The sequence below is a fragment of the Bufo bufo genome, chromosome 11 (assembly GCF_905171765.1).
Source record: "Bufo bufo chromosome 11, aBufBuf1.1, whole genome shotgun sequence".
In the NCBI taxonomy this organism is placed as follows: Eukaryota; Metazoa; Chordata; class Amphibia; order Anura; family Bufonidae; genus Bufo; species Bufo bufo.
In genome coordinates, this window is record NC_053399.1 from 53293521 (window position 1) to 53437699 (window position 144179).

General features: G+C 44.3%; 1 protein-coding gene across 4 annotated transcripts; it reads left to right on the forward strand.

Moving 5' to 3' along the window:
* The first annotated feature begins 42357 nt into the window (after window positions 1–42357).
* DPH6 (diphthamine biosynthesis 6) lies at window positions 42358–114522 on the forward strand. Of its 4 annotated transcripts, none has more exons than XM_040412057.1 (15): window positions 42358–42498; window positions 43698–43792; window positions 45636–45823; window positions 61307–61380; window positions 64617–64735; window positions 65047–65108; window positions 72134–72228; window positions 79641–79728; window positions 81901–82040; window positions 85144–85265; window positions 91661–91790; window positions 93370–93544; window positions 102973–103209; window positions 103334–103706; window positions 114059–114522. In XM_040412057.1, the coding sequence occupies exons 1-15, from the start codon at window positions 42476–42478 to the stop codon at window positions 114175–114177; spliced, it is 2040 nt and encodes a 679-aa protein (XP_040267991.1). In that variant the 5' UTR covers window positions 42358–42475; the 3' UTR covers window positions 114178–114522. The 4 variants fall into 4 exon arrangements, with proteins under 4 accessions (XP_040267991.1, XP_040267992.1, XP_040267994.1 ...); XM_040412058.1 differs by having other exon boundaries at window positions 81901–82033; window positions 85149–85265; XM_040412059.1 differs by lacking the exons at window positions 42358–42498; window positions 43698–43792; window positions 45636–45823 and adding an exon at window positions 58778–58859.
* Window positions 114523–144179: the final 29657 nt, after the last annotated feature.

Here is a 144179-nt window from a genome sequence, read left to right on the forward strand (position 1 = left end):
CGGCATATCATTGATTGGATGAATGGAACCACTTTTTACCCCGTTCTATACTAGTATTTGCACTGAAAGAACTTACAAGCACCATGATCTACACTACATGGACAGATGTATTGGGAAAGTATTTGATGTTCCTTCAGTCCCATTAACACCAGTGTAAAAATCTAGCCTTTATAAACATCTGTGAAAGAAAGTGTTGTACTGTAATAGGATGTCATTGTCGCAAGAAGTCCATTTGTGAAATTTCTTCCTAGATATTCCACAGTCAACTACGAGGTATTATGGTATTATTGCAAAGTGGAAGTGTTTGGGAACCACAGCAAAACAGCCATAAAGTGGCAGATCATGTAAAGTTACAGAGTGGGGGTCACCAAGATGCATAGTGTATAAAAGTCACCAAGGCTCCGCTGACTTCATACATGTAGAGTTTCAAATCTCCACTGCCATTAACTTTAGCACAAGACCTCCTAGAGGCTCATTTGCATATATTAAAAATAGAAATGTGGGCACATATGAACATGGGACCAACACAGATGCCTTCGGCTGCCAAGTTAACATGTAGCAGGTCAGCCAGTGTCATAGGTACAAATCAGCTGACAGATGCCTTTTAATGATATGCTTTTCCATGACTGAGCATGTAAATGTAAGCTGTACATCACCAAGCTCAATGCCAAGCATCGGATGGAGTGGTGTAAAGCATGCCACAACTAGACTCTTCTCTGGAGCAGTAGAAATGTGCTCTGTGGAGTGATGAATCCAGCTTCTCTATCTGGCAGCTTGGTGAACGAGTCTGGGTTTGTTGAATGCCCGGTGAACGTTACCTGCCCGACTGCATTGTGCCAACTGTAAAGTTTGGTGGAAGAGGGATAATACTATGGGGTTGTTTTTCAGGGGTTAGCCTAGGCTGCTAAGGTCCAGGGAAGGGAAATCTTAAAGCTTCAGGATACCAAGACATTTTGGGCAATTGTATTCTTCCAGATTTTTGAGAATAGTTTGGTCAAGGGCCTTTTCTGTTCCATCATGACTTTGCTCCATTGCACAAAGCAAGGTTTATAAAGGTATGGTTGGGTGAGTTTGGTATAAAGAACTTGCCTAGCCTGCACATACGGCCCTGACCTCAACCCTATCCAGTGGCGTAGCGTGGGTTGCCAGCACCCGGGGCAAGCCAAAAATTGCGCCCCCCCCCTACCCCAGGCACGCCCCCTTTAACAGATACTGTAGTAGATCACTAGCAGTCCTATGTAACACCTCAGATAACACAGAGATAACTCTCTGAGTACAGATTATGTAGTAGATGTGTGTGAGGCCCCAGAATTCAGAACACAGTGTGACCTGAAGTCTGGGGCCAGGATGCAGCAGGGTGTGCCATATTCTCAATCTCCTCCCCCAACCCTACCGTGAGACAGATATGGGCATGGACATTATTATTACAGTATAATACCAAACCATACCTGTTACATCCAGTGACATCTCCTGTGATGTAGACTTTCCTCAACGTCTTCATTCAGAGATAAGACCGCCATGACACCTTCTTTCAGCCGCTTCTCGTCTCTGCAGAGTTTCACAGAAAAAAAAAGTAGGTTCCTCACTTTACTATCATCCTCTCCTTCCTGGTTTCTCAACACTGTCATCCTGCTGCCCCCCAATACTGTGCTAGAGCCAGACAGATAGTCCCCCATTCCCCAAAATATTATTCCCCCTGTATATTATAATGACTCCCTCTTTATTATTAATATTATGGCCCCTCTTTATTAATAATGTACTGGCCCCCTCTTTATTATTAATGTACTGCCCCCCTCTTTATTATTAATCTACTGGCCCCCCTTTATTATTAATGTACTGGCCCCCTCTTTATTATTAATATAATGTCCCCTCTTTATTATTAATGTAATGGCCCCTCTTTATTATTAATGTAATGGCCCCCTCTTCCTTATTATTAATGTAATGGCCCCTCTTTAATAACAAAGAGGGGGCCATTACATTAATAATAAAGAGGGGGACATTATATTAATAATAAAGAGGGGGACATTACATTAATAATAAAGAGGGGGACATTATATTAATAATAAAGAGGGGGACATTACATTAATACCAAAGAGGGGATCATTATATTAATAACAAAGAGGGGGCCATTACATTAATAATAAAGAGGGGGACATTATATTAATAATAAAGAGGGGGACATTACATTAATAATAAAGAGGGGGACATTACATTAATAATAAAGAGGGGGTCAGTACATTATTATTAATGTAATGGCCCCCTCTTTGTTATTAATATAATGATCCCCTCTTTGGTATTAATGTAATGGCCCCTCTTTATTATTAATGTACTGACCCCCTCTTTATTATTAATGTAATGTCCCCCTCTTTATTATTAATATAATGTCCCCTCTTTATTATTAATGTAATGTCCCCCTCTTTATTATTAATATAATGTCCCCTCTTTATTATTAATGTACTGGCCCCCTCTTTGTTATTAATATAATGGCCCCCTCTTAGTTATTAATATAATGGCCGCCTCTCCACTCTTATTACTATGCCATTCAGTAGGATATCCTCTTTCTGCTCCAGTCCTCTCCCACTCCCCATACTGCTCCCAGTGCCTCTGCAATTAGGTAAGGTTACATAAAAAAAATACTTACCTGTCTCCATCACAGCTTGTGGCGTCCCGGGCAGGCGGTCACGAACGCCTCACTGTGCCTTCCTGCGCTGCTTCATCGCGTCATCTTGCGAGATCCGACGCAGGAGGTCACAGTGAGGTTATCGTGACCGAGTCCTGCATCGCTCTACTGACTTATAGGCTTCAGGCCTAGTGGCCTGCAGCCTATGAGGCATAACGGAGGGGACGGAGGGGACCTCAGAAATGTCCTTATGGATAAATGGGCAAACATTCCCATAGACATATTCCAAAATCTTGTAGAAAGCTTTCTTAGAAGAGTGGAAGCTCTTTTACCTGCAAAGAGGGGCCAAATCTATGTTAACGCCTAAGGATTTAGAATGGGATGTTGTAGGTATAATATATTGGTGTCCATAATACTATATAGTATATCTGCATGTGGCACAGGTTGATGCTTTTCTTTAGGTATAATTATCCATACGCACCCTTATAATTTTATTGCACTTTAGAAATAATTGGAGGTGGTAACTGGTCTGTTCTCTACCAATTCAGACGATTTCCCCATGATGCAGAATTCAGCGCTGTCTTACATACAGTATATGTGCCACACCACTACATTAAATGGGAAACAAAGTATAATCAGTCAAAACATACATCTTGGCCACTTCATTTTCCCCATCATGCCAGAATTTTTATGATCCAGTGAAATTATAAACTATCTCATGTCTATGGCCTGGGGCTGCAATAGAAAAAAGTGTACGAATAAAATCATTGTCAGTATTTTCATTTTTCTGATCAAATTTCACAATTGGTTTATACAGGTATTCTGCACCATTGGTTTGGCTGCATTGGTTAACCACTGAAATGACTCTTGCTTTTAAATACATTGACAAATTTGTTAGTAAATTTGAGAAGCAAATGACATATGTATTCCATGACGGCATTTGTTACGTCAGTCCTGTCCATCAGGCTGTCAGGATGCTCAACTCTCTCTCTCTGCCTCACCTCCCTTCCCCCTTGTTCCCTGCATACATAAACTTTGGATTCTGCATCTTTTTTATCATCAATATTACCCCCCCCCCCCCCCATTAATACAAGACTTTGCCACCATCAAGAACTGGTTATATATACAACATTTTAAGTAGTTTATAAGTTCGTCCAAATTGCACTACATATTTATAGTTTCTATATTTTAACTAGTGTGTATTAGGCTGCTTTCACACTGGTGTTTTGGCTTTCCGTTTCTGAGATCCGTTCAGGACTCTTACAAGCGGTCCAAAACGGATCAGTTTTGCCCTAATGCATTCTGAATAGAAAAGGATCCGCTCAGAATGCATACGTTTTTGCCTCCGCTTGCAGCGTTTTGGTGCCCGTCTGACGAAACTGAGCCATACGGATCTGTTCTGACACACAATGTAAGTCAATAGGGACGGATCCGTTTTCTATGACACAATAGAAAATGGATCCGTCCTTCATTGACTTTCAATGGTGTTCAAGACGGATCCGTCATGGCTATGTTAAAGATAATACAAATGGATCCGTTCTGAACGGATGCAGACGGTTGTATTATCTGAACGGATCCATCTGTGCAGATCCATGACGGAGCCGCACCAAACGCGAGTGTGAAAGTAGCCTAATATTTTATGCTTAATGTTTATTAAGTGTTCAATGTTTATGGCTACACCATAGGTCTGAGAGCAACGACACTTCAGTTCTCTGTATGTCTTGCACATATTGCAGTATTGACAATAAAGTACATCTTGACTTGACTTTGACTTGCATGCATTTTGGACCTTTTTCTATCTTTTATTATTTTATGCAGTTTTTAGTAGGTGCGCAGAATTACCATTTTCTCCGTCTTGGTTTGAGGCATGGATAACAGATACTGTATGCACATTAACTCATAAACAGAAAACGTAACTGACAAACCGCTCATGCATAATAAGTATCAGTAGCTGCCTCATTACCTTTCCTGGACTTCATGTGGAAAGCATGCATGATGACCATGCTATTATATGGAACTGTATAGCAACGCTGACAAAGCAGTCATGAAAAATTGTCAGTTGTATAAAAAAAGAATATTTAAAAAGATGTGTCTTTGGACAATTCCTATTTGCTGGAAGAGTTGCCACAATGATAAACTGGCAATACAATGTCCCGCTGCAAAGAACTATGCTGCAAATGTTCAGTTTCCAGAACCCGCACAAGGGACATAAAGCATTACACACTGTACGCTGAAATACATGGTCTGTCTGTGAAATGCATTGATGTGCTGGGTCAGCAGACAGTAACTATAGCAGCAGCCCATAACTATACACCCTATTAGGGCATATGACATATTAGCACCCTCTCCATGAGCTGTTTTTTCCCAGTTTTTTTATAGCACAAAGGGCAACCAAATACTTTTTTTTAAATTATACCCCTTTTCCATAACCATTGTTTTTATTCATGGGATGTATGAGCTGTGGCTGCTGGAGATGGGGCAATGAGCTGGGGTGTGGAAAGTGGTGGGTTTTTATTATTTTATGTCTGTATTTTTTTATTTTACATATTAGGCCTCCATAAGGGCATACAAAATCTTTGAGGACATTTTGCATAATATTTTTAATTGATGATTTCTCCTGTAATTGAGGCTGACATTAGCCCTAGTTACAGGGGGAATACAACCCTCAGATACAGGGGTGGATGGGCAAATAGACCCTACTGGGAAAATTTCCAGTGGGCCGTTGCCCAAGGGGGTGCTCGTGCCCTCCTCATGGCGGCCTGCCAGGTACATAATAAATATTACTATTATTATTATTATTATTATTATTAAAGCGCCATTCATTCCATAGCGCTGTACATATGAAAAGGGGTATACATACATAATACAGACAATTGCACTAAGCATGAACAAGACGAGTTACAAACTGGTACAAAAGGAGAGAGGGCCCTGCCCGCGAGGGCTTATATCTACATGGTATGAGAGACGGACACAGTAGGTGCGGGTGAAGCTGGTCATGGCGGTATAGAGGCAGCAGGGTCACTGGTTGTAGGCTTGTCTGAAATGGTGGGTTTTTAGATTTCTTTTGAAGGATTCCACTGTAGGTGAGAGTCTGATATGTTGGGGTAGCGAGTTCCAGAGAATGGGGGATGCACGGGAGAAATCTTGGAGGCGATTGTGGGAAGAGGTGATAAGAGGACAGGAGAGAAGGAGGTCTTGTGAGGATCGGAGAGTGCGTGTGGGGATGTATGGGGAAAGTAGCTCAGAGATGTAGGGAGGGGACAGGTTGTGGATGGCCTTTTATGTATTTGTTAGTATTTTGAACTGATCCCCCCCATAACAGTGTCCGTCATCCACAGATCCTCCCATAACAGTGTCCGTCATCCACAGATCCCCCCCATAACAGTGTCCGTCATCCACAGATCCCCCCCATAACAGTGTCCGTCATCCACAGACCACCATTAGTTCCAAACCCACCAAAAGCACACCTTTTGGTTAAAAAAAATGTTTTTCTTATTTTCCTCCCCAAAAACCTAGGTGCGTCTTATGGGCCGGTGCGTCTTATAGGGCGAAAAATACGGTATGTGCACTTAAAGAGTTGCACTTGAAAGATGTTGCATGTTAAAAAGACCAAGGTATGAAATGACCCAAGGACTTAGATTTATACCACTCAGTGTTCAATCAGGTGTGAACAAGAGAGGAGGGGGTATATTTGGCCTAATCATGGGAGGACCAGATACAGGGGTGAAATAGTCAATGTAAACAAATACTCAATGAATCCAGCAGGGAAAGAGACATTAAAAGTTCTATGCAGACATACCAGAACATAAGAAGGAAAGATGAAGGCTGTGGACAATATCAGACTCTGGAAAAGTTGGGTGCAGCAGTTAGATTCAATGCAGACATACCAGAACATAAGAAGGAAAGATGAAGATGAATATCTGATGCTTTCAGCATTAATTAAATATAACATTAGCAAAAATTCTGTAAAAATATGTTTAACATAAAAACGTGATTTAAACAATAGGTCATTTGACACATTCCCTTTAAACACAGCTTCTGAATCATTGTCATTTATCTGCTTTCAGTATTTAATATTTCCAAATAGCCTAAACAAATAAGCAGCCAGGTCTCCAAAATACTGGAGTCATGGGTGGTCACTTTAATCAATGTCACCATCTAGATGGCACCCCCCAGTTGTGGGTGATTGAAATAGTATGAGGTTCCTCCCTGCTCTGGCGGCTAAATAGTGTCAAAGGATAACCCACCAAATTTGTTACAACAGCCAGAGATTCATTGAAGCATACCTTTAATATGAGAGCTGACAGTACAAACCGTTGACCTGCCAAAGATAAGATCTATTGCTTGTACTAGTCCATGATTAAAAGGCCAAGGGACCTGTAGAAAGAGCTACAGACACATATCTGTTTATTTACACAGAGAAGGGGAAGGAGTCAGGAACGGAGTCTCCACCAAGTCCAGGTTTGGATACATCTAACAGATTTGGGACCATTACAGGAACACTCCCTCTTCTTAAGCCATTGCTCCTGTCACATGTCATCAACCCTTTCCTCAGTAAAAACTTCAACCCACGACTCAAATTACAATCGAGATTAAACATTGTACATTTCTATAAATCTAGTAAAATGGTTGTCCATTTTAGGTGAATAGAGTTCCTCATTTGTAACCCCCATCTATAAGCTCTAGCAAAGAGGGACTACATAGCCTCTGACCTACTTCTTGTCCATAGATGAAGGGTGTGTCTGCTGAAAAAGAAACTCAATTCACCACAGTCAAAAAATTCTGAGCTAAGGATCCAAATTTGTCACCCTTTCTAGGTTTGTTTTGTAAGAACTTCAGGTCCACTCTCCATGGCACAAAACTAAATATTGTGTAGCACCTATTTGTGTAAAAGTTTATTTCAAGTAGTGTTGGATGTGAATATTTGAATCGCGAATATTAATTGTGAATATCGGCACTTCGAATATTTAGAATATAGTGATATATATTTGTGATTTTGAAAATTCTAGATTTTTTTTCATCAGTAACATCCCTTCTTGCTTGTGGGCCAGTGAGAAGGCTGCAATGTCTTTGTCTCAGCTTAGCAACATCCCTACCAACCAATAGAAAAGTTGCCTACCCCTTACTATATAAAAACCTCCCCAGCAGCCATTTTCTACAGTTTTTTAAAGTTCTGAGAGAGAGAGAGCAGTGTCATTGCTGTGCTCTGTGCTTTCCATACTACATTAGATAGATAGTTAGATAGATTATATATATAATACAGATAGTGGGAGATAGTTAGTGTAGAATAAAACCTCCTGATATAGTGTAGCTGTTGCAGTGCAGTGTGATAGGTTCTGCTGTCCATACATACATGCAGACCTGCTAAAATGGGAAGTTTCACGTATTGCGCCAAAATATTTGCATCTTTAGTGCCGATTAGCGCAATTGCGAATATATTGGGGCATCTAACTGCATATAAAGCCATTTTTAATGTTCTGCTGTACCAACCATTTTCTCCAGTCTCAGGAAACTTCTAGCAGCTTGGAAAATGTAGCAAAAGTGACCCACGCCTGTATTTTGCACGCATTATGCGAATATTACATTTCAGTTTTTTCGCAATCAAGAAAATAATCTCGAATTCGCAAAGTCGCGAATATATGATGAATATTTGCCCAAATATTCGTAAAATATCACAAATACGAATATAGCCCCTGCCGCTCATCACTAATTTCAAGTAGGATTCAAGGCATTATTGAACTGAAAGGAGCGGTGCCGGCCGATCTGCATTTAGGACAGACTGAAGGGGGGAGAGTTTAGTGAGAGTGGGACCAATTAGTACAGTTGTGTTCCAAATTATTCAACCCCCAATGCTGTAAAGGGTTTTAGGGAATTTAGTGTACATTTGTAATTGTGATCAGAATGAAATCTTACAAGGACTTTTTAAAGAACCAAATGCAACTAAAATGACATCAATTGTTTTTGTAATACAGTATTAAATGCTTTTTTTGTGATTTCTTCATTGACACAATTATTCAACCCCTTAAAGACTACCACTCTTAAGAACAGAGGTTCATTCAAGTGTTTTCGATCAGGTATTGAAAACACCTGTGGATGTCAAGGAGCAGCAATCAAGCATAATAAGCACCAATTAGGCAGATTTAAAAGGACTGTGATACTCAGCTCCTTCTAGACATTTACTGGTGTGTTTACAAACATGGTGAAGTCAAGAGAATGGTCCAGGAAGACAAGAGAAGAGGTGATTTCTCTTCACAGGAAGGGCAATGGCTATAAGAAGATTGCAAAGATGTTAAACATACCAAGAGACACCATAGGAAGCATCATTCGCAAATTCAAGGCAAAGGGCACTGTTGAAACGCTACCTGGTCGTGGCAGAAAGAAGATGCTGACTTCGACTGCTGTGCACTACCTGAAGCGCAAAGTGGAGAAAAGTCCCCGTGTGACTGCTGAGGAACTGAAAAAAGATTTGTCAGATGTGGGTACTGAAGTTTCAGCTCAGACAATAAGGCGCACACTGCGTAATGAAGGCCTCCATGCCAGAACTCCCAGGCTGTCTCCAAAGAATAAGAAGAGTCGACTGCAGTATGCCAAAAGTCATGTGGACAAACCACAAATGTTTTGGGATAGTGTTCTGTGGACTGATGAAACAAAATTAGAACTGTTTGGGCCCATGGATCAACGCTATGTTTGGAGGTGGAAGAACCAGGCCTATGAAGAAAAGAACACCTTGCCTACTGTGAAGCATGGTGGGGGGTCAATCATGCTTTGGTGGCTGTTTTGCTTCTACAGGTACAGGGAAGCTTCAGCGTGTGCAAGGTACCATGAATTCTCTTCAGTACCAGGAGATATTGGATGAAAATGTGATGCAGTCCGTCACAAACCTGAGGCTTGGGAGACGTTGGACCTTTCAAGCATACCTCCAAGTCCACTAGAGCATGGTTGCAGATTAAAGGCTGGAACATTTTGAAGTGGCCATCACAGTCACCAGACTTAAATCCGATTGAGAACCTCTGGTGGGACTTAAAGAAAGCAGTTGCAGCGCGCAAGCCTAAGAATGTGACTGAACAGGAGGCTTTTGCCCATGAAGAATGGGTGAAGATACCCGTAGATTGCTGCAAGACACTTGTGTCAAGCTATGCTTCACGTTTAAAAGCTGTTATAACTGGAAAAGGATGTTGTACTAAGTACTAAGATTGAATGTCACTTGGGGGTTGAATAAAACTGATAATGATGTGAGCACAGAAAAGACATTTGTGGTTATTTCATTATAAATGTTATGTTATATTTGTCTGACTTACAAGTGCCTCTTTGATTTAATTGTAAACAAGATGACTGAAATGATCAAAATCTATGTCAAACTGGCCAAAACACTCAATTTCAGTGGGGGTTGAAAAATTTTGAAAACAACTGTAATGCGTTGCAGTAGTCAAGACGAGAATGAATCAAGCCAACAACAAGAGTTTTTGCCGTTTCCACCGTAAGACAAGGGCGGATTCTGGCAATATTCTTGAGGTGCAGACGACAAGCGCGTGCAAGTTATTGAATATAGGGAACAAAGGAAAGATCAGAGTCAAACATGGCCCCAAGACAGTGGGCATGTTGCACAGGAGTTATGATAGTGCTGCAGACCGAAATTGAAATATCAAGTTTTGGTGGGTTAGTAGATGGGGGAAAGACAAGAAGTTCCGTTTTTGAGAGGTTCAGTTTTACATACAGAGAGGACATGATGTTAAAAACAGCTGCCAGACAATTACTGGAGTTTTGGAGTAAAGCAGGGGTGATGCCAGGGGATGATGTGTATAGCTGGGTGTCGTCAGCATAGAGATGGTACCAAAAGGCAAATCTACTGATAGTCTGTCCGATGGGGACTGTGTAGAGGGAGAAGAGTAGAGGACCTAGTACTGAGCCCTGAGGAATGCCAACATCAAGAGGAAGAGGAGAAGAAGAGCCAGCGAATGATACACTAAAGGAGCAACCCGAGAGATCGGAATAACATAGTACATAGTGCTTTGCTATTCTAGATATATTGGGCCGGATTTACTATTACAGATCTGCCACAATTCTGGCACACTTGTGCAGAAGAGCGCACGCAGCACACCATACAGTAGTAGGTTCCGTACATAAGAAAAAATAAACCCTTGAATAACCTCAAATAATAATAATAGGTGCTCACCTGACAAGGTTGTGCTAGCATAGACACAACTATGGTAATAGTGGGATAATAGATTAGGTAGCATAATAATAGGTCATGTGGGTGGGAGGATGGAGGATAGGCTTACATAGAAAAGCTAAAACTTGACTAGATTTGGAGACGTTAACAGCTGTTCCTATTGGCAAGGAGATCTGAATAAAACTATGGTGGCCAATAGATGTCAGAAGGAGTCAGCAACACTCGTCCTCAATGGCAAGGAGATCTGAATCAAGCCACAGTGCCCAATAGATGATAGAAAGGATCGGCAATAGCTAGTATTTATACCAGCAACATATTTTATATAGTGCCAAACTATAACACAACAGGTGAGGACACACTGTTTCACTTGAATAAATTAGACTGAGGGCTACGCATTGTCTATGTGGCCCCCTTGGTGTTCACCTTTTAAAATCTATACAGGGATCTGGACTTCACTGCAGGAGAGCTATCAAGCCACTACCTCTCAGAATGCTCTATGACCCACAGGGTTCAACAGACACTGGTGAGGAACTCCAAGGGATCAGGCAAAACTGTAGTCAGCAGAGGAGGACTGGACGTAGACCTGGGAAATGTCAGAGTGGGCCGATGCCTAGGGGGCTGCCTGAGCCCTTCTCATGGCCACTGGCCAGGCACATACTGATTAGTGTTGATCACGAATATTCTAATCGCAAATTTTTATTGAGAATATTGGCACTTCGAGAATTTGCGAAGATGTAGAATATAGTGTTATATATTCGTAATCGCGAATATTCTAGATTTTTTTTCATCAGTAACCTCCCTTCTTGCTTGTGGGCCAATAAAAAGGCTGCAATATCTTTGTCATAACTCAGCAACATCCCTAGCAACCAATAGGAAAGTTTCCTACCCTTTATTATATAAGAAAATCCCCAGCAGTCATTTTCTGCTGTTTTTTTTTTTGCAGTTCTGAGAGAGAGAGAGCAGTGTCATTGCTGTTCTCTGTGCTTTCATCTGGATTATATTCCTTATCCAATTACATTAGATAGTTAGTTAGCTCATATATATATAATACAGATAGTTAGTGGGAGATAGTCAGTGTAGGTTAGATCCTGATATAGTGTAGCTGATAGGTTCCAGTGCAGGGTGTTGCATGTATTGTGCAAAAAATATGCGCATCATTAGTGCCGATTTGCGCAATCGCAAAAATAATGACTGGAGATCACAAATTCTAGAATTTGCGAATTTATTGCAAATATTATGCGAAATATCGCAAAAACGAATATTACCTGTGCCCATCACTAATAATGATCTAAATGTCTCAAAATTATTTAATGTAGGAAAATCAGGTTCTTATGCACCTGGCCGGCTGCAGATGTCCTCTTAAATTCAACTGCATCGCTGTCAAGTGATACACTTTAATACTGCAGCAACGGTGGCAGCATGTTGTGCTACACTGTGGTATTTAGTTCTGTAGGGATTGCATTTTGCATGTGCAGCCAGCCAGAACCGCAGGGGCAACACATGAGGTGCACGGTGGGCCGATGAGGGGCCAAATAATAACACAGTTCATCGGTTTATTCACGGTTAGCAGAAAGCCTCCCTGGGCTGGCAGCACAGTGTTGAGGAAGACAGCACGAAATCCTCTGGGGCACGCTCTGTGGTAGGGAAGCATCAGCCAAGATGGTGGTTGAGGTGCCCTTGGTGGCAGTGGTGTTTAGGGTGCTTGTTGCGGCTGGGTCCCTTGGTGTTATTTGTCGTGACGCCAGTACCGGTAATGGTGGTACAACCAATGGTAAGAATGAAGTAGACAGTGGTAGGATGCAACTCACAACTTTTACTGATGTTGGTTCCAGTTGCGGCATATACATAAGACAGAATACAGTCTTTTGCAATTTAAAGAAATCCTGTTGATCCACTGTTAATAGGTTTGGCTGGGTTTAGCTTAGCTTGAAGGTTCTGTATCAGTAGTTCTGGTAGGTGACTTTGCTTCAGGTCCCTAGTAAATCTGAGTTATTTGGTGAGGTTGCCTGTGGCTTAGTATCCTTCACCTGGATCCCCAAAGGTCTTTTATGCCTGGTTTGTGGCTTTTATCCTTTGGATTTCTTTAGTCTTTTGTTCCTTTTGTCCCTTCCTGGACTAGATTTTTATCTGAGCAGAAGTGCTAGATCTGCACTCTCTCAAAACTAACTGAGGACTCACCTACAACTAATCTGTCTCACTAGGCCTGACTTAAGTATTTATATGACCTAAGTGCTATCCCCATCTAGTGGTGGGATGTATAAATTACACCTAGCTAGCCTATGAACAGGGATACAACAGGTGATATAATGCAAATAACATGCAATATGATAATGCAGTTTTAAAGCAATTTTGCAGTTCCCACGTGTCCTGAGTGGGATGCTGCATACCCCCATGGTAAAATATGAGTCGACCTCAACACATTCTTGACTCAATGTTGTATCTTCCTGTAAGATATAAGAAGGGGAAAAGCATGCATGCATAGGAAATAATACCATAACTCCATTTTTGTACTACTTGTACCTGCAAGTAAAAATGGGTTAGGCAAACATATCTCAGGCAACAACGAAATGTGACAAATGGGGTAGCAATATTTCCTCTGAAGACTGGTGATGTATTAGAAAAGCCAGAATAGTCCATAATGAAGAAAAAAACAAAAATCTCAGGAGGCTCACAGGGTATGAGTCCATTCCCTGGGCACAGGAAAATGTCACAAGAGAATATCACGGAGGCTCAGGTGCGTGAAAGTCTATCTCCGGGTGCAGGCTTGAACGTTGCAAAAACAGATGAAAGGCAAGTAGTCCCTTAAAAAGTCCTTTAAGGAAATAGAACATAATAAACATAGGTCAGTCTCTTTCTTGAATTCTGGAACTCCAGACAATATTAGGATGTACTCAACGTTGAATCGGCAGAGCTGGAAGTTGTCTTCTCGGCTGCCGGGGCAGGAAATCTCTGTAACGGACAGGTGGTTGTCCTCTTGTAATCCTGTCGGTTCTACGAAGCGACTGAGACTCTACAGGTCTTGTTTCAAGGGAACTTGGTGTTTCCTGAGCTGTAGTAGTTACAACTTCTGGTTGAAGTGCAGTGGTGTTGGTCTTAGCAGGCACTAAGATATTGAGCCATGGAGTTAAGAACCATTGTAACGAATCAGAGTCTAATAAAGTTTTTCCAAAAGACTGCATTGATTCCTCTAATTCAGATGATGTTTCAGGTTCTGGCTCTATGGATTGAATTTCCTCTTGAACAGCTTCTTCTTGAAGAGTTTCTTCTGGAGTATCTTCTTTGAGACACAATTTAAGGCGATTTCGATGCACTACACGTGATTTGTCCTCTCGGGTAATTTCATAAGTATCAGTCTCTGGATTGAGAATAGCAGTAATGGTGTAAAGTACTCTCTCCTATTTGCTATCTAATTTGCTGGTACGATGGTTATTTTTTAACCAAACACGATCACCAATTTCGAGAGGTTCTGCTTTGGCAGATTGATTGTAATCTTTCTGTTGTTTTTCATTAGCATGTCCCATGCGTTGTTGAACAATTTCTTGGGCATCAATCAAACGTCTTTGGTGCTCACTCACCCCATCAGTTTTTGGTAGAGGGTTGAGTGCATCAGGCACTTGTACGCCCAAAGTATGATCAGCAGGTAGTGTACCTTGTCGGCCAAACATAAGATAGTAAGGTGTATACCCAGTAGAACAATGAATAGTGTTATTGTAGGTGTACATCAATTCAGGCAATAAAGTAGGCCAATCATTTCTGGTAGCAGGTGGTACCGCTCTTAACATCTCAATTAAAGTTTGGTTCATTTTTTCACAAAGCCCATTTCCTTAAGGATGGTATGCTGTGGTCCTGATTTTCTGACAGTTGTGAAAGGTACACAGTTCTTTGAAGAGATGCGACTCAAAGGCAGATCCCTGATCTGTAAGGATTCTTTGTGGGCATCCATATGGCAACAAGAAATGTTTCCAGAAAGCATCTGCAGTTGTTTTTGCGGTCAAGTCTTTGACAGGCACGGCTACAACAAATTTAGTGTAATGATCAATAATGGTCATAGCGTATGTGTAACCTGAGCGACTTGGTACCAACTTCACATGGTCAATTGCAACTATTTCTAGCGGTGTTCGGCTTACAATGGAATGTAAGGGTGCTTTTTGGTCATGTTTTTCATTTCTTTCAACACCATTTTTCAATGTCTCCTCTCATCCCGATCCAGTAGAATCTTCTACAGATGGTGGCTTCTGTTTTCTGCACACCAAAGTGTCCTGATTGATCATGGTACATCTCAAGAATTATTCTTGCATCTTAGCGTGGTATTAAAATTTGATACAGACGATCCCAGGTAATTGGATCTAAGGTCCCTCCTTATAGTAGGCCCTTCTGTAGAAAGAGGTGTTTTCTGTGTCTCCATAATTTTGACAATTCTGGATCAGCATTCCTCCTGCAGACTTTTTTTGGTGTTCTTCCGCTGGTGAAGAAATCTTGCAGTTCACCTAACACTCTGCTTTCATTTTGCAGCTTGATCCATCTTTCTTTGTCCATTTGGGATTTTGGATCCACTTGTTGTTGAAGGTTAAGGACCTTTTTCCCTTTGACAGTGATGATGTCTTGGTGGGCAAAGTTTTTGTAGAAGGATGGCATCTCTACTAGTGTAGAACGCGAATATTCGAATAGCAATTTTTTTTTTGAGAATATCGGCACTTCGGTAATTCGCGAATATTTCGAATATAGCACTATAAATTCGCTATTTCAAATTTATTTTTTTATTTTTTTATTGTTATATTTTTTTCTTTCCCACTTCCCAAAAGTAGTTATTACCTGTCCTGAGGATTCCTGGCTTCCTGGCTGCTCTAGTCAGTGCCCGTTGCCGCTTCTGCCGACTTCCGTGCTCATGGAGCGTCCCCATCACCATGGGAACGCCTCCATGATAGAATGTGCTGTCGGATGTGAGAATTAAGTATAAATCGCAATGCGATTAATATAACTTGAAGTAATCGCATTGCGATTTCAACTTAGACCTGGTTTATTATGGTTGGCTTGGTAGAATTAGCGAAGATAACGAATATGACGAATGTATTCGTCATATTCCTCAAAACGAAGATAACGAAGTATTCTCCATCTTCGTTTTAGCTCCATATTCATCAACTTCGCTAATTCTAGCAATCAAATAGGAAAGTTGACTATAGAGACAGCTGTGTTTAATTCGCTATGCGATTATATTACTTTGCTTTTTTTTTAAATAAATAGAATAATTATAATAATTATCAAGTATTATAATTATTTTATTTATTTAAAAAAAAAGCTAAGTAATATTATCGCATAGCGAATTAAAAACTTAGCTGTCTCTAGTCAACTTTCCTATTTGATTGCTAGAATTAGCGAAGTTGACGAATATGGAGCTAAAACGAAGATGGAGAATACTTTGTTATCTTCGTTTTGAGGAATATGACGAATACATTCGTCATATTCGTCATCTTCGCTAATTCTACCAAGCCAACCATAGTAAACCAGGTCTAAGTTGAAATTACTTTAAGTTATATTAATCGAAATGCAATTTGAACTTAGCACTGCTATATTCCATATTCGTTAACTTCGTTAATTCTAGCAAGCTGACCCATTAGAAACACAGCTCTAAGTTGAAATCGCAATTCAATTAATATAACTTGAAGTAATCGCATTGCGATTTCAACTTAGACCTGGTTTACTATGGTTGTCTTGGTGGAATTAGCGAAGATGACGAATATGACGAATGTATCGGTCATATTCCTCAAAACAAAGATAAGGAAGTATTCTCCATCTTCGTTTTAGCTCCATATTCGTCAACTTCGCTAATTCTAGCAATCAAATAGGAAAGTTGACTAGAGACAGCTAAGTTTTTAATTCGCTATGCAAATATATTACTGTGCTTTTTTTTTTAATAAATAAAATAATTATAATACTTGATAATTATTATAATTATTCTATTTATTAAAAAAAAAAGCATAGCGAATTAAACACAGCTGTCTCTATAGTCAACTTTCCTATTTGATTGCTAGAATTAGCGAAGTTGACGAATATGGAGCTAAAACGAAGATGGCGAATACTTCGTTATCTTCATTTTGAGGAATATGACGAATACATTCGTCATATTCGTCATCTTCGCTAATTCTAGATATCAAACCAATAGGAAAGTTACCTTAAGTTAAAATCGCAATACGCAATAATTTAAATCGCATATTAATCGCAATAACTAGAATAATGACGAATATTCGATTTCGACGAATATGAGATGAATATTCAAGCGAATATTCGCAAATTTTGCCGAAATCGAATATGGCACCTCCTGCTCATCACTAATCTCTACCTCTTCCCAAACATCTTCTTGTGCAGTAGGGTCTTGTTGGGTTGGCAGACGGGATAATGTATCCGCATTTTCATTGGCTTTCCCTGTTCTGTACTTCACCGTGAAATTGTAGTTAGCAAGGCGTGAGGCCCATCTTTGTTCTAACGCTCCCAACTTGGCGGTGTTAAGATGCGCTAGCGGGTTGTTATCTGTGAAGACCACAAAGGGTGTTGCGGCAAGGTCATCTTTAAATTTTTCTGTAACAGCCCACACGAGTGCGAGGAATTCCAATTTGAAGGAACTATAGTTTTGGTAATTTCTTTCAGTACCAGTAAGAGATCTACTAGCGTAGGAAATGACCCTTTCTTTACCTTCTTGTATTTGTGACAAGACAGCTCCCAGGACTTTCTTACTGGCATCTGTGTAAAGATGAAATGGCTGTTGGTAATCCGGATAACCTAAGATTGGTGGTTCTGTTAACTTCTTCTTCAGGAGCTGGAAGGCAATTTTTCTTTCAGTGTTCCATTCAACTGGTATTGGAGATTTCTGATACCTTTTAGGATGTCCTCTCAGAAGTTCTAATATTGGCTCTGTAATTTGGGCAAAATGAGGAATAAAGCGTCTGTAGTATCCTGCAAAACTGAGAAAACGTCTCACTTCCTTCACCGTAGTAGGAGTAGGCCAATTTCTGGTTGCGGCTATCTTCTCTGGATCTTGTATAACACCTTCAGAGCTGATGATATGCCCTAAGTATTTAACTTCTGGCTTCAGTAGATAACACTTAGATGGTTTGACTTTGAGTCCATGTTTAATGAGGACTTGAAAAACTTCGGCCAGATGTTTCAAGTGATCTTCATAAGATTTGGAGTAGATGATGACATCGTCTAAGTACAACAGGACAGTTTCAAAATTTTTGTGGCCCAGACAACGTTCCATCAATCTCTGAAAAGTTCCAGGTGCATTGCAAAGTCCAAAAGGCATGCAGTTGAACTGAAATAGGCCCAAAGGGGTAGTAAATGCAGTCTTCTCACGATCGTCAGGTGCCATTGGTACTTGCCAGTATCCACTGGTTAAATCAAGAATAGAGAAGTAGGCTGAAGATCCTAAAGCTGTCAAGAATTCCTCTATGCGTGGTAAAGGGTAAGCATCCTTGTGAGTGATTTGGTTGATTTTTCTGTAGTCCACACAGAATCTGATGTTGCCGTCTTTTTTCCGGACAAGGACTAGCGGTGCAGCCCATGGGCTATGACTGTCTTTGATGATATTGGAGTCTTTCATCTCCTGGATCATTTGCTTTACAGATTGGTACATAGTTGGTGGTATAGGCCGATACCTTTCCTTGATCGGTGGGTGTGAACCTGTAGGGATGGAGTGCTTTATGATATCTACTTCTCCATAGTCTGTAGAATGCTTACTGAAGGCACGGTGATGCTCTTTCACGATTTTCAGTACTCCTTCCAATTGGTGTTCAGGAGTTGAAGCATCTCCCACATGAAGTTCGGCACCCCAAGAGGTATTGGGTTTGAGAATCACAGGTTGATTATCTCGGATGCGGACACAGCAGATTTCTCCTTTTTTATTGGCGAATCTCTGTTGCGCATTTAGTGCATGGATGGTTTGTTGAATCACCTTCTTAGAAGAAGAAGAGGCAGTAGGCACTGACTGGTGCAAGGCTTCCAGCATCTCAACATAACAGTTCCTGAGGACATTCATTCCTAGGACTATTTGAGGATTGTTGTTATTTTCTTTGACTTGTACCACAATAATGCCTTGTTGAGATAGTGTAGGTCCTCCTACTTGAATGATAGGTTCCCAATAACCAAGTATTGGTACGGGTTTGCCGTTACTGGCTATGAGACTCAGCCAGGATTCTGGGGGCTGGGTAAGCTGATTTTGGTCCCAGTATTTTTCAAATGCTGTTTGTTGAATGGTAGTGACTTGGGAGCCTGTGTCAACTAGGGCAACAAAAGGAACTCCATTTATTTAAAGTGTCACTTCTGGACGGGATCCTACATATCTTGGCATCCAATAGGGATATTCTGGACCTATTGATTTACCTCCCGAGGGGTGGTCCTTGGCCTCGGGGGTCGCCCGTTTAACTGGCAGCAGGTTGTTTCAGTATGGCCTGGCTTGTGACAGTATGTGCGGTCAGGAGGGCGTCCACCCGAATTTCTGGAATAAGTCTCTTTATAGTCAGGAGAGAAGAGCCTTCTGGACACAGGTTTCTTGTCCTCCAGCAATAATGGTTTTTCCCACTGTTCCAACTTTTGGTGAACTTTCTCCAGACTTTTAGTCAGGAATTGGGGCTTGGGTTGCCTGACTGACGACAGGTAAAGGTTTTACAGGGGTGACCAGCTGTGTTGCTGGCACTGCAGCGGATCCAACAGGTTCTGTTTGTGGACTTTTTCCCAGTATACTGATAGCTAATTCTTTAAAGTCTAAGAAAGCAGCACTTGGATGCTGGGCGGCTAACTTTCTTAGCTGGCTCTTTAAATTGTCTGTATTGACGCCTTCAATAAATTGCTCTTTCAGGGTTTTGTCCTGATTCTCTGCCTCACGGGGGTCTACTTGGACAACAGCTCTAAGTGCTTCCTGTAAAGATAATGCAAATTTTCTGAGTGACTCACCTGATTGCTGTTTCTTGCTGAAGAACCTCATCTTGACCTCTGACACAGTCCTGGATTCAAAGGTGGTGTAGAGACGTTCAAATATCTGCTCCAGTGTCCTTCTTTCTGAGCTTGGCCAGGACTTCACTTCTCTGAGAGCAGCTCCTTCCAATTGCGCAAGGAGAATCTCCATCTGCTGTTCTGGGGATACAGGGTACAATCTGAACACAGCAAGAATTTTCTCTTTAAAGTCCCTTAAAGTATGAACTTCTCCAGAATATCGTGGGAACCAGGGGGCCCCAAAATAATAAGGCATGGTTAAAGGCATTAAGCTTGGAGCTGCAGCAGTTGGTATTGCCCTGGGACCGGCTGCAGCTGCCGCAGGGGGTCCGCGGAAGTCAGGCTGCACGTTATCTTCCTGCACAGACAGGTTAACAGCAGGGGAATTATGATTAAATATGTTAACTGTGGCTGTAGACACTTTTTACGCAGCGTTGCTATGGGCAACCGCTATCTTGAGGGTGTATGGCCTTTTAAGAAACTTGGTGCTGGCTGAATACAGTGTTTGAACAGCGCTGGTTTAAGTCTCTGACAGCGCTCCTGGCTATCGATGCTCCCTTAGAGTTAGCAGGGGCAAATCGGAGTACTCACAGACTGCGATTTCTACTTGGGGGACGGCAAGCAATGCGATCCTCACCGCTAACTCGCATGGGAAAAATCTCGCGATATTTAGGATACACGCACGTCACACTCTCCTCCCGTGCGCGGCGTCTCACTTTGATGTGGCTACAGGCAGAGGAGACGGCGCTGCGTTTGCATACAGAGTTGGCCTCTCGAAATTGACACAGTAAAGGTAGGACGGGCTTGCCGGACAATTTTGCATAAGTGAGCGGCACAAGATTTTCCCGCTCTTCAGGGGGTGTTACTATCTTATCCACAGTGATGGCACAGTATTTTTTTTTTCAAACAAGAAGGCCTCCGGCGGCCATCTTAAGGGCATAGAAACAGTCTATTCAATGACAGCAATCATTTTTTCAATATGGTGCAGGGGTTAATATCCTGTTTGTGACGCCAAGAAAAGATATGCAGCCAGCAAGAACCGCAGGGGCGACACGTGAGGTGCACGGTGGGCCGATGAGGGGCCAAATAATAACACAGTTCATCGGTTTACTCACGGTTAGCAGAAAGCCTCCCTGGGCTGGCAGCACAGTGTTGAGGTGGACAGCACGAAATCCTCCGGGGCACGCTCTGTGGTAGGGAAGCATCAGCCTAGATGGAGGTCGAGGTGCCCTTGGTGGCAGTGGTGTTTAGGGTGCTTGTGGCGGCTGGGTCCCTTGGTGTTATTTGTCGTTACGCTAGTACAGTTAATGGTGGTACAACCAATGGTAAGAATGAAGTAGACAGTGGTAGGATGCAACTCACAACTTTTACTGATGTTGGTTCCAGTTGCGGCATATACATCAGACAGAATACAGTCTTTTGCAATTTAAAGGAATCCTGTTGATCCACTGTTAATAGGTTTGGCTGGGTTTAGCTTAGCTTGAAGGTTCTGTATCAGTAGTTCTGGTAGGTGACTTTGCTTCAGGTCCCTAGTAAATCTGAGTTATTTGGTGAGGTTGCCTGTGGCTTAGTATCCTTCACCTGGATTCCCAAAGGTCTTTTATGCCTGGTTTGTGGCTTTTATCCTTTGAATTTCTTTAGTCTTTTGTTTCTTTTGTCCCTTCCTGGACTAGATTTTTATCTGAGCAGAAGTGCTAGATCTGCACTCTCTCAAAACTAACTGAGGACTCACCTACAACTAATCTGTCTCACTAGGTCTGACTTAAGTATTTATATGACCTAAGTGCTATCCCCATCTAGTGGTGGGATGTATAAATTACACCTAGCCAGCCTATGAACAGGAATACAACAGGTGATATAATGCAAATAACATGCAATATGATAATGCAGTTTTAAAGCTATTTTGCAGTTCCCACGTGTCCTGAGTGGGACACTGCACGTGGCACTACAGTATTGCTGGCCTGGCCTACTTGTGGTGTGCCTGCTTATTTGTGTTGCCCCGCCTTCTGTCAATTTGGACTCGCATACAACATAGAGCCATTTTTATGTTTCCACGGCCACTTTAAGTTCCCAGTCCACCCCTGGGAGTCATAAAGCATAGATTAAATGTGGCACCCATCTAGTACTGCTTGGATCCACCAGATGGAAAACCACCTTAGAATGGAGGAATTGGATATTTTTTAGAACCTTGGGCCCAATATGGTTCAAACTCTTTCCTATGGAAAAAGATGGCATGATTGCAAAGAGATTATCCACCATGTGCTTGTGCTGTATCAGGCATTTTTGGGTATCACTGGAGCTTAATATCTTTTTCTGTTCAGTGATACATACTATGGCCAGAGGAGGGGGACCGCTATGGGATCTAACATGGCCCCTCCTTATGCAAATGCGTATATGATGGCATTTGAAGAAGATCACGTATATACACCCCCCTGTTTTGCCAATTTGCCATCATTTGGCTTCGGTTCATTGATGACATTTTTTGCATGTGGAAGGGGCCCGAATCCATAATCCATGAATTTGTCCAGGATCTCAACCAGGTACACACTGAGTTAAGTTTCACTAGTCACACCAGTCAGGACCAAATTAGTATCCTAGACACTATGGTCAAGATTGACCAAAGGGGAAACATCACAATAGACCTTCACAATAAACCCACATTACAAAAGCTGCCATCCTAGAGCGACTAAAAAATCTTTACCCAGATCACAATATTCACGAGTCAACCGTATTGTATCAGATCATGACATAAAGAAAGAAAGGCTTAATGATATGACACAAAAATTCCTTACAAGGGGCTATCTACAATTCCTCCTTGACCCTGCATTAAACAACTTGGGAGAAGCTACATCACGGCAAACTCATAACCAAAATAGAGTAGCATGTGTTACCACATACCATCCCATAATACAGAAGATCCACCAGGCTTTAAGGAAACACTGGACATTATTCATTAAAGCATAGCCAAATATCGAAGAATTCCATCAACCTCCACTAACATGTTATAAAATACCCCACAGCATCAGAGACAAACTCGTCAAAGCTGATGTTGGTAGCTTTGTCAAAGTGCCCAGACAATTATTCCTACGAAGCCAGCGACAGGGATCATTTCCCTGCCTAAACTGTGCTCAATGCTCAAGTGTCATTAAAGGCGAATACGTCACCCACCGACGCACAGGACGACTCTTTCCCGTCAAAGGATTCTTTACATGCGATTCCAGCTTCATAGTGTACCTGTTGAAATGCCCGTGTGGCCTTGCTTATGTCGGAGAGACCACACAACACATTCGAGATTGTGTAAGTAAACACAAATCAACTATTAGACTCGAACACACCATGTTGCCAATCCCCCATCACTTTTCTGAGAAGAAACATCAAGCGTCTCAGTTACGCTTTCAAATACTGGAACAGACGGGGCGGTAATCGGACATTGCTTTTAAAACAGAGGCCCAGTGGATTCACAAGCTTGGAACTTTGTCGCCTTATGGTCTGAGCCGTGAATGCGACTTTTTTAAAATAAATGTATGAACTGAATGTATACATTGGTTGTTATTTCCATAATGTTGGGATTCTGACACAAACTTTATTTTTCTTTCAGACTCGTGGAATTTCTTGTCGCATCTGGTGAGGCTGAGACCCCCCTCCTTTTTTTTCCCTTCCCCTTCCTCCCCTCCCTATACTTACCTCTTACCGTCCCCCCGTCGAACCCTCTCTATAACCAGGTGCCTTTGATGTGAACAGTGGTTTATCTATAATAATAATGACGGTGTTAGTAAAATTCTCTAATTCTCTAATTTACCTTACATTTTATTGTTATTTTTATTTTCTATTTTTTATCTTCTGTTTTGTCCTTTAATTTACCCTTATCTTCTCCTTCTTTATTGTTAGCTAATACCCATAAAATCTAGTTTCTTAATATCCTCACTTATCCTTGCTTTACATACAATATGGCAACCTGGTATGTACCAATCACATAATGTGGGTACATTCTTTTACACATATTGCACAGACTACTGCTAACATATGCAGTGGATATAAAAAGTCTACACACCCCTGTTAAAATGTCCGGTTTCTGTGATGTAAAAAAATGAGACAAAGATAAATCATTTCAGAACTTTTTCCACCTTTAATGTGACCTATAAACGGTACAACTCAATTGAAAAACAAACTGAAATCTTTTAGGTGGAGGGAAGAAGAAAAAAAAAACTAAAATAATGTGGTTGCATAAGTGTGCATACCCTCTTATAACTGGGGATGTAGCTGTGTTCAGAATTAAGCAATCACATTCAAAATCCTGTTAAATAGGAGTTAGCATACACCTGCCATCATTTAAAGTGCCTCTGATTAACCCCAAATAAAGTTCAGCTGCTCTAGTTGGTCTTTCCTGAAATTTTCTTAGTCGCATCCCACAGCAAAAGCCATGGTCCACAGAGAGCTTCCAAAGCATCAGAGGGATCTCATTGTTAAAAGGTATCAGTCAGGAGAAGGGTACAAAAGAATTTCCAAGGCATTAGATATACTATGGAACACAGTGAAGACAGTCATCATCAAGTGGAGAAAATATGGCACAACAGTGACCATACCAAGAACTGGACGTCCCTCCAAAATTGATGAAAGGCGAGAAGAAAACTGGTCTGGAAGGCTACCAAGAGGCCTACAGCAACGTTAAAGGAGCTGCAGGAATATCTGGCAAGTACTGGCTGTGTGGTACATGTGACAACAATCTCCCATATTCTTCAAATGTCTGGGCTATGGGGTAGAGTGGCAAGACGAAAGCCTTTTCTTACGAAGAAAAACATCCAAGCCAGGCTACAATTTGCAAAAACACATCTGAAGTCTCCCAAAAGCATGTGGGAAAAGGTGTTATGGTCTGATGAAACCAAGGTTGAACTTTTTGGCCATAATTCCTAAAGATATGTTTGGCTCAAAAACAACACTGCGCATCACCAAAAGAACACCATACCCACAGTGAAGCATGGTGGTGGCAGCATCATGCCAAGGGGCTGTTTTTCTTCAGCTGGAACTGGGGCCTTAGTTAAGCTAGAGGGAATTATGAACAGTTCCAAATACCAGTCAATATTGGCACAAAACCGTCAGGCTTCTGCTAGAAAGCTGAACATGAAGAGGAACTTCATCTTTCAGCATGACAACGACCCAAAGCATACATCCAAACCAACAAAGGAATGGCTTCACCAGAAGAAGATTAAAGTTTTGGAATGGCCCAGCCAGAGCCCAGACCTGAATCCGATTGAAAATCTGTGGGGTGATCTGAAGAGGGCTGTGCACAGGAGATGCCCTCGCAATATGACAGATTTGGAGTGATTTAGCTAAGTCCAAATGTGCCATGCTGATAGACTCATACCCAAAAAGACTGAGTGCTGTAATAAAATCAAAAGGTGCTTCAACAAAGTATTAGTTTAAGGGCGTGCACACTTATGCAACCATATTATTTTATTTTTATATTTTTTCTTCCCTCCACCTAAAAGATTTCAGTTTGTTTTTTAATTGAGTGGTACAGTTTATAGGTCACATTAATGGTGGAAAAAGTTCAAATGATTTATCTTTGTCTCATTTTTTTTACATCACAGAAACCTGACATTTTAACAGGGGTGTGTAGACTTTTTATATCCACTGTATGTGAGTTAACCTTTCATGACATTTGGATACACACATTGCGTATATCCCACTTTGTTTGTATCCCCTTCAGTTCCACTATTCACCATAAGGAGTAGTTCCACTAAATATACCACCATATATTACCACTACTACTGTATTACAGTCTCTCCTTTCCCCTTTAAACTAGAGGAAATCCCTGTGGAACGCAGATCACGGCTTCTGGGGTCATGTGACGCAGCGGTGGAACGCAAGTCTGCGCCTCCCGCGTCACGTGACTCTCTGATCACGCGATCGTCACTCCAAGCAGCCCATACAGTTTAAAACCACTGCGCTCACAGGCTAGCGTCCTATGATCCAGCGCACCATACACCCCAACCACTAGAACCAGGTAATACTTTTGGGACACAATCCATCTCTGGATATAAATCTATATATGATTCTATATTTGCCTATATATGCCTGCTGACTTCCCCTAGCAATTTTGCTCTCTCTTTAATTAACCATTTACCTCCTCACCCTTTACTCTTCATTCCTTAACATTGGGGCCTCCACACTCCTTTTTACTCTAGGCACGTCTCACCACTCTCTGATTAAGGCCTCATGCACACGACCGTTCAGTGTTTTGCGGTCCGCAAACCGCGGATTCGCAAAAAACGGAAGCCGCCTGTGTGCCTGTGGGCCCATTGTAGAAATGCCTATTCTTGTCCGCAAAACGGAAGTGAATGGGTCCGCATCCGAGCCGCAAAAACTGCGGCTCGGATGTGGACCAAAACAACGGTCGTGTGCATGAGGCCTAAGGCCTCTTTCACATAACCGTTTTTTGCGTTCCGTATATGGGCCATTTTTTGCGTTCCGTATACCGTCCGTATACAGAACCATTCATTTCAATGGTTCCGCAATAAAAAAAAATCTACTCTGTATGCATTCCGTTTCCGTATTTCCGTTCCGTTGAAAGATAGAACATGTCCTATTATTACCCGCAAATCACGTTCCATGGCTCCATTCCAGTCAATGGGTCCGCAAAAAAAACAGAACACATACGGAAATGCATCCGTATGTCTTCCGTATCCGTTCCATTTTTGCAAAACCATCTATTGAAAATTTTATGACCAGCCCAATTGTTTCTATGTAATTACTGTATACTGTATCTGCCATACGGAAAAAACGGAACGGAAAAACTGAACCAAAACGGAAACGCAACGGAAACAAAAAACAGAAAAACGGATCCGGAAAAAACGGCCCGGAAAACACTGAAAAAGCCATATGGTCGTGTGAAAGAGGCCTGAGGTTTTATCTCTATGTTATCCCACACCACATTTTGATCATGTATGTCTGGTTTCTAATGGGATCTATATTATCATTACACCATAGATAACTGGACCGCTGAAGAAGGTCCATTTGGGATCGAAACATCAGGTCAGCACGATTATCAAAAGTCACTATGATATTGCACAATGTAACTGGATCATGATTTATATATAATGACGTCAAACTAATAAATGGTGTAAAATTGCAAAATAAGTTCCTGTGTGCCGCAATCTTCTCTTCTCTGGAGCTTAATATCTGTCATGGCGACACTCTGTGTCCATCTCTACCCTGCTATTCGGGGAGGGCACGAATGCCACTTTACTCACCTAGCCTGGGCCAGCCACCAGACTACTGTGTCCCATGGAGCAGGCCACAGCCTGGCTTCTAGGTCTTTTCCTGTGTGCCTTTTAGAGTCTATTCATTGAACAGGGTTAATTCCCCTTTTACTGTGTGTACAGCTGATTGGCTAATAAGCTAATCAACTCTTCTATATATGCTGGGCTATTTGTTCCACCCCTTGCCTGAGCAATCTCTTAGATCTAGATTCTAACTCTCTGGCGCCTGACCTGACCCGTGTTTGTTCCCCATACTGACCCTGTGTTGTCTGTTCTGACTTCTGGACTGTTTCATGGATTTGCACGTATTATGTCTGCCCTGACCTCTGTCTGTTACCTGACTATGTGTATTGCCTATCCATCTCTGATCTCATCGGTCAGCAGCAAATGACACTAGAACTATTCCAAGAGGTAGCAGCCTGGTGGCCCCCTCTGCAGCGAAGTCAAGATACCTATATAGATATTAATGGATGAAAACCAGGGGACTGCCAGGATACTGCTCTCAGGATTAACCCAAAGTCAAACTGGTTGGTTGGCACCGAGTCCACATTCACTGCCTGTATCCATGATCCATTATTCATCACATTGCATTTCACCAATATAATGCACTGTATGGCAGGTATAAGCCAAGGATTTGTTCTGTGTAGTGTTGCTGTGTTTTATTATAGCACAAGACGGTGGAATTGACTTATATTTTGTATATTGATTTTTTTGTTGACAAAGAAAAGCTTGAGAAAGAGAAAACAATGGTGTGCCATTACTTGTAATCACACAATTTTTACCACGTTCGTTCTAGACATAAGTCTAGTCTCCATATCCCAGAAGTCTATTCTGCGTGCGTCACCAACCAACTCTAGGGATGGAAGCTAATAGCTGCATGTCCCCACACCGCTTATAATATTTGGCATTTAGTTACAATATAGGACCTTGGAAGGAAAAGATTACATGGATGACCTTGTTTAATCATGTTACCATTAACCCATGCCTTCCACTTCATTTCCCAGGGACTCCAGGGAGCAGGACTCCCTGCCCCCAGGGAAAACATGCTAGATTATTGAAAAAATAGTGAAACACATTACCGGTCTGTACATTTCCCAAAAGAGACTTGGGATGGGAAGTTGTACCATAATGGCACCTTTTCATCAAGGGCTGATGACCTAATTATGAGAAAGATCTGCCTGTAACCTGATCAACTGTTTATTTTTTCTTTAGGGAACATAGTTTTCTACTGACCTTCACGAGGGGAACAGAACAGGAAATAGGACAGCCCCAGAACCCTTTAAAGACTAGCTCGAGATCATTAACCTACTATCTGCCATGCGTCTGCTGTCATTATGAAGGAGCAATGTTATCAATGTAGCAATGTGCTTATTGTCCTCCTAACCACGGTATTTCTATATACAGGATTTTAATGTGCATGCTTAGGCTATAATAAGAATGTTTTTGTTTGTTTGTACAATATTGGAGGTGTGACTGTTTATATGGCCTTTCTTTGTGTCTTTACATGCTTAGTGCATATATTTTTTGCTCATTAGTCACACTCTTCTGTTTGATTGCTCACGCTTGTTCATTTTTCTTTTTGAGAACAAAAACATTCTAAGTAGATGTGTCCGGCTCAGGCATGAAATAACTGGCCAGACTCAATAGTTATATGTGTGCTTTGATGTCTACCTTTGCAGGGAAATTAGACAGACCATGTTTGCTTGTCACAATTAATCCACTTTTTCCTCTGGTGCTGATTGCCTTAAAGGGATTGTCCAAGTAATTTTTTTGTTTTTTGTATGTTTCTAACTAAGCAAATGTAAGAGGTTTTCAATTGACTTACTTCATCTCCGGTGGCCCCGTTCTCCTAGTTAGCTGAGGTCAGATGACCTGTGATGACAGCTTCCTTCCCTGCTCTGATGACGTTGCGTGCAGAAGCCTGAGGGAGAAAGTCTGCCTCTGCGGAACGTCACTGTGAAGGCTGTACTGGTTGGAGTGACAAGCCATGCCCCCTGCACTGCCCAATCTGCTGAGCTGTCTGCCCTGTGTCTCCCTCCCACTGGATTCTTTAGCAAAGTTTAACCCCTTCTACCATAAGCAGCACAGACTCCGGGCTGGAGGCTCTGCTTCAGGTACTTAGCAGGTTTTCCTCTTTTCCAGGCAGTGAGGAGATACAAACCGGATTCCAAAAAAGTTGGGACACTATACAAATCGTGAATAAAAACTGAATGCAATGATGTGGAGGTGCCAACTTCTAATATTTTATTCAGAATAGAACATAAATCACGGAACAAAAGTTTAAACTGAGAAAATGTACCATTTTAAGGGAAAAATATGTTGAATCGGAATTTCATGGTGTCAACAAATCCCCAAAAAGTTGGGACAAGGCAATTTTCACCACTGTGTGGCTGTAATGACCGGCGTCACGCAAAGGGAGGGAAATGGGAAGGCCCTGTCCAAGGGAGAGGGAAAGGTGGTGACCCCTGACTCACCTTGAGGCTGGCACCTGACTGCCCTGACGTCCCTAGACGGGTTCCTCACCCGTACGCCGATCACGTGCCTAAACCCTGGCTTTCCCTAAGATGAGCCCTATGTAGTGAACGGGGCGGTGGGATCACTAGTCTGCACCACTGACACTAAGAGGAAAACACCAAGGAGAGGACAGACAATACAGACAAAACATATAATCCCAGGTGGGCGACAACAGACAACAAAAGCCCAACAGGGATCCGGAGGGTAACGTTCTGGAACAACAACCAGGGAACACAGCTACTCAGCTCCAGTGGGTTAGTATAGAAGTCCAGGCAGGAAGCTCTATATCTGGCAACCAGAGAAGTGGGAGAGGGGAATATAAGGAGGTTGGGAGTGCTGGACAAGAAACAGCTGAGGAGAAGAAGCTACGGATCCCTGAGTGAGCCAAAAAGGGTTGCAAGGCAAACTCAGAAAGCTACCATTAAGAGACAGCACTATCTTTATACATAGAACGCGCAGCCACCCGCTGCGACTTCCTGACCCCTGGTATAACGGAGTCAGACGTGGCTTTTGACACCCTCGTGACAGTGGCATCTCCCCTTCTTCTTACAACACTCAACAGACGTCTGGGGACCGAGGAGACCAGTTTCTCAAGTTTAGAAATAGGAATGCTCTCCCATTCTTGTCTAATACAGGCCTCTAACTGTTCAATCGTCTTGGGCCTTCTTTGTTGCACCTTCCTCTTTATGATGCGCCAAATGTTCTCTATAGGTGAAAGATCTGGACTGCAGACTGGCCATTTCAGTACCCGGATCCTTCTCCTACGCAGCCATGATGTTGTGGTTGATGCAGAATGTGGTCTGGCATTATCTTGTTGAAAAATGCAGGGTCTTCCCTGAAAGAGATGACGTCTGGATGGGAGCATATGTTGTTCTAGAACCTGAATATATTTTTCTGCATTGATGGTGCCTTTCCAGACATGCAAGCTGCCCATGCCACACGCACTCATGCAACCCCATACCATCAGAGATGCAGGCTTCTGAACTGAGCGTTGATAACAACTTGGGTTGTCCTTGTCCTCTTTGGTCCGGATGACATGGCGTCCCAGATTTCCAAAAAGAACTTCGAATCGTGACTCGTCTGACCACAGAACAGTCTTCCATTTTGCCACACTCCATTTTAAATTATCCCTGGCCCAGTGAAAACGCCTGAGCTTGTGGATCTTGCTTAGAAATGGCTTCTTCTTTGCACTGTAGAGTTTCAGCTGGCAACGGCGGATGGCACGGTGGATTGTGTTCACTGACAATGGTTTCTGGAAGTATTCCTGAGCCCATTCTGTGATTTCCTTTACAGTAGCATTCCTGTTTGTGGTGCAGTGTCGTTTAAGGGCCCGGAGATCACTGGCATCCAGTATGGTTTTACGGCCTTGACCCTTACGCACAGAGATTGTTCCAGATTCTCTGAATCTTCGGATTATGTTATGCACAGTTGATGATGATAGATGCAAAGTCTTTTGCAATTTTTCGCTGGGTAACACCTTTCTGATATTGCTCCACTATCTTTCTGCGCAACATTGTGGGAATTGGTGATCCTCTACCCATCTTGGCTTCTGAGAGACACTGCCACTCTGAGAAGCTCTTTTTATACCCAATCATGTTGCCAATTGACCTAATTAGTGTTAATTCGTCTTCCAGCTCTTTGTTATGCTCAAATTTACTTTTTCCAGCCTCTTATTACTACTTGTCCCAACTTTTTGGGGATTTGTTGACACCGTGAAAATTGGAATCAACGTATTTTTCCTTTAAAATGATACATTTACTCGGATTAAACGTTTGATCTGTCATCTACGTTCTATTACAAACGAAATATTGACATTTGCCATCTCCACATCATTGCATTCAGTTTTTATTCACAATTTGTTTAGTGTCCCAACTTTTTTGGAATCCGGTTTGTAAATGCTGTGCTCAGGATCTTCCCTCCCTCCTCACCCTGCAAACGCAGAGCTGACAGACTGGAGGAGTTCTCTCCTCTGTACTCTTCTGCTGGCTGTGAGGAAGTGTCTGCAGAGCATTGCACAGGAACAGATAGGGGGAAGATCCTGTGTGTATCAGCAATGTCATTGTACTGTACAGCTGGGACTTGTAGTCCCACACATACAACATGAGTATCCCAGCAGTCAGACTGCAGACAGGGAAGCAATGTTATTCACAGAGCAGGGGAGAGGAAAGGCAGTCTTTGTTGACACCCACAAATATTCATGAGGAAAACCTCACAGATTTTCGTTATACGCCCCCATAGCTCTGCAACTGCATGTAAAAAAAAGGGCCAGAACAGAACTAGGGAAATTAATAAATGTTATTTATAATTTTGCCTAAAACTTGCTTAGCTTAGGTATATATTGCTGAACATAAGATTTAAAGTGCTTTATTTTATTTTTTTACATAACTCGGACAATCCCTTTAACTTTGCTGTCAGCAATAACATCTATCATTTTAATTTCACTTTATGCAATATTTTTATATATTTTTTTATCTCAAGGTGGGCATAGTATACTCTGAAAGCTTAGAATCACAATTAATAGTGACTTTTATTTCAAAGGAGAATGGCAAGATTAGTAAGACTAATCAAGGTCAATGATATGAAATGAAAAGGGTTATCCCATGAAGCAAACCAAGTGATGCAAACAATAATCACTGCTAATAGGGACATAAATATTTGTCTCACATTTGCCAAAAGCTTGATTACACCAGCAGTCCACAAAAAGATCATCCTAACATTCAGACATGGTGGTAATAGTTTCATGTGTTGGATGGTTTGCTGTTTCAAGCCTAGTCCACTTGCCATCATTGAGTTGTTGGAGTTGTTGCAAGTTACATAGTCATTGATACCTTTGGAGAAATCGATACTCACCTGGTCCCCACTGGTCTGTTCGGTCTCTACAACTCCGGCCCCATGACTCCCGGGCTCTCTTCACTGGACTTGGAGACACATTACTGCAGAGGGCAGCAGGAATGTGCACAGACATTTTGAGGGGCAGGGGCTTAAGTAAAAAAAAAAAAAGGGCACCTGTCATAATTAAAAAAAATGTTTGTACCACGAAGCTTACTTTTCTAGAAGTCCTACCTTGTTCTCCATTAATTTTTTGATACTGTATTGTTTTGTGGTGGCGGACAGAAAGTAATGTGGTGCTTAAAGAACAGACTACACGGTGTAGAGGTATACTGTACATTGTCGGGCACAGTGTAGAGGTATACTGTATATTGTGTGGCACAGTGTAGCGGTATACTGTATATTGTGTGGCACAGTGTAGAGGTATACTGTATATTGTGTGGCACAGTGTAGAGGTATACTGTATATTGTGTGGCACAGTGTAGCGGTATACTGTATATTGTGTGGCACAGTGTAGAGGTATACTGTATATTGTGTGGCACAGTGTAGAGGTATACTGTATATTGTGTGGCACAGTGTAGAGGTATACTGTACATTGTGTGGCACAGTGTAGAGGTATACTGTACATTGTGTGGCACAGTGTAGAGGTATACTGTATATTGTGTGGCACAGTGTAGAGGTATACTGTATATTGTGTGGCACAGTGTAGAGGTATACTGTATATTGTGTGGCACAGTGTAGCGGTATACTGTATATTGTGTGGCACAGTGTAGAGGTATACTGTATATTGTGTGGCACAGTGTAGCGGTATACTGTATATTGTGTGGCACTGTGTAGCGGTATACTGTATATTGTGTGGCACAGTGTAGCGGTATACTGTATATTGTGTGGCACAGTGTAGCGGTATATTGTATATTGTGTGGCACAGTGTAGAGGTATACTGTATATTGTGTGGCACAGTGTATCGGTATACTGTATATTGTGTGGCACAGTGTAGCGGTATACTGTATATTGTGTGGCACAGTGTAGCGGTATACTGTATATTGTGTGGCACAGTGTAGAGGTATACTGTATATTGTGTGGCACAGTGTAGAGGTATACTGTATATTGTGTGGCACAGTGTAGAGGTATACTGTACATTGTGTGGCACAGTGTAGAGGTATACTGTACATTGTGTGGCACAGTGTAGAGGTATACTGTATATTGTGTGGCACAGTGTAGAGGTATACTGTATATTGTGTGGCACAGTGTAGAGGTATACTGTATATTGTGTGGCACAGTGTAGCGGTATACTGTATATTGTGTGGCACAGTGTAGAGGTATACTGTATATTGTGTGGCACAGTGTAGCGGTATACTGTATATTGTGTGGCACAGTGTAGCGGTATACTGTATATTGTGTGGCACAGTGTAGCGGTATACTGTATATTGTGTGGCACAGTGTAGCGGTATACTGTATATTGTGTGGCACAGTGTAGAGGTATACTGTATATTGTGTGGCACAGTGTAGCGGTATACTGTATATTGTGTGGCACAGTGTAGAGGTATACTGTATATTGTGTGGCACAGTGTAGAGGTATACTGTATATTGTGTGGCACAGTGTAGCGGTATACTGTATATTGTGTGGCACAGTGTAGAGGTATACTGCATATTGTGTGGCACAGTGTAGAGGTATACTGTATATTGTGTGGCACAGTGTAGCGGTATACTGTATATTGTGTGGCACAGTGTAGAGGTATACTGTACATTGCGTGGCACAGTGTAGCGGTATACTGTATATTGTGTGGCACAGTGTAGCGGTATACTGTATATTGTGTGGCACAGTGTAGCGGTATACTGTATATTGTGTGGCACAGTGTAGAGGTATACTGTACATTGCGTGGCACAGTGTAGCGGTATACTGTATATTGTGTGGCACAGTGTAGAGGTATACTGTATATTGTGTGGCACAGTGTAGCGGTATACTGTATATTGTGTGGCACAGTGTAGAGGTATACTGTATATTGTGTGGCACAGTGTAGAGGTATACTGTATATTGTGTGGCACAGTGTAGCGGTATACTGTACATTGTGTGGCACAGTGTAGAGGTATACTGTATATTGTGTGGCACAGTGTAGAGGTATACTGTATATTGTGTGGCACAGTGTAGAGGTATACTGTACATTGCGTGGCACAGTGTATGCTATATGTGTATAACAAACATATTTCACAATTACTTGACTTGGCCCTTGGGGATCTCGGACACCACTAACACTTTGGCTGGGGGTCTCGGCGGAGCTGATGATGTGTTTTACCCTAATGAGAAAGATTTCATAATAAGGATTTGGAGAAGGGGCAGAGGGATAGCAGAGCAGGGAGAGGCTGGTGCTGCTACTAGGGGGTCATACCATGGGGGAGTAATAAAGCCCACCCTAATGCCCCCCCCCCCAGTAGTAATAATTCTCCTTACAATAGACAGTGCAGAAAATACCCCCTTGTAATGCCCCCAGTTGAGCTAATGTCCCATAGTGTCCCCCATAATGTGCCAGTAAAAAATACCCCTATATAGTGCCCCCAGTAAATGTCCCATAGTGCTCCTCTCCCTCCTTCTTTCTAGTGTCCCCATAATGTACCAGTATAAAATGCCCCTATATAGTGCCCCAGTAGATGCCCTCAGTGTCCAGTATTATTTGCAAGCATAAAATACCCCTTCTTAGATGACCCCATAGTACTCCTCTCCCCCCTTCCCCATAGTACCCACCATAATGTGTCCCAGTATAAAATGCCACTGTACAGAGCCCTCCATATAACATACCCCTTCTTTGTGGCCTCAGCAGATGCCCCTATAGTGCCCACCAATAATTTACCGGCAAGAAGTGCCCCCATAGTGCCAACATGATCATTTGTGTGCTGAATCAGCATTATATACAGTAGTGCTGCACAATACATCCTGTAATCTCTCCTGTGTACAATAAAAACGTCATTCAGGTATTATATGAGGTTCTATCAATTCGCAGCCGTGAATAAATGAATACATAATATAAACGAGGATAAATGGGGAATCTGTAGTCACACTAGATTGGATGTGTGTGTCTATGACCTGCACTTTTGCTAGCCATCTGGCGATTGGCTTACAGGCTTATACATTGCCAGTGGGAACAGAGAGACCCTTGCTCGCACCCTACCACTATCCACCGCTGCCTCCTTAATAATTGCATGTTTTTCCTTAGGGCCCACTAAAGTCTTTTACTCTTTAATTGCAATTACACTCATTTACATAGCAGATGAAGCTAATTGCTGGTATTAGTTACCAAATGTAGGGCCGCATTGGGAGGGAGTAAAGTGCCTACAGGTAGGAACGTGATCACAGCTTTATTGAAGAGAGGTGGGGATACGACAGAGCCGTCTTCTAGAGAGAGGTGCACTGTAAACTGCGAAGGATAGGATGAAGGCATGAAGAAAGCAGACGTGGACGCGCTTCCTCCTGCGTGTGAACCGAGTAAGTGGGGATTACTCTAGAAGCAATGGTTTCTCTTATACAAGGCGAGGAAAATGTAAAAAAAAAATTCACTTGAGCTAAAATAGATGTCTGACAGACTGCAGGGCCACTGTTTTTGAAGATCCTAACTGTTTGTTAGTTGCTATATTTCCAGTGGAAACACTAATAACTGTCATAACACCAACCATAGCTTCTCCCTCTACTTTCATGGTATATAACCTTAAGGGTCCATTCACACATCCGTAGAATGGGTCCGCATCTGTTCTGCAAATTGCGGAACGGGTGCGGACCCATTCATTCTCTATGGGGCAGGAATGGATGAGGATAGCACACAGTGTGCTGTCCGCATCGGCATTTCCAGAGCGCGCCCCCGATCTTCCGGTCCGCGGCTCCGGAAAAAAATAGAACATGTCCTATTCTTGTCCGCAATTGCGGACAAGAATAAACAGTTCTAATGGGGGTGCCGTCCGGGTGTATTGCGGATCCGCAATTTTAAGATACACAATACACTAAGTGCTAAGTGCTTACTAGCCTTGTGGGCATACATGGCAGTCCAGTAGAGTGAATGCCCTTCGCTTCTCTGTATACTTTTTTCCATCTTGCCCTTTTTATACACATTTTAATATATAATAAAGTTGATATGATTTTGGATATATTATCTCCACTGGCTTTTTTGTTATGATATATTAACTTGTCGCTGAACTTGGCTATATAGTTCAGGGATGCCCTTCTGGAAGAAATATTTCCTTCCGGGGACCTTCCATTGTGGTTTGCCAATGGCCACAAATTTTCTAAAGGCCTCCGAGTCCACCAATTTATATGGCAGTAGTTGGCGGGCTAGCAGTTCTGACAAGCCAGTGGTCAGCCGTTGGGCAAGAGGATTACCCAGCGTCATTATTTTTTTACGCTCGAACATTTGGGCCACGGTGGAAGGTGAAGGACAAATGGGAGGTTAGAGGAGAAGGAGAAGAGGCAGGACGTGGAGCTCTAGGAGTGTGGCTTTGTTAGTTCAGACGACGTTGCTCCCACTGGGCTCAGTGATGGGAGGCCAGGTGTCTTCATCCCTAGGTGAGTGTTGGGCTTACCGCGACTTATGCGTTGACAGCACAGGCTGCAGATGGCAACACTATTATCAGCAGCTGACACGTTAAAAAAGCCCACACTGCGGAGCCATGTGCCAGTGTCCTGGGAGCGCAAGATGTGACCGTGCATGGTGGATGGCTCGCTCCAGATACATTTGCAGTCTGCTTTGTGCCTTCTGTGCACTGTGAGTTCTGCCTGCTTCTCCTTCCTATCTGCTGCTCTGTCTCTCCCTCTGAACTCTCCTCCTCTTCCCCTCTTGTGGGCACCCACGTGACGTCCATCGACACATCATCATCATCACCTTCACCACCACTGACATTAGAGATCTCGGAGTAGACAGCAACAGTGGGGACCACCCTCCTTGGGCTTATCTGGGTACTGTCGTCAGACCGCTGGGTGGCGGCTATTGCTACCGTCTCTTCCTCATCTGATGCCAAGAATGGCTGCGCATCGGTATGGTCTGGGAATGGATGGGAAAATAATTCCTCTGACTCGAGTGGAGGTGCTATGGTGGTGTATTTTGTGGTGCACACAGCAGAGAGTGAGGAGGGTGCAGATACAGAGGATGAGAAGGGTGTAGAAGCGGAAGGCTGAGTGAGCCACTCAACCAACTGTGGTGCACCCTTTGAAGTTATTGCACGCGCCTTCTCCAACTTCCCACTTAGGCTCCGGCTTGGTGCATGTGCCCGACCCCTAACATCCCTGCGGAACGGTCTGCCTCTTCCTCTGCCTGTCATTTTCTAAATGACCCTCTGCCTAAGTCCGTAGAGAAGAGCAGTATTTGTGGAAGAAGGTATATCGCAGCCCTCAATCAGTATATGGTGGAAAAAGGTATATATCAATAGCACCCTTCAATCAGTATTTTGTGGAAGAAGGTATATGGCACCTCTTAATCAGTATTTGGCGGAAACAGATATATAGCACCCCTCAATCAGTATTTGGCGGAAACAGGTATATAGCACCCCTCAATCAGTATTTGGTGGAAGAAGGTATATGGCAATAGCACCCCTCAATCAGTATTTTGTGGAAGAAGGTATATAGCACCCCTCAACCAGTATTTGGCAGAAACAGGTATATAGCACCCTTCAAGCAGGATTTTGTGGAAGAAGGTATATCGCACCCCTCAAGCAGTTTTTTTTGGGGCAACAGGTATATCACACCCGTTGCAATTAGTTACTCCAATAGCGTTTGCACCTCTATCTAGCTGCGGTATTACAGCAGAACCGCACACAACTGCTGCACAATACAAATACAATATAATATAATTTCTATGTTAGAAAGTATATTATAAGTATATCACACCCCTCTATATCACACCTATCGATAGCACACCTATACCAGTCCTTAAAAGGACTTTTGAGGCCCTAATAGCTAGCGTTTGGTGTCCCTAACTGTCCCTGCTCCAAAATGAAACCTCTCCCTACACTGGCAAAATGCATAATGTAAAATGCTTGCCTGATCGGGTTCTGTTATAGGATTGGGGGGATGTCCATGTGCTGAAACGTCTCAATTGGCTGTCCTGTCCCACCTGATAGAAGCGTCATGGGTCATAGTTCGGCGCTATGCAAAAAAATATGGCGCGTGCGAATATCGCCATATGTTCGCTTGTTCGGCGAACCACAAGGCCATCTCTATCAGTGAGTTTGGGTGTATTGTACTAAAGGGTCCCTGCTCCTGTTCAGAGCACTGAATGGAGCTCTGCTCCTCCCCTCAGCACTGAATGGGACCCTGCTCCTCCTGTTCTCAGCACTGAATGGGACCCTGCTCCTCCTGTTCTCAGCACTGAATGGGACCCTGCCCCTCTCCCAGCACTGAATGGAGCTCTGCTCCTGTTCTCAGCACTGAATGGAGCCCTGCTCCTGTTCTCAGCACTGAATGGAGCCCTGCTCCTCCTGTTCTCAGCACTGAATGGAGCCCTGCTCCTCCTGTTCTCAGCACTGAATGGAGCCCTGCTCCTCCTGTTCTCAGCACTGAATGGAGCCCTGCTCCTCCTGTTCTCAGCACTGAATGGAGCTCTACTGCTCCCCTCAGCACCAAATTGACCCCTGCTAATTGAATTCCTCGGCAGGTACACAGCGTAACTGAACTCAGATCACTTCACTGGTTAAAACCTGGCCCAGGCACTACAGTGAGCTCAGCTGAGATGTGCGCCCACCCAGGAATTCAGGATAAAGTCGGGACCAAAAGGGAGGAGCGGGGGTCTATTCAGTGCTGAGGGGAGGAGCAGTGCCTGGACACCGTTACTGATAGGACCGCCCTTCAGCTCTTTTCAAGTAATTTGCATATGAAATTAAAGACAGGGACTCTGAATACAAAAAAATGGCTAAAAAATATATCTTTGGACTACTATACATGTCCATTGTGAAATTGGGCTGTCAGACTCACTACCACATACATTTGGATAGAGAAGGGATGTAAAGATCCCAGTTGTTACTCTAGAAGTAGCTCGTTTTCAGCAGGTTATGACCCAGGCACACACAGAGGCAGCCTCATCAATAAACCATCTGCCTATTCCATACTGCGGAAGCAGAATTTCATTGATCTCAATGGAAGGAAAACTTTCCATAGGAGAACTGTTTAGAGAGTATGGCACATGTGGTCCCTCTTGATGACTTTGGCTTGGTTACACGCTATGATTTGGATCTGATTATTACCAGTGATTGTATGATGATGAGCGTGCACACATGGTGATTTTTCAATGCGATAAGAATGATTCCGACATAACAAAGGACGCAGTTTAACATTTTTCAGGGCATTCACTTCTATGATGATCAAAAGTAAAATAACTGTTAATACGCAGCAATCGGCACAATCTGGATCACACATGGAATGAATTTCATCTATGGTGGCAGCATGTCACTGCTGGACCTCCGTATACATGAGCATGGCCCAACTGTGCCACTGTTAGGTTTAGACAAGGAGAGGCCATATATTAAAGAGATTTTGTGATTTTCAACAAAATTCAGCAGTTCTTGTCAATTGAAAACAATCCTAAGACATCGTCCCCTTCCTGCTGCAGCCATTTTCCAGTTGTTGTTTTTTTGTGTGTCTTTTCCTACTTGCATTCCAAAAGCCATAACATATTTATTTTTCCTGAAGCTGGTTATTTTGCAGGACAAGTTGTACTTTCTATTGGCACCATGTAAAGGAGTTGGCATTTATCATGTACTTTGCTGGCTGGATTCATTTTTCCATCAGATTCTACACTGCTTGTGTCCAGGGCTTATGACCATCCTGCCATCCAGGAGCGGTGGCCACCTACAGAGCTGTGTAAGGGCTCTCTTTTTGTGGGAGAAGCTATAGTTTTTATTAATATTATTTCGGAATATGAATGACTGTGTGATCACTTTTCATACAATGGTTTTGGGAGCGACCAAATAATTGTGATTTTGGTACTTTTTTTTTCTATAGAAGTTGTCTCTTATCATGGACACCGCTCGTTGTTGTCTCTTGTATAAGGCCAGTTTCACATGAATGCGTTTGGTCCGGGAAACACCCTCCATAGTTTCCGGACCAAACACTTCTCTTCTGACCCGAACTCACAGCATAATAATGAATTAAGATGCTGCAAGTTCCTGCATGACTGTGGATCTACAATACTGCACTCACATAATGCTGTGAATACAGTACAGTAGATCATTATGACGCAGTAAGTTTGGGTCAGCGGAGCAGTGTTTGATGCAGGAAATGTATCCATCACATAGACTATACTTGTGTGTTTTCTTAGTAAAATTGCAATCCACAAAAATAACACAATATATGTGACGCTTCTGTCCTAGAATATGGACCTTCTTCAGGCAAGGAGCTGTGTAGTTCTGTAACACCCCAGAGTTGTTTTGAAACTCTTTTACCCTGCTACAACCTGTTAAGTGTATTTACCTTGTCATCTAATAAAATTTCACATCATATTCTCACAAATGCGCATTGAAAGCCTTGTAAAGTATATATTGCTGTAATTTCTATGTTCACCAGCAGGTGACAGCAATGTGTTCAGCAAGGACTTAGCTACAGTTTAGTGTTTCTGAACTGGAATAGTATATTCCAGTTTAGCTCCCCCCTCTGTGAGCAGATTGGCTGCGCCCACATCCTGCCTCATGGGAGAGAAGAAAGTTAGAGTTAGTGTAACCCACCCCCTGCTAGGGGTAGGGTGTGCATGTTAGGAGCTCCCAGCTATAGGGATCCAAAGCCAGGATATTGTCTCGGCTGAGACATTGATCATCCCCAGCCTGAGCCTTGCAGCCTCAGCTGGAAGAAGCAAGCAGACAAACTCCAGTTACAGGAAGAAGCATACCCTGAGACAATAGCTGTGAGTACCGTCCAGCGACCCAGGAGAAGACATATTCCTCCTCAGCTAGTTAGTCCCCAGAGAGCAGAAGATAGCAAGTGCAGAAGCCAAATTCCTGCTACATTACAGAGCTACTAAGCAGACGTCCTTTTCCTGCAAAAGCTCCAGGCACATGATAGTGCAGAAGATATATTCCTGCCACACATTGCCAATACCTGCTGGGACCATAGACTATTGCTGTACCTTGCTTGGATGAAAGCTACAACCAGTAAAGACAAGTTTGAACTTTACCCAAAGTCTGGATCTCAATTACTGCTGCAGGTTCCTCAATTACTCCTACTAGCACAACACTCATTTTATTGCAAGTGAGCCAGGATCCAGGAGTCCAGCCGTACCCAGGTAGGAGACACCGTTGACACTATTGCCACTACCACACAGAGACATTACCCCACTCTGGCATTCCTAACCTGGTACGTGAGTTACAACACCTTAAAGGGCCCTGTGTTAGTACCCTGCGCACGCTGCAATTGGCGTCACGAACAAAACTGCGGCACGTGGCACGATGTGTCCCTCTTTGTTCATTTAGAAAGATGGGAGGTAGGTTTCTGTACTTATCTACAGATGTATGTAGGTGAAGTGTAACATGCACATGACTCCCCACATACAGCTCGCATACCTCCTGACTTTAGGCTAGGGCTACACGGGCCACGACCAGGGCCACTGAGCAGTGGTGATCGGACAGTAATGAATGGCATCGCCACGACAGGTTCCTGAGTAGCCCTAGCCTAGTCTATTTTCCCTTTGTTTTAGTTTACACAATAGGGCAAACATCATCTGAATGTAAACATTTCTAAAATCCAAATTCCATCTAATATACAGTCAGAGACGAACCGGACAAACACTTTCCGGATCAATATTGTAAATGTAATAATGCAAATCTGTCCCTCAGATCAAAAAGAGAAGAGGGACAGAGGGACTTGGGTCAAAAGTGGGGACTGTCCCTCCAATAGAGGCACACTTGGGAGGTCTGTACTGTTCTGCACTGGATGACTTTCTTCCTACATTTGAACCTCCCGCTCGCCGTCCACACTTTCTCCACAGAGCGGTCACGTGGTACGCACACATCGGGTCATGTGATCGCGACGTCATTCAGGTCCTTCTCGTGCGGAGAGAGACTACCTAGAGCTGGGAGGCCGCCGCACGTGCAGGCATTTCCGAGAGCCGGGGAAGTGTGCGGCAGCCGCCGGCGTCCAGCATGAGGGTGGTGGCGCTCATTAGGTGACTCCTAAAAATAAACATAGCGGTCCTATTACTCTGCGGCTAGACACCTGCCAATGAACTACAAGTCCCAGCATCCCCTGCACGCTTTGAAGGGACGCGGACTGACAGCATGTGTGACTGAAGTATTCTTCTGCAGCTCTGAGGACCCCCAGCATCCTCATGTATGAGTGATGGCGGCAGCTCAGCTGGTACATGGGTGACGTCATCGGGTGTTGCTGATGTCATATTAGTTTACTGCAACTGCCTGAATATAAAGGCGAATTGTGCAGATAGCAATTTCTGAATATTTGGGAGATTTAGCAAAACTGGTGTAAATTAGAACTGGCTTAGTTGCTCATAGCAACCAATCAGATTCCACCTTTCATTTTTCAGAGCTCCTTTGGAAAATGAAACCATCAATCTGATTGGTTACTAAGAGCGAGTAAGCCATTTCTACTTTACACCAGTTTAGTCTTATCGGATATGCTCACGGTTCATCTGATTTAGGCTACATTTACACAAACGTATTTTGTTTCCGTGTCCGTTACGTTTTTTTTTTTCACTGGGTCTGCAAAAAATGCGGACACCGCATCGTAGTGAGGAACCATTGACTTCAGTGGGTCTGCGATTCGCAAGATAGGCAAATGATAGGACATTGTCTTTTGCGGAGCGGAGGCACAGACCCGTGGGACTTCTGTGTGTTTCCGCGGGCTTCCGATCCGTGCCTCCGCTCCACATACGACAAGACGTGTCCTATCTTGCAGCTCGCAGACCCATTCAAGTCAATGGTTGCTCACTCCGATGCGGTGTTCACACAGCCAGTGCCCATGTTTCGTGAACCCACTGTTTGCGGTCCACAGCATGGGGCCCAATATGGATGACACACGGAGGGCAAAAAACAGAGACACGGATTCTTCACTGATGGATTTTTTCATGGATGTGAAACGGACACGGAAATGTGAACGAGGCCCGACGGCTCCACCGCTGGTTATTCTGCTGGAGATGATGGGATTATTATTGGACCCTTCCTGTATCTGTAGGGAATACTTTGCATTTCTCTACTATAAACATGCAGGTTGCCTACACTTCTGGGATTTGTAGTGCCACAGATTAGATTGGATGTTCAGTAGTCACACACGATTGATATCACATGTCTTTTGGGGTTATTCGTTACAGTGTGTCAGTAGAAGGCGTCATTTCTTTCATCTTCATTTCAGTGGCGGGAAGGACAGCTGCTACAACATGATGCAGTGTGCCGTGGCAGGTCATCAGATCGTGGCTCTTGCTAATCTGAAGCCTCCGCAGAGTTCAGGTAAGAAGTGCTCCGTGATCTGTCATATACGGTAGTGCGGTACAGAAGACGCCTTGGAGAAATGTGTCTGGTGATGACCGCTGAGTGCGTCATCTGTGGGGGGAGTCATGGGAGGTACGGCAGTAAGGGTATATTCACATGGATATGGATTCCATATCCATATTGTGGTCCGCAAAATACAGACACCTTGTGTGCAATCTGCATTTTTCTTAGGGCTCGTACGCACGAATGTTCGACCCTGTGCTGCGGACCATGATCCGCAAGATTCAGGCCGCACCGCAAAAAAAAAAAAACATGTTCTATTTTTTCTCGGTGCGGAGGCACGGAACAAAAACCCACGGAAGCGCATCCGTGGGCTTCTGCTCCATGCTTTTTTGTGGACACATATTAATGATTGAGTCCATGTGTAATCTGCAAAAAATGCAGATCAGACACGGATGATGTGTGCACGAGGCCTTATATCAAGGTGGAATCCCAGATGATTTCCGTTTTCTACGTACAAGTGGATCACATAAGACCAAATTCTGACACTATATTGATAGCAGTGCATGAAGCATTCATCGGGAACGTTCACGCTGGATGGGGGCACGGCAGGTTTATTGTCATGTTTTACAACAAGGTGGGAACTTTCATCTACACACTATGAAAAAATCTGCAGCGTAAATTGACTTTCCTTGTGGATTTTAAATTATTTATTTTTATTTTATGCACTTATATTGCGCTACTATATTCCGCAGCGCTTTACAGACATTAGCATCCAGCTGTCCCCAACGGGGCTCACAATCTAAGGTCCCTATGTCTTTGGAGTGCGGGAAGAAACCCACGAAAACATGGGGAGAATATACAAACTCCATGCGGATATTGTCCTTGTTTGGATTTTACCAAGTGCTAACCACTGAGCCACCGCGCTAACCACTGAGCCACCGCGCTAACCACTGAGCCACCGCGCTAACCACTGAGCCACCGCGCTAACCACTGAGCCACCGCGCTAACCACTGAGCCACCGCGCTAACCACTGAGCCACCGCGCTAACCACTGAGCCACCGCGCTAACCACTGAGCCACCGTGCTAACCACTGAGCCACCGCGCTAACCACTGAGCCACCGTGCATGTCAATTTTGTTGCAGAATTCTCCTATGGTGAAATCCACAGCAAAAAATATGCAGCAGATCCGCAACTTTTTACATGATCAGTTTTATTGTAGTAGCTGATGTGATTCCCTTCACTACTAGTGTGAAGGAGCTTTTTATTAGTTTCATATAACTCCAGTGTGTTCAGCAGCACAGACTGTTGCTCATGGGCGGATCTACCTGTCTGTCACACGTCTGTATTATTTTCATTGGAGGCCAGCTATGTGGGAGGGCACAGAAGAAAGCCCAGCTATGCAGATGTCTCATCTAGATTCATACTGGTGGTTCCAGTTTTTCTAGGGCACAATTGGGATTTCAGGGCAGTGTATTAGATCTTGAGATAAAAAAACGTACATGTCTTACACTTGCAGGTCCTAGTCCCATTCTGAACGTGTTCATTTTATTTGTGGTGTTTGAAAGCCACATTTAGTAAACTAATACACTCCATTCCCAATTCAAATCAATGGAACTTCTCAGTTCAAATTATGGTAAAACAGTGCCACACCTTTCCTCAGATTGTGTGTGGTGTTGCAGCTCCACTCAGTTCAATAGATTAGAGCTGCAATACCAGACACATCCTGTGGATAAGCATAGCGCTGTTACGGAACCAAGTTTTTCCTGATCCTGGACAATTCTTTTAACGCTTGTTCCAAAGAGCAGCAACATGTAGTAGTGATGTAATTTGAACCTAGAATGTGCTTCTATTTCCACAGCGGATGAACTGGACAGCTATATGTACCAGACGGTTGGCCACCAGGCACTGGATCTTTATGCAGAAGCCATGGCTTTGCCTCTGTACCGTGTCACCCTCAGCGGCTCCAGCTTGAACACAGGAAGGGAGTATAAACCTCAAGAAGGAGATGAGGTTGAAGATCTTTATAGACTGCTGAAATTAGTGAAGGCAAGTATTGCGTCCTGCAGCTTGTCTGTATGGCGGCTAAAGATGACAGTACGGTAAGGACAATAATCCTTTTTCTTACTAACTATCCTCTGGATAGATCATCAGCATCTAATCGGCGGGGGTCCGACATCCGGGACCACTGATGATTAGCTGTTTGAGAAGGCAGGGGGGCCGGCAGTAGTGCCGCAGCCTTCTCCCGGTTTCCCGCAGGCCCAGTGACATCACGACTAGTATTACTGGCCTGTTCGCGGCTAAGCCCTATTCAAGTGAACGAGGCTTAGCTGCGCCCTGGCCAGTGATACTAGTCGTGATGTCACTGGGCCTGCGGGAAACAGGGAGAAGGCTGCGGCGCTACTGCCGCCCCCCCTGCCTTCTCAAACAGCTGATCGGTGGGGGTCCCGGGTGTCGGACCCCCGCCGATCAGATGCTGACAATCTATCCAGAGGATAGATCATCAGTAAGAAAAATCTACAGAACCCCTTTAAGGAAATGTGTCACCCTAAAGACACAGAGGGAAGATATTCTAAGCCTGGGGTTAGAGACGCTTGTCTTAGTATAAACAAAAAATAAATAAAAAAAAGACTTCTTAATAAATTTGACGTATTTTGCGTCAATCCAGGAGTTCAAATCTACACCAGCTATGAACTGGTGTCAATTTGAGCTATCCACCAGTTGTGGTGTAAATGATAGTAAATCTGGTGGGCTGTGGGAGGCCACGCCCTCATGATAAGCCCCACCCACTTTTGAAAAGTGTCGAGATAAGTGAAATAGCGCGAATATGGCATGTACCATACTTGGTATTCTATCCCACAGTAGTAACACAAGTCATGTCTCAAGGCCGATTTAAAGGGTCGAACATTGACTTATAGCAGGGATGCCCAACCTGCAGCCCTCCAGCTGTTGCAAAACTACAACTCCCAGCATGTCTGGACAGCCTACAGCAGCGCATGGTGGGAGTTGTAGTTTAACAACAGCTGGAGGGCCGCAGGTTGAGCATCCCGGACTTACAGGATAGCTGCCTTACATCAGAGGCAGAGCTTGTTAGGAGCTCATTTGTTGTATATCTTCTTCACAAACCATTTAATAAATGTTCCTGAATGGGTCAAAAATGTTGTACACTTAAAATCCACACTAGAAGTGAAGAAAAACACCAAAGACACTGTTGTCCGTGCATATATTTCCACTTTACAGCTTACATGATGGATGCCATGTTTTTGGTGGAAAAAAGACCAAAAATGTGGCATCTTTAAATACATTGCTTAGTATGAACCCCCCCCCCCCCCTCCTCAACATGGTTTTGTAAGAGTTACTGGTAATTTATGTTTTCATTTTCCATGTTATCCATATTTTTTAAAAATAAATAGTCAAGTTTTTACAATTTGAATTGTATTAATATTAATAATATTAAAAAACAAACTAACAAAACCCGCCTGGACAAAAATGATGATACCGTTAAAGGGGTTTTCCCAGATTTTCATACTGATAACCTATCCTCAAGATAGGTCATCAGTATCTGATTGGTGGGGGTCCAACAGCCGAGACCCCCCACTCTCAGCTCTTTGAGAGGCCTTCTCTCTGCTTTTTCTAGGCAGAGTGACAATACGTTCCTGTTTCACGTGGCCTAGAAGCAGCTCAGCTGCATTGAAGTGAATGGGGCTGAGCGAGATCCCAAGCACAGCCGCTATACAATGTACATGCTTGGTGAGCACGGAGAAGGCACCGATCAGATACCTATCCTGAGGAAAAACCCTTTAAGAGTGCCATCATTTTTGTCCAGACGAGATTCGTTAGTTTGTTTTTTTAATATTACTCTGTTGAACCACAATTCAAAATGCAAAAACTGTAAGATTTCAGAATTTTTTTAAAATATAGATAATAATAACATGGAAAATGAAAACATAAATTACCAGTAACTTTTAAAAAAACATGTTGAGGGGGGTTTCATACTAAGCAATTGTTTTTAAAGAAACCCCTAAAATCACAATTTTATTGATATTCATTAAAATAGGACCCGTAAGGGACCTTTGAGATACTCAAGAAAAATACTCTAATTAACAGCATCCAGGTGAGTGACACTGATAGTGGGGAAGGGGGAATAAGTTGTCCCTACACTTACCCTTTTCTTAAAGCCTCAGCGCAGGGAGGACCCCTGATGGTGGAGACCCCCTGTCCACGTTCCTAGGCTAATGTCAGCCCTGCGTTATCCCTAAGGGCCTCGGGTATCGATGAAGTATAATATGCCCCCAGATTAGGGCAGGGATATATGTTCACGGATACTGGATGCTATAAACAAGGTGCATTAAATATATACACATGTAGTCAGGGTTAACCAAATGGTCAACCACCCAAACAAACCTCGACGCGTTTCCCCCTAGTTAACACTGTGGGATCATCAGGAGGTAAATGTTAGTTCGGTATAATATATATTAATAATATCTGTCAAACACTGATGTGTCACGTGACTGAACATCGGGATGCTTGGGCGGATGTCTCTGGGCACCGTAAACCATGCACTGGAACGCTATGCGTTCCACAGCCCGGATACTGACGTCAATACCGGAAGTCCCGCTGTCCACCAACGCTATCTGCGGCGCATTAATTGATAGCGGTTTAAATATGGAAGGGGCACACGAGTATTTTGTGCATCAAACCTTCAGCTGTGAGTGTCTGCTACACTATAACCTTCTTACATATATCATTAGGTATACCTACCTCTCTGATATCAGTGTATTGTCATTTTTGTCCAACAGGATGTGGAACACATTTTTGATCCGGCCTTCGATACCTGCGGCTTCAGCACTGATATGAGGGCAACTTTTGATACCTTTGGTTAACCTGCAACGTTGCTGTATCTGAAGCTGATTAGGGTTTATGCTGCTCCCCATTGCTATAATATGCATAGCGGTCATTTGATTATCTAACCTGGTGTTGCCCCAGTATATTTTGCTACATCAGTGTTTGACAGATATTATTAATATATATTATACCGAACTAACATTTACCTCCTGATGATCCCACAGTGTTAACTAGGGGGAAACGCGTCGAGGTTTGTTTGGGTGGTTGACCATTTGGTTAACCCTGACTACATGTGTATATATTTAATGCACCTTGTTTATAGCATCCAGGATCCGTGAACATATATCCCTGCCCTAATCTGGGGGCATATTATACTTCATTGATACCTGGGGCCCTTAGGGATAACGCAGGGCTGACATTAGCCTAGGAATGTGGACAGGGGGTCTCCACCATCAGGGGTCCTCCCTGGTCTGAGGCTTTAAGAAAACGGTAAGTGTAGGGACAACTTATTCCCCCTTCCCCACTATCAGTGTCACTCACCTGGATGCTGTTAATTAGATTTATTAATATAGTAACCATTTTTTTTGTATTTGTCTTGAGTATCTCAAAGGTCCCTTACGGGTCCTATTTTAATGAATATCAATAAAATTGTGATTTTAGGGGTTTCTTTGCTGGAACTTACATGAATTTTCAACCCCATTATATAATTGTGATAAAATTTAGCTGGAACTTAATTGTTTTTACAGATGCCACATTTTTTGTGCTATTCTTCTAGGTCTTTTTTTCAGCTTTTTTTCCACCAAAAACATGGCATCCATTATGTAAGCTGGAAGTTGTAAAATGTATGCATGAAAAACAGTGTTTCTGTGGCATTTTTTCTTTCCCACTTCTAGTGTGGATTTTGAATGTAGAACATTTTTGACCCATTCAGAAAATTTTTTTGGGTTACCATTCATATTATCCATCTCTTCAATTTGTCATCAATTTTCCTCTTGCGGCCATGTCCAGGGAGGTTGGCTACAGTCCCGTAGAACTTAAACTTCTGAATAATGTGTGCCACTGTAGTAACAGGAACATCAAGCTGTTTGGAGATGCCTTATAGCCTTTACCTTTTAACAGTTTTTACCTTTTACCTTTTGTCTGTAATTTTCTTACTAGTCACCTGAGACAACTCTTTCCTTCTCCTTTCTTTGGTCCATTTGATACTAAAAAGCACAGTGACTAGTTTTCACCCTTCAAGTAGGCAGACTGACTGATTACAAGTTTGAAGACACATGTGATGCTAGTTACAGGACGCATCTTAGTTTCATGTCAAATTATTTTTAGTCTTTTAAAGGGCTACCATCATTGTATCCAGGCCAGTTTCATTTCCCTGCAGCTCCTTCACAGTGGAAATGGAGCATTGCACGGTTCCCACATGTGAAATCAGTGGACTTTCTCTGTATTAGGCCTCATGCACATGACTATGTCCGTATTTTGGACCACGGATCTGCAAAATATAGATACTTTCTGGGTATGTTCCACATTTCTCTCACTCCCCTCAATAAAGGACTATTCTCATCTGCAGTATGGACCAGAATAGGAAATGTTCTATAATTTAGAGAATGGCCAGATGGATCCACGAAAAATTAGATTTTGTGCATGACCCCATAGATATGAATGGGTCATTATGCTATCTGCAAAAAACATGGATAGCATATGGATGAAAAATATGGTGGTGTGCAAGAGGCCTTATACTCATGTGGCTGGTCCTCCAGAGCAGGAGACACTCTTTGCTGCTCTTTTTTATTACCTTAGAATTCCCTAATTGGGTGTTTAAACCACACGCCACCCTGAAGAACACATAAGCGTGTCTGGGTTGCCACTGCACAGCGAATTTTGGAAGGGGAAGTGGTGCTAAACCAGCTTGTCTAATTCGTTTCCATGATTGCTTGGGGTTTGAAAGGCCAAGCCACCACCAATCATGAAGTGATAGCATATCCTACTGATTTGTCATCACTCTAAAAGGAATAACCCTTTAAATGTTGAGTTCCCATTTCACAAAAGGTTGATGAAGGGTTACTGGTGCTAGAAAACACAAATGTGAGGCATTCCTGGGTCTGGATTAGTATTTATGTTACCCAGATGGCAGTGCGCGCCAATATACCAACTCATTGTGCTAAATCTGTGTATCCGCTAAAAAAAATACATATGGGGAAATCTGATAAAATAACCCAAAGGCCTACAAAGACTGCACCAAATTTTGTGATTTTCTGCCTTGTGTTTTTTTGTAATTATAGTTTATTTCTGCCATTTTGATCCCTCTTTTATGGTTTTCTTCAGTTTTTTCTTGTAATATTTCCACCTCCAAATGTTAGCTTTAAGTCTAAGGGAACTATGATACGAAGGACAAACATGCGTTTTTGTGACCTTTTCTTTAACTTGTAACATAGTTTGTGTCTGACTTTTTTTGTGCTATAGATATATCCATTAGTTTTATGCACCTGTGTGAAAAATGCATGTGTCTATATACTGCATGTTGCTTTTTAGGGTGTTTTTACAGTGTGTTTTCTTTTTTCAATGGCTTTTTTAAAGTACTGATCTACACTACAGAGAAAGTGGCATTAGAGGGGGTACATACTTTATTGTTTGAAAAAAAAAAAGCAAGCCGCAAAAAATGTATGTTCCAAAACGCTATTCATAAAAGAATTCTACACAAATGCCTAAAAAATTAATTAAAGCGAAGAATGCATGCAAAACTAAATTTGTGTGTGAAGGAAACCTGGACTAAGCGAAGAAATTGTATAGCAGCCCCCACGTACAAATTGACAACCCCATCTCTGACCTAAAAATGGCGCTCAGAAGCTGTTGTCTTTTTCTTGCCTATTTCACACAGGATTGTGTCAGGATCTGTTCAGGATAAAACTGATGGTTTTGCACACAAGTTGAATCAGTTTTCAATCACGTTTTGATGCATTATTCACAAAACTAAAGAATAGCAATCTACTTCTTCTAGCAACCTTCAATGAAAAGTGCATTGTATCCCGATGCCTTCCGTTTTTTATGCATGCCCCATTCATTTCTGTGGGGCCAGGGCTGCATGAAAAATGCACAATATAGAACCTGCCACGATATTTGTTACTGTATAAGATGCATCGGACCATAAGATGCGCCTAGGTATTAGAGGAGGAGGGTTCACATTGTGCTTTAAACGGATGCCTCAGACTGATGCCATACTGTCGCATCCATTCACAATAGAGTTCCATTGTAAAATAAAATAAAAAAAGACGTGTTTTTTTTTACCATTTAAAAAAAAAAGTATATTTTTTTTTACCGGACTGTGCAGGATGCAAGAATGTGGTGTGCTGTGGTTTTGTATCCTTTTTTTGTAGCGTATACGTCAAACAGAGGCATAAAACGTGATGTGAACCCCTTAGTCATATCTCAGATCAGACCCCTAATCTTCATCAAATCTCTTATTAAACCCCCAATCTTCATTAAACCTCAGATCAGACCCCCAATCTTCATTAGACCTACAAATCTGACCTCCAGTCCTCATCAGACGCCAAATCTGACCGGCAATCTTCATCAGACCCCAAATCAGACCCGCAATCTTCATCAGACCCCAAATCAGACCCGCAATCTTCATTAAACCTCAGATCAGACCCCCAATCTTCATCATCCTCAGATCAGACCTGCAATCTTCATCAGACCCACAAATTTGACCTCCAGTCTTCATCAGACGGCAAATCAGACCCACAATCGTCATCAGACCCCAAATCAGACCCGCGATCTTCATCAGACCCGCAATCTGAAACCACTTACTTCTCCTGCTTCGGATAGCGGCGCCACTCTGCAGATCCAGCACATCCTTCCTGCAGTGCTGCACTGTGACCTGACATCACACAGCATCAAGTCATAGTTCGCGCTTACGTGCACTACACCCTGACGCTATACGCAGTCTGGACACAGTGGACATAGTGTTTTCTCACCACTCCCCGGTCCTACTGTATATAATGGAAGCCTTCATTAGTATTTGCTTTATAAGACGCGTTGCCATTTCCCCCCCAGTACATCTTATAGTCCGAAAGATGCGTTAATCTTTCCCCCTCCCTTTGTTATATTTATTTATAGGTTTACACATGGGTGCTGACTAGATGAAAATGCACTTTTAAGGTGTTCTCCAGGCTTTTAATATTGATGACCTATCCTCAGGATAGCTCATCAATATCAGAGCGGTGGGGGTCTGACACCCGCTGATCAGCTGTAGGAAGGGAAGGCGCGTGCAGTGTGTGCTATCTCCTTTCTCTCTTCCTGCTAGCCATAGACATAGCAGCAGAAAGCAGGAAGAGAGAGGAGGGACGGCATGCGCGTGCCTTCCCTTCATAAAGCTGATCGGCGGGGGTGCCGGGTGCCGGACCCCTGCCGATCTGATATTGTTGACCGATTCTGAGGATAGGTCATCAGTATCAAAAGCCCGGAGAACCCCTTTGAAGGGAATCTCTCACATTAGACATGCAGGCAGCATGTTACAGAGCAGGAGCTGAGCAGATTAGTATATAGTTATTCATATAGTCCAGTGGGTGTTCCCCGTCAGTGAGTATATGTAGAAATAGCTGTCAGTCAATGACTAGGACCACCCACATGACTCCTAAGCATAGAAAGAGCAGGGATTTATATGAATACATTGTAAGTTTTACTTACCCTTTTCCCATAAAAGTATATATGGATCAGCTCGGCTCCCCCTGCTATGTAACATGCCGCCCGCAGGTTCCCTTTAATAGGCACCAACTGTAGCGAGGCTCTAATGCTTCCATTTTCAGATGCTATTTGCATATAATTTGTGTATTAGAGGTGATAGTTTATTTTCTAAATATAAACCTTTGTGATAGTTTTGAGTGTGGTTGATGGGGTGCGGTCGTCCTCCGGAGCCCCGTAGCGGTCTCCTGCCTCTCCGTACACACAGGGAGTCTTCTCTGCTTGTTCCACATACTTGGAGACCCTTCCTTTGTTTTGCTGCATCAGCATTGCACACATTAAGTGCCCGAACATCGGAGACTCCATTTCTCTCCCCAGGGTCAGAACCACTAACCCAAATGAAAGCCAAATGAGTGCTAATTAACAGTAATGACCACTAATCCCTTCCATAAAGGATGTGGTCCAATTTGGAAGCAGTTAGTTGCTTGTTCAGAGCAAGGAGCAGGTGCTGTAATTATACGGGCAGGCCTGGGTGGACCACCTCCCCATTACCCCGATAAGAGATTCTGATATTTGAGGCACATTTCCTGCCTGGTATAAGCTGATGATGGCAGCAAGCAGTTTTAGGAGGTCCAGTAGAAAGCGTATCTGTCATATATGACATGGTTGGGTTGTATATAAAAGTAAGACTCTGTCATGTCATACAGTGCCTTCCATTACCCGTAGGCCTCATTCAGACGGCCGTAGTGTTTTGCGGATCCGCAAAACACAGATACTGGACGTGTGCGTTCCGCAGTTTGCGGAGCAGGACCACAGATGCGGACCGCACACAGTGTGCTGTCCGCATTTTTTGCTGCCCCATTGAAATGAATGGGTCGGCACACAGCCATCTGAACGGGCCTTTAGGGTAAATGCATACGTTCAGAATTTATGTGCGGAGAATCAGCAGGTGTTCGCAGGGGAATTCAAGCCGACAGTCCGCATCAATTGGTGCAGCTTTGATGCGGGTTTTCCTCTCCTCATTGAGGTGAATGGAGAAAATCCGTTCAGTAAAATTGACACGCTGTGGATTTAAAAATCCGCACCGCAGGTCAAAATCTGTACGGAAAAAATCTGCACCGTGTACATGAGAATTTCAAATTCTCATAGAATACAATGTACATGACCTACGGTGCAAAGTTTCCGCAATCAAATCTGTGCGGAAAAACCACACGTGTTTTTTTCAGGCTTACAGTCCCACAAAAAAAAATAGGACGCACTTTTGGCCACTGCCTGGCTACTTTAACCCTATGGACGTTTAACATGTACCTCAGGAGCTTCACTATCATACACATGGAACATCGATGGAAACTGAGCATAAAACTGAAGGGATTGGTAAAGCCCCTTTCCTCAGCCTGTGTCCCTCGGCTCATCATGTGCCATCTCTGACAGAAGTCCCACGTATTCCTTTCTGACGGAGCAGACGAGGTCGCCCACCTTTACACCAGGTTACCACACCATTGTAAGAGTTCAGCTCGTCACAGATCCTGTATCAAACCTTATGCAGCAGCGCCCCCTGCTGATTTCTAGATACATCTGCATCCAGATACAGCACGTCTGCGGTAGCTGGGACTCTTACAGGACAGGAGATGTGGAGAATGTCGCACAGTCTCGTCCGCCCGGCTTATTTAGCAAGCGAAAAGATGGAATCCTAAAATCTGTATAGGTTCAAACCTTGAAAGTATTCCTGCCTCACTATTATATGTGTCCACAGAAATGCAGGGAAGTGTCAGAGATGAGGTCTGACCACGTCTGTCGCTGCCTACGTGGCGGTCCTTGTGTGACATGTAAACACCACGTTATCCGAGAAGAGACAGGCGTGGGCGACGTCAGACTGCTGTTCTTCATGTGTGACATATTCCTCAGACATAAAGCGGAGACCGTCTCCATATTTGCCGCTATATCGCGCTCTTCCTACGTCTTCATTTTCTTCTACATCTCAGCTGGCTATTAATGATTTCGCCCAGGCTTCTCCGGCCATGTTCTCGTTTTGTCCTTTCATTTCTTTTCTGTCCTCTTCCCTCTCTCATTACATTCTCACTCGGTTCCTTCCTCCTCCCTTTTCTTTCTCACACCCCCTCTTACTCTTTGGGATGAAATCACTAAATTCAAGTCTGGTTTAATTAAAATAGTGATGAATGCAGATTGCATGGAACACAGACAGTAAAATACCGCCACTCTGGCTGGGGACAGACTATAATTACAAGAACTGAGCAGCAGGCCGTGGACCGTCTTCTCTCTTGACACTTACAGGAAATGCTCAATTAGCGTACAGGCTTTCTTTAAGGAGAAGAAAGCAGACCGAGTCAAGCACTTAAAGGAATTGTCCGGCCACTTTTTAAAAAAAAAAAGTACTTTGGAAAATAATGAATAAAGTATTACTCAACTTACTGAGCCTCCACCTTTCACATTGTGATGCTGTCCAGGTCCCTTGCCGGTCTGTCCTTCCGGGTCCCTCTCAACACGGACATGGCCAATCACTGACGGCAGCTCTCTCCCGCTGGTTGCAGCAGTCACATGTCTATGTTGACAGGGATCAGGTATTTCAGAGACCAGCCAGGGACCCGGAGGTGTCAGAGGGTCAGGGAGGATCTTATTACTTTACACCGTTCAGAGGGTTTTTTCAAACTTATGTGATCAAGGTTGCCTTTTACCTACCGACCATTGGTTTTTGGCATGGTAGTATTTTCTGTCCAGTAAATAGTTGGGATGTCCAAAACACATTGTACCTGTGATAGGGGGCCATTGAGCGGATTAAAATACACTTAAATAGTTACATAGCTGTTAAGGTTGGAAAAAGACAAAACTCCATCAAGTCCAACCTGTAATCCTGCTATGTTGATCCAATGGATGTATTTTTTATTTTATTTTTTAAAGAGGTTGTCCAGTCCTTTGGTAATAAAAGTTTTGTGTTTTAGGTCCCCACCATTTTCAAGATTTGCTCTATCAGTGAATCAGAACATCAGGATAGGTCATCAGTGTCTGATCGGCGGGGGCCTGAGACCCAGGACCCCCACCGATCAGCTGTTTGAGAAGGTGCTGGTGCTCCTGTGACCACTTGCAGCCTTCTCCCTGCTCACCAAGCAGAGCATCGCACACTGTATAGCGGCTGTGCTTGGTATCGCAGCTCTGCCCCATTCACTTCAATAAGGCTGAGGTGCTCCTAGGCCACGTGGCCTAGAAAAAGCTGAGGTAAGTGCTGTAGCCTTCTCGAACAGCTGATTGGCAGGGGTCCCGGGCGTTCGACCTCCCACTGATCAGATAATGATGCAGTACGGCTGAGGGGTTGCTACATTACTATCCAGTCTAGGAAATAGTTTTAGTAAGGAAATCTCTGCAGTCCCTCCTGCCTGGTCCGTACGATGTCACATGCAGCGCTGGCCACTGGGAACATATAACATCACTTGTGCACGTCACTGATGGGTTTGTTTTCAGTTACTGTGGAAATCCTATTACATCCCCCATATACTGCACGCACATTTACACTGTAACCCCACAAGACCATGGAGCCCGGGCCTAAGAGAGATGCTGCACGCCAAGATATAGGGTTAATGACTGTGCATTTTTCAAGTTATTAGACCTTCAGATTTTTGTGGATCAAAATTGAAAATGCTACAAATTGTTAGGGAAGTTGAAAGCTCCATTGTTTTGGTACAAAAACGCCTCTTTTCTATCACTTTCAGTGAATACTCCCTTAGTTATTCCTCCTACCTGCTTGCTAAAAATGCTTCAGACTGTAAACATCTTATGGAATCATGGTGCACACCTCATACATCTGTACATCTAGCTCCATCTGTTCTTGAACAGTCCGCAGATCATTATCATGCTGGAAGTTGGCTTTAATACAGACTGTTAAAAGGGCATCTGTCAGCAGTTTTGTACCTATGACACTGGCTGACCTGTTAGATGTGCACTTGGCAGCTGAAGGCATCTGTGTTGGTCCCATGTTCATATGTGCCCGTACTGCTGAGAAAACGGATGTTTTACTATATGCAGATTACCTTCTAGGAGCAATGGAGGCGTTACTGTTGCACCTAGAGGCTCTGCTCCCTTTGCAACTGCTGCGTCCTCTGCACTTTGATTGACAGGACCAGGTGTGAAAACGTGATCACACCTAATTATCCCTGTCAAAGTGCAGTTGCAGAGAGAGCAGAGCGTCTAGGTGTAATGGTAACGCCCCCGTTGCTCCTAAAGGCTCATTTGCATGTATTAAAACTCCCTTTTTCTCAGCAATGCAGGCACATATGGACATGAGACCAACACAGATGCCTTCAGCTGCCAAGTGCACATGTAACAGGTCAGCCAGTGTCATAGGGACCAATCTGCTGATAGAGGTCCTTTAAATGTTGCTATAATATGCCCACCTGAGACCCTTGGCCTGATTCACACAACAGTATTTTCCATCTTTGTGCTGTTCTGACTGCACTTAGCACACGGACCTTAATTAAAGCCTTGTCTGGTTTCCTTTAGGATCGGCCTGCAATAAAGAAGTGGTAAGTACTCTTTGACAGATCATGCAACGCCACTCCAGTTCTCCCGGCTGGCCTCTGTTTATCCGGCTACAGCAGCACTACTGAGGCCAGTGATTGGCTGCAGCAGTCACGTGTTGTCAATGGGATGTCACCGCTGCAGCCAGGAGAACAGGAGCCTCAGCGCAAGAGCTGTCAGGTAAGTACTTGCAGGTGGTACCTGAGAGTTGTCCGGTTTCCTGCTGAAACTGGACAACCCCATTAATGTAAATGGTGCCATTTGCACTTCAGTTTTGCGGCATGTACCACTGTGCGGAGAAACGATCAGCCTCCTCCGTTCTTGTCCACTTTCTGTCCAAGATTCATTTATTTAAATTAATGGGTCTGAAAAAAAAAAACGAGACCCATAAGAACGTCTAGATACCTCTGTGTTTTGCATGTAGAAATGCAACAGCTGTCTGAATGAGGCCTTAGCCACGTGTTTCCAGCAGGAGAAGACTTCTGGCCTCGTAGTCCAGGCAGGTCTTCCAGAGGCCTTTGCAGGAGCCTTGTTGAAAACAGTACAAAAACCGTTGAGATTTGACCAGCAGCATAAAGGTTAATGTGTTTGTGTAACCCCCACCGGGGGTAAGAAGAGGCGCAGCCCCGGTGGAAGGTGGAGAGCCTCCCGTCAGGTCCCCAGCCGATGAGTAACCTTTACACATGCTGTAACATCATCCGGATGTCTTGTTTTGTTTGCAGCTTCCAAATCTTAATAAGCGTGCCCCCTCCTTCTCCTCTCCCGCCTCCCCCAGGCTGTTTGTGGTTCTGACTTGATGATTATTTCATTTATTTATTTTTTTATCTGATTAACTGACACATTGGGATCAAGTCAGACAGAGGCCCCCCTGAGGCTACGCAACGTTTTCATTTAAAGAAAAGTGGGGAGGTTTGTGATCCACGCCACGGCTAATGGCTGTGTTTATCAGACAGAGAGAAATTACCTTCTTCTCTGCAGGGGGGAAGGATTTTATCCTAAGGAGCCGCAGTTTAAGAAAATGGATAATGGCTGCAGGGTAATTTAGTGGTAAAAGTTTTTTTAAATTTTTTTTTTTTTTTTTTCTCATTAATATTACATTTCTGCCTATAATTACAGGTTGTGCTATTTGCTAATTAAACTGTAAAGTGTTGCAGCTAATTTCTCCCCTGGACAATTTCATGGTTGAGAGAGAGCGTGGAATTAGAGGGACACGTAATTGGGGAGTGGCGCCTCACTCTGATAATTGCATTGCTATGTTTCCCATTTAACTGTCTCATAAATTTTCACATTGTTATAGTATTGCCCAAGCGGCCGGTGACAGTTCAGCAGATATTGAGAGGTTGGCGTGATATTGCTGCGTGTGGCCAGAATCAGTACACGGACGCTCGCTGCTCATGTATCTTTATGTCACTGGTTACTAATTTGGTTCTTGATGCGTATTTAAGGCCCCATTCATATAAGGCCCCATGCACATCCTCGTATCTGTTTTGTGGTCCCTATATTGCGGATCTGCAAAATCCGGATGCAGTCTGTGTGCTGTCCTCATTTTATTTGTCAACCCATTGTTCTCAATGGGTCCATGGACCACATTTTGCGGACATAGTCTATCTTTTTGCGGAAGGGACACACAGGTGCGTGTGCTTTCCACATCGTTCTGCCAAAAGATAGAAGGTGTCCAATACTTGGCCACTAAATGTGCACCGCGAACCCATTGAACGCAATAAATGTGGGTACAACACAGACCATATCCGTATTTTGCGGATCTGCGATTTGTGGAGCGCAAAATGGATACGGTCGTGTGCATGGGGCTTAGACAGCAAAGTTTTATTCCACAGTTTGTTAGTGGTCTCGAGATCCAGACCTGTCTGTGATAAGATACGTGGACCATAGATACGTGGCCGATTCCTTTTTTTTTTTATATCTTTTATTATCCTTCTTGTTAACCCTTTAAGGATGCAGCCTAATTTGGTGTACTGTAATGACACAGCCATTTCTATTTTTAAAATTTAGTTTTAATCTCTGCATTTAACTTTTTTTCTTTTTTTTTCAGTCAAAATAGCCATAAGAGGGATTTCTTTTTGGAATAGGAGTTGTATTTTTTAATCCCATAATTTTAGGGACATCCATATTATGGAACGTAAATAAATTTGGAGTGACAATGAAAAAAACACAGCAATTCCAAGCATAGTTTTTTGGGTTTTGTTTTGATGGTTCAGCAAGACGTGACATAATAATTTCATGATGCAGATCAGTACAATTGCACAATACCACATTTATATATATATATTTTTTTTCTTTATGTTTTTGCACAATAAGAACGCTCTTGTTTTATCTTGTGTGGCTGCAGTCAAAGATCCATAACATTTTTATTTTTCTGTTGACGGAGCTGTGGGGGCTTGTTTTTTGCAGGAAGAGCTGTGCTTTTTTTTATGTAAATATGTTTGCAAGTGAATTTTTTATCTCAATTTTTTTTATTTTTATGTCTCACTAGAGCAGGGATGGCCAACCTGAGGCTCTCCAGATGTTGCAAAACTACACCTCCCAGCATGCCCAGACTGCCTACAGCTATCAGCCTACAGCAGGGCATGGTGGGAATTGTAGTTTTACAGCAGCTGGAGGGCCGCAAGTTGGCCACTCCTGCACTAGGGGATTTGACCGTGCAATCTTCTCATCTCTGGGGAATTACTGTATATTATATCTGTTACTATAAACACCGACATAATACCTGTTTGACGCTCTCTGCGGTATCAGTGCGTGGCAGGCCTAGGGACCACTGTTAGTCTTCTGGCTGCCATAGCAACCCCTTGGTATCCCCCCAATCACATTACAGGGTGGCGAATGGTTGACAGAGGGAGTCCTCTCCCTCATGGTAACCCCTCATATGCCGCAGTCAGTATTGAATGTGTGGCAGCCATAGCCATCACATGCAACTCTTTTTTTTTTTACTTAGATTGGTTGTTCTTGAAAATCATTACTAAGGATCCAAAGGGTGGGAGGTGTGGAGCTGGAGATGGACAACCTCAAAAGTTTGAGATACTGGAAACCCCTATTACATTTGCCACCACTATCCCCGCATTCAAATAATTGAGAAACCACGTCAGAGGTTGAGTTTGTGGGATCCATGCTTTTCCAAATCTCTCTACTTTGACTCACAGAGGGGGTCCCAAGTGAGGAAACTGGAAAGTGCTCATTGCTATAGTCTAAAATGGCCTAAATTGGTTTACCACTGGTTCAGGAGTTGATGCCTGAACCTTCGGCTCAGTAAGTGTAAAATGCATAGGTTTTTATGTAGACATTCTTCACCTGTAGATGTTAGAAACCTCTGCTGGAGCTGATGGGACCAGGCTGCTTCACAAGATCTATTACAGACTGTACACACCTCCTGTGCTCTTCATCCATTGTTCTGGAACATCCTTTTAAATGTTCATTGGGTTTAGATATCACCTTATGGACCTTTCATATATATATATATTTATATTTCAGGAGAAGGAGGCTGTTGATTCTGTTTCCGTTGGAGCTATCCTGTCTGACTACCAGCGTGTACGAGTGGAGAACGTGTAAGATTTTTCTGTTCATTAAAGTATGTTTTATAAGACAAGGAGTAGCCTGCGTGTGTATATACATATGTATATACACTGCTCAAAAAAATAAAGGGAACACTTAAACAACACAATGTAACTCCAAGTCAATCACACTTCTGTGAAATCAAACTGTCCACTTAGGAAGCAACACTGAGTGACAATCAATTTCACATGCTGTTGTGCAAATGGGATAGACAACAGGTGGAAATTATAGGCAATTAGCAAGACACCCCCAATAAAGGAGTGGTTCTGCAGGTGGTGACCACAGACACTTCTCAGTTCCTATGCTTCCTGGCTGATGTTTTGGTCACTTTTGAATGCTGGCGGTGCTTTCACTCTAGTGATAGCATGAGACGGAGTCTACAACCCACACAAGTGGCTCAGGTAGTGCAGCTTATCCAGGATGGCACATCATTGCGAGCTGTGGCAAGAAGGTTTGCTGTGTCTGTCAGCGTAGTGTCCAGAGCATGGAGGCGCTACCAGGAGACAGGCCAGTACATCAGGAGACGTGGAGGAGGCCGTAGGAGGGCAACAACCCAGCAGCAGGACCGCTAACTCTGCCTTTGTGCAAGGAGGAACAGGAGGAGCACTGCCAGAGCCCTGCAAAATGACCTCCGGCAGGCCACAAATGTGCATGTGTCTGCTCAAACGGTCAGAAACAGACACCATGAGGGTGATATGAGGGCCCGACATCCACAGGTGGGGGCTGTGCTTACAGCCCAACACCGTGCAGGACGTTTGGCATTTGCCAGAGAACACCAAGATTGGCAAATTCGCCACTGGCGCCCTGTGCTCTTCACAGATGAAAGCAGGTTCACACTGAGCACATGTGACAGACGTGACAGAGTCTGGAGACGCCGTGGAGAACGTTCTGCTGCCTGCAACATCCTCCAGCATGACCGGTTTGGCATTGGGTCAGTAATGGTGTGGGGTGGCATTTCTTTGGAGGGCCGCACAGCCCTCCATGTGCTCACCAGAGGTAGCCTAACTGCCATTAGGTACCGAGATGAGATCCTCAGACCCCTTGTGAGACCATATGCTGGTGTGGTTGGTCCTGGGTTCTTCCTAATGCAAGACAATGCTAGACCTCATGTGGCTGGAGTGTGTCAGCAGTTCCTGCAAGATGAAGGCATTGATGCTATGGACTGGCCCGCCCGTTCCCCAGACCTGAATCCAATTGAGCACATCTGGGACATCACGTCTCGCTCTATCCACCAACGTCACGTTGCACCACAGACTGTCCAGGAGTTGGCAGATGCTTTAGTCCAGGTCTGGGAGGAGATCCCTCAGGAGACCGTCCGCCACCTCATCAGGAGCATGCACAGGCGTTGTAGGGAGGTCATACAGGCACGTGGAGGCCACACACACTACGGAGCCTCATTTTGACTTGTTTTAAGGACATTACATCAAAGTTGGATCAGCCTGTAGTGTGTTTTTCCACTTTAATTTTGAGTGTGACTCCAAATCCAGACCTCCATGGGTTGAAAATTTTGATTTCCATTTTTTTTTTTTGTATGATTTTGTTGTCAGCACATTCAACTATGTAAAGAACAAAGTATTTCAGAAGAATATTTAATTAACTCAGATCTAGGATGTGTTATTTTTGTGTTCCCTTTATTTTTTTGAGCAGTGTATTATATATTAGTATATATGCTTTCAGCTTACTATTGTCACTAGTGTCTTTCATTAAAGTGCTCTTAACCAATGTAAAATTTTAAAGGCTAGGACCACCTTTGGGGATTTTTCTGCTGAAATGCATGCACGCATTGGCTAAAAAACATTTTTTGTAATTTTATAGTTTGGTTTTTAACAATTTGTCTTCTGAATCTTCTTACAGCAATATGCAGAATGCCATTCACCGTCAAATCCATCAGAGAGCTTGTGTGATGGCTCGGGCTCTAGTCCCTCCTGCAGGGGGGATTGGGAACTTAAAGTGCCCCTGGAAAAGTGGCCCCATGTTGTAGGCGAATTCAAATTGACAGAAGGCAACACAAGTAGGCAGGGCCTACAGAAGTAGGCTGGGTCTGCAATACCATAGACCAGCACAAATTACTTCACTGAAGCATAAAATACTGCCCTATTGCCATACTGAGGATGTTGATACAGTTGAATTTAGGAGGTCACCTGCGACTGCTGGCCAGATGCATAAGTACCTGATGATCCTAGCATTAAGACCTCTTTCACACTATTTTTTTTTTTTTTTTCCGTTTTGCGGGCCTTTTTTTGTGTTCCGTACACGGTCTGTATACGGAACCATTCATTTCAATGGTTCCGCAAAAAAAACGGAATGTACTCCGTATGCATTCCGTTTCCGTTTTTCCGTTCCGTTGAATGATAGAACATGTCCTATTATTGCCCGCAAATCACGTTCCGTGGCTCCATTCAAGTAAATGGGTCCGCAATAAAAACGGAACACATACGGAAATGCATCCGTATGTCTTCCGTATCCATTCCGTTTTTGCGGAACCATCTATTGAAAATGTTATGCCCAGCCCAATTTTTTCTATGTAATTACTGTATACTGTATATGCCATATGGAAAAATGAAACGGAACGGAAACACTGAAATAGCCATACGGTAGTGTGAAAGAAGCCTAAAGCTGAGAGCATCAGATTGTAAAGTACCTGATCAGGAGCCTTGAGGAGGAATCGGCTGGCCCTCCTGGGGATAGGCCCACTGGGAAATTTCCCTGTAGGGTCTATGGCCCGCCCCTGCCTCTCTGCCTTCTCCTTTCTCTCAAATTTAAGTTCATCAGCTTTGATTATAATTACGGTAAGCTTAGATGATTGATCAGGAAAAGGCAGGACGTGCTAGAGACCGAGCCATGAGACAACGAACATGCGTAAAAGGTGCCACAGTCGAGTAGAGTTATTAGCCAAAAATCTGTGCATTTCATTTATAAAATGCAGCGAAAGATGTCTATAGCCCTTAGGGGGTTTGTCCTTGTGTTCCCAAGTGGCAGTCACTGCTAGGTCACATGCCACTTGGGGGACACCTCTTCGGTGTGGCCAGTCACTGGATGCACCAGCGCACGTGACCCCATGCATGTAGGGACTGGAAGTGCAGTGAGGACACCTCGGACACACAGAGCCGGAAACCTCCCTCCCCTGCAGGGAGCTGGGAAGTACAGGCCCCTCACAAGTCCCACTGGGAATTAAAAATAAAATCATGGACAACCACTTTTCAAAGTGCAGTTTACTTTGTTTGTGTAGGTGTCAAAGACTTGGTCTTCAGCCACTTGCCTTCCTCTGGCGGCGAAAACAAGAGGATCTGTTGAATGAAATGATATCCAGCGGCTTGCATGCCATTCTCATCAAAGTAGCTGCATTTGGTAAGAGGGGCTGGCATGTGAGGAGGACATTACAGTACATTGCATTATTCTGTGCGCTGAACTTAGTGTAAATTAATGAAACATCAGGTTAGACATACAGGACATGGAATATTATTTTGTCAGTACGTTGTTTTGTAGGCTACAAATGGGTCCCAGGGCAAGAAATTAAATTGGGAAATGCTAGTGCTGATACTTGTCATCAGAGCTGTCATCTGTAGACAGTATGGCTCCAGCTGGTTGCCTTTCCCTAATGTTTACAGAAGAGGATGGCGGTGTTACACTCACACGATAACTTCACTTTTGATTTTTAGGGTTAGATCCTGATAAACACCTTGGGAAATCGTTAGAAGAGATGAGACCTCACCTGATGCAGGTCAGTTTTTCAAGTGTTAATTAATGTTACTTTGACATTTGGGAATACGGATTTGATTTCAGTTTAATAAAGGGTGAGATTTAGCAAGACTGACGTTCCCATGCAACATTTTTGATCTCCTGTGCGCTCGAGTAAGATACGGCTAATTTATTAACCGCCAATGCGCTTTTTTCCAGTGGTCACTAACGGACTTAGGCTAGGTAGGTACCTTTTTACTGCGGCCTGGTATAAGTGATGCACGGCTCTCCAACGGCCCAGATTGGCAGCAGTGCTGATCCTGGTCGTTTAACCCCTTAGAAGCTGTTGTCACAGAGGGAGGGGCTTCTTCTGTCAGGCATGGGCACCGCTGTGAACACGGGGTACCAATGACTTCACATGGCAGCCAGGGGCATAATGAAGACCCCCAGGTCTGCCCTCAGTGTACGCCTGTCAGGCTGTGCCAGAGGCACATCACAATAGTGCTTTTCAGTATCATGTTACCAACATAGTACACTACATAAGTAGTACGGTCTAATATAGAAGAGATCAGAAAATTGTCATAGTCCCCTTGTGGGACTACCAAGTGGTAAAAATAAGGGTCCATTCACACGTCCGTAAGTGTTTTGTGGCTTCGCAAAACACTGACACCGGCCATGTGCACGTGGCCGGCACTATAATAGAAAATGCCTATTCTTGTCCGCAGGGCGCACTATGAACAGCACAGGCAGTGCATTGAATGTAGGCGGGCTATAATAGCTAAATGGTAAAGTACATGGAAGATATGCTATATTGGACTGTAGTATTCCGGTTAAATTGCTATATTGGTACTTTGCGATAAATAAGTGGGTTGTAGGGTTGCAGTTTGGGCGCCCGGTCTCTAAAAGGTTCATCATCACTGATCTACAAAACAAGCCCTCATATAGCTACATTGACAGAAAAGTTATAGCTCGTGTAATGCGACAGTGAAAGAATGAAAAATACTGAGCTCCAGAAACTATACCACCCCCTCCTGCTAAGCTGCGCCCTTCAGAAGCACTCTAGAAAAAGTTGCGAGAAGCTTAACCATTCCGCCTGGACGCATATACGCGTCATCTCGCGAGACGCGAGATTTCCTGTGAACGCGCGCACACTAGCGCGCGCGCTCACAGGAACGGAAGGTAAGAGAGTTGATCTCCAGCCTGCCAGCGGCGATCGTTCGCTGGCAGGCTGGAGATGTGTTTTTTTTAACCCCTAACAGGTATATTAGACGCTGTTTTGATAACAGCGTCTAATATACCTGCTACCTGGTCCTCTGGTGGTCCCCTTTGTTTGGATCGACCACCAGAGGACACAGGTAGCTCAGTAAAGTACCACCAAGCACCACTACACTACACTACACCCCCCCCCGTCACTTATTAACCCCTTATTAGCCCCTGATCACCCCATATAGACTCCCTGATCACCCCCCTGTCATTGATTTCCCCCCTGTCATTGATCACCCCCCTGTCATTGATCACCCCCCTGTAAAGCTCCATTCAGACGTCCGCATGATTTTTACGGATCCACTGATAGATGGATCCGATCCGCAAAACGCATCCGGACGTCTGAATGAAGCCTTACAGGGGCATGATCAATGACTGTGGTGATCACCCCATATAGACTCCCTGATCACCCCCCTGTCATTGATTACCCCCCCTGTCATTGATTACCCCCCTGTAAAGCTCCATTCAGACGTCCGCATGATTTTTACGGATCCACTGATAGATGGATCGGATCCGCAAAACGCATACGGACGTCTGAATGAAGCCTTACAGGGGCGTGATCAATGACTGTGGTTATCACCCCATATAGACTCCCTGATCACCCCCCTGTCATTGATTACACCCCTGTCATTGATCACCCCCTGTAAAGCACCATTCAGATGTCCGCATGATTTTTACGGATGCACTGATAGATGGATCGGATCCGCAAAACGCATCCGGACGTCTGAATGAAGCCTTACAGGGGCGTGATCAATGACTGTGGTGATCACCCCATATAGACTCCCTGATCACCCCCCTGTCATTGATTACACCCCTGTCATTGATCACCCCCCCTGTCATTGATTACCCCCCTGTAAAGCTCCATTCAGACGTCCGCATGATTTTTACGGATCCACTGATAGATGGATCGGATCCGCAAACTGCATCCGGACGTCTGAATGAAGCCTTACAGGGGCATGATCAATGACTGTGGTGATCACCCCATATAGACTCCCTGATCACCCCCCTGTCATTGATTACCCCCCTGTCATTGATCACCCCCCTGTAAAGCTCCATTCAGACGTCCGCATGATTTTTACGGATGCACTGATAGATGGATCGGATCCGCAAAACGCATCCGGACGTCTGAATGAAGCCTTACACGGGCGTGATCAATGACTGTGGTGATCACCCCATATAGACTCTCTGATCACCCCCCTGTCATTGATCACCCCCCCTGTCATTGATCACCCCCCCTGTCATTGATCACCCCCCCTGTCATTGATCACCCCTCTGTAAGGCTCCAGACATTTTTTTGGCCCAAGTTAGCGGAATTATTATTTTTTTTTTCTTACAAAGTCTCATATTCCACTAACTTGTGTCAAAAAATAAAATCTCACATGAACTCACCATACCCCTCACGGAATCCAAATGCGTAAAATTTTTTAGACATTTATATTCCAGACTTCTTCTCACGCTTTAGGGCCCCTAGAATGCCAGGGCAGTATAAATACCCCACATGTGACCCCATTTCGGAAAGAAGACACCCCCAGGTATTCCGTGAGGGGCATATTGAGTCCATGAAAGATTGAAATTTTTGTCCCAAGTTAGCGGAACGGGAGACTTTGTGAGAAAAAAATTAAAAATATCAATTTCCGCTAACTTGTGCCAAAAAAAAAAAAATTTCTATGAACTCGCCATGCCCCTCATTGAATACCTTGGGGTGTCTTCTTTCCAAAATGGGGTCACATGTGGGGTATTTATACTGCCCTGGCATTCTAGGGGCCCCAAAGCGTGAGAAGAAGTCTGGTATGCAAATGTCTAAAAATGCCCTCCTAAAAGGAATTTGGGCACCTTTGCGCATCTAGGCTGCAAAAAAGTGTCACACATCTGGTATCGCCGTACTCAGGAGAAGTTGGGGAATGTGTTTTGGGGTGTCATTTTACATATACCCATGCTGGGTGAGAGAAATATCTTGGTCAAATGCCAACTTTGTATAAAAAAATGGGAAAAGTTGTCTTTTGTCAAGATATTTCTCTCACCCAGCAAGGGTATATGTAAAATGACACGCCAAAACACATTCCCCAACTTCTCCTGAATACGGCGATACCACATGTGTGACACTTTTTTGCAGCCTAGGTGGGCAAAGGGGCCCATATTCCAAAGAGCACCTTTAGGATTTCACAGGTCATTTACCTACTTACCACACATTAGGGCCCCTGGAAAATGCCAGGGCAGTATAACTACCCCACAAGTGACCCCATTTTGGAAAGAAGACACCCCAAGGTATTCCGGGAGGGGCATGGCGAGTTCCTAGAATTTTTTATTTTTTGTCACAAGTTAGTGGAAAATGATGATTTTTTTTTTTTTTTTTTTCATACAAAGTCTCATATTCCACTAACTTGTGACAAAAAATAAAAACTTCCATGAACTCACTATGCCCATCAGCGAATACCTTGGGGTCTCTTCTTTCCAAAATGGGGTCACTTGTGGGGTAGTTATACTGCCCTGGCATTCTAGGGGCCCAAATGTGTGGTAAGGAGTTTGAAATCAAATTCTGTAAAAAATGACCTGTGAAATCCGAAAGGTGCTCTTTGGAATATGGGCCCCTTTGCCCACCTAGGCTGCAAAAAAGTGTCACACATCTGGTATCTCCGTACTCAGGAGAAGTTGGGGAATGTGTTTTGGGGTGTCATTTTACATATACCCATGCTGGGTGAGAGAAATATCTTGGCAAAAGACAACTTTTCCCATTTTTTTATACAAAGTTGGCATTTGACCAAGATATTTCTCTCACCCAGCATGGGTATATATAAAATGACACCCCAAAACACATTCCCCACCTTCTTCTGAGTATGGAGATACCAGATGTGTGACACTTTTTTGCAGCCTAGGTGGGCAAAGGGGCCCATATTCCAAAGAGCACCTTTCGGATTTCACAGGTAATTTTTTACAGAATTTGATTTCAAACTCCAAACCACACATTTGGGCCCCTAGAATGCCAGGGCAGTATAACCACCCCACAAGTGACCCCATTTTGGAAAGAAGAGACCCCAAGGTATTTCGTGATGGGCATAGTGAGTTCATAGAAGTTTTTATTTTTTGTCACAAGTTAGTGGAATATGAGACTTTGTAAGAAAAAAAAAAAAAAATCATCATTTTCCGCTAACTTGTGACAAAAAATAAAAAGTTCTATGAACTCACTATGCCCATCAGTGAATACCTTAGGGTGTGTACTTTCCGAAATGGGGTCATTTGTGGGGTGTTTGTACTGTCTGGCCATTGTAGAACCTCAGGAAACATGACAGGTGCTCAGAAAGTTAGAGCTGCTTCAAAAAGCGGAAATTCACATTTTTGTACCATAGTTTGTAAACGCTATAACTTTTACCCAAACCATTTTTATTTTACCCAAACATTTTTTTTTTATCAAAGACATGTAGAACAATAAATTTAGAGCAAAATTTATATATGGATGTCGTTTTTTTTGCAAAATTTTACAACTGAAAGTGAAAAATTTCATTTTTTTGCAAAAAAATCGTTAAATTTCGATTAATAACAAAAAAAGTAAAAATGTCAGCAGCAATGAAATACCACCAAATGAAAGCTCTATTAGTAAGAAGAAAAGGAGGTAAAATTCATTTGGGTGGTAAGTTGCATGACCGAGCAATAAACGGTGAAAGTAGTGTAGGTCAGAAGTGTAAAAAGTGGCCTGGTCTTTCAGGGTGTTTAAGCACTGGGGGCTGAGGTGGTTAAAAAGGCACAAATGTAGCGTGCGCCATAATTTACGACTTTGTGGCGGAAATAGCATGATAAATACCCTTCAATGACTTGTGAACAAAACTTAAGTAAGATCTTGTGCCCCTATCTAGGGTAGTACAGTCGGGGCAGCCCAATGACTACTCTGAGCATTCACAGCTAGGTTAATGTCTACATTGGAGGTCCCATTATCAGCCTCCGTCACAGATTCTGGACATAGCACGCAGCTCTACTTCGTCCAGTAAAATGAGGGCTCCCTGACGGGAAACCGATTGGACCCTATTACAGTCAATAGGATCAGGTTCCATCATATGACATGTCCGTCGCTACAGTCTCTCTTATTTTCTTTCTTTCTTGAACGGAAAGGATAAAACTGCACAGATGCAAACACGTAGCCTTACCGTATAAGACAGCGTTTCAGGGGGGTCATTTATTATTCCAGCCAATGTACCATCAGATTTTCAAGGGGCCACTTAGTTATTGTTTGGAGGCCCTAAGAGATGTCTCAAGTATTTTTTAGCATATTTCTTACATATGGTGGACATCTTTGTAGGCTGGATATAAATATTCCTGAGGAAAGACTAAACTCTCTGGTGGTGTCGGCACTGTCTGCGTAGAAGAAGGGACAAGAGAGCATCACCGTACACCGTGCTGAGAGTTTACCTAAAGCAACATCGCAGCTCCAGATAGTCACGTAGACAACCCTTAGTGATATTTACATTGTGAAATGTGTAATGCTAATGTCAGAATTCAGCACCAATAGCTCAATTAAAGTCAATTTGTAAAAGTAGAATAAAATTGGACATCTCTACACCACACAGACCCTGGGGTAGAAAAAGTGCCGTCAATTTACCCAGTGTGAAGGTAAGGCTTCATCCACATCTGCCTGCGGCGTTCTGGCAGGGAAGTGGAATTCTAGAACTGCTGAATCCAGCATAGCCAGACACCACCTGATTCCTTTTCAGTATAATAGGATCCCTCAGGTTCCCAGTATGAATGCAGGCTTTCTGTCGGAAAAATATCACTGTATGCTGCGGTATTTTTCTGGCAGAAAGCCGGCATTCATGTCAGGAACCCAACGGATCCCATTATAGTGAATCGGGATCCAGCAGTGTCTAGATACAACAGTGTCTTCTCGGCTGGAACAGAATAGATGTGGACTAAGCCTTAAACGGCATTTTCTGGAACTGTACTATTGATGAGCTAGCCTTAGGATAGGACCTTAAAGGGAGTCCGTCACCCCATTTTCACCATTATAACTAATACTTACCTGTGTGCACTTTGTGTCTTCATTCCATGTCCAGGAAAAGTGCTTTTATTCTGCTGAAAAATGGCTCCCAAGTGCCCAGCTGGGCAAACATTGCTGTTCCAAGTGCCCAAAGCAAAGCCCTGCCAGCCGGGCACTTGGGAGCTGTTGTTCAGCAGAATAAAGGTGCTTTGCCTTTCCCGGACTTGGATAAACGACACAAAGTGCACACAGATAAGTTTTGCATTTGCAATCTTCTGTGGGGCAATGCTGTTAACATCAGAATGGTAGAGGTCCTACTTCGGGCAGCCCCATCAGTCAGCTCCGGTATCAGAACTGCACAGCATTGTATGTAGTAGAACCAGAGAGATTGCACATCGTCTGCCAGGGTGGGTATTTGGGCTAATTGGGGGTCTGCGTATTTCAGCCAAATCAATGCACCCTAAAAGTCCTCCATGGGAAAACTCATTTCACTTCTACTTTTCTGCCCTATGTTGTGTACACTGCCCGTCTGACTGCTCTATATAGTGCACATTATGGTCCATAGGGGTCTGCTGAATCATCATCTTATCATTCCTTTGGATTACTGTATTCGTAAAGGAAACAATCATCTCGTCGTGATTTGCCTGCTGTCAGGTGAAGAGTATTGGCTGTCAGCAGGCAGAGCGGACCCCCCATTATTCTTCTGTGAGCACCAGTCCTCCCCACACGTAACATCAGACTATTATTTGGGGATTTCATATTAAACGAGGAAGCATAAAGCCCCAGAGTTTCCCAGCAGAGGCCGAGTATCTGAATTCAAGGACTGTCTGCATTTGTTTCAGCTGTCTGCTCGATATGGAGTCCATGTGTGTGGAGAAGGAGGAGAATATGAGACGCTGACTTTGGACTGTCCACTCTTCAAGAAGAAAATAGTTGTGTAAGTTTAGTGGCATCATACTTTTCTGTGGTCCAAGGTTGTGTAGCTAACTCTGCAATGCCTCCTTTAATCAATAATTGTGGCAGAAAAGGGAGAGGCGCTCATAGGGTAATAGGTTTTTTGGGGGTAAATGGTTAACAAGAAAGATAAGTTGTGATCACCTTTTTGTGTTGTGCAAGCATAGCATTGTGCACGCTGAGAAAAACGCGCTGTCTGCACAGAGGACATCATTTTTAAATTATTTAACTCCGAAACGCGTTGTCATCTGTATATAAAAAATAAAGGATCTATAATTGTCATTGCGCCAAGGAGTATTGAAAAACGGTGGACCACAATCCCTCCACACTCTTGTATTGTCCTTCAATCAATGGTATTTCTGGGTATATACAGGGTGAGGCAAAAGTCTGACACACCCTATTCACCAGTGTAATTTTTTGAAAATTGACCTCCAAGGTACCTCCAAGGTATGAAAGTATTAATTTTGGGAGGGAGGATGCATTATTTAGTAGTGGAAACCTTTTCATCCGCCATTTTGAATTCAGCTCAGGTTTTTCCAGTGGAAAGGGGGTCATGTGATATATTTACTCTTATATTTTCATCCACACATTATTTCATCTTGTGTAGGATGTTTTTGTGGTACATGTGGTCCGCTGCCGGCATCCTCCATTGAATGCATTTTTGCGGGGGATCGCCATTAGCAACGGATCACATGTGGAGGATCTGCTTCCTTGGTTATAAATACGCTACAGTATTTGGGGTTTGAGCATTTCCTCCCAGTAAGGCCACTCTATTCTGTGATTTTTCTAGTATTGAATGTGCGGACGTTTATCATTGGTAACCTTCTAGTGCACCTGGTAGCCTGTGTCACGTGGCCTGCTATAGGTGGGGCTCGCAGCGTCCTCCCATTGTGTTAGTGATCTTACTTTGGAGGTATGTGGGAGTTTGGCTGTGAGTTAGACCTTGGCACCTATCGGACAGTGTTCACACACTATAGGTAGGTTAGCGGTAGGTCCCGCGCTACACTGAGATACCTTGGCGGGGTGCGCGGGCTCTGATATGTTCCTGACAGGAATATAATGGCTAAAATCTCATTTTTTAACATCAGTGTGAGGGTTTAGCCTTGTATTGTCAAAACTGATACTTCCAGTGCCATTGTAAGTAAATTCTAGCAAAGATTGACCCCTTCCCATTGGAAAAACATGAGCGGATTAAAAATGGCGTCTGAAAATGTTTACACCACCAAATAATGCAGCCTCCCTCCCAATTAATAATAGGGAGGTGTAACCAGATCATATCTATCAGAATTTATTAGTTATATGGATCATTTCAAAGTTCGAGCAGAATGCTGGAGAGTAGTGTTGAGCGAACTTCTGTTTTAAGTTCGGCGTCTAAAGTTCGGCTTCCAGTTAGCGGAGAATCCCGATATGGATTCCGAATTCCATTGTGGTCCGTGGTAGCGGAATCAATAATCGGCCATTATTGATTCCGCTACCACGGACCACAACGGAATTCGGAATCCATATCGGGATTCTCCGCTAACTGGAAGCCGAACTTTAGACGCCGAACTTAAAACAGAAGTTCGCTCAACACTACTGAAGAGCCATTGATATAGAACTGAGGCACAGAGCATACGCAAGGAGAAGCTGCAGACTGTGCCTGCGCAGCAGCATGCATGTCACAGGCATTGTGCAAGCTTCTAGCTCATTGCAGGGAGGGGCAATAACCTTACAGCGTCTACACAAAGCAGTGATCCGCATCAGAATACACTGGGCTATAGACACGCAGTTGTCACCATTTGCATCCTTAGATGTTTACTGTGCAGTAGTCCAGGCACATTCTCACTGCTATTTTATTATTTAGAAACTTACAAAAGGCATCCAATAATTTCATAGTGTGAAACAATGGTTTGGACCAGTGATTCCCTTTAAATTGCATTTTTTTCAGAAGCTGAGCTAGCTACATATGCAGCAGGTGCTAGCTGTTTAGGCTCCATTCACACCTCGGAATGGAATTGCGGACCCATCTATTTCTATGGGGCAGCACAATGTGCTGCCCGGACGCGGAATTGCGGATCCGCACTTCCGGGTCCGCACTTCCTTTCCGCAAAAAAATAGAACATGTCCTATTCTTGCGGACAAGAACAGGCATATTCTATTAGTGCCGGCAATGTGCGGTCCGCAAAATGCGGAACACAAAACACGTTGCGGACCTGTTAATGGAGCCTAATACAGGTGATACCAGTAGTGACCAGACATAACTTGGATCCTGGTAGTGTAACTGCTCAGATGCTGCTGTCAATAGCAATCACAGCATCTGAGGGATTAGTGGAGGGGCTGCATTTGACCTCTTGTGACCCCCCATGGTGAAATTGTGTGTTATTGATCAGTTTTCATGGCAGCCTTGAGACCATGTGAAGGTTCCTAGGCCTACTATGGTAATCTTCCAATTAAGCCCTTTCTGTGGCAAGGCTTAATAGGAAAACGTCACAAGCACAGTAGACTGCAATAATAAATTATTGTAGTGTATGGTAGAAGCGATGTAGCAATCGCATGTTCAAGTCCATAGGGGGGCTTAGATGAAAGTAAAATGTAAAAATTGTTTTAAAAAAATATATCAAGGGAGATGCTCTGCCTGCAGCCCCATGATAACACTTTCTGCTCCTGTCAGCTCAGTGTGATCATAACGAAGCTGCTTCATCACAATCAATCAAAATCCAGCTGTCATAATTGCAATACAAGTCAAAAAACAAAAAGGTCATTTTATCATCTTTAATAAGGTTCAGTATCCCTATGATAGCACCGAGCCTCCGTAGTTTGCAAGGTGAAGTATTCAAGATTCATAGGGGCACATTTATTAAGACCGGTGTTTTAGTTGCTGGTCTTAATAAAGCCTTAAGCTGGCGGTGATCTGCTGAAGTTAGAATGAGGCACAGGACTCTTCTTAACTTTGGCGGATCCTTCGCCAGTTCTACATGTTTTACATTTAGACCTTTTTCTACGCCTAAAACAGGTGTAGAAAATGGTAAATTATTTTTTCCCTCCTCCTGCAGGCTGTCAGCTCCCCAACCTTCTGTCCCTCTCCTTCTCCAGACTAAAGGGAGGGGGGGGGGGGGCTGCTTTATTTGCTCATATCTCTGGACCCTGTCTTGTTTGAAAGCCAACATTCCAAACTTTCCAACAATACCAGAATCACAGGATTATCTACATGGGGGGAGACATCGCTGTTAGAAATTGGGATGCAGTGAATTCAGCTGAAAGTGAAAGTAAAAGCAGATTTTCCCACGTTTACTCCTGACTCAATTTCTAATAATTGATATCTCCTGTTTATCTTGGGCTAATGCTGTCATTCTGGTCTTGTATGGAAGTCTGGAATGCCAGCTTTCAAACAAGGCAATGTCTCTATCTGCTACTAATCAGGAGATATGAGCAGCTAAAGCAGCTATCCCCCTCTCCTTCGGCCCAAGTTAAGTTAAGTGCTTTTCCCAAAGTCCGAGCTGAACTCGAGCAAAACTATTAGGTGGTTAAAGGGGTTGGCTGGTTTCCTATATTGATGACCTACCCCCATGGGAGCGCTGTATTCTCTTCACTGTTTACCTGCTCGCTGTTGACATAGCAGCAGAGGGCAGGTGTAATCACAGCTCCGCCGTCCCTCTCCCTTCAATGAGAAGGAGCAGTGACAGTCTGTCTACTCCTTCCTATTGATGTGAAAAGGTACGGCGGAGCTGTAATTACAGGGATCACCGCTGCTATGTCGACGACAGGAAGGCAGTGCTTTCTGGAGCACTCCGTTCTCTTCATCTGATCGGTGGGGGTGCCAGGAGCCGTTCGGCCCCCGATCTAATATTGACGACCTATTCTAAGGATAGGTGATCAATGTAGGAAACTGGCCAACCCCTTTAACAATGACAGTAAACTGCAGGTATGTTCACTAGGCAGCATACTTAAGTACATGCATTACCGCTGACTTCTAGACATTCTTTTAAAGGTTTTGATGCTAGTAATGCTTAAAGCAGTGTTCTATTTACTAAAAGTTATCCCTAGTCCACTGGATGGGATGAGAAAGGTGCTAACTAACCAACTGATCAGTAGGGTTCTAACCATTGAGACCCCCTCCATCAATCCCGAGAATGGGGGTCCCGTACCAGTGTCCTGAACGAACTTGCACCCTGCCACTCTGTTCCTCACCTGCAGTCCTTAGGACCCACCTGACGGTCATGTTTTCAGGATTTCCTTAGTATTGAGCAGCTGATATAATTAGTGTCAGTGCATCAGGACTTACAACAGGTATTCATTCTGTGGAATACTCCCAAATCCTGACCGGCAAGTGGGCCCTGAGCACTGGAGTTGGGGAACACTGCTCTATGGGACTGCCATAGGTAGCAGAGTACATCACTTTGCTATTTTCAGCAGTCCATAGAGAATGCATAGATCAGCAGGGCTTATTCTCAACCTGCTGCTCCAGAAGGACGGACGAGGTTACAGGGCCCGCGTTCTCGGATCCATTGAGGTTCCAGGAGTCTAAAGCCCACCGATCAGTTAGATATCCCCTGTCTGCTATATAGGACATAGCATTTAGTAACCCGAATACCCCTTTAATAATACACAAAAGCCTTTCTGACTGTGCGAGAGCCCATTAGAGCAGAATGTGGCCTATTTCTGCAGTATATCTGAGCTGCCCTTCCCACAACTTAGTTGAACACTTTGATTTCTCTTGGTGCTGCCTTAATGGCACAGCAGTGTTCATGGACAATCGGCTTCCTGCATTCGGTGACAGGCGTTCTTGCTGAGAAGAAATCACCCAGAGCGACAGTTCTTTCCGACTATTACAGCAAAGCGCGTTGACTCCGGCACTTACCGGCTGCAATTGTTTGCGTTACATTCAGAGCTTTAACTTTTTAACATTAAATTCCCTGTAATCATAGCTCCAAATCCTTTCCTGACAGGGTCTATTCATGATATTCTTGTCCTGAGAGTTAGGATGTGTTCTTGACATTAGGTACACTTTGCTATTGTAACTGTTGTAAATGGATATAAAAATAACTGTAGCATTAAAGCTGCTAAGAGGGCAGTACACGTACCCAGGACTTGTCAGGGAAAGTGACTGCGACTCAAGTCCTGCACAGAGGCCACTGTCCTGTCCGTACTGTTACTACTAATCTGCATTTGTAGACCATTGGTGGGACAACTGTGAAGGTCATGAGTCTTGGTGTATGACAGAACGGCTGCATCCCGTACTCTGAAAGGGAATATGTCGCCGCATACCTCTATAGTAATCCAAGTGTCAGATGCGCTTTGGTCTCCTAATTCCAGCGCTTTTCCCCCATCCTGATAGGTAACTTCTGGAGAAATCGATTTTTTTTTATTTATAATGAGCGAGGGTGTCACTTTTGCACCAAATGCTCCGCTCCTTATCACATCCAGTGACAGAGCCAGGTAGGGGAAATGTAATGTCACCTGGCCCTGTGTTCTCGAGTCTGCGCCGGTGCTTCGGGAATTGACGCACACACAGTACAGCCTTAATGCTTGCCAGGGCTGAAGTCGTCTGCCTTATGCAGCCCTTGGAAGCGTGATGGGTTGTATTGTGCCTGCACCCATTTCCTAAGCGCTGGCACATGCACAAGAACACAGGGTCAGGCGATATTACATCCTCCCCTTCCTGGCCCTGTTACTCAAAGCTGTGGAGAGAGGGTTGGATGCAATACGGAGTGACGCTTTTGGTGCAAAGGTGACACCCTTATAGCACCAAACAGCTCACTTTTTAGGAATGTACATATCAGGATGGGCGAAAAAGCATTGGAATGAGAAGACCAGAGCACATCTGACAATTCAGGATAGAATGGGATAGATACATTTTATGTGTTTATTGCTCTAGGATTTTGTATTGTAAAGCTATTGTGTCTTGTAAATAAAGCTTATTCATTGTTTAAAGGGTTTATCCAACATTAAAGAGGACCTCTCACCTCTCCTGACATGCCTGTTTTAATAGCTTCATGCATTCCCCATGTAATAACAATTATGAAGCATCTATTCTTATGGCTCTATGTTGTGCCATTTCTTTATTATTTCTACTAGAGTTATGAATGAATTGCTAGCAGTCTGCAGTAAGGGTACAGAGGGGAGGTAACCAGTAGGGGGTGTGTCCCTGCACAGACTCACGCTATCCAATCAGTGCTGCCATTTTCAGTCTGTGCAGGGACACACCCCCAACTGGTTACCTCCCCTCTGTACCCTTACTGCAGACTGCTAGCAATTCATTCATAACTTCTAGTAGAAATAATAAAGGAATGGCACAACATAGAGCCATAAGAATAGATGTTCTGGAATTGTTACTACATGGGGAATGCATAAAGCTATAAAACAGACATGTCAGGAGCGGTGAGAGGTCCTCTTTAATACAGACTTCCCAGAGTAGCTTACCCGCGGTAAAGATCACACCTGGTCCCTGCCGCTAGGTTCGGAGTCTGTTGCTCCAGGGCTGGCTCTTCCTCTACCTGCAGCGTTGAAAACAACATAAGTCGGGGGTAAGGGCTGGGGGGCACATGACCGCTGCAGCCAATCACAGGCTGCAGCGGTGACCTGCTCCCCTTGCACCAGGACAACTAGTTATGTGACTCAAGAGGAGCAGGTCACTGCTGAGGCCTGTGATGGGCTGCGTCTCCCATCGCCACATGTTGTTTTCAGCAGGGACCAGATAAGTATGATCTCCTCTAGGAGGTCTTTATTAATCTTGGATAACCCCTGGTGTCAGCGCTGACTGTATCATAGTTGTCAGCTCTGCTTTTCTCCATCCATAATGATTAGGGATGATCCTCCTTTTTGTTTGGTGTCGGTGTGGATACCATATAGGAGCTGATATACCAGTAATTGCCAGGGTGGGGGGGCAGCATAGCTGTTCTCACTGGTTCATTCAAGGTTATTCCAGGTTTAGGATTGCCTTAAATTAATAAAACGAAGCAAAAGAAGCAGATTTTACTCATTTTTTTAGTAGAAAGGATGACACTTAAGGGTTTGGTTTCACACATGGATCTGGAGCTAATTATAGGCAGTTCTCCATATCTCTCCCTGCCGGTAATTATAGCTGCACTATTAACATGTTCCCATCATAGCTGCAGGCGACAGCCCTGTGAGGTCAGCCTGTGCCTGCAGACAGTCCGTGCTGGATATATGTGGCAGGAAACTCATCCATACAGTGGAAGGACTTGTCAATGTGCTTGGTCTCTGCTTTTGCTCTTGTTTCATTTGTGTTTCTTCTAATTGACCCGCATACAGTCTTAGTGAACTTTAAAAATTGTAAATCGATGTGAAATTGTAGCCCAAATATCATCTGACTTGTTACTTTACATTTCTGCATGTACTAGTATGTGGCCGCTGTGGCCGCTTTTGTATGTGACCCGATGTCTCTTTTTGCTACAGTGACTCCTCCGAGGTGGTGATGCATTCTAATGACGCCTTTGCTCCTGTGGCTTACCTTCGCGTGGCAGAGCTTCATTTGGAGGATAAGGTGAGTAAAGGCTGTATTACATTAAAAGATTTAGCAGACGCTTGTCGGGGGAGGGAGCGTTCCTTCCCGACAGTCGCCTGTTGATAAGTGGATAAGACTGCTGCTATTACATGCAGCCATCTCCTCCACAGTATCAGGAGGAGCGATTGCAGACTCGTTGTTTGGCGGCAGCTGATCATGATTACACAGCACCATCTGCTACCGACAAACTATGATTTTTAAGCAAGCTTAAAAATCCTGATTGCCCGATGTACAAGTGTCACTTTTGGGGCTGTATTACACAGTCACGCTCGTTAGCAATGATCTGGTCAACCATCGGCAGGTCTAATGCAGCCATAACACGTGGTTAGCCTTTTATTGTTATCCTCCTAAACAGCACTTATTTCCGTGTTCCTGTTCTATAGGAATTTTTGTTACATCCCATATTAAAGGGGTTCTCCGGGAATTAAGATACTTAAATATTACTTTATTATAAATATATTCCCAAATACCTTTCATTAGTTATAATGGCTCCCTTTGTCTAGGTAACAATCATTAGGAGAAATAAAATAGCCACGTCATATTACAAAACCTGTCCTAATCACACAGCAGGACAAGTTACTTCAGAACACTGAGGTAAAGAGCTGCCTCATCCTCCTCTCTGCTCTGCTTGTCAGGGATTATGATCCTAAATACAGTCTATAAGAACTTTAGCTGCATTTCTGTAGGTATGGAATTCATGAGGAGACATGAAGTAAAGAGAGGACAGACTGTAGTAATAGAGACTGTATACAAATGCTGCTGCACGTTAGCCACATCCCTACCCTCCTCTCTGTACTTCATGTCTCCTCATGAACTCCATTCCCACAGAGATTCAGCTGAAGATCTTATTACCGTATTTTTCGCCCTATAAGACGCACCGGCCCATAAAACGCACCTAAGTTTTAGAGGAGGACAATAAGAATAAGACACCCAATGTTAATCAGACCTCATCTGACAGCCCTATTCAGACCAATGTTAATAAGACATGTAAAGTAGATATACCAGCTCACTATATCTGCGGTTGAGATGTATCCGCGTGCTCGGTGTCTTGGTTTTTACGAATAAGAATCTTTCGAAACGCGTCAACAGCCTACACCAGAGAGAATTTGAGTCCTGTATTGTCTGTGCACAATTGCTAAATAAAGATGGAGAACTTGACACTTCAAAAAAAGTGAGTGCTGGAGTCTGAATCTTTCCATTATTCCAATGTTAATAAGACCCTCAATCAGAACCCAGATCAGACCCCCAATGTTAATAAGACCCCAGATCACCCCCCCCCCTCCATGCCCCAGATCAGCCCCCTGTGCCTTTTATCAGCCCCCAAGCCTATTTATCAGCCCCCATTATGAGCCCCCATGCCATCTATAAGCCCCAGTGCCCCCGTGTCACTTATAGGACTCCATTACGAGCCCCCATACCATTTATGAGCCCCTCCTGCTGTCGGCTGTCCTGTGAACTGGCGCGCACAGCGTGAGGTCATAGAGCGCCCTCACGTTGTGCTCACCCACAGCACAGCCGACAGTCGAGGACCAGGAAGCGGTGAGTACAGAGCCTTCACCGCTTCCCGGTCCTCCGGTACTAATGAGCGCTTCCATAATGGAAGCGCTCATTAGTATTCACCCCATAAGACGCAGGGATATTCCCCCCCCCACACACACGCACACTTTGGGGGGGGGGAAACTGCATCTTATGGGGCGAAAAAATATGGTAAATTGTATTCAGGACCATACTCCCTGACAAGTAGAGAGGAGGATGAGGCAGCTCTTTACCTTACTGTTGTGAAGTAACTTGTCCTGCTGTGTGATTAGGACAGGTTTTGTGTCCCCTAATAGGACGGTGGCCATCATTTTTTCTCCTGATGATTGCTTCCTAGACCAAACAAGCCATTATAACTAATGCAAGGTATTTGGGAATATATTTATAATAAAGTAATTTTTAAGTATTTTCAGTAATTTTGTTTTATGAATTCCTGGAGAACCCTTTTACACCTAACCATTTTATCTATAAAACGGGCAGTGTCTTATGCCATGTCTACAGAATGTGCATGTTGGGCATAAATGCCAAAGATGCTTGTGAACACAGTGTCTTTGTCTATAGGCGTTGTGCCCCATGCTGTGGTACTGTATCTCACCATTTTACTTCCCTCTGCAGGTTGGATCTCCAGCACTTGTTTCAGCAGAGTCTTGTCCCTGTGATACTGTACATCTTCTGTCTGATGACACAGCAATGAATAGAGAGGTGGAAAAGCAACCTATGAGTTTTATCCCCCAGGCACGGCCTTCTGGTAAAAATTTAGATAGATAGGAAACTCTTCTTGTTGATGCACACGTTAAAGGGCATTTGTCAGCAGGTTTGTACCTATGACACTGGCTGACCTGTTACATGTGCACTTGGCAGCTGAAGGCATCTGTGTTGGTCCCATGTTTACATGTGCCCGCATTGCTGAGAAAAATGTTTTAATATATGCAAATGAGCCTCTAGGAGCAACTGGGGGGGGGGGGATTGCCCTTACACCTAGAGGCTCTGCTCTATCTGCAACTGCCACACCCTCTGCACTTTGATTGACAGGACCAGGAGTGATGATGTTTACACTGTCTTTAGGTGTCATAGGTACAAATCTACTGACAGATGCCCCTAAAACTTTCCAGGGCTTAATGATTGAAGTGTCTGGACCTGCCTTGGGGCTTATTGAAACAAACTATTTTTACATCCGGGTTCTGTCTTGAGCATACAAAAGATAGCACTCCTACTGGTTACAGACTGAACTGGATAAACCATGTTACTATGATTAGTACCCGGACAGACAGCACCCATTAAAGTCAATGGGCTAATTCACATGTGCGTTTTTTTTTCCCCCAGTGTGTGTGTAAAAAATTGCAGCATGCACCATCCAGCTTACCTTATTCACGCAAGACTCAACCATTCAAGTGAATGATCTATAAGTAAAATGTAACACACGGACACCATCTGTGTGCAGTCGGCTTGAAATCACCTTCCTGTTTACCGGCCAGAGCATAGATGAGTTTAAGTCTGAATGCACACGATCAGGATTGCAAGCGGATTTGCGTGCGGAACACCCGCACCGTAGGTCATGTGCATTGCATTCTATGAGATTTTGAAATTCTCATGTACACGATGCAGATTTTTTCAGTGCGGATTTTGACGCGCGTTGCGGATCTTTTAATCCACAGCATGCCAATTTATTGAAATTTTCCTGACCGGATTTCATGCAGATTTTCTCCATTCACTTCAATGGGGAGAGTAAAATTGCATGCGGAAAATCCACAACAAATCTGCATGCAAATCCGAACCAATTGATGTGGATTGTCCGCACGGATTTCCCTGCAAACAATTGCGGATTTCAGTGCAGATTCTCTGCACATAAATCCTTACCCTTACATCGCTCAAAGTGGCCCTGTACTTTGGGAAAATGATATGTAAAAAGTTTTCATTATGGGGGTCCGTGCACTGATAAGACCCCCCACCAACCACTAGAACGAGGAGAGAGAAGCGCTCGCTTGAGAGATGGTCTCAAGACGGACTAAATAGAAAGACAAAGGCGGGAATTTATCATGACTTTACTCCAAAATTCTGGCTTCAAAAATTCGCAAAATGAGGCATTTGCAACTTTTTGGGCTCAAATATTTTTACACCACTCACTACAGTGTTGAAATATGGTTGGGAAAGTGGGCATGGTTAGCCATGTTAATGAGTTTCACTCCAAATTTATCAGTGAGACTGTTTTAAAAAGAAAAGTCACAATCTCACTCCAGTAGGGGGGTAGAATAGGAAAATTGGAGGTGCTTTTATAGATTTACTGAAAATACTTAAATATTACTTTATTTTAAATATATTCCCAAATACCTTTCATTAGTGCTCGCGAGCTCGTGCACCGCGAGATTACAGCGATCTGACTTCATGAGCAAGGAGGAGGCTCCTTCACAGGGGGCGTGGCTGGGCTCCTTCACAGGGGGCGTGGCTGGGCTCCTTCACAGGGGGCGTGGCTGGGCTCTTTCACAGGGGGCGTGGCTGGGCTCCCTCACAGGGGGCGTGGCTGGGCTCCAGAACGGTTAGTACAGCCCCTTGGGCTCCTTACCAGGCTGATTTACATATCTATAAAATCATTTTTTACACTCAATAAAACCAGTCAGAGATATGGGACAGGTATATTGCGGACATGCTAGCGGCGATCTAGACGTGCATGTCCGCATGTCTATAGGGTAAATAGAGGTGGCAGAATCCCTTTAAGTAATTTTATTTTATAAATTCCCGGAGAACCCCTTTAAGTATAAGACAAATTTATCAAACGTGCAACTTTTAATAAATGAGGCATAAAGTACTCCAACACAGACTCAAGCAAAACTGACTTCAAATATTCCCCTCATGATAAATTCTCCCCTATGTGCTCATCTCAACTCCATCTCCTGCAGATAGGAGCGAGTGCCCTGTGTGAGCCCTTCTCTCTCCTCGTTCTGGCGATCATATGTTGCTATGGCATAACAAAAGTTTTCCTAAAGTACAGTGCGACTTTAAACCTGAGTGGAGCTAGCCCTGTGTAGACTTTCCACAAGTTCAGATGCAGAGAGATTATAATTAGGTCTTATTTATTTGGCACATGACATGGGGTGCGGGAGATCACTTTTGTCCTCTCTGACTTCCTAGAGGAGTGTACCCATTAGATTATTATTATACTCCCTTATATAGCGCTGTTATATTCTGCAGCGCTTTACAGACATTAGCAGCCAACTGTCCCCAGTGGTGCTCACAATCTAAGCTCCCTATCAGTCTGTCTTTGGAGTGTGGGAGGAAACCGGAGAACCCGGAGGAAACCCACGAAAACACGGGGAGAACATACAAACTCCATGCAGATGTTGTCCTTGGTCGGATTCGAACCCAGGACCCCAGCTCTGCAATCACCAGTGCTGAGAGCGGCCATAAATGTATTTAATTAAACCAACCACATTTGTTTACAAAGAGGTAGAAGTCAAATTTATTAGATTTATTTTCACACTTATTCTCTGATGGTCCAACACGCGGCTGACTAATGGGATGTCGTACATGAAAACATAATACTATAGCATATATCTGTTAGAAAACGCATACTTATATAACCTGTTTTCTGTTTTTAGGCATGCATGCCTGACGTATGGTTGTTTGGGTGCTAAACTTATTACAGTCAAAATCACACAAAATATGTGTGTGTGTTGTCACCTGGTTTTCTTCATACACAGTGTGACGGTCCCTAGGGAGGACTGTGATGTGTCTGTGATTGCCATTGACCAGTAGGAAGCAGTATGGCTGCTTAGTCTTCATGTAGTTAACTCTTGCACTGCACGTGTGGCAGATTGTGTGGTGTGTTACAGTAGTCTAACCCTTGCTAAATGTATCCTTGTTTTTAGATATAGTAGTTCAGCAGTCGTCCCAGTCACTGAATGGATTCCGATGGATTAGCGAGATAGCTGCTAGGGGAAGTGATGTCCGCGAAGTCACTCGCACTGCGCTCTCCTCTTTAAAAGGTAAGTATATGGAGGAGTATGTATCTATTAATCGCTTACCTTGCTGCAACTTTATCATATATACTTCTTAGGCCCAGGAGTGATGATGTTAACACTGTCTTTACCTATCAAAGCGCAGATGGAGTGGCAGCTGCAGAGAGAGCAGAGCCTGTAGGTGTAACAGACAGCACCCATTAAAGTCAATGGGCTAATTCACATGTGCGTTGTTTTTTTTGTTTTTTTTCATAGACCACCAGTGTGTGTGTAAAAAATTGCAGCTTGCACCAAAATGTAACACACGGACACCATCTGTGTGCAGTCGGCTTGAAATCACCTTCCTGTTTACCGGCCAGAGCATGGATGAGTTTAAGTCTGAATGCACACGATCAGGATTGCAAGCGGATTTGCGTGCGGAACAGCCAAAAGGTGTGCTAAAATATGTGCAGTACGTGGGTGAATTCCTATGGATGAAGGGGGTTATGGTCACATTTAATATAAACACTTATGCCAATTACAGTACAATCCCTGGACAGTGTTTATATTAAATGTGACTATAACCTCCCTCATCCATAGGAGTGCACCCATATATTGCAGTACATGGGTGTATTCCTATGAATGAGAGGCTTAATAGTCTTATTTCATGCATATTTAGGCTCCTGAGCTCTCCTGGCTGTCACTTACCCAGGAACTTCAGGTGACAGTCCAGGAGTCCAAAGGGATAGCACTGCTGCTGGGGGATCAGAGGGTCAGTAACACTCCCTCCCTCCTTCTTCCTCTTATCCTACGGCAGCGACGAGTGGCCGGGCAGGAGACTGACTAAGACGATTGGTTGAAGCAGCCAAGCAGCAGTTCTCTGGCACTCGCCAACATCAGCTCAACATGCAGGGTGGCACTGAAGAGTAGAGGGAGAATTGTTCCTCCTCTGCCTTGGTGTGTCATCCCGGCTGCAGAGGACAAGACATGCAGGCTGGCGGCATTCAGCTTCAATGGCTGCCGCCTGCCCCACACTTCTCCTAGAGGGCGCCGCTTCACTTGCTGGTTGTGCGCTCCTGGTTATCAGCCAGCAATGTGCCGCCAGCCTGCCTGCCATGTTTTTTAACAGTGGGCCGGGCCCCACCTCTTGATATGTGCAGTGCAGTGCCTGCGCCACACGCACGCTGGGTCCTCACTCAGCCCGCCCGAACTGCAGCCATGTTTCTGAGCATGTTCGCTTTATTAGACGCACTGACTCCCCCCCCCCACACACACTTTTGGCAAGAAAAATGTGCGTCTTATAAAGCAAAAAATACGGTAACTGTTTTTCTAGCTGTGTGACTGGTACTTTCACTTTGTGCCGGTCCTCTAATAAACCTTATCTCTAAATTACTAAGAGGTCATAAACACCTATATAAGCCACATTCTTAACGGTAAGATAAGAACTGAGCTATAATGAGTGTTTATAAGGTTATAAAGCAGAGATTAGGAGTCCGTCTGTTCCTGGTCTGACGGAAAAGACAGAAAATCCAAAGGGTGCTACTAGAGCATCTCTGCTCCGTACATAAAAAAAAAACACTTCATATTTTTAATAAAAAAACAATTGAAAAAAATTTCTTTTTTAGCTACAATGCAATAATAAAAAAAATGCCCCCAAAGGTGTACATAGCCTTTAAATTACAAAAAAAAAGTTGTATAAGGTGCCGGCTTCCAGTTTTCATTACTTCTTTCATTTTCTGCCCACCCGATATGCAGTCTGCAATCTGCTCCTAGTTCCAGACTTTTCTTGTGTCTGTGTCCTTCCATGCTGAATGTGATGTCTGTGTGATCAGGATGCTGCTGTCTTCACTTGCTCTCACAGCATCCTTTCTGCGCTGATTTCCCTTTCTACGGCTCGCAGGGAATCCTGTGCTGACAATCACTGATACACTGTACAGAAATAAAATAGTAGGAAATTTGACATAAAGATGATTTAGAACGTTGCTGAGTGTTGCATTTAGGAAGCAGATTACTAAAAATAGAAGAAAATTCAGTGCAGAAGTGTCCATAGCTTTCAATATTGTTAAAAGTGGCATTACCATTAACACTAGTGATCATGCCCTTAAAGGGAATCTGCCAGTCCCAAAACACCCCTCCCCCAAAAACTAGAATTAGCAGTGTAAGTGACGCAGAGTCCGGTTATGTCATTTTTATCTTCCTACTCACTTACATTCAGATGTAAACCAGCAGTAACCAGCATTGAGAGGACAAACCAGCAGTAAGATGCATTGAGAGGACTCCGGTGCTCACACACATAAAGGAAGAGTCCTCTCAATGTGTTTTACTGCTGGTTTATTGGTGCTCAGTATCGGAACGCAAGTGAATATGAAGATAAAAATTACAGAATCGGACTCAGCACCATCTACACTATACAACGCTTACTCTAGTTTTGGGGATGCTTTGGAGTTGACAGATTCCCCTTAAAGTACTTATCTCACTTGGACATACTGCCTATTAGGGTATATAGACATTTTATAAAGGGGATAACATCTGATTGTCGGGGGTTCCATTGTCGGGGGTTATGGAAGGGGTTGTCTTGGTGAGACACCTTCACAGTATACCTTATACAGTCCTGATCAAAAGTTTAAGACCAAAAAAAATCATATTTTACATTAACAAGGTTCCAAGTAGAGCTTCAACATGCAACAAGAAGAAATGAGAGTGAGACAAAACATTTTTGGAGCATTCAATTAATTGAAAATAACGATTAAGCTGAAACAGGCTGTTTTTCAGCTGATCCTAATTTTAGGACCACATGCCTTTAAAAGGCCAAATCTGTGCAAAGCTGTATATTCATTGTCATTTTCTGTCAGGTAGTCACACGTTGTGATGGCAAGGGCAAAAAAACTCTCCCTTTTTGAACGTGGTCGGGTTGTTGAACTGCATAAGCAGGGTCTCTCACAGCGCGCCATCGCTGCTGAGGTGGGACGCAGTAAGACAGTCATTTGGAATTTCTTAAATGATCCTGAGGGTTATGGAACAAAAAAGTCAAGTGGAAGACCCAACAAAATTTCATCAGCCCTGAGCTGGAGGATCCAATTGGCTGTCCGTCAAGACACTGGACGATCCTCGACCCAAATTAAGGCCCTTACTGGTGCTGACTGCAGCCCCATAACCATCAGACGGCATCTGAGACTGAAGGGCTTCAAAAACAAAAAACGTCTTCAAAGACCTCGTCTCCTTGAACGCCACAGAACTGCTCGTTTGGACTTTGCAAGAGAGCACCAAACATGGGACATTCAAAGGTGGAAGAAAGTTTTATTCTCTGATAAGAAAAAATGTAACCTTGATGGTCCTGATGGTTTCCAACGTTACTGGCATGACAAGCAGATCCCACCTGAGATGTTTTCTACGCGCCACAGTGGAGGGGGCGCCATAATGGTCTGGGGTGCTTTTTCCTTCAGTGGAACAATGGAGCTTCAGGAAGTGCAGGGGCGTCAAATGTCCAGATGTTGCAGAGAGCATTCCTCATGACTGAGGGCCCTCGTCTGTGTGGTAACGACTGGGTTTTTCAACAGGACAACGCTACAGTACACAATGCCCGCAGGACAAGGGACTTCTTCCAGGAGAATAACATCACTCTTTTGGCCCATCCTGCGTGTTCCCCTGATCTAAATCCAATTGAGAACCTTTGGGGATGGATGGCAAGGGGAGTTTACAAAAATGGACAACAGTTCCAGACAGTAGATGGCCTTCGTGCGGCCGTCTTCACCACTTGGAGAAATGTTCCCACTCACCTCATGGAAACGCTTGCATCAAGTATGCCGAAACAAATTTTGGAAGTGATAAACAATAACGGCGGAGCTACTCATTAATGAGTTCATGTTTGGAAGTTGGATTTCTGTTTTGGGGGGGGTTTAGTTTTTTTTTCGAGGTGTGGTCCTAAACTTTTGATCAGCTGAAAAACAGCCTGTTTCAGTTTATTCGTTGTTTTCATCAAATTGAATGCTCAAAAAATGTTTTGTCTCACTCCCATTTCTTCTTGTTGCATGTTGAAGCTCTACTTGGAACCTTGTTAAGATCCAGCCATGCTAAATAGGATTTTTTTGCCATTTTTCAACTGGTCTTAAACTTTTGATCAGGACTGTATATACCTGTGACAGGCTGAATGTAAAACAGCTGAGAACTAAGAAAACAATCTGTACGAAGAGTAATTGTTCCAATTGATAATCAGGGTGTGTGCCTGTTGTAAGAGTCTTATAGACAATAGGGAACATACTGCACTTTTCAGGGATTAATTGCTCCATTAATATGTACCGTAGCGTCTGTTGAGGTGAAGCATTAGTGACTCCTGACAGACATATGTTAACACAGTGGCGACTGTGGGGTTTTCATTGTGTCAGCCAGATCATGAGTCACACGATCTGTTCACCATGTAACACTCATTGTAATTGTTAGAATTCTTCTAAATTAAGAACTGCTTGTTTCGCTTATTAATATAGAGCCCCTTTAATTACTCCTTTAGTTTAGTTGTTTTTGTTTTTCTGATGTGTTAGGCCACGTGTTCTGTCAGGAAAAATTTGATGTTTTTCCCTTCGGTTTTCCTTCAGTGTTTTCTGCAAATCTGTTAAAGGGGTTCTCCGGGAATTAAGAAAATGAAAGCAATCAGGGGAAATAAAGTGGCTGCCGTCACACAAAACCTGTCCTAATCACACTTTTGTGAGTTACTTCACAACACTGAGCTAAAGAGCTGCCTCATCCTCCTCTCTGCTCTGCTTGTCAGGGATTATTATCCTGAATACAGATGATAAGATCTTCAGCTGAATCTCTGTAGGTATGGAGTTCATGAGGAGACATGAAGTACAGAGAGGACGGGACAGGACAGACTGTGGGCTGTGGTAATGGAGACTGCATACAAGTGCCACATCTTCACCCTCCTCTCTGTAATTCATGTCTCCTCATGAACTCCATACCTACAGAGATTCAGCTGAAGATCTTATCATCTGTATTCAGGATCATAATCCCCGACAAGTAGGAGAGGAGGATGAGGCAGCTCTTTTCCTCAGTGTTGTGAAGTAACTTGTCCTCCTGTGTGATTAGGACAGGTTTTCCATGCACTAATAGGATGGCGGCAATTTTATTTCTCTTAATGATTGCTCCCCTGACAAAACGAGTCATTATAAATAATGAAAGGTATTTGGGAATATATTTATAATAAAATTATATTTAAGTATTTTCTTAATCCTTGCATGTTTTCCGCGCGGATGCAGTCAGTCTTTGATGCGCTTTTCACTGTGTGAAAAACATCACTCGACATCTTCTAGCAACCATCACTGAAAAACACATTGCATCCGGAGGTCTTAAGCTTTTCATGCAGACCCATTTACTTCTATGGAGCCAGGGCTGCCTGAAATCCGCACAATATAGAACATGCTGTGATCTTTCCTCATGTGCACAGACCTATGCAAATGAATGGGTCAGGATTCAGTCCGTTTACAAAACGCATTGCATCCAGACAGAGATTTCACTCGAGTGAAAGAACCCTTATACTTACTTGTCAGGACCCATAATAATCAGATGTGGATATAGATAGTCAGATATGAATATTTGAAAATCAACTTATTGAGAGAGAATGGAGGACACTTTTGTGGCTTAAATAGATTACAAATGTTGTTGCACACCATTTGTGCAGTAAAATTTGTCACTTTTCCCCACTTACTCCACTTTTCCATAGTGGCAAGAAAGTGGGGTGTGATGTGGGTGGGGAAGATGGCGGGCTCATTTATCATTTTCCATGCCGGTTTTTGGCGTGGAAAATGTCTTAAATCTATGCCAACTAGAGGGCTGAAGTAAAGTTAAAAAGGACCGTTCACAGGAATTTTCTAGTTTAATTAAAAACCTTTCCTTGCGGGATTCCCCCCCCCCTCCCACCCCCTCTGATGCTGACACTCGGGTTGTTTTTTTTTTAAATACTGCTCCTACGCCCCGCTGTGCCCCCCTGTAGTTTTCACGGTACAGGGAGGAGGAGACACCAGGGTTACTGAATGGGCAGAGAGTGTTACAACAGCTCACCTTCTCCCTGCCTGTGCCGCAGTCCATTAACAGCGGAGAGCGGCACAGCCAGGGAGAAGGTGAGCTGTTGTGATGCTCTCTGCCGTGATTGGACCGTTGCACAGCCAGGGAGAAGGTGAGCTGTTGTGATGCTCTCTGCCGTGATTGGACCGCGGCACAGCCAGGGAGGAGACGCCCATTGAGAAACTCTGGTGTCTCCTCCTCCCTGCCTGTGCCGCAGTCCAATCACAGCGGAGAGCGGCACAGCCAGGGAGAAGGTGAGATGTTGGACCGCGGCACAGCCAGGGAGGAGACGCCCATTGAGAAACTCTGGCGTCTCCTCCTCCCTGTACCGATGCTCAGTAGTAACAGTAGTAGATGTGGACTGAATGTGCCGTTGCTCTTTCTTTCAGCGCAAGTGCAAGAGCTTAGTCTGGAGATGAGTGACGCTGTGTTGGTTCACCTGTATGTCCGAAACATGGATGACTTTGCTTCTATCAACACTGAATATGCGGCTCTGTTTCCTTCATCTCCTCCCGCTAGGTGACTTTTTGTAAAAGTTTTATCAGCCATATCAAACTTCAGCCACCAACACATCTGCTTTTAGCTGTATCTGCCATGTATGCAGCCTCACTGGGAACCGCTATGGATGTATGGCTTCTAGATAAATAGCTGCCACCCCAGAGGGATAGAAATCTGTCTTGATCATGTGATGGACGCAGATCTGCGAGATTCGATACAAAACACGGCAGTGACAACTGTACGGTACCCATAACTGTCCATGACAGATTTGTATACTGGGAGCAAACAGTGTTCATATTGATTGGCAGGAAGCAGAGATCTTGAAAGTCATAAGGAATTGCCACAGAAAGATTACTGGAAATTAGTCTGACATTTTTATTATACTAAAAATAGCATTTATCTGCCTCTCATTCCACTGGAAGGTTTCATGCACGTGAACGTATTTCCCATCCGTGTGCATTTTTTGAGGATAGCACACTGACCCATTCATTTCTGTGCGGCCATGAATATATCAGTATTTTTTGTGGATAGCCCTTTCTATTGATGGGAGTGAGAAGAATGCAGAATGCACACGGAAGGTGTCTGTATTTCGCAGATCCGTTGTTTGTGGACGCCAATGTGTGCATGAATCCTAACTGCCCGTTTACACTGGCCGAGAATTCATAGGAATTATCTGGCGGTGTAAAGGTGCTCGCAATTACCCCATGAACAAGCGAAATGCTTGTTTGTCGGGTAATAAGGTCGTTTGTGCAGACACCTAAATCGTCATTTGCCGGCAGCAGATTGTGCCATCTAATCTCTGCTGCCGGCAAACAATGATTCCGTATGGGGACGAGCGATGACATTAGCGATCACTCTTCCTCGTACTGTGGGGAGCGGTCTCCTTCACTAACAAGCAAGCACCTGCTGGAAAGGAACGCTTCCCTCCCGACAATCGCCTGCTGAATGTTCCCATCTAAAGGGAGCTTTACATAGGCAGAGACATGATTAATGTCAACAATGACTGCCCTGTACCACACGTGGATCCAGAGATCTCCCCATTCATTGCTCCAATTGTTCTGCTGGATTTATTTCAAGCTGGCAGCTCAGAGAGCATGTCCTTTCTACTGCCGCTGTTGGCCGTTGAAGGATAGAGCTGAGCCTGTGCTTCCATCTAAGCCAGCAGGACAGAGACATTACAAAAAGAGCAAGCAGCAGGTGGCGCTATACAGATAGATTTTATTGAATAACTCGGTGGCGATACTAAATTTTTTATTCAGATCCAGGTGCTGGTTTGAAAAATGTAGATTATTTTTCCTGGGACAACCCCTTTAAATAGTTAAAAGCACATCATTAAATCCAATATGGATCAGTGTGCACAAGAAAACCTATAAAAATAGGGGTGGTTGAATGTATTTAGTTACATAGCAGGTGACCGCAGTGTTCCCTTTATACCACAGCCAGAGTGGACTCTACAAACAGCTCCCCAAATCTCAGCTTCCTGCGCATGCGATTAGCTGCAGACGTTTCATACAATCGCTGATGACTGTTGTATCACCAGACATGATCTTTTTCTCAGTTCTTCCCATAACGCAGTGATTTTTTTTCCATGGATTTCCAGGGTTTGCGTGCAGTGCTGTCTACCCCAGGATACCCTCTTGAAGATGGATGCTCTCTTTTGGCAGCAGCCTGTTATTTGCAGTGAAGACTGGCCCCCGGAGAAGATAGCCATGCATGTACAGAGCATTTCCCATTGGGCCCCTGCTAACATTGGTCCCTACAGCCAAGCTGTGCGGGTGAGACATGCCTGGCATCATTAGAAGCTTAGTGTCACTTAACACCTTGATTAATGTTGTCCGTGAAGTGGTATTAATAATATTCACGTACTGACAGCAACTGACATGGAGGAGGAAGGGAGACGGAGCGGTCAGGCTGGCAGCAGAGGTAGTGCAATGTACTGTGACACATTTCTGTCCCCTTGGGGATTTCTTGCTAATCACGTGGCGGTGGGTGAAACTGTGACTCAGAATGCATCTTTTCAGATTATTTAAATCCTCCGTGATCATTATTAGTATTGAAATCCAGAGGTTAGCCGCTGCATGGGAGAGGTTTTGGCTTTATCCAGGTCACTGGTTACGAGGTCTTAGTAGATAAGGAGAGAGTTTCACAGCAGCATATCCAGAGTGCACACACAAACACACAACGTTTCGGCTACACAGTAGCCTTTTTCAAGTATACTGGTACAAAATTCATTGAACATATAAATACTATAATGTGACAAAATATAACCAATAAGGAAGACATACTACTTTATATCACCTGTGCGCTAATTAACCATCGTTGCTGCCAATAGAAATGTTGCTTCAAAGGTCAGAAGTACCTGTTATTCATTAGGCGGCCTCCAGCTGCACCTCCACACTGGCCATACCTGTCGGCGTCTCTATGGTCCTACCGCGCATGTCCGTGATGTCATCCCGTCTGTGAGTGGGCGGGACGCCGTCACCACTGTCAGCCAAGAGGCCGCTCTCCTCCCCAAGCAAGCGCCGCATGTGAACCAATAGACAACGCTATTCGTGGTCACATGTCAGGCGCGTCATAGATCATGTGACTATCACGTGACACGCAAAAGGTCCTAGAGATCCGAACAGGGTGCAACAATAGATCCAATACATAATCAATGCTCATATATTATAATAGATGCACCTAAAAAAAGCGCCATCATATATCCCACATAAAACCATGTCTGGTATATATATATTAAGCAGATTGTTTAGACAAAAGGCCCATATAGTCGCCAACTGGATCCATGTATGGACAAGAATGCTTCACACTGCCATTATCAACAGGTATTGTCATCAGTCAGATGCCAAGAACATACGTCTATGACACAGAATCAACTAATACAAAAGGGAGCAGATGATCATATAAGTGATGTGCTAATAACTATTTCTATTCTGTGAATAAAGAAGTGTAAAACAATTATGTATATATATACCATAAAATACCCAGTAAAAACATGATATACTGAATTGGACCTCAATATTTATAAAGGTACTCTATCTGTCTACATTGCTTGCATTAAGCTCAATATTCAGCCCATGAGGTTGTAGAGCTTGTAAAGTAAAGGTCCATTTTAGCTCTTTTTTCTTTAGCATGCGTTCCCTGTCGCCTCCTCTTTTTGGAATTTGCACCGAATCGATGACCCGGAATCTCAATTGGCCGACAGAGTGTCCACAGTCAGCGACATGTTTGGCCACTGGCTTGTCTAGCATTTTTTTCCCTTATGGTACTTTTGTGTTTATTGATCCGCTCTCTGACCGCCATGGTCGTCTCCCCCACATAGATTAAACTACAGGGACAGACGATCATGTAGATGACAAACTTGGATCGACATGTGTCGTACTCCCTATATGGGTGAACAAAGGTGTTCCCTTTCAACATGTTTCCACAGTTGCAACAACCCAAGCAAGGGAAATTGCCTGTCTTCCTAGGTTTCAAATATGTCTGACCTCCTTTGTTAACTTCACCTATGTCGGTCTTAATGAGCTTGTCATGTAAATTAACCCCACGTTTGTATGCCATCAGTGGCGGTTTCTCAAATTCACAAACTGACGGGAGACCACTGTGCAAGATATGCCAGTACTTTCTCAGGATCTGTGCAATATCCACACTGTGGTGGCCATAGGTAGATACAAACGGGATTCTTCCCGTATTCCTACTCCTAGAGGGAACCTGTACGGTGGACACCCTGTCAGCCGAGGAGATCCGGGCCCTCGACCCGTGCAACAGTCTGCTTGGATATTTTCTCTTGGCAAATGTATTGCATCAATCCGACTCATAAATACATCATCATCCGACACCACTCGTCTCACATGCAGCATCTGGCTCCAAGGTAAGGAGTCCAGCATGCAGCGTGGATGATTACTGTCGTATCTTAAAAGATTGTTCCTGTCTGTGGGCTTCTTATATAAATCGGTTTTCAGTTGACCTCCCTCTAGGTATACCCTGACATCAAGAAACTGCAACTCCTCAGCAGAGGAAGTCACAGTGAATTGAAGCCCGGGTGCCCCATTGTTGAGGTGTTGGTGAAAATCATTCAAATCGTCCATAGAACCACTCTAAATCATAAAAATGTCGTTGATGTAGCGCCACCAGCACAGGACCCACCGGCGATAGACGCATATACCAGTTTGTCCTCGACCTCCGCCATGAACATATTGGCATAAGTGGGTGCCACATTGGACCCCATGGCCACACCGCGTGACTGTTGGTAAAAGAATACTAGCACATCACTTATATGATCATCTGCTCCCTTTTGTATTAGTTGATTCTGTGTCATAGACGTATGTTCTTGGCATCTGACTGATGACAATACCTGTGGATAATGGCAGTGTGAAGCATTCTTGTCCATACATGGATCCAGGTGGCGACTATATGGGCCTTTTGTCTAAACAATCTGCTTAATATATATATACCAGACATGGTTTTATGTGGGATATATGATGGCGCTTTTTTTAGGTGTATCTATTATAATATATTAGCATTGATTATGTATTGGATCTATTGTTGCACCCTGTTCGGATCTCTAGGACCTTTTGCGTGTCACGTGATAGTCACATGATCTATGACGCGCCTGACATGTGACCATGAATAGCGTTGTCTATTGGTTCACATGCGGCGCTTGCTTGGGGAGGAGAGCGGCCTCTTGGCTGACAGTGGCGACGGCGTCCCGCCCACTCAAAGACGGGATGACATCACGGACATGCGCGGTAGGACCATAGAGACGCCGACAGGTATGGCCAGTGTGGAGGTGCAGCTGGAGGCCGCCTAATGAATAACAGGTACTTCTGACCTTTGAAGCAACATTTCTATTGACAGCAACGATGGTTAATTAGCACACAGGTGATATAAAGTAGTATGTCTTCCTTATTGGTTATATTTTGTCACATGGGGGGCTCATTATAGTATTTATATGTTCAATGAATTTTGTACCAGTATACTTGAGAAAGGCTACTGTGTAGCCGAAACTGTGCACTCTTGGTCCCCAAATAAAAGTCACACTGGATATGTGCTGTGAAACTCTCTCCTTGGCGTTGGATTGGCGGTTCCACCACGGCTGATGCATTCCGGACAGGTCAAAAGATCCATTTTGTGCTGCTCTACAATAATTTTTTACTACTGGTTACGAGGTCTTGTCACTCAGCTGACCAAAACGCGTCAGCATTGTTATTGCTGCAGTGAATGTAGTAGACCTCTGCTGTAGAGTAATGCATACCTACATATAAATGAGTAGAAATATTAGTTACTGGGAAAACCATGACTGCAGCCGAAGAAGGTGCGGGTCCCTGCACAGATCAGGAAGCCGAGTGAGATACTAGAACGCCAAGTAGGTTCACATGCTTCTCGTATAGCAGGCGTGGGAAGGATATTGCAGTGTCACAGCGCCGCCTAGTGTTCCATTACTCTACTTGCATGTCATGTGCATTGCAAAAAAGGCTAGATAGATTGGAAGAAGGTCTGTGGGATGTGACAGCCTTGGGTAGAGACTGTCCCTTCAGCATCAGTCAGTCAGATGCTGTGCCCTTTAGCTGACGCTCTTGCAACTCCTTGGAATTAGGGGTATTAGAGTGAGGCGCTTAATGCGGGGTGATGGGGTTTGTCAGTATTTCCAGTGTCCTGGAAGGAGACCCCGGCGGGCAGGTCACAGGAGGCACCTTGGCAGAAATAATGTCCCCTTCTAAAACCCCCACCTCTTTGAGGGAAACATGAAGATGCTTGTAATATTCGAAACACCTGGAGCAATATTTAAACCGCCCTTATTTTAACCCCGAAAATCTTGTGAAAGGCAATGCCAACCTCATAAAATGTCACATGGAGTTTCATTATTTCTCGTTAACCCTTTGTTCTGTTTTGGGGACATCTTTGGTTAATATGTGATTCCATTGTTCATGTGGGTGACAGGAGTCTCTTTTCGGTTACAGCGCGTTTTAGTTCAGCATCAGTCTTGTGTGTTTTTTGGCGTCTTTTCAACTTAAATATTTTAACCCATTATGACTGACGTGCTTGATTCATTCTTTCCCAGTCGTTAAGGTGCATACAATATATATACATATATAATCGGGGTTGGGTATTTTCTTTTGATAAGAGCACGCGGACACCCAAGGAGGTAGGTTGCTCTATTTTTAGTAGACAAGGTAAGTATACGTATGGCGCTGTATGTCTTATGGCCTGAAGATGTATATGTACCTATTGCACATACTTGTACTCCATGACAGCTATGAGAAGTGCGGGGGCAGGGCAATCATTTTGTTGGGTTATTAACTCATTGCACATTGCTAATCACTTGCCTCCTGACTCATATCTGGCTGTAATGGTAAACGCCTTTCGATGAGATCTGGTAAAAGGCGCCCCTCTATGTTCCTGTTATTTGGTCCTTTCTCCCAAGGATGGCACCCAGCAAACACTGCAGGGGAAGGAGGCACATCCCAGATTGCAAGGAAAGGTTGGGGTGGGGGGGTCTGATTTTATTTTTCTAAGCGACTGCTCCTGACCTTGATAGCATTCGCAAAGCGAAGCTCGGCAGAAAAAAAAAAGAGGGTAATCAGTGCGCCGTGGACAAAGCGAAGGTGACAGCGCTGCCTGCCCTGCACGGCACATCCAGTACGGGGGCATTCAGCATTCAGACAGGCAAACAGAGCAAGACGGAGCAACACCCAACAGCGCACACACAGCGAGCGTTACTTCCACCTGAGCAGCTGCCAGTGTCCAAAAATGTGCACAGATTTTATTTTCTATATGGGACGGGTACCATTCTTCTGAAAGAGCTGACAGAATCTTATATAACGTCCATACGTTTTTGTGACTATATGAATAGATTTACATATATGTAGATTACATCCCCTGACAATGGCAAAGATGAGGCAGCACTGCAAGGGTCACCCAGCTCAATGCTGTAGATAGATGGACAGATAGATACAGCGACCGATTAGATAGATAGATAGATGGATGGATTATCGATACATATACTGTAGATAGATATGATATAAGATAGATATTAGATGGATTATAAATATATATATATACTGTAGATAGATATGATATAAGATAGATATTAGATAGATGGATTATATATATATATATATACTGTAGATACTGTAGATAGATAGATATAAGATAAGATAGATATGAGATAGATAAGTCCATCAATAAATTAATCCTGTATTGGTTTTTCCCATAGGCACACATGGTCAATGTTCTTGACTATATGTACAGAATTTGCCTGTCTCTAGGTTTCCAGTGTCTCGGAGTAAGGATATATTAGGCATACCCTCAGACCCTGACGTGCAGTCATTCCTGCATTTGGGCAGTGTTTCTATTAGACGTGACTTGGCCTTCGCTCCTGCATCTATGTGCTTTACCTCGGCGTGTGCTGTGGCATGGGAAGCTCCCTGCAGGGACTGCTTCTATTAGTCTAATTACTGGTAGGATTATCACACACTGTGAGACGAGAAGGTCCCTAATCCCGTTAGGGATCTGATGCGGCAGGTTACAGCTTTCATTGATTTGGGTCTGAGCCAAGGCTAGAGGTTAGATCTCCAGGGGGAGCCACTTACATGCTGCCCCCACCTTATCATAGATGTTAACACGAGTCATTTTCAGCTAGGATATCGGTATTAAGTGTTCCAGTATGGCGGCTTCTAATCTTCCCACTTTTACTGGTGAGCCTACTACTCACTAAGTCCATGGCACAGGGTGGATCTGTTGTAGGTATCGGCTCCTCAGCTCTCGCCTATGACAGCGTTTTGTCCCCTGTCATCATCATCATCGTGCCCGGTCCAGAGCAGCAGATGACATGTGCCCTGCAGGGAGAGCAGTCTCGGTGTCACTCAGTATGCAGAGAGAGGCGCACACTCTCCCTTGCAGTGGGAGATGCCGTCAAATAAAGGGAAAATACTGGTTGCCTATTGAATATTGGGTGCCCCCTGACCTCTGGATAAGAGCAAGCTCTTCAGGCGCTGTGCTGCATTTATCAGGTGGATTCAGGTTATTGGGTATTGATGTGAAGAAGCATTAGTTACAGACAGCTGATCTACGTGGGGTCAAAAAGAGGAAGAAATTAGAGGATTTCTGTCCTGACAGGGGATGACTTTGTGGTACGTGCCATGGGTAATCCCTGCTGTGTTGGAAGGAACTACATTCATTGAAAACTTATGCAAATAGGGTTGTGCCTTGTTTTTTTGATATATAAAAAAGCCTTTAAGCCTTATTAATATTTAAGGCTTTTTGTGCTAATGTTGTAGTTTATATATAATGTTCAGTTCTTTATGGGAATACATGGAGGAGCATATGAAGCAGGGCTGAAGAACTCGTACCCAGGTTATATCTCTAATGGTGGGGAGCCAGCAACAATCTGAGGCTCATGATATAAAACATATAGTCCACTACGCTATACAGTATATACTATACCACTAAGAAATATATACGCAATGAATACGGCTGGATAAAATCATCATTTTGAGGGTGGCTTTCCATGTGTATTATCTCCCTGCATCAGGCCGTGCTAACAAAGATTGCCATTGTTTCTTGTCTCTCTTTAGTAGGGTTGGTCTCTTTCTCCTGCGTCAGACAGAACAAGTCTCTGTCACCATCAGCAACAAATATACATTCAGACAGCGCTGGCCAGGAGACCCAGATGCCAGAAGATAGCTGTGGTTGCTATGTTGATCTGGTGTCTGATAGAGGTAGAATGGTAGAGGATAAAACTGCAATAATAACCAATGTGCAGTTTATATAAAGATATTTACTAAGCTGCTCCATCGCTGGTTATAGAGAGTGCTAATTGCTGTAACGTGGGTTTTCAGAAAAGTTTGTCTAATGGCTCTGCTTCTTTGTACAATCATAACTCTGAAGGAATAGGTCTTTTTTGTGCTTCTCTAGTGTATTTTTCAGTCTAATTATTCACCTCTTCAGCGGCACAGCTAGATGCATTTCACTCACAAGCAGGGGTGTCTCCCTTCTGTGAAGTCTGCCAGCACTGTACTGCGTTAGCGTCCTTTTCCATACTTCCCACTATGTTTGTTTTCAGCTTCGGAGCTCACAGAAAAGATAAGGAGGGGGAAATCACACTTACAGAAAGCCAAGGGGCTCCTGTGATGTTCAAAAACTGTGTAGATGCAGCTCTTTTATCAGGGTCAGGAGCTGGGCTAGCTCTGACTAGCCCCCATTTCCTGTGAGCCGTCTTCTGAGTCTCTGTTAATAGGGACAGATCTTCCCTGACTTCAGACAGTGGACTGCAAATTAGGTGGAAGTAAGACCCCTAATGGCCATGACGTTAAAAATCTGTCTGCATCTACCTGAAGAAAATCAGTAAGTGAAGTGATTCAGAAATGTGCTAGTTACACCATTCTATATTAAATAAAATTAAATTGTGACTCTTAGGCTGGGTTCAGACCTGAGCGTATTCGATATGCGCTTTTTACAGGCGTTTTTATCGGGCGTTTGTATCGGGCGTTTTTAATGGGCGGAAACAAGCAAACGCCCATTTAGGCGCGTTCCCGCTGAAGTCTATGGGCGGGAACGCGCGACAATACGCCCCAAAGAAGCTCCTGTACTTCTTGAGGCGTAGGGTGTTTTACAGCGCGTTCGTACGCGCTGTAAAACGCTCAGGTGAGAACCATGCCCATAGGAAAACATTGGTTTTTGCCTGTTGAGCGTTTTACAGCGCGTAGGAACGCGCCGTAAAACGCTCAGGTCTGAACCCAGCCTAAGTAGAGCATTTCAGCTCTGGAGATCAGCAGGGTAAAAGTGGTCGCTTCTCGTTGGGGATCAGCATTCATGGGTGTAAGATAAGAGGTCGGTTTCTTACAATTATGTCCCAAGATATCACAGATGTCCAGTGTCTCTCCTCTTGTAGTAAACATATTAATCTAGAGAAATGGATTCAAGGAATTCATTAGACACTAGTGATGTCGGTGAGGCATTAATACAAGATCAGTTACTCCTGTCTCCACTTTGTCTAGGTATAATGGGGGGTAATTAGTGTAGAGCTGCATCCTGTAGGCATGAAAACATGTAGCAATAGGACAGTGGCCAAATAACGTGTGGGCGCCTGAAGATCATATACGTTTGCTCAACATCTCCTTTCAAAACCAAGAGCATTAATTGTCTTTTCTTCACGCTGCATGACACAAGTCTGATGTGCTGGCTCTGGATGCGTTTGATTTGTGTTTTAACTTAGAAATTCTAAAACGAGCATTTGTAGTTGGACACTGATATTGGGAAATAAGCTTGGATTTGATGGTTAGGTTTTCTGAAGGTCAGTCAGGTTCTTCTATTATATTTGCACTTTGTTTCACACACAGGAGAATAGTAATGCTGAATCAAGATTGGATTTTCCATAAAATGTTGGGTGCTGTGCTGTAGCAGTAAGAGTTCCCTGTTCAGGAACACAGGGGCTCACCCTAAAGTCCACAAAGTCCAATGCCATATTCATAAGATTGCCAACTAGTAAGGCCTTAATTATCATTTCAGAGGATGCATTCCCACTGCTCCATCATGCAATGGCAGTGCATTTTAGGCCTCATGCACACGGCCGGGTCCAATTTTCTGTCTGCAAACAACAAGCCCCCCGAAAAAAAGCTTAAAAAATAGACAAGAATAGGACCCGCGGTGAGAATCTCCGATTAGGCACACGTATACATGAAAAATACATGCATGGTCCCATTGTCTTGTATGGGTCAAGGTGTGATCTGTCATAAAAACATGCCACACTGTAGAAGAACATGTGTACATGAGTCCATGCACTACACGCTTGCACATGATGATCTCAGGCTTGCGTACAGATACCAGGTCACGAAAGCCTATTCATGACGTTCCGCACCTAAAAGACAATTAATGTTATCCCAGAGGTTGTTTGGAAAAGGCATGTTTTCAGTGGGGCCCGCGAACAGTGCGGGATGCACAGGCTCCGTATTTTGCGGATCCACAATTCTCTGGAAAGAAACTTGCCTGAATTGTTGGAAAGTTGTCATCTTGTGTCATTGTCGCAGAAGTCTTTGGTACACTTTAGTCTTCTGCTAATGGTTGTCTCTGGAGACAGCATCTGCCATCAATGCGTGCCGGGGATGCATGTATAGTGGTGTTAACTTCTTTTCCTGTTGCTGTATTATATACTGTAAACTATAAGATCTGTGCTCCTGTCTATTTTTTTCTGCTTATATTTCAGGTTGGCGGCGCAGTATTTTGTGCAGGACAGATTGCGCTAATACCTTGCACCATGCAGCTGATCCCTGGAGGAATTATGGCAGAGAGCAGTCTCTCCCTGCGCCATGTTGACAGAGTCTTGGATGCCATCTGTCCTGGCACTTCCCGAAGTCATGTTATGGTTGCCCATTGCTACGTGACACAGAGCTCCTATATACGCTTCGCTCAGAAAGCATGGGAATCTTCTGCTGAAAATGAGGTGGTTAAAGTTCAGAAAGTTGCATTAGTAATATGTCAGTATGGATGTATAATATCTTTCCTAATCATTTTACTACCTACTGCTGTATGTCTAGCTGTTAGCTCTGTTTTTGTCTTGCCTTTAGGATGCCCAGCCTGCCCTCACGGTGGCTGTAGTTCCCAGGCTACCACGTGGGGCTGTTGTAGAGTGGCATGTCATGGCTTCTGTGAGTGATCCCGATGACAGAAGAAATATATCCGTGGCTGAGAGAAGTTCAGGATTTCAGGTCACACTGAACGGCTCCATATCCAGCTGTGAGACATGTGCCTCCCTCATACTATCCCTTTCACGGCCTGCACCTCAGACGGATTCCTTGGACTGGTGTAATGTTAGCCAACTTGTGAAGACTGTCCTCCACAAAGCCTTTAATGAACTTCCAAAAAATTTCCCCCTCATACCAGTGTGCTGCAGGGTTTTCTATCGCACCGACAGTATGGACTCACAGACCCTCACAGCAGGTAAGTCGCAGCTCTTCATTCTTTGTACCTGTCGGTCTTTACCAGCAATAACGGGACACTGCGAGAAACAAGCTCCTCATGGGAGTGTGATTTCCCGTCCAGGACCTCATGGTATTATAATGATTTATTGCTCTGTGTCCCTGTCCCCACAGTATTGATTCGTACTGACTGCATTATGCCAGTACAGTTCATTAGAAATGATGTCGGGCAGGGACACCCGGACACACAACATTATAATGCTGTGAAAAGTCTGAAACTAGCCTATGGATGATAGGAGTCTTTATGCAGTTAATCTGTTGCAGACTGAAAGACATTTTCCCATGAAAAGTATTACCTATCCACAGGTTAGGTCATAAATGTCGGATCTCTGGGGGTCCAGTGATCCTGAGAACAGGGGTTCCCTGAGTCCCCTATCTGAATGGAGCAGTAGTGCGCGTCAGTCCAATGCTCCATTTACTTCTATGGGGCTGATGTAGACAGTGTTCCATCAGTCTGGAGCACCATGCACATTACCGCTGCTCTGGATACATGATAAATACTTTTTATGGGATAACCCCTTTAAAAGAATGGAGCAGCTGTCATCTGACATTTTCTACGAGTATATAGACTGCCAGAATATGGCTGCCAGAAGGGGGACGTCTCGACACTCCACTCAGACCGCAGGTGGAGTGGTGGGACAGAGAAAGGGGCGCACAATAGGATAGTACGTTCGGACAACTTGAGGTATTCTAACAAGATAGAGAGAGGCTCACCTTGTCGGGTTGTGCTAAGGATAGGCGCAACTCTGTTGTAGATCCGAATAAAATTCATTTCCACAGGACTGCAGCCGCAGGGGGTGTCTCTCCTGGAAAGGGGGTCCGATCCTCCAGAGAGTGTTAGTCACAAAGAAAATTGCTGCAGTGGCGCAAATTCACTGATGGAAATGGACGTGGGACTTCAATTTAGATATTTTTCATTTTTTATTTAGAGAAAGAGCATGACCATGTAAACAACGCGTTTCGGGGACAAACAGTTCCCCTTCATCAGGTTAGGTAACAGTACATACATAAAGGTGAAAATTTATAGTAAAAAAAACGCCAAAAAACACACCCATGTACCGCCCACAGTGGGAGGGCCTGGCACTGGGTGTCATCTTGATGGCAATGTGCAGAAACCACATGAAACTAGAAATAGCAGATGCCAAGAGGAATTTGCATATATAAAAACAATTATATCAAAAGTTCTGATTCTTTCTCATCATATTATAACAAATTATTAACACATCATTATTAGTAAATCGAGTGGAGAGATCATGTGATCGCTGGTGCGGTCACATGGTGTGTTACGTCCCAAGGGAGGGCGGGGATAAGCCAACCAATTGATTCTTTAGATCAGGGATGCTCAACCTGTGGCCCTCCAGCTGTTGTAAAACTACAACTCCCACCATGCCCTTCTGTAGGCTGAAAGCTGTAGGCTGTCCGGGAATGATGGGAGTTGTAGTTTTGCAACAGCTGGAGGGCCGCAGGTTGAGCATGCCTGCTTTAGATGTTAGGAGCAGTCACATGGTGCGGTCACATGGTGTAGTACATCCCTGAGGGGGGCGGGGATATGTCGCACTGCTTATGCTTATGGGGGCTTTCCAGCACAGCTTTTAAAGGTTTCCTGGTCTAAAAAAAATTAGGAACTCATGCATAAAATAATTAGAATTGGACCCATGCATGATACTCTGGGCGTTGTAGAGCTGATACTGTGACTACCTCCCGGCATGCAGGAGCATTGCTTCTCGCCAGATGGTCAGATCATGATGGAGAACAAAGTGGAGGTATGCTATAAGGCCACTTGATCAGCATTATACATCAAAACCAAAGGAATGGGTTCAAAAACTGATTTTTCCATTATACTTTCCCTTGTGTAAGTTCCACTCGTGGTTTTGGCTCACGGGTATATTGTGGCAGGGTGTTTACGACCCTGCTAATTCCAAAAAGCGTCTAGGACTCAAATGGGGCAGCATGTTTAGAAGTCGGATCCACTTTAATGGACACTATGTCGTCATGACACGTCCACTGGGCTATTATACCAAACAGCACCGGACATGTATTGTACAATAATCAATAGGACAAACTACAGCTATGAGTCCACTGTGTTCACGAGCCAAGTGCTTTCCCTGCTCCACCTGCTGGTTGCCTGTATATTTAGCTTCAGTCACTAATTTATTTATACCCATACTGTGACCGTGACAAGGGGACATCCTCTGCGTCTGGAGGAAAGAGGGTTTGTACATAAACATAGAAGAGGATTCTTTACGGTAAGAGCAGTGAGACTATGGAACTCTCTGCCTGAGGAGGTGGTGATGGTGAGTACAATAAAGGAATTCAAGAGGGGCCTGGATGTATTTCTGAAGTGTAATAATATTACAGGCTATAGCTACTAGAGAGGGGTCTGGATGTATTTCTGGAGTGTACAGAGGCAGAATGGCCATAGACCCTACAGGGAAATTTCCTGGTGGGCCAATGACCGGGGGAGGCACTCAAGCCAGGCCACCAGCCAGGTACATAAAGATCTGATGCTCTCATCATAAATTAATGTAGCATGAGGCACTTATGCACCAGGCCAGCAGCCGCAGGTAACCTCCTGAATTGAACAGTAATGCCATCCTCAGAATGATGATACAGTTTCATACTGTGGCGTGGGTGGCAGTATTTTGTGCTGCACTGTGGTATTTGGTCCTGCTGAGGCAGTATATTGTTCTGCACTGTGGTATGTGGTTCTGCTGAGGCAGTATATTGTGCTGCACTGTGGTATTTGGTTCTGCTGAGGCAGTATATTGTGCTGCACTGTGGTATTTGGTCCTGCTGAGGCAGTATATTGTGCTGCACTGTGGTGTTTGGTTCTGCTGAGGCAGTATATTGTTCTGCACTGTGGTATGTGGTTCTGCTGGGGCAGTATATTGTGCTGCACTGTGGTATTTGGTCCTGCTGGGGCAGTATATCATGCTGCACTGTGGTATGTGGTTCTGCTGGGGCAGTATATTATGCTGCACTGTGGTATGTGGTTCTGCTGAGGCAGTATAATGTGCTGCACTGCGGTATTTGGTCCTGCTGGGGCAGTATATTGTGCTGCACTGTGGTATTTGGTCCTGCTGAGGCAGTATATTGTGCTGCACTGTGGTATGTGGTTCTGCTGGGGCAGTATATTATGCTGCACTGTGGTATGTGGTTCTGCTGAGGCAGTATAATGTGCTGCACTGCAGTATTTGGTCCTGCTGAGGCAGTATATTGTGCTGCACTGTGGTATTTGGTCCTGCTGAGGCAGTATATTATGCTGCACTGTGGTATGTGGTTCTGTTGAGGCGGTATATTGTGCTGCACTGCAGTATTTGGTCCTGCTGAGGCAGTATATTGTGCTGCACTGTGGTATGTGGTTCTGTTGAGGCAGTATATTGTGCTGCACTGTGGTATTTGGTCCTGCTGAGGCAGTATATTGTGCTGCACTGTGGTATTTGGTTCTGTTGAGGCAGTATATTGTACTGCACTGTGGTATTTGGTTCTGTTGAGGCAGTATATTGTGCTGCACTGTGGTATGTGGTTCTGCTGGGGCAGTATATTGTGCTGCACTGTGGTATTTGGTTCTGTTGAGGCAGTATATTGTGCTGCACTGTGGTATTTGGTCCTGCTGAGGCAGTATATTGTGCTGCACTGTGGTATTTGGTCCTGCTGAGGCAGTATATTGTGCTGCACTGTGGTATGCGGTTCTGCTGGGGCAGTATATTGTGCTGCACTGTGGTATGCGGTTCTGCTGGGGCAGTATATTGTGCTGCACTGTGGTATGCGGTTCTGCTGGGGCAGTATATTGTGCTGCACTGTGGTATTTGGTCCTGCTGAGGCAGTATATTGTGCTGCACTGTGGTATGCGGTCCTGCTGGGGCAGTATATTGTGCTGCACTGTGGTATTTGGTCCTGCTGGGGCAGTATATTGTGCTGCACTGTGGTATTTGGTCCTGCTGGGGCAGTATATTGTGCTGCACTGTGGTATTTGGTCCTGCTGAGGCAGTATATTGTGCTGCACTGTGGTATCTCGTACTGCTGGGACGGTATTTTGCTCTGCACTACAGTATGGCTAACGCCATCTAATTCTGTTTTCCCACCTACATGTGTTACCGTTTTTTTCCAGGGCCACTTTAGGTTCCCAGTTCGCTCCGGGGCCTATTATAATGTTATAGTTCCTAGATTTCTGGAGAAGGGTCGTTGATCCAACAAGTTATTCTGATTGGAGTCGAGGAGGAATTTTTTCCCCTAAAATTAGAAAAATTGACTTTGACTTCATAAGGTTTTTTTTTCTTTCACTGGGCCAACTTTGCAGGATAACAGGCTGAACTGGATGCATTGATGTCTTTTTTAGCCAGACTATGTTACTGTGTTAGTCATTGGTGGGTATTGAAGGCCTGTGAGTCTGCAGCATATTCTGACAGCAGATCCACTTCCTGGACATCACTGAAATATCTAGGATTTCAATCCCTCTACATCAGGGTTCACCTATCACCGGCATACTAGCTGTTGTCAAACTACAACTCCCAGCATGCTCCATTTACTTCTTTTGAAGTTCTAAGAACGGCCAAGCAAGAGTGCATGTTTGGAGTTGTAGTTTCACAACAGCAAGATGTTGAACCCCTGACTACATTTTGAGGTGTAAATGTGATTTTGGTTCCCGATTGTTATTAAGAGGTGTGCAAGGACCCAATTTATTTAGGGGCTGATGCTGCGACCATATATCTTGGGTTGTCTGAAAGGCACTTATCAGCAGCATATGCCCTGTTTCCACATTGTGATGTGCGGCGAGGATTTTGGGGGTGCTGTGCTCATCTGTTGGGGATACAGAGGACAGTTATTGGGAGTGAGTATTTTAGGAACGTTCCGCACCAGTGATCCTCAGCGACAGTATTAGCTGGAGGGCGCTGACTACTGCTTGACATCATTCTGCTGCGTGCAGCCCACTTGGCTGATCTGGGTGTGGATGTTCTTCATGCTGGTGCCAGTGCTAGGAGACTTCCCTGAAGACAGGAGAAAACCTGTAAGTGGGCGAGATCATTAGCAAAGCTTTCAGCAGTAGCTCATATTGTCTTCAGGAAGGCTGCTAATTACGGTAGTTGGTGCCTGCTGCTGCCGAGGTGCGTCCATTACCTGTTCTGACGAAATGCAAATGTATTCTAACCCTCTAAAAAAAGGTAACTACAGTATAAAAACACAGACAAGTTATTCTAGCTACACGGGAGAGTGAGACATTTTTAGGAATCTGGAACCCGCTTTGTGACTCCCCTTGCAAAACAATTAGGTCAGCGCTATGGAAGCTATATGGAAAATAAGGCAGAACGCAAAGAGTGTGAAAAATCCACAGCTAGGCGCTCACCTGGTATTGTGGTGCAAGCCACAGCAACTGTAGAGGCGTATAGTAAGGGCTTCCCATATGGGGTCAGCACAGGGTCCACGGATCCACGTCACTGGATGAGGCCAGCCTGCCTTCTAGACGTGGAAAGAGATGAACAGGAAAGCCAGCATTCAGTCTTTACTGTCTTTGTTAAAGTGGTGACTAAAAGTCCATAAAATGCATTTCGGGGTCCAGTGCATTCTTCTGTTACAAAGGTCAATCCGTACATACAAATCAGCGGTGCAGTGGTCATATAAATCCCACATCTGGTATAAAACAGGTGGCAATCATAAAAAGCGCTAAACTAACACTAGAGAATGGGATTATTTAAAAAAGAAAATGGGGGAATCCACAGTTACATCATTACAGGGGTTATCAAGACTTAATACCCAGACCCACAGGTCCCTGCCGCCAGTTTCCTTTCCGATCGCTCCACCACCATCTTCGCATATGATAGCACTCTTTGGTCTGACGAAGGGGCTGGTGCAGCCCCGAAAAGTGTTACCTAGAAGGAGAATATTACAATAAAGTAAATGAACTAATACATCTCTGTTTGGACATACCTGGTTGTGCCACCTCCGATCCCTGCTCTTCTTCTTTCCAAGAACTTGGCATGTGACCAACTCAATTGTTTGAGTCATATGACTTGATCACATGACTCTTTCTAAACAGCCTAATAGCTTATATTTCAATAAATACTAATATGGTACATTGTGGGAGCAAGTCAGTGCAACAAAGTATCTATGCCGCTTTCCCGCATTATCATGTACATCTTGGTAAGGATCCCTTTCCCATAGCTTGATATAAATGGTTATGATGGTTATGGCATAGTGCCCGCCCGCCGGAGGACCCCTGGGATTGACAGCAACCTCCTAGCACTAATGGCTGAGATAGGAGAGAATTGCCGAGCGTTCAACCATTTCTGCATTGTGATCACTGCAGAGAAAAGGGGACTCTCTTCGTCATGTCACTGCCGTTCCCGGTGATCACAGGACTGCCTCTTTTACACTTATCAGCCTGAGGTCCCCAGAACTGACTAGTATACTAGGGATTCCCTAACAGGTGGCTTTGCATTTTATATGCACAGGCTGTAATGTAATGTCAGTGTAAAAAAAAAAGTATTAGTCCCCTAATGGGACTAGAAATCTCTATGTAAAAAAAAAAAAAATGTATTTACAGAGTTTTAAAGGGAGTCTGTCACCACATTTGAGCCTATTAGACAGATCCAATAGCGTTATATGTGCCACCCAGAAGTTTAAAACGGTACCTTTGTTGCATATACCGGAGTCTTGTTTCAGCCAAAAATGAACTTTGTAGGTTCTGTAAATGCGCCCTCTCAAGTGCCCAGGGCGGCGTCTCAATCTTCCGAGCCCAAGACCGGACCTCCCCAACGGCTCATAACCCCGCCCTCCGTGTGCCTCTGCCCGACCGTTTACTCTCCTCCTCTCTCCTTTTCCACTGCGCCGCAGGAGAGTAAACGGTCGGGCAGAGGCACACGGAGGGCGGGGTTATGAGCCGTTGGGGAGGTCCGGTCTTGGGCTCGGAAGATTGAGACGCCGCCCTGGGCACTTGAGAGGGCGCATTTACAGAACCTACAAAGTTCATTTTTGGCTGAAACAAGACTCCGGTATATGCAACAAAGGTACCGTTTTAAACTTCTGGGTGGCACATATAACGCTATTGGATCTGTCTAATAGGCTCAAATGTGGTGACAGACTCCCTTTAATTAATTGAGTTATTCCATGATAATGTAAAAAATGATCAGACATAATGTAGTACATGACAATCTGTAACAAAGCTAGATCCAGCCCTGTACCTCACATGGATCTAGAGATCTCCTCATTAATTGGTCAGCTAATTTGTCAGCTTAGAGGGCATGTCCTTTCTGCTGCAGCTGGTGGCAGTTGAAGGATGGATCTGGTTCTGTCTCTGTTTGGACAGAGAAATTAGAAAAAAAGAGCTAACAGCAGGTGGCGCTATACAGATAGACTTCATTGAATACCTTAGTAGATATAAGACACTTTTAATTACATGCAATTACAAAAGTATTCAGGTCCAAGAGCTGGTTTGAAAACTGTAGAATATTTATTGTGGGACAACCACCTTTAAAATAAAATAATGATCGAAAAGAAAAAAAACAATAAACCCATTTTTATGACTCCTTTTTATTGAATAAAAATGGTTTATTAGTACATATTTATTAGTACATATTTTAAGTATCACCAAACTTGTAGTGACACATTGAATAAAGTTTTTTGTGATCTGTAGTATTTCAATAATAATGACAATAAAAAATAAAATAAAAAAAAACTGTGGTGGAAATTACATTTTCTAGGCATTCCACCATGATAAAAAATAAAATATAATCAGGCAGTTGCCAGGCTGTGGAATCTGCTGTCCACGTCCAGCTTTAGTGTTTACCGAGTGTAAGCCTGTCCAGCGCTGAACGCTAGTGTGATTACTTGAGGGGTCCTCATTCACACACACATTAACACTACAAGTGCCTTTCTTTGGCTCTGCGCTCCCTCCTTGCTCCCCTCTCTGGTACAGCTGGAGAACTTGTAATGAACGATTCCTTGATTTAATAAAGCCCAATTATTGCTGCTGTTTATCTGCTCATTTGGAACATTTTGGGATTCAGCAAATTGCAGCGCTCCCGGCCTTTCCAATTTCAAGAGCTGCTAATATCCCCATCAGGCCCTGAATTAATAATGCAAAAAAAAATCCTCTTTCCAAGGAGATTATCATTACACAGCGAGCCTCTGCTGCTTCTCCGTCGTGTCAGTGAGGCTGCTGAAGATTGCGCCTCTTCCTTCCGTGGGGTGTCTCTTAGTCCAAATTAAAAAAAATTGAGGCTTTTCCTGAAGCTGAGAAATGTTTTTAACCTAAAAAAGCCATATGTTGAGCGACTGCAGCTATAGTAGAGAGCCATCAATACTGCAGTATTTCCCTACCGCCCCCTGGCACTGGTACAGATATCTCAAAGAAAAAAACAAGCACCAAGTTCTTATACCACGAGGAAAGGAGGGGGGGGGCAGCATTGTATGTGTATAGGAATGTATCCGTCAGCATGATATTTGAAGGTGGCTGTAGTCCTCTCTCCGCTGTCTCTGTTGCTCTGCTCTGACCCAAACATGTTTGAATCACTGTTCAGTAACACACAAGGTCCATTAGTAAGTCTGACGACACAATGGGAATTATTATGAATTTAAATTCTATGTACTCCTTTGGAGGCATTTTTTATGATTTGCATTTTATTCATTTGGGACTAAAAATCTTTTTTTCAATTGGTCTTTATTAAAAATGTTCAGCTGTTTTTGAGAGCCAAGGGTTAAAAATCAGTCCTTTTGTAAGCTGTCACAATCCGTTTTCTTTGAATTGCGTCATCTGATGGCTCATGTGTAGCTCTTATCTCTGATCTCCTGACCTCATAAACACTTTTTTAAAAGGCTGCCTTAGACATTGCGATCCTGCAGGCGATTGTCGGGAGGCAACATTCCTTCCCGGCAAATGCCTGCTAGTTAGCGGAGGAGACCGATGCTATTATTACATGCTGCGATCTCCTCCAGTGTATAGGGAGGAGCGATCTTTACGCCATCGCTCGTCCCCACACTGAATGATTGTTTGCCTGAAGCAGATCTTGATTTGATGGCACGATCCGCTGCCTGCAAACGGTGATTTCATTCCATTTGCTCGTTCATCAGGTATTTGGCGGCAGTATTACACTGCCACATCATCACTAACGTGCGTTCATACGCAGTCCAATAGAGGCTTAAGCCATATCCTTATCAGATAAGAGTTTAGCTATAATGAGTGTTTATGAGGTCAGGGGATCAGAGATAAGAGCTACACATGAGCCATCAGATGAGGGAATTTAAAGAAAACAGACTGTGACAGCTTGCAAAAGGACTGATTTTTAACCCTTGGCTCTCAAAAACAGCTCAACATTTTTAATAAAGACAAAAATGAAAAAATGATTTTAGCCCAAAATGAGTAAAAGACAATGGTAAAAGGAATTCCCTGAATGTGTCCATAGCCTTTAAACTAATCTAACAAGAAACAGTTTTACACTACAGTTTCCCTGGGCGTCTCACCCACAACCTGGACTTTAAAGAGTAAACCAGAAGTTAGAGCAGCCGCCATTTTGCTATAATGTTTTAATTACTTATGTAGGCATATTAAAATCAGTTGCAGAAGCCATTTTTGCAAATGTGACAAGTTAACAGTGGTCACCTATGAATTGTCAGACCCTCAGTTGCATTGTCGGCCTGCTCTATCAAGGACACAGTGACACTTTTACAATCAGTTTCTGAGAAGTTCATTCAAAAGTGACAACTAATATGTCCGCATATCCTGTTTCTTTTGAAAAAATGTATAAAAAATTCAGTCTCCCTGAAAGTAAAACAAAATAAGTAAATGAAGTAGGGTGCAGGGCCGATCCTCGCGATAGGAGGTTAATGTATGTTATCATACAATTATAGAATATTTTAGTTCATTTCCCACTGAAATCAGGAGCTGTTTTTATTTTAACTATTCAGTTGTTTCTGGGAACTAGATGACAGCTTCCCTGGGGAATGGCTAGTCTTCTAGTCTTCCTATTTTTATGGGGATATACAAACCCCCTCTCATACTGCTGCCTGGCGGCCAAACTTGTCATTCAGGACTTTAAAAAGGTGAGTGATGACCTCTGTCAGAGCAGCAATGGCGGCCATATTGTTTTTCAGTTTTTAAGGGACATAACTTACAGTTTAAATATCTTTTAGCAAAAATCTTTGCCCCCATGCTCTCTTGGCTTGGCTGAGCAAATATGTGTTCTCAATAGGTAGAGGAGAGTAAATCGCTGCCTGGCACCTTTGACAGAAGCTTATTGGGCATATTGAAATCAACATGCTTCAATGACGAAGCACAAGGTGAATGTTTGTATTTTACCATGTTCTCTTTTTATCTTGCAGGTTTCCCTGAGATTCTGAGAGAAGTTTGTGGTGAGAAGTCCCCCTGTCTGGTCTTAGTGCCTGTAATAGAACTGTCATTTTCTGAACATCTGACCTGTTCTATGTGGTTCAGCTCTTGATCCTATGGAAGGGACATCCAAGTGTCCTGTGGACTTATACGCACCAGACTCCCCTGTGCGCACAGGAAGGGTGGGGAACCTCTGTCCTGAGGCACTGAGAAGATATCATTGCCATTGTTCCATTACTGTGTTTTATCATTATCGATGTTCTGCACGGCTCCAACAAGGGACCTTTATGATGGCAGCTCAAAAGGCTGTACCAGCCTACCATTCAGATACGTTAAGGTGACCATTCAGTCATGATTAGCATTGTGAGGGAATTGCAAAAATTATCAGATTTAAACCTGATGTTAACAATTAAACCCCTTAAAGACCAGGCCAATTTTCGTTATTATGCGGGTCAGTACGATTACAGCGATACCAAATTTGTGTATTTTTATCTTGTTTTATTATATAAAAAATAAATAAAAACCTTTGAAAAAAATCTAACTTTTTTTTGCATTACTATAACTTTTTTATATGTATGTCTGATACAGAGCTGTATCAAGGCTTGTTGTTTTGCAGGACGACCTGTAGTTTTTATTGTTAGCATTTTTGGGGGTACATACGAGTTTTTGATTACTGTTATTCAATTTTTTTTATTTTTTTTTTGGGAGGGGGAAGACAAGGTGACTAAAAATGGCGAATCACATGTTTTAATCACATGACTAATTTAGTCACCGTTAGTGTATGAATAATTAATGCTCTGTATGGATTAGCTATCTTGTCTATTAGCTATTTGTCTATTTTGTTCTATTTTCAAGAAGAAATGCCGTTTCTGGCAGTAACACCAGGTCTTGTTTTAGTAACTTCTGCAATCAATGGGGCAATCTTAGGGCAGGACCACAGGGGATGGAGAAGTGAACCCTTACACCAGTACTGCCTCCAACAGTTCAGAAATGGAAAAAAGAAAGGAATGTGCAGTTCTATGTTTTTTTTATAAGAATCTGTGGTATACGGGTCCAGGCCCTCAAATATTTGTATGGAGTAATCCAAACTGAATGGGGTTGAAATATGCAAAGTGGATTTATTGTCATACAATCAAACATCCAAAATGTGAATGCGAAGATGAATTGACAATTGGATTCACGGTTGATTGCCTAAACTGCAGGCCAATCAGACGTATATGCTGCAGCTCTGAAAATTCTGTTATGCCGTGTGTTGTCCAGTGAAGCTGCAATATTTTTGTAGACATTTCGGTCGTTATTGACCTTTATCAATAAATCGCTGTAATGCAAAGAAAGACATAAGTATCTAGAACATGCCAATTAATGCTATGTCTAAAAGAGATTATCCATAAATATCCAAATTTACACCTTTGTTGTAGGTAATAGTAAGTTATGACTGTACAAGTTTTATACAATGAATAAATAACTGCTTCAAGTTGTAAAGATAATACTGCTTTATATCTCAAGGTACGAGGTGGAGAGAGAGGAGCACAGGATAAGAGGAGGAGAGATATAAGCACTAGTAAATATAAGTAGGCCTGGGGTAGGGGCCGGGTCAGTGAAAGTGGGGTGTAGAAGAGAGGACGAAAGAGTCTTACCAGGAATGATGATGAAGCGTGGCGTGGCGGCAGTCCAGTAATGGATGCTGTTTAGAGCTGTGGTTAGAGTTGAGCGAACACCTGGATTTTCGGGTTCGAGAAGTTCGGCCGAACTTCCCGGAAAAGTTCGGGTTCGGGATCCGAACCCGAACCGAACTTCGTCCCGAACCCGAACCCCATTGAAGTCAATGGGGACCCGAACTTTTCGGCACTAATAAAGGCTGTAAAACAGCCCAGGATAGGGCTAGAGGGCTGCAAAATGCAGCAAAATGTAGTTAAATCCCCTGCAAACAAATGTGGATAGGGAAATTAATAAAAATAAAATAAATAAAAATTAACCAATATCAATTGGAGAGAGGTCCCATAGCAGAGAATCAGTCTTCATGTCATAGCAGAGAATCAGGCTTCATGTCACCCACCACTGGAACAGGCCACTGTCAGATATTTTTAGGCCCAGGCAGAGGAGAGAGGTCCCGTAACAGAGAATCTGGCTTCATGTCAGCAGAGAATCAGTCTTCATGTCATAGCAGAGAATCAGGCTTCACGTCACCCACCACTGGAACAGGCCACTGTCACACATTTAGGCCCCGGCACCCAGACAGAGGAGAGGTTCATTCAACTTTGGGTTGCCCCGCAATATAATGGTAAAATGAAAATAAAAATAGGATTGAATGAGGAAGTGCCCTGGAGTACAATAATATATGGTTAAGGGGAGGTAGTTAATGTCTAATCTGCACAAGGGTCCATGCCTGGTTCATTTTTATGAACGTCAGCTTGTCCACATTGGCTGTAGACAGGCGGCTGCGTTTGTCTGTAATGACGCCCCCTGCCGTGCTGAATACACGTTCAGACAAAACGCTGGCCACCGGGCAGGCCAACACCTCCAAGGCATAAAAGGCTAGCTCTGGCCACGTGGACAATTTGGAGACCCAGAAGTTGAATAGGGCCGAACCATCAGTCAGTACGTGGAGGGGTGTGCACAGGTACTGTTCCACCATGTTAGTGAAATGTTGCCCCCTGCTAACACGTTCCGTATCAGGTGGTGGTGCAGTTAGCTGTGGCGTGGTGACAAAGCTTTTCCACATCTCTGCCATGCTAACCCTGCCCTCAGAGGAGCTGGCCGTGACACAGCTGCGTTGGCGACCTCTTGCTCCTCCTCTGCCTTCGCCTTGGGCTTCCACTTGTTCCCCTGTGACATTTGGGAATGCTCTCAGTAGCGCGTCTACCAACGTGCGCTTCTACTCGCGCATCTTCCTATCACGCTCCAGTGTAGGAAGTAAGGTGGGCACATTGTCTTTCTACCGTGGATCCAGCAGGGTGGCAACCCAGTAGTCCGCACACGTTAAAATATGGGCAACTCTGCTGTCGTTGCGCAGGCACTGCAGCATGTAGTCGCTCATGTGTGCCAGGCTGCCCAGAGGTAAGGACAAGCTGTCCTCTGTGGGAGGCGTATCGTCATCGTCCTGCGTTTCCCCCCAGCCCACGCACCAGTGATGGGCCCGAGCTGCGTTTGGTGCCACCCCGCTGTGAACATGCTTCATCCTCATCCTCCTCCACCTCATCCTCGTCCTCCAGTAGTGGGCCCTGTCTGGCCACATTTGTACCTGGCCTCTGGTGTTGCAAAAAACCTCCCTCTGAGTCACTTCGAAGAGACTGGCCTGAAAGTGCTAAAAATGACCCCTCTTCCTCCTCCTCCTCCTGGGCCACCTCCTCTTCCTTCATCGCCCTAAGTGTTTTCTCAAGGAGACATAGAAGTGGTATTGTAACGCTGATAACGGCGTCATCGCCACTGGCCATGTTGGTGGAGTACTCGAAACAGCGCAACAGGGCACACAGGTCTCGCATGGAGGCCCAGTCATTGGTGGTGAAGTGGTGCTGTTACGCAGTGCGACTGACCCGTGCGTGCTGCAGCTGAAACTCCACTATGGCCTGCTGCTGCTCGCACAGTCTGTCCAGCATGTGCAAGGTGGAGTTCCACCTGGTGGGCACGTCGCATATGAGGCGGTGAGCGGGAAGGCCGAAGTGACGCTGTAGCACAGACAGGCGAGCAGCGGCAGGATGTGAACGCCGGAAACGCGAACAGACGGCCCGCACTTTATGCAGCAGCTCTGACATGTCGGGGTAGTTGCGAATGAACTTCTGCACCACCAAATTCAGCACATGCGCCAGGCAAGGGATGTGCGTCAAATCGGCTAGTCCCAGAGCTGCAACGAGATTTCGCCCATTATCGCACACCACCAGGCCGGGCTTGAGGCTCACTGGCAGCAACCACTCGTTGGTCTGTTGTTCTATACCCCGCCACAACTCCTGTGCGGTGTGGGGCCTGTCCCCCAAACATATGAGTTTCAGAACGGCCTGCTGACGTTTACCCCGGCCTGTGCTGAAGTTGGTGGTGAAGGTGTGTGGCTGACTGGATGAGCAGGTGGAAGAAGAGGAGGAGGAAGCTGAGTAGGAGGAGGAGGAGACAGGAGGCAAAGAATGTTGCCCTGCGATCCTTGGCGGCGGAAGGACGTGCGCCAAACAGCTCTCCGCCTGGGGCCCAGCCGCCACTACATTTACCCAGTGTGCAGTTAGGGAGATATAGCGTCCCTGGCCGTGCTTACTGGTCCACGTATCTGTGGTTAGGTGGACCTTGCCACAGATGGCGTTGAGCAGTGCACACTTGATTTTATCGGATACTTGGTTGTGCAGGGAAGGCACGGCTCTCTTGGAGAAGTAGTGCCGGCTGGGAACAACATACTGTGGGACAGCAAGCGACATGAGCTGTTTGAAGCGGTCTGTGTCCACCAGCCTAAATGACAGCATTTCATAGGCCAGTAGTTTAGAAATGCTGGCATTCAGGGCCAGGGATCGAGGGTGGCTAGGTGGGAATTTACGCTTTCTCTCAAATGTTTGTAAGATGGAGAGCTGAACGCTGCCGTGTGACATGGTTGAGATGCTTGGTGACGCAGGTGGTGGTGTTACATCTCATGTTTGCTGGGCGGCAGGTGCCAACGTTCCTCCAGAGGCGGAGGAAGAGGCCGAGGCGGCGGCAGCAGCAGAAGAGGCCGAGGCGGCAGCAGCAGAAGAGGTAGCAGGGGGAGCCTGAGTGACTTCCTTGTTTTTAAGGTGTTTACTCCACTGCAGTTCATGCTTTGCATGCAGGTGCTTGGTCATGCAGGTTGTGCTAAGGTTCAGAACGTTAATGCCTCGCTTCAGGCTCTGATGGCACAGCGTGCAAACCACTCGGGTCTTGTCGTCAGCACATTGTTTGAAGAAGTGCCATGCCAGGGAACTCCTTGAAGCTGCCTTTGGGGTGCTCGGTCCCAGATGGCGGCGGACAGTAGCAGGCGGAGTCTCTTGGCGGCGGGTGTTCTGCTTTTGCCCACTGCTCCCTCTTTGTCTTTTGCTACGCTGTTGGCTCGGTCTCACCACTGCCTCTTCCTCCGAACTGTGAAAGTCAGTGGCACGACCTTCATTCCATGTGGGGTCTAGGACCTCATCGTCCCCTAAATCGTCTTCCACCCAGTCTTGATCCCTGACCTCCTGTTCAGTCTGCACATTGCAGAAAGACGCAGCAGTTGGCACCTGTGTTTCGTCATCATCAGAGACGTGCTGAGGTGGTATTCCCATGTCCTCATCATCAGGAAACATAAGTGGTTGTGCGTTAGTGCATTCTATCTCTTCCACCCCTGGGGAAGGGCTAGGTGGATGCCCTTGGGAAACCCTGCCAGCAGAGTCTTCAAACAGCATAAGAGACTGCTGCATAACTTGAGGCTCAGACAGTTTCCCTGATATGCATGGGGGTGATGTGACAGACTGATGGGCTTGGTTTTCAGGCGCCACCTGTGCGCTTTCTGCAGAAGACTGGGTGGAAGATAATGTGAACGTGCTGGATGCACTGTCGGCCACCCAATTGACTAATGCCTGTACCTGCTCAGGCCTTACCATCCTTAGAACTGCATTGGGCCCCACCAAATATCCCTGTAAATTCTGGCGGCTACTGGGACCTGAGGTAGTTGGTACACTAGGACGTGTGGCTGTGGCAGAACGGCCACGTCCTCTCCCAGCACCAGAGGGTCCACTAACACCACCACGACCATGTCCGCGTCCGCGTCCCTTACTAGATGTTTTCCTCATTGTTACCGTTCACCACAATAAGAAAAATATTATTCGGGCCAATGTATTGAATTCAAATTCAGGCCTTTTTTTACAGACACCTAACACTATCTGGCTATCTATTTAGGTACCGTATTACACTAATACAGGCACACCAGTAATGACAGATTTAGCTGAATATAAATTTGAGGCCTATTATTTAGGGGCTGGGTGACAGGTATACGTTTACGGACAGAATTAGACTTGGATCTGCACAGTAGCGTGTGTGTGAAGTTATTGAGAATTACCCTATCAGCACCTTGAATCTAATATACCCTTTTAGGGATAGATTTAAAGTAGGCCTGATACAGCAGAAACCACTAATTTAGAGAATTGCAAAATTGGGAATTGTATTTCAACCCAGAACAAAAACTGTGCTTTGACGGACACTAAATATCTTGACCAGCTAAAGCAGTAATGACAGATTTGGATGAATATAAATGTGAGGCCTATTTTTTAGGCGCTGGGTGACAGGTATACGTTTAATCACAGAATTAGACTTGGATCTGCACTGTAGCGTGTGTGAAGTTATTGAGAATAACTTGGTGACAAGCTCAGCTTGCCCCTGATGTAGTATATGGCCAAAAAATAACCGCACTATTGATGGTTAAATGCACTTGATGACAGCTTGCCCCTGATGTAGTATATGGCCAAAAAATAACCACACTATTGATGGTTAAATGCACTTGGGTGACAGGCTCAGCTTGCCCCTGATGTAGTATATGGCCAAAAAATACCCACACTATTGATGGTTAAATGCACTTGATGACAGCTTGACCCTGATGTAGGATATAGCAAAAAATAACCACACTATTGATAGTTAAATGTACTTGGTGGCAGCTTGTGCTGGCGCACCACAAGCCACAAAATGGCCGCCGATCACCCCAGAAAAAAGTGACTGAAAAACACTCTGGGCAGCCTAAAAACAGTGAGCAATTGAATAGCAGCAGTTCAATGATCCACAGCTGTAGATCGATCACTGAATGAAGTCTTTTGGAGGAGTTAATCACTGCCTAATCTCGCCCTAACGTCGCAGCTGCGCCCTCTCCCTACACTTGTATCAGCAGAGTGACGTGCAGCGCTACGTGACCCAAGCTTATATAGAGGCTGGGTCACATGCTGCACTGGCCAATCACAGCCATGCCAATAGTAGGCATGGCTGTGATGGCCTCTTGGGGCAAGTAGTATGATGTTTGTTGATTGGCTGCTTTGCAGCCTTTCAAAAAGCGCCAAGAAAGCGCCGAACACCGAACCCGGACTTTTACGAAAATGTTCGGGTCCGTGTCACGGACACCCCAAAATTCGGTACGAACCCGAACTATACAGTTCGGGTTCGCTCATCCCTAGCTGTGGTGTGAAGCTGCGGTGAGACCGTGTTTAAATATACTGGATGTGCACTTTATGCGCCCGTGGTGACGGCGCATGCGTGCGAGAGACGGGACTAGGCACACGCGATGTGCAGGCGAACCTGGCAGCAAACATATTACTAAAGGGAGCCCGCGCTTGCGTGCGGGAGACGGAACTCAGTGCACGTGCTGTGTAGGGGAGGCTAGCGGCGGCTATATTACTAAAGGGAGCGCATGTGTAGTATGTTTTAAAGCGCAATAGGACAATGTGCTTGCGTGTTAGAGTGTGTAGATGAGCTGGTCGCCATGTTTGATGTTGGAATGAAAATTGGAGAGGGAGTAATAGCGAAATGTGATGCATGTATGGAGGAGGATAGGAAGAAGATGGGTGAAACAAGTATTGAGAGAGAAAGTAGGCTAGTAAAGAGAAAGGAACAAGGAGGGAGGGGAAAGGAGGGGAGACCTGATACTACCTGTGCTGGGACTAGGGAAATAATTCAGCGAGTCTGAGGAAAAAAGGGGGAAAAAACATATGTATATACATCTATACACACGCATGTGTCCCTGTCTGCATAATATATAATGTACAATGTATAGATTATGATGGAAAGATGTCATATTCATGGTTGAGGCCTCTAGGGGCCAGTGTCTCCAATGTGTGGATCCAATAGGATTCCCTTTTCTCCCCCATATTCATTAGGGGACACAGGAACCGTGGGTATAGCTATGTCCTCTAGGAGGCGTTGACACTAGTAAAAGCTGTTAGCTGATCCCCTGGCAGCTATACCCCCTCCAGCCTGGAGAGAGAGCTTCAGTTTTTTCTAGTGTCAATAGGAGGCAAGACCTCCCTGCTCTGCAGGGTAGCTCCTGAATGTTTTTTATTTATTTATTTATTTTTTCCTTCTCTTTCAGGTGGGAAACAGTGGTCGCCTAGCCTCCCTGTTCTCCCTGGGGAGCAAGCCAGCGTTGGCCCGCCACGCTGCCTCCTCCCCCACAAGCAGACAAGGTGGACCAGGGCAGCCTCGCTTCCCTGCATCCCGCCAGCGGAAGGGTCACCCATCCAAGTCCCTCTTCCAGCGTCCTGCCACTACGGTGCTAGTAGCTGAAGGGGTGACCCTGCTGGAGAAGAGGAAGGGTGAAGATGGCAGGACAGATAAGTGATGCCTGCTCCCGGCCTTTGACCCCCCTCCCCTCCCTAGAAGAGGCACTCTCTGGTCTCCTGCGTGACTCGACCTGCGGGGGGTTAATTACTAGTAGACTTGAGCCACTGCAAGAATGTGTCCCCGGAGCAGAGGGAGTAAATTTGGGCTGGGAGGGGGCGGGACTATCGAGCACTCGGTCCGTGCACATAGAAGAAGCGGTACAAACTCCCGCTTACAGGACGGGCGGCGCTCCGCGGGGCAGCCTGCGGACGGAGCGCCTTCACACATCTATACAGGCCCACTGTCCTGTCCTTTCTTGGCGCGCTGTAGGGGTTACGGATCGGCGCGCGCACCACCGCGGCAGAGGCTGAGCAAGAGATCGCAGGACCTGAGAGGGTGGGGCCTTCTCTTCCCGCTACAGCGTTCAGGATACTACTTTCAGGGACATCCTCCTACTTCGACAACCAGATTCTGTCTGCACTGCTTGTCAGGTGCCCAAGCATGGGGACCCCCCTTCAGCCCGTACTGCTGCCTCCCCCTTTGGCATCTGAGTTGCCGGATTGGGCCAGAACCCTCTCTCAGGCGGTGAAAATCCTCGCTACAATCTCCCAATCCACCCTATCTATAGTGGGTCGCTTGGTTGAGAATCCGCCACCAGCGCAGGCTGCATCTCCCTCGGATGCACCCTCCAGGGCTTCTTGCTCGGGACACCCCCCCCCCCCCCCAGGTCACTTCCCTCTGGTGAATCCGTCAGCGCACGGCAATCACAAAAGTGTCCCAGATTAGACCATGTTTCTTCCTCTGACGCATCTCCCTCTCCACCCCATGTACGATCTCACTCAGGTTTTTCTTCTCCTGGGGACGTGCCGTCCGAAGGAGAGGTGGAGAATTCTGATTTGGACATGGATAAGGAGCAGCCTTCCAAGTTGGCCTCCTCTGTAGATAGCCTCATTGCTGCCATCCGTGACACCTTCCAGGTGCAGGATGATCCCCCCCCCCTTCCCCACTGACCAACAGGGGGTATCCTTTTTCCGTCCAAAACAGGCCTTGAAAGTGTTTCCTCGCCATAATGATTTTTCGGCGGTGGTTGCTAAAGCTTGGGATCATCCAGACATGCGTTTTTCAACCCCAAAAAAGCTGGATGTTCTATATCCATTCCCAGCGGATTGTGTGTCCACGTGGGCATCCCCTCCTAAGGTTGACCCACCGGTGGGACGACTAGCCAAAAATACGGCTATTCCTGTAGCCGATGGATCCTCCCTTCAGACCCCTGAAGACCGTCGGATGGAATCCTCGACAGAGTTCCTCTTTGCAGCTACAGGGTCAGCCCTTAGGCCCGTGTTCGCCTCCGCGTGGGTGGCAAAGGCAATCTCTGAGTGGGGCAGCCAGCTGGACCAGGACTTGGTATCCGAGGTCCCTGCTCAGGATCTTTGATTCTTGGCACAGCTGATCACCCAGGCGGGGAAGTTCCTCTGTGAAGTGTCCTTGGACGCAGGCGCCCTCATTGCGCGCTATTCAGCGCTTGCGGTTACCTTACGCAGCGAGCTCTGGCTGAAGGTGTGGGCAGCAGACGCGACTTCCAAGCATTCTCTAACCGGACTTCCCTTCGCCGACGCCCGTCTCTTTGGTATCCGACTGGACGAGATTATTTCTGAGGCCACGGGAGGCAAGAGCACCCATCTCCCACAACCTGGAACGAAGCGTGCCTCTCACGCCAGGTCAGGTTCCTCACGTGGTCGACCTTTTCGTCGTTTCGCTAGTTCCCGCCCTGCGGAGAGCTCTTCCGCAGGGGGGTGGGTTTACTTCCTAGGATCTACGCAAAAGTCGGACAACGCCACGGCGGTGGCGTGCATAAACCACCAGGGGGGAACACGCAGTTTCGCGGTGATGCTGAAATCTGCCAAGATCTTACGGTGGGCGGAGGCCACTCGTACTGGCAATTTCAGCAATCTACATGCCGGGTATGGAGAACTGGACTGCGGACTTCCTTAGCAGGACGACAATAGATCCGGGCGAGTGGTCGAGATGATCTGTCTACGTTGGGGTCGCCCCGACGTGGACTTGATGGCCTCGAGACTCAATCGGAAGCTTCCCACCTTTCTCTCCCGAGCAAGAGATTCGGAAGCTTGCGGCGTGGACGCCCTGACAGGGGTTCTCCCTCCTTTACGTGTTTCCCCCCCTTCCCCCTCCTACCCAGAGTTCTACGGAAAATCAGGATGGAGGGCATTCCGACGATCCTCGTCGCCTCGGATTGGCCCCGTCGCACGTTGTACGCCAACTTCGTTCTCCTTCTAACAGACGTCCCTTGGTCACTACCACTCAGAGACAACCTTCTTTCGCAGGGACCGGTCTTCCATCAGCATTTAAGGTCTCTTCGTTTGACGGCGTGGCCATTGAAACCGACATTCTGACTCAGAGGTTTTTCGGCGGATGTATGATTCAGGTCAGGAAGCCCGCATTCGTCCAGGATCTATCACAGGACATGGAGGTCCTTCCTGGGTTTCTGTGAAAGCCGGAACATTCCACCAATTAGTTTTTCTCTCCCCACGGTGAGGGATACATTCCATGTGTCTTTAGAAAAAACCTTTCCCTTATGTTTTGTACTCTTGTCTATATTTATACCAGGCCGTGAACAAGGTCCAGGTTGGACCGAAACGTTGGCCAATGACTAAACATTACTTATTTCGGATGGATTAAAAAAATTATAACAAAATAAAATAAAAAGTTCATGCAACAGAACTTAGAGTGCCTTGGTTTATTCTGAAGCCATGCAGCATCTATCTGGCTCTAAGACCCCAGGCAGGTGACCCCCCTTTAGTCACCCTCGCCACACCTCATCCACAGGATCCAGAACCTGAATGGGTGTCCTCCCTGTCTGTAGCAGTATCTGACCTGTCTAAGGTATCCCTGTCCATAGTCAACATGTTAAGTCACTTGGCTCCGCAGTCCTCGCAGCCAGTGTTCCCTTTAGGCTGCGCGGCCGTGCAGCTTCCATAGTGCCCCCGCTCAGGACCTCTGCAGGCCTGCTCATCCCTGCAGCTGCATCCTGTACTTTATCAAACTGCCTGTTCTGAATTCTAGGGCATCTTACCCCAGCAATGCAGAAAAGTGCACTGCTGGGGTGGGCGGCCCCAGGACAGAACAGGGTAGAGTTTTCTACTGGGCTAAAGGACCTTTATGATATCATCTGCCCATGTGACCAGTGGGGGAGGAGCCCAAGGAGCAGAGAGCTGTGTTCCTGTATGGACAGGAGCCTGGCTGGAGTGTGGTGAGGCCTAGGTGTGTGTGTGTGTGTGTGTGTGTGTGTGTGTGTCCGTGTGTGTGTGTGTGTCTGTCCGTGTGTGTGTGTCCGTGTGTGTCCGTGTGTGTCTGTCCGTGTGTGTGTGTCTGTCCGTGTGTGTGTCTGTCTGTCCGTGTGTGTGTGTGTCTGTCTGTCCGTGTGTGTCTGTCCCTGTGTGTGTGTCTGTCCGTCCCTGTGTGTGTCTGTCAGTGTGTGTGTGTGTGCATCTGTCCCTGTGTGTGTGTGTATCTGTCCCTCTGTGTGTGTGTGTGTATCTGTCCCTGTGTGTGTGTGTGCATCTGTCCCTGTGTGTGTGTGTGTGTGTGTGTATATCTGTCCCTGTGTGTGTGTGTGTGTGTGTGCATCTGTTGCTGTGTGTGTGTCTGTCCCTGTGTGTGTATTTGACCATCCCTCTGTGTGCGTGTGTGTGTGTGTATCTGTCCCTGTGTGTATCTGTCCCTGTGTGCATCTGTCTGTGTCTGTCTGGACCTGTTGATAGGCCTCCCAGTCAGGATTCAATCGGACAATGCAACTGCGATGGACTACCTACATCACCAAGGAGGAACTCGCAGCCAAGCCACAGTGGAAGAGAAGGCAAAGATCTTCAAGTGGGTGGAGGAGACAATTCCAGTCCTGTCAGCTGTCCACATCCCGGGAGTGGATAATTGGATAGCGGACTTCCAGAGCAGGGAGCACGTGGACTCTGGATAATGGGCTCTCTCTCCAGACTTCTTTGAAGAAGTCTGCAACAGATGGTGAAGACCAGACATCGACCTGATTGCATCCAGGCTGAACAACAAGGTTCCGCTCTTCGTAGCCCGTTCCCGGGACCCCCGACTGGTGACGACGGAGGGCCCTGGTGATTCCCTGGGATGGGTTCAAACTCCAGTTCATATCCCCCCGCCCCTGCTGCTGATCCCCAGGGTCCTCAAGAAGCTCAAGGTAGAAGGCGTTCCAACAATCATCATTGCCCCAGACTGGCCTAGACAGTCATGTTACGCCAATCTGGTTACTCTGCTAGCAGACGCCCCATGACCGCTACCTCCTAGGGAAGATCTCCTCTCTAGGGAAGATCTTCCACCCGCATTCAGACATGCTTTGTTTGATGGCGTGGTGGTTGGGACCAGAATCTTAATCGCGGTTTCTCGGATCCAGTGATCTAAACAATGCTCAAAGCAAGGAAGCCGACTCGCACATGGAGGTCTTTCTTTCGATGGTCTGAGGTCCAACATTTTCCATTCCTCGCCTTTCTCCAGAAAGGTCTCAAGTTGTGGTTGGCCTTCAGCTCACTCAAAGGCCGGGTATCGACCCATTCTTTTTATTTCAACGGCCCTTGGCTTCCCTCTCCGCAGTGCATACAGGGACTTATGCATACCGTCGGCCCACCCCTCCTTGGGACCTCAATTTAGTTGTGGACTCTGTGCAGCTATCCCCCTTCAAACCCCCACCTGCGAGATTCCTCTCTGCCTTCTATCTTGGAAAATCACCATTCTTGTGGCCATCACATCCATACAGCGAGTGTCTGAGCTTTTGGCACTCTGAGAAAATTCTCCTTTTCTGGTTCCGCATCAGGACAGGGTCGTCTTTAGACGGTGGTATATAATAGGTGGTATCCTCATTCCATCTAACAAGGAGATAGTCCTCCCTTCTTTCTGTCCAGCCCCTGCCCACCTCAAGGTGAAAGCACTTTACTCTTTGGACGTGGTCCAACCACTCAAAAATCTGGACAGATCGGCATCTTTTTACTAGTCGAACTCCCTCTTTGTAGTCCCTGAAGGTCCTAGGCAAGGGCTGGCATCTGCCAAGTACTGGCATCTCTACAAGTACTCCCCATTGCAAGTGTGCAGGGCAGCTACTTGGTCCTCCCTACACACTTTCACAACGTTCTATTGGGTGCATATTTCTGCATGCTCAATGCGGTTATTGGTCGCAGGGTGCTGCAAGCTGCGGTGCACTGACAGCTCTCATGCTACTCCAATTATTTATTTGTCTTCCCACACATTGGGACTGCTCTAGAACGTCCCAAGGTCTTTGCTGTGTACCCCAATGACACGGACAAGAATTATGTTTTTTTTTTTTACTCACTGTAAAATCCCTTTCTCTCCCCGTTCATTGGGGGCCACAGCACCCACCCCTCTTGTATATCATCTGTTCTCTGCACAGTGCCTGTGCAGTTACCCATGTTGGGTTATTTTCCTTTCTGTTCGGATATGTTATTGGTTGTTTTGGTTCCTTTTCCTTGTTACTCATGTTTTTTCTCCTACTGCTTCATTACAAACTGAAGGTCTTTGCTGTGTCCACAACGAACGAGACGAGAATGGGATTTTTAAAAAATCCATATTTTGCCAGTGTAACGGGAACAAGTCTCTCAATCTGTCTATTTGAGAGAATGGTAAATGGACAGGTAAGATCAACATTGAGTTTATAATATGAGACCTCACTAAATAGGTTTAAAAGGCGAAAAACATGCGGTTGGGAGACCGCAGAATTGTTACGTATAACAATTATATCGTCCGCAAAGACAACAAGTTTCCACTAGATCCCACAGAAAGGCCAGATACTTCCTGTTCCCAATGAATCATCTCGGCTATGGGTTCTATGGACAACACAAAAAACAAAGGCAAGGGTGGACACCCCTGTCTGGTACCATTAGTAAGAGGGAATATATTAGAAAGGGAACCATTTGTAAAAACTCGAGTTGGAATATAGAGCAGAGATGGCAGAGTAGATAGGACCTAGGAAACCAAATTTCTTCAACACCGAGGCATAAGACCAATTGATATGGTTTCAGAAAGGTTGAGGGGGAATTAGAGGTTTCTGCTATTTGCAGAACAGATAGAAGCCATCTGGTGTTATCTGGCGCTTGTTGTCCCGGAATAAAGCCAGTTTGGTCCAGGGAGATTAAACAGGGGAAGTTGCTAGTATTTTGGCATACATTTTCACATCACAGTTTAACAGAGATCAGTCAATAGTTAGCTGGCTGAAGGGGAGATTTGCCAGGTTAGGGGATTGTAATGAGTAAGGTTGAGTTCACACGAGCGTGTCCGGATGCGTTGCGGCAAACCCGCGCGAGTAGGTACCCAATTGCAGTCAGTTTTGACTGCGATTGCGTTCCGTTTTTATTGTGCGGGTGCAATGCGTTTTGCACGCCCGTGATAAAAAACTGACTGTGGTACCCAGACCCGAACTTCTTCACTGAAGTTCAGGTTTGGGTTCGGTGTTGTGTAGATGTTATTATTTTCCCTTATAACATGGTTATAAGGCTTACATAATAGAAACCACCCAAAAATGACCCCATTCTAGAAACTACACCTCAAGGTATTCAAAACTGATTTTAAAAATGTCGTCAACCCTTTAGGTGTTCTACAAGAATGAATGCAAAATAGAGATACAATTTCAAAATTTCACTTTTTTGGCAGATTTTCCATTTTAATATTTTTTTTCCAGTTACATAGCAAGGGTTAACAGCCAAACAAAACTCAATATTTATGGCCCTGATTCTGTAGTTTACAAAAACACCCCATATGTGGTCGTAAACCACTGTACAGACACACGGCAGGGTGCAGAAGGAAAGGAATGCCATACAGTTTTTGGAAGGCAGATTTTGCTGGACTGTTTTTTTTTACACCATGTCCCATTTGAAGCCCCCATGATGCACCCCTAGATTAGAAACTCCATAAAAGTGACCCCATCTAAGAAACTACACCCCTCAAAGTATTCAAAACTGATTTTACAAACGTCGTTAACCCTTTAGGTGTTCCACAAGAATTAATGGAGAATAGAGATACAATTTCAAAATTTTAAAACTCCAAAAAAGTGACCCCATTTTAGAAACTACGGGATAGGGTGGAAGTTTTGTTTGTACTAGTTTAAAGTACATAGGATTTTTGGTTGCTCTATATTACACTTTTTGTGAGGCAAGGTAACAAGAAATAGCTGTTTTGGCACCGTTTTTTTTTTTCTTATTTACAACATTCATCTGACAGGTTAGATCATGTGGTATTTTTATAGAGAAGGTTGTCACGGACACGGCGATACCTAATATGTATAAAAAAAAATATTTATGTAAGTTTTACACAATGATTTCATTTTTTAAACAAAAAAAAAATCCTGTTTTAGTGTCTCCATAGTCTGAGAGCCATAGTTTTTTCAGTTTTTCGGCGATTTTCTTGGTTAGGGTCTCATTTTTTGCAAGATAAGATTACAGTCTGGCACTATTTTGGGGTGAATATGACTTTTTGATCGCTTGCTATTACACTTTTTGTGATGAAAGATGACAAAAAATTGCTTTTTTTACACCGTTGTTTTATTTATTTATTTATTTTTGTTACGGTGTTCATCTGAGGGGTTAGGTCATGTGATATGTTTATAGAGCTGGTCGATACGGACTCGGCGATACCTAATATGTATACTTTTTTTTTATTTATGTAAGTTTTACACAATGATTTCATTTTTGAAACAATAAAAATCATGTTTTAGTGTTTCCATAGTCTGAGAGCCATAGTTTTTTCAGTTTTTGGGCGATTATCTTGGGTAGGGTATGATTTTTGCGGGATGAGATGACGGTTTGATTGGCACTATTTTGGGGTGCGTATGACTTTTTGATCGCTTGCTATTACACTTTTTGTGATGAAAGGTGACAAAAAATGGCTTTTTTTACACCGTTTTTTTTTCTTTTTTACGGTGTTCACCTGAGGGGTGGGTTTATGTGATATTTTTATAGAGCAGGTTATTACGGACGCGGCGATACCTAATATGTATACTTTTTTTTATTTATGTAAGTTTTACACAATAATATCATTTTTAAAACCAAAAAAATATCATGTTTTAGTGTCTCAATAGTATGAGAGCCATAGTTTTTTCAGTTTTTGGGCGATTATCTTAGGTAGGGTCTCATTTTTTGCGGGATGAGATGACGGTTTGATTGGCACTATTTTGGGGTGCATATGACTTTTTGATCGCTTGCTATTAAACTTTTTGTGATGTAAGATGCCAAAAAATGGCTTTTTTTACACAGGGGTTAGGTCATGTGATATTTTTATAGAGCCGGTCGATACGGACGCGGCGATACCTAATATGTATACTTTTTTTTAAGTTACTTAAGTTTTACACAATAACAGCTTTTTTAAAACAAAAAAAATTATGTTTTACTGTCTCCATATTCTGAGCCATAGTTTTTTTTTTTTTTGGGCGATTGTCTTAGGTAGGGTCTCATTTTTTGCGGGATGAGGTGACGGTTAGATTGGTACTTTGTTGGTGGGCATACGCCTTTTTGATCACTTACTGTTGTACTTTTTGTGATATAAGGTGACAAAAAAATTAGTTTATTTAGCACAGTTTTTATACTTTACGGTGTTCATCTGAGGAGTTATGTCATGTGATATGTTTATAGAGCCGGTCGATAAAGACGCAGCGATACCTAATATGTCAACTTTTTTTCCCCCCTATTTTTTGCCAATTTTTTTTAACTTTATTTGGGGAAAATGACCTTTTTGTTTATTTTTACTTGAAACTTTTAATTTTTTGGGGGGGACTTTATTTTTACTTTATTTTTTGTCCCACTTTGGGGGTCTAATCCCTTTTACAATGCATTCCAATACTTCTGTATTGGAATGCATTGGCTGTATGAGTAATACTGTGTGTATTACTCATACAGCTTCCGGTCTGTGAGATCCAGGGGGCTGGATCTCACAGGCTCGTCACCCCTACAGCCGCATGGGGACCCGATGGCACCGCCGCCTGCCGGATAAGGTAAAACCGCAAGTCTGAATTGACATGCAGTTTGCAGCGATCGCCGACACGGGGAGGGGGGGGAGTCACGGGACCCCCCCTCGCATTTAGCCAAGGTGCCTGCTCAATGATTTGAGCAGGCACCGGGTTCCGATCGCCGAGCGGCGGTGATCGGAAATACACAGGGTGTACAGGTACGCCCTGTGTCCTTAAGTACCAGGACATAAGGGCGTACCTGTACACCCTGTGTCCGGAAGCGGTTAAAGGGTTTCTACCATTAGAAATACTGTTATGTAGCTGACTGACAATAGCGATGTGCTAATGTCAGCTTCCTCACTGTGACGTAGTCGGCGCAGGCGCAGTGAGGAATCCGGCACCAGGAGCGCATCATTCACTCACTGCGCCTGCGACGAATACAGAAGTGAACGGCGCAGGCGCGGGATTTCGTCAGCGATGCTGCGAACCGTGACTTCAATCAAGAGGAGCGGAGCGGGCAGAACAGGGGACCTTGGCGGGATAAAGGGTGAGTAGACGGAGCCTCTAGGTGCTGATTCTACGCCCACATAGCACCTAAAGGCTCATTAGAATATTATCAAAGAGTGTATTTTATCATAACGGCTGCAGGGAGAAATGTAAAAAACACACTGTTATGTAGTGCTGACATTAGCACATCGCTACTGTCAGTCAGCTACATAACAGTAATTCTGATGGTAGAAACCCTTAAATAATATGGCCGCACTGGCCACCAATGCTTTTAATACTGGGGAGGGAGGGGGGTCTGGCCCCTGCTGCCTGGCAGCACCCGATCAGGGGGCTGAGATCCGCACAATTAACCTCTCAGGTGCGGCACCTAAGGGGTTAATTCTGTGGATCACAGCCCCCTGTAAGAGATCGGGTGCTGCCAGGCAGCAGGGGGCAGTTATGTACACAGTTCTTAGTATATTCTAACTTGAAGCGTCCCCATCACTATGGGAACGCCTCTGTGTTAGAATATACTGTCGGATCTGAGTTTTCACGATCTAGCTCAAATCCGATGGTATATTCTAACATAGAGGCGTTCCCATGGTGATGGGGACGCTTCAAGTTAAAATATACCATCGGATTGGAGAAAACTCAGATCCGATTGTATATTAATAGGGACTCCTGACTTTACATTGAAAGTCAATGGGGGACGGATCCGTTTGCAATTGCACCATATTGTGTCAACGTCAAACGGATCGGTCCCCATTGACTTGCATTGTAAGTCAGGACGGATCCGTTTGGCTCCGCACGGCCAGGCGGACACCAAAACGCTGCAAGCAGCGTTTTGGTGTCCGCCTCCAGAGCGGAATGGAGGCGGAACGGAGCCAAACTGATGCATTCTGAACGGATTCTTATCCATTCAGAATGCATTGGGGATGAACGGATCCGTTCGGGGCCGCTTGTGAGAGCCCTCAAACGGATCTCACAAGCGGAACCCCGAACGCAAGTGTGAAAGCTAATAAGCCAGTTCAGGATAATATATCTGTTATGGGAATCAATCCAGGATTGATATATATTGTGGCGAAACCAACCTCGCCACTGGGTTTTGGAGAGGCCTGTTTACCAGCCTCTTGCCTCAGGATTATGGCCCATACTAACTTTAAAGGATTAGACAGACCGGCCGCACAGCTTAAATCTGTCTTTGGAATTGTATTTTGTTATGTGAGGGTACCCAGATAGCCCATTTTATTGTATTCGTGTATTCTGAGTGCCATTCACCTAATGATATGCACTCAGACTTGAGCTATCTGGGAATATGTTAAATGTCTGTGTTTGCTGTGGGGGTGTGACATTGTGTGTTTGGGTGGTGATTTCTGTCCTGTTGTATCCACATGTGTATTGGCAATTTCCCTTAGTCCTGAGAGATAATTGAATTGCTCCTCGGGTGTCTCCAGGGCAGAGAGGAGGAAACCATGATGCATTGTGGGGATGTGTTGTGTCTGTGTATCCTGGGTGCTACGTATCTGTCCTGTGTCACAGTCTTCCTTCTGGTCCCCTAGGGGCTTGTCCACCAGATGGGGACCTGCATAAATACCGGCGGGTAGCCCTCAATAAAGTGTTCCTGTTTTATACCTTCATAAAGTCTTGGCTCATGTTTGGGGGATGGAATAACTACACTCTTGGGGATTGCTATATCACAATACTCCCCTGAGTATAAGCTCTTGTAAGAGCTTGCTCCTGGTTCCTGTCTCTGGATTTAGGAGAGGTTCACCCACTGGAGCCTTGTCGTAGGTCCAGGGTGGGTAGGAGACGGCGAGGCCTCCACCAAGCTTTGGCGGTTCGTGGGGTCTGCAGTGCTGACGGTGTCAAGTGGAGTGCTTGGAGTCCTCTGGAAGCACTAGGAGCATCTATCGACGGAGGTACCCGGTCGGGGTGCTAGGCGTTCCGTTACATATATTAATCGCCACAGATGATTTAAAGATGATAAGTATCCCTCGCTTCTTTTTAGGAAAAGTCGATTGTGCTATAGTTGGGAAGTCTCTATGACTAATTTATGGTGGGTTAGACAATGATATATGGGTCCCATGAAGACATGCAACATCATATTTCTGGGATGTCAACTCCCACCAGTTTTCAATTTTTTTTAGAAATAAAAATCTGAAAAGCGTGGTGTGCATTTGTATTCAGCCCCCCTGAGTCAATACTTTGGAGGACCACCTTTCGCTACAATTTCAGTCTTTTGGGGGTATGTCTCTATCAGCTTTGCCAACCTAGAGGCTGAAATTGTACCCATTCTTCTTTGGAAAAATAGCTCAAGCTCAGTCAGATTGGACGGAGAGTGTCTGTGAACAGCAATTCAAGTCTTGCCACATATTCTTAATAGGATTTAGGTCTGGACTGTGACTGGGTCATTCTAACTCATGAATCTGCTTTGATCTTAACTATTCCATTGTAGCACTGGCTGTATGTTTTTGGTTGTTATCCTGCTGGAAGGTGAACCTCCACCCCAGTCTCAAGTCTTTTGCAGTCTCTGCCAGGTTTTCCATCAGGATTGCCCTGTATTTAGCTCCATCTTCCCATCAACGCTGACCAGCTTCTCTGTTGCTGCTGAAGAAAAGCATCCCCACAGCTTGATGCTGCCACCACCATGTTTCACGGTGAGGATGATATGTTCAGTGTGATGTGCAGTGTTAGTTTTCAGCCACACATAGCGTTTTGCATCTAGGCCTAAAGGTTCAACTTTGGTCTCATCTGACTAGAGCACCTTATTCCATATGTTTGCTGTGTCCCCTACATGGCTTGTGGCAAACTGTAAACTGGACTTCTTATGCCTTGCTTTCACAAATGGCTTTCTTCTTGCCACTCTTCTATAAAAGCCACATTTGTGGAGTCAACAACTAGTTGTCCTGTAGTCAGATTCTCCCACCTGAGCTATGGATCTCTGCCGCTCCTCCAGAGTTACCGTGGTCCTCTTGGCTGCTTCTCTAATTAGTGCTCTCCTTGGCTGTTAGTTTAGGTGGGCGACCATGTCTTGGTAGGTTTGCCATTGTCCCATACTCCTTCCATTTTCGGATGATTGAACAGTGCTCCATGATATGTTTAGAGCTTGGGATATTTTTTTATAACCTATCCCTGCTTTACACTTCTCTCCAACTTTATCACTGACCTGTCTGCCGTGTTCCTTGGTTTTCGTTATGCTGTTTGATCACTGATGTTCTCTAACAAACCTTTGAGGCCTTCACAAAACAGCTGTAGTTATACTGAGAATAAATTACACACAGGTGGACTCCATTTACTAATTAGGTGACTTCTGGAAGCAATTGGTCACATTGGATTTTATTTAGGGGTATCAGAGTACAGAGGGCTGAATATAAATGCATGCCACACTGTTCAGATTTTTTTTTATTAGAATTTTTGAAAACCATGTATAATTTTCTTTTCATTTCACACATACTACTTTGTGTTGGTCTTCACATAAAATCCCCCCCAAAAATATAACATGCCCTATAATGTCTGCATAGTTGAAGTGAATGGGGAGAGGGGTGCAAGTTGGTGACGTCACTCACAGTGACTGCACATCTACTCAATTCTGTAGCAGTGGACAGGACTAGTCTCACATTGAGAGCAAGCTAGGTGATCATTTTAGTAATCAGTTAGTAATGGTAGCCATCTAGCAACTATGAAAATACCAGAGGAAATGAAGTTCAGTTACCTTCACAGTACCGCATAATATAGCAGCTGCACTGCAGCCACCCTTTGCGGGGTGTGGATGAGATTTTTTCTGCAAGCAATTCCGCTGTGAAGAATCCGCAGCATTTCACAGACACCCAATCAGCTACATGTGATCGTACCCTTACTGGTATTGATAACTAGCAGCCTGTGTTGTACAGGGCCACCGCCCGGAGGTGTTGTATGGTGACATCTCTGAGAAGTTCTTCCCAGACCTCTCTGTTATGGCTTTATCTAGATAATACACATAATTTGGTCTGTCCTTTAATGAACACATTGTGTAGTTTCTAATGGTTTGTGAATCACTACCTATAGCACCTAAGTATTAGAATGAAATATTCTGCAAAACACAGTCATATCTCCTTTGTCTAAGCAAAACAGGAAAATGACCTGCTGTAGAGGTGATGTTCTAATTCTCTGCAATGATTGCATCTGACCACATGAGGGCAGCAAGGAGTAAACGATTATTTGTATTACGCCTCGTTGCGTGTGAATGCACGTGCACACTGCAGGCAGGTACAGGACATAGTATACTGTGTAAGTATCTATTGTAATAGTATTTCAGTTTTTGTGTGTTATGATAACAGCCTCGCAAACTCATTTTCATGCAGGCGAGATTCCAGTACTATGATGCTGGCTATGTAAACTGCTTCTTCTCTAGGTAGGTGAGGATTCCAGTTGAATGTTTTGTAGAAAAATCTTTTAACCTTTTAGTGACCACCAAAACATTTTATGGCGGTCATCAAGGCAAGGTTGCAGCTTGTTTTTTTTTTTTTGCTTGTTTTTTTTTTACAGCAGCCTAGTTAGGCCCCTTTCAGACGAGCAAGTTTTCCGCGCAGGTGCAATGCATGATGCGAACGCATTGCACCCGCACTGAATCCAGACCCATTCATTTCAATGGGTCTGTGTACATGAGCGTTGTTTTTCACGCATCACTTGTGCGTTGCATAAAAATCGCAGTGTGTTCTATATTCTGCGTTTTTCATGCAACGCTGGCCCCATAGAAGTGAATGGGGCTGCGTGAAAATCGCATCACATCCGCAAGAAAGTGCGGATGCAATGTGTTTTTCACGGATGGTTGCTAAGAGATGTTGTTTGTAAACCTTCAGTTTTTTATCATGCATGTAAAAAATGCATTAATGCGCATTGCACCTGTGCGATAAAAACTGAACGCAATTGCAGACAAAACTGACTGAACTTGCTTGCGAAATCGCAAAATTTTTAACTGACCGCATCCGAACCTTATCCGTATCGCTCGTCTGCATGGGGCCTTAAAGCGGTCTCCCATGCAGGGAAGAAGAGGGACAGTCAGGCACCTGCTGTAATGGCCTGAATTGGCCCCCTCCACATTTTTTGTATCCCTGTATCTGTAGCAATTTGAACTATACAATGATCATGTAATATACAGTATATGTCACAGTTTATCCACCACCCAAAAAATGACATAAAAAAAGAAAAATTTTGTGCAAAGGCAGAGTTTGTGCAAATCTGTAAAATCAGGGCAGGCAGCACCAGGTCAGTATGGTGAACAGGCACATAGGTTCAGAATCTGGGAATTGGGCAGAAGTCAGTACAAAGGCAGAGAAGTGGATTAAGGCCCCATTCACCTGACCGTATTTTGTGTGGAACGGATGCAGACCCATTCATTTCAATGGATCCACAAAAAATTTGGACAGCACACTGTGTGCTGTCCACATCCATATGTCTGTTCTGCATCTCCACAAAAAAAGATAGAACATGTCCTATTCTTGTCCGTTTTGCAGAAAGGAATAGGCATTGTTACAACGGATCCGCAAAAAAAAAACGGAATTAACACGGATGTAGATCTTTGGAGATTGTCTTTATCCACTTTTGGGTGGATTTATAGGTTTTTGGTTATAAGTAGCTCAGCCATGTCTTATTTTTTATCCTGCCTTTAAGCAGTCCTCATCACTGATGGGGCATACAGTATATAGAACCATGACCAGCTTCTTAACCTTGTGGCACTTTCATAGAAATCAATACTGGCACTGTCTGTGTTTCGACCATATATATCTGCACGGCACTAGTTGCCTGGTTTACCCGATGGGTAATCCAGCAATGTCTAGATATGGGGCCTAGTCAACATCTTTAGGACTGTCCACATTACTCATTCTGTCAAGAATATTCATAGTACTGACTGAAAGCATTGCAAAGGCCAAGAAGAAGGTCACTGCACAAGAATCAGTCTGTTGGAATATATGGCTGCTGTCGGCTCCTCTTCTCTTTTCCAGTTGAGGTCCATCAAGCTCAGCCATCTATAGGCCTGCTCACATCTCATATTAGGTCAAGCAGATATGTTTAGACATGCAGTAAAAAAAAAGTATGCAATTTTGTAGTTATCTACCTGTCGCCATGAAAATGCAAAGTAGTGTGCCAGAAGTATGTTCTAGAGCAGGAGGAGCTGAGCAGATTGTATAGATCTATGGGAAATGATTCAGTAAAACTTGTATTTCATCCATTTAAATTCCTGCTCATTCTAGGCTTTGAAGTCCAGGAGGTGGTCCTATAGGTGACTGACAGCCTTCTTATATGACTGTATATACAGAGATAACTGTCACTGATAGGACTGTCTCCTGGACTTCACAGCCCAGAACGAGCAGGAATTTAAATGAATGAAATACAAGTTTTACTGAATCGTTTCCCACAGATCTATACATCAATCTGCTCAGCTCCTCCTGCTCTATAACACGCTGTCTGCTGCTCAAACTGCATGTTCAGTGTGACAGGTTCCCCTTGACAGATGTGCATACGTTTCAATACGTTTGTGTCCTTTTTTAACAAATAAGGACACAAAAACATGGTATGCTACCTTATTCCATCATGCAAAAAAATGTACAGAAACATAAACAGTGACAAACGGAGTCAAAAGTATGCACTAGGGTTGAACTATGGGACGTCAAGCCATATGTTTCTATATGTTTTTTTTTTTTACGAAGTATCCACTTCATGTACCACAAGAACGAGATATGAACAGCCCCTAACACTTACAAACCCGGGCCTGGTGGATCCAGAAGAAAGCAAATAACCCTTTAGATGGCAGAGAGCCAATTCTCCATAAAGTGCGAAAAACTTCCTTGGTTCCTCTTCTTTGTACCTTCTAAAGCACTGTAATATCATTTTTTTATGGACTGAGCTTAAAACTGGACGATACTCAAGATGTGGGTGCACCTGGGCTTTATAAAGGGGTAAAATAGTACTTTCTTCTCCAGAATCCATTGTATTCCTAAGACAGGACAACATCTTCTTGGCTTTCGATGCAGCATACTGGCATACGGGTGAATACAGAACAGAGTAGTCTACCTTGGATTTAATTTCTCTGGGTGAAGCTAGTAGAAGAGATGGAGATTCTAGGAATTGGCCATTACAGGTTCTGTGGTGCTGTTATAATGCGGCCTGCCAGGAAAGTTCAATAGGTTGTTTTTATATCATAAGTTTGAAAGGGGTAGAGATCACCACTATCCAGTGTATATATATTATTAACATTTCTTAAAATTAATATTTGATTTGGTAGAAAGAGCTTTATTTTGGGGTTTCTATCGTTTTTGTATACTGATGTCATTTGGTTCGTGCACCTCTGGTGACCTCCAGTGGTAAAATGGTGAATAGCACCCAGTACTCAATTTATAAATGTCCCTTACACATGTGTCTCCCTCCAGATGTGCAGTATAAAGAATTACTTTCCTTACTGTCACTTTCCAGGAGTAGGTCTTGTGTGGTTGTGCCTAGCCACCCTCTTCCTCAATGACAGCCAGGGCAGTAAATGATGGAGAAGGGATAAATGAGATTTTAACAGTGATAAATATAAGGTTACGCACATCGTAAAGGAAAATACAAGTCACCAGTACATACTAAATGGTAAAACACTGTCATTCACACTGTCATCAGTGTTTTCCATCAGTGATTGTGAGCCAAAACCAGGATTGGAGGCTCAACAGACGTAAGGTATAAGGGAAAGATCTGCACCTGTTCTGTGTTTAGAGCTGCACCTGGTTATGGCTCAGAATCACTGATGGAAATCACTGACCAAACACTGACGTGTGAATGAGACATAACACTGACATGGAAAAGAACTTAGAAATTTTAGTGAACAGCAAGTGAAGGTCCATCTGTCAGCAGATTTGTCCCTATGACACCGGCTGACCTGTTACATGTGCACTTGGCAGCTGAAGGCATCTGTGTTGGTCCCATGTTTATATGTGTCTGCATTGCTGAGAAAAAATATGTTTTAATATATGCAAATGAGCCTCTAAGAGCAACGGGGGCGTTGCCATTACACCTAGAGACTCAGCTTTCCCTGCAACTGCTGTGCCCTCTGCACTTTGATTGACAGGACCGGGCATTATCATGCTTTTACTGCCTGGCCCTTTCAATCAGTGCAGAGGGCACGGCAGTTGCAGAGAGAGCAGTGTCTCTAGGTGTAACGGCAACACCCCCGTTGCTCTTAGAGGCTCATTTGCATATAATAAAACATAATTTCTCTCAGCAATGCAGGCGCAATGCAGTTGTTCAAATCTGCTGGCAGATGCCCTTAAACTGTAGAAACCAGTGTCAGGCAGCTGCTGCCAAGTCCAATTAGATAATGGGTTGCATCAAAGGGGCATAGATGCCCGTGATGAGAACATAGTCCTACCACTTTACAAATCGCTAGTCATACCACACATGGAGTACTGTGTACAGTTCTGGGCTCCTGTGAACAAGACAGACATAACAGAGCTGGAGAGGGTCCAGAGGAGGGCAACTAAAGTAATAACTGGAATGGGTGGACTACAGTACCCTGAAAGATTATCCAAATTAGGGTTATTCACTTTAAAAAATAAAGAGGGTTGATGGAAGAACTAACAACTAATACAGCAATCTCTCCCATGATCTATTTAAGTAGTTTCAGACTAAAACATGAGTCCCAGAGGTGTAGTTTCAGAGGAGCTTAAAGGGGTATTCCCATCACATACAATGGGTGAATATCGCTAGGATATGCCCCCATTGTCTGATAGGTGCGGGTCACACCTCTGGGACCCGCACCTACAACCAGAATGGAGCAGGGAAATGAATGGAGGGCACACTGCACATGCGCAGCTGCTGAACTGGCTTGGCTATTTGCTCTACATCTGCCCCATAGAAATGAATGGGAGCAAGTGCCACGCGTGCGCGGTGCGCTCCCATTCACTTGTATGGGAGCAGCGCTTGGTGCTGGATGGACCCTATGAAACCTGGGGTCCTCCAGCCACAGCTCTCTCCGCTCTGTTCTCCTTGTAGGTGCGGGTCCCAGAGGTGGGACCCGCACCTATCAGACCATTGGGGCATATCTTAGCGATATGTCCCCATTGTATGTGATAGGAATACCCCTTTAATATCTGCACCGGTCTAAACATTGGCTGTTGCCTCTGCACCCTTCATTCAACATAAACTCCATCACGTCAGAAGGAATCATAATGAAAACCACAAAACATCATGCGAAATGGGCAGAGGATGTGATTCATACGCTCTTCAATTACCTCATGATTATCTGAAGTCCACACACAACCCAAAGGCAAAGGACTTCTGGATGTAGATGATCGCTGCAGTCATCTGCTAATTCTCAAGTTAGGGTATTTAGGGATGAAGCCATCCACTGCAAGGCATTTGTAGAATGCTGTCTGGGGGAGATCCATCGTGGCAGCTGGAGGACACAGGACATAGGAGCCTATCTGACAGGGTTTAGATGATGTGCTAGAGAAACAAGAAAATCAGCGCTGGACTCTACATGAAGTAGTATTGCTGAAACCAGGTTGTACTTCACGACAAGGTCTGAGGCTATGCTCTCATTCCTGTGATGGCCATAGGACACAGTAGCAGGTGTCCTATGGCCATCACAGGAATGATCTGTAGAAAAAATGGAGAATTGCAAGAATCCCCAATGAAAACAAGGGCTAATCCAGATTTAATCCAATTGTTATTTTTTATTAGTTCCAACACATAATGGGGGGAATTTATCATGAGGGGAATATTTGAAGTGCAGTCTGTGTTGCCGCACTTTATGCCGTATTTATCAAATGCCACGTTATTTGATAAATTTGTCTTATCCTTAAAACTACCGGTATTTTGCAGAGAAAAGCTACTCCAGTTTTCTCACTCCACCCTCCTGGAGTGAGATTGTGACTTTTTTTGCAACTTTGGTAAAAAGTCTCAATGATAAATCTGGAGCAAAACTCATTAATAGTGTGGAGCGAATCGAAGCATCCAAAGTGGAATTTGATCCGAAGTTTAGGAAAAATTTGATTCTCTGAATTTCCTTGTGCTTCGTGGTAACAAATGTTTTTTTCTTCTAAAATGGCGGTACGTGTTACAAAGTAAAAGTAAAAAGCCCGGGAACGTGAGATGACCCATAATGCTGTGCAGCCAGCCAATTCACAGATAGTCATCCTCTGTGATGTCACAGCCCTATAAAAGCCTCATCCCGCGCGGTCTCCACCATTTCACTGTAAGATGAGCATAGGGAGTGACGTAGCAAGCGCTCATGCGCTAGGGACTGTGTTGTTGAAAACTATTTAAAAAGAATATTGGATAAGGAGAGTGCAGGGAGACTGCAGGTTGAGTGTAATCACAGCATTAATCTTGTTAAACTACGCTGACATTCATAGTTAATCTGTTATTTTATACATAGACTTACTGGGGGAGATTTATCAAAACACTTTACACCACTTTGATAAATAACCCCCACTGTGCATCAGTATTAAAGGGCGGTCTAATATATTGCCGCGTGCATCTTGTTCAACTGCTGAAGCATTCATAGTTAATCTGGTACATTACTGATACGGTTACTGTACACTATGGCCAACAGACAGTTGTCTGCACCCTCCAAAGAAACGGGCAGTGACAAAAATATTGCTGTAGCGGGGACAAGTAGCAGCAGAAGACGGGTTGGTAGCAGCCGCATCCAGTGGTCATGTTCTGACCAACAATCCAGCAGTACTGGAATGGTTGACTTGCTCTTCAACATCATCTCAAGTGACAGCAGATACACACAGCCAGGAATCGGTGGGTTCCTCTGACACCACGCTAAGTTGGCAGGGCCCAGGAACTGACTCTGTGCCCTCACCTGTCCTGAACCTGCCTCTTGTAAGTTAGCATCTTGCACTAGTTAGCAGGCAGCAGTGATTACATTTATTAATTGTGTGGGCAATAATTATTTTTATGGCATCTCCAGTGATGTAAAACCATAGCTTTATCATTGATCTTCTCCTTTGTTAACACTGACCACATTATTATGGCGGTAATCGTGGCGGTAATTGGCAAGTGTAAGGGCGCCTTCACATGCTGCGGATTTTGTTGCAGATTTCTCCGCAACTGAAAATCAGTTCCAGAAGATCAGAAGAAACTGCGGCACTCTAAGTCTTCAGGAAGTTTCCATGTTTATTTTCACCAAACAAGCGACACTTCGACTCTATGAGGCTTTTTCAAACTCAGTGTGATATACCAAAGTGAGACATATGTGGCAGTAAACTACTGTACGGGCACACAGTAGGGCGTAGAGGGAAAGGTGCGCCGTATGGCTTTTGGAAGGCAGATTTTGCTGGACAGTTTTTTTTTTGACACCATGTCCCATTTGAAGCCCCCCTGATGCACCCCTAGAGTAGAAACTCCATAAAAGTGACCCCATCTAAGAAACTACACCCCTCAAGGTATTCAAAACTGATTTTACAAACTTTGTTAACCCTTTAGGTGTTCCACAAGATTTCATGGAAAATAGAGATATCATTTCAAAATTTCACTTTTTTGGCAGATTTTCCATTTTAATAATTTTTTTTCCAGTTACAAAGCAAGGGTTAACAGCCAAACAAAACTCAATATTTATGGCTCTGATTCTGTAGTTTACAGAAACACCCCATATGTGGTCGTAAACCGCTGTACGGGCACACGGCAGGGTGCAGAAGGAAACAAATGCCATACGGTTTTGGAAGGCAGATTCTGCTGGACCGGTTTTGTGACACCATGTCCCATTTGAAGCCCCCCTGATGCACCCCTAGAGTAGAAACTCCAAAAAAGTGACCCCATTTTAGAACCTACGGGATAGGGTGGCAGTATTGTTGGTACTAGTTGATGTTGATCATACACCATAGTGAACCGTAACTCCTCCCAGATGCTATTCAAGTGCTCGCAGAACCCCACGAGGGGCTCAAGTTTTGTTCGCTGGAGTGAATCCCCCGGGCCACCCGATAGTCTCCTCAGTGGACTTCATTGATGTGGTCAGCCTGTATACCTCCATTGAGCATGAGAAGGGTATGGAGGCCACCAAGGAATTATTGCAATCAAGCGACTACTCCAGCGAACAACAGGAATTCTTTATGGATTTATTGCATTTGATGTTACATGAGAACTATTTCCTTTTTGGGGACCAGTTCTATTTACAGTGCCGCGGGACCGCGATGTGCTCGAATGTGGCCCCACCCTATGCAAATGCATATGTCATCTTTTGAAACTAAATATGTCTACACACATGAGGCTTTCCAGAGATATGTACACATTTGGAAGAGATTTATTGATGACATTTTTTGCGTGTGGGCGGGGCCACTTGAGTCCCTCATGGGGTTCTGCGAGCACTTGAATAGCATCTGGGAGGAGTTACGGTTCACTATGGTGTATGATCAACACTC

Coding starts and splice junctions, on each gene's coding strand:
- DPH6 (XM_040412057.1), top strand. CDS start 42,476: ATGAGGGTGGTGGCGCTCATTAG. Junction 43,793..45,635: donor GAAGCCTCCGCAGAGTTCAG/GTAAGAAGTGCT, acceptor CTATTTCCACAG/CGGATGAACTGGACAGCTAT. Junction 65,109..72,133: donor TGAGACCTCACCTGATGCAG/GTCAGTTTTTCA, acceptor CATTTGTTTCAG/CTGTCTGCTCGATATGGAGT.